The 142987-nt window shown below is 42.7% G+C and overlaps 5 protein-coding genes across 5 annotated transcripts; 3 read left to right on the forward strand and 2 right to left on the reverse strand.

Moving 5' to 3' along the window:
- Positions 1-6234: 6234 nt before the first annotated feature.
- CIMIP1 (ciliary microtubule inner protein 1) lies at positions 6235-11993 on the forward strand. The gene is made up of 4 exons (XM_063404236.1): positions 6235-6798; positions 7333-7414; positions 8145-8243; positions 10131-11993. The coding sequence occupies exons 1-4, from the start codon at positions 6761-6763 to the stop codon at positions 10260-10262; spliced, it is 351 nt and encodes a 116-aa protein (XP_063260306.1). The 5' UTR covers positions 6235-6760; the 3' UTR covers positions 10263-11993.
- A 9599-nt stretch (positions 11994-21592) lies between these two features.
- On the reverse strand, positions 21593-41994 carry LOC134553992 (serine/threonine-protein phosphatase 4 regulatory subunit 1-like). Its single transcript, XM_063404233.1, has 20 exons — positions 41904-41994; positions 41764-41808; positions 38086-38218; positions 37661-37767; positions 36924-37066; positions 36248-36394; positions 34558-34665; positions 33375-33440; positions 32636-32794; positions 31987-32177; positions 31210-31643; positions 30292-30524; positions 29708-29800; positions 29034-29219; positions 28592-28753; positions 27906-28006; positions 26706-26826; positions 26062-26196; positions 25284-25425; positions 21593-24636 (listed from the first exon to the last, which is right to left on the reverse strand). The coding sequence occupies exons 1-20, from the start codon at positions 41908-41910 to the stop codon at positions 24482-24484; spliced, it is 2868 nt and encodes a 955-aa protein (XP_063260303.1). The 5' UTR covers positions 41911-41994; the 3' UTR covers positions 21593-24481.
- A 15-nt stretch (positions 41995-42009) lies between these two features.
- On the forward strand, positions 42010-61273 carry RAB22A (RAB22A, member RAS oncogene family). The gene is made up of 7 exons (XM_063404234.1): positions 42010-42282; positions 44113-44192; positions 47601-47682; positions 51572-51643; positions 51769-51875; positions 53658-53767; positions 55096-61273. The coding sequence occupies exons 1-7, from the start codon at positions 42247-42249 to the stop codon at positions 55191-55193; spliced, it is 585 nt and encodes a 194-aa protein (XP_063260304.1). The 5' UTR covers positions 42010-42246; the 3' UTR covers positions 55194-61273.
- Positions 61274-64329: 3056 nt separating this feature from the next.
- VAPB (VAMP associated protein B and C) lies at positions 64330-96914 on the forward strand. The gene is made up of 6 exons (XM_063404238.1): positions 64330-64622; positions 80254-80406; positions 87646-87749; positions 89936-90016; positions 90898-91074; positions 93123-96914. Exons 1-6 carry the CDS (start codon positions 64565-64567, stop codon positions 93279-93281), a joined length of 732 nt encoding a protein of 243 aa, XP_063260308.1. The 5' UTR covers positions 64330-64564; the 3' UTR covers positions 93282-96914.
- APCDD1L (APC down-regulated 1 like) lies at positions 93590-119868 on the reverse strand. Its single transcript, XM_063404237.1, has 4 exons — positions 119347-119868; positions 107897-108008; positions 106620-107178; positions 93590-104185 (listed from the first exon to the last, which is right to left on the reverse strand). The coding sequence occupies exons 1-4, from the start codon at positions 119381-119383 to the stop codon at positions 103421-103423; spliced, it is 1473 nt and encodes a 490-aa protein (XP_063260307.1). The 5' UTR covers positions 119384-119868; the 3' UTR covers positions 93590-103420.
- Between the last annotated feature and the right edge of the window lie 23119 nt (positions 119869-142987).

Here is a 142987-nt window from a genome sequence, read left to right on the forward strand (position 1 = left end):
ATGTTTGGAAATTTTGTCTTTTTTGTATTTGCTTAGCAGCTATTTTCTATCATCATCTAAACATAGATTTTCTCTGTACTGTTCTTAATAGCAGAGTAAAGAAATTAAAAGCTATTGGTGATCAAGATATCCACCTTTGCAAAATACAGACATTTTCAGAAAGGATGTTCCACTGCAGTACCCCCAAGTTTCACTGAGCCATCATCCCTGCCATTCTGTGCATCAGGACTCATAAAACAGACTTGAAACCGGCTCCGGAACCGGTCGGAACCGGTTTGAACCGGTCGGAAACAGTTTGAACCAATAGGAACCGCTCCGGAGCCACTCCAGAACCGCTCTGGAACCGGTCGGAAGCGCCCTGGAACCGGCTCCGGAACTGCTCCAGAACCAGCTCGAGAACCGTTCTGGAACCCATTCGAGAATCTTTCCGGAGCAGTCCGGAACCCGCTCGAGAACCGTTCCAGAGTGGCTCTGGAACCAGCGCCAGAACCGGTCCGGAACTGCTCGGGACCGCTCTGGGACCGGTTGGAACTGACTCTGGAACCAAGTACCCACTAAGTGTCTGGAGGAGCTGCTTCCTCCCCAAGAAGAGGTTGGAACATTTCTTTGACTGGAACTGGCAATTCCCCTGCATGTCATGGTGCATGGCATGGGTGAACTTCCTGCTCTTCCAAACAACTGTGTAACACCTGGTGAAACTTTTCCAAGAGCTCTCTCTGCACAGAACTGATGGTGCACTCTGCACTCCCCTCCCAGCTATGATCCTATTACTTATGCAGTCCTAGAAGTGTTCTTAGAACCTGGGAAAATTGCAGAACCACTGCTTTGAGTCATCCAACACTTTCCCAAATGTCCTCTTTCACATTACCTACGCATGACTCCCATATGGCTGGGGTCTATCCAGGGAACTGGCTACAGCTTCTCCACTGGAGAACAGCCTCAGATTAAATGGAACAAAAAATTTTCCCTCAATACTGAGCAACATAATATTTCCAATCTTCTCATTTTTATAGTACCAACATAATTTCAGAGCTGTTCTCAGGCAAGACCAAGACAGCAGAGTACAACATGAGTGCACCAAAGAGAAAAAAGAAAACGCAGGCATATCACAGAACACAAAACAGAAAGGGTACTTAAAGCATTTTCCAACAAAAACTGTTAGTCCAAGTATGTACTTTTTCTCTAACAAGTATTTTAATTTATATGCTCAGGGAATGCAGATGCAAATGTAGCCAAAAGAGACAATAACTTCATCATGTGATGGCTACAAATAGAGAAATTTGAACTCATATCAAATACTCTCTTAAATTAGAATACAATTAGATGCTGATATCACTGCCTGCAATCACCCTCAAGGGAAGCAAAATTGCATGAGACTAACAGAACATTCACTTGATTTAAAATTTACAGGAGGCTCAAGAAAGTTTCACATGCATTTTACCTCAGAAACAATGTGCTACTTATTCTTCCTAGCAATGATTTTTTACATAGCATTCTGGGAGCAAAATGTAATTTTCAACAATAACATATTTTCTGACATTCTCTAAGGAAAAATTACTGGTTTCTTCCCTCTAAAAGGATTTCACTGGAATAACATCTGTGTTGAGATTATTGTGAATATGTTAAACTGACAGCAAGTCTCTAAGGGGCACTGCTCATTAATGTTCTGTGCATAAAATTAAAACTTGAAATATATTTTTCAATTCTTTTTGAATCATTTAAGCAATTCTCATGCAAAGAAACTATTGTGCAGCAATAATATATTTGCAGAGTAGGCTATGAAAGCTATTAAAATGTCCCAGACCCCCTGCCTTTCAGGCAAAAGGAAAAAAGGAGACGCTTTCTGATTTGAAACACGGGCTGTATTGAAACAAAAAATACTTTCAAAGACCATGAGGAGCTTGATTTCAATTTATACAATGCAACAAAATTTAAAATTGTGTCCTTCTCCTTCATCTTTAATTCATATGGTGCCTAGGTGGTTCTCATACCAGCAGGAGAGTTGTGTTAATTGTTGCACATTGGCATGTACAGGGAATTTTTCCAGTGGGCACAAGTGGTGGCCGTATTCTTTGAAAGTTCATCAGGGCAGCTCTGCAGAACTGGGAGATGTGCTCTGAGAAAACGCCTGGGACTGAGGGGTTTTATTGCAAACACTTTCTCCAGTTTGAATGAGACAAAGGTCTCCACATCCACAGAACAAATAATTTTGTTTAGAGGGCATGTATACTTCTTCCATAAAGTACAACAGAAATAGAAGTGTATCCATCAGGTTTACTGTAAAGCAGACTCTCATGTAAATCTTTAGTTTGAATAAAAAGGAATGAATATGTCCAAAACCAAATAAAATTCCAGGAATTATTGAATTTTTCAAGCATAGAAATCTGCATAAAGCTGTAGCTGTAAGTGCCATTTTATGGACAAAAAAGGAACATATTATCATTGGGAAAACAAACATGCCCTCACAGTTTCAAAAGCCACTGGATAATTACAGCCACAATAAGATGAGAGTTCTAAATTTTGCCACAACATATAATGATTCTAACTAGGCTGTTGGATTACGTTCATAAATGGAATTCAGGAACCCCAATTAACATGTTCTTGATGTGATAGACTTTAGCAGGATTTTTTTAAATGAAACCAGTCTGTGTCAATGGGACTTCATTACTTAAATCGCACTAATCATAACAAGGCAGTCTCAGGCTGTCTACATCTGAAATATTATGTAAAAACATTACAAAAAGACACTGAAGTTATGCTCAAATACTCCTCTTTTAGACTTCCACACCTCACACTGCAAACTGTGGAGCAGCAAACACAAAATTGCCAGTACTAACTTATATTTTTAGGAAATATTTTCAATGCAAAAACCTAAGCACAGATACACAAATGGATATATAAACACCTCAGCAGAGAGCTTCATTTTCAGAGGTTCCGACAACGCTGATGTGGAGGGGAAGACATGAGATTAGCGCAGCTGAAAGAAAATAATGAAGCTGCTCTTAAACATTTTAGATGTGAAGGTGGCACTTTTGGCTGTGAGGTGCAGGCCTTGAGAAACACAAAGAACACAGACTGGTGACCCCACTGCAAGTTTCCTGAGGGACACCTTCACTCCCCTCCCTCAGTGCTCTTATCTGCCATCAGTGGAGGGCTTTTGTTCCACTTTTCCAGCCAGACAGCCCAGCCAGAGCACTGCCAGTTGCCTCTACAGAGCTGCCAGACATCCAGCAAAAGCCATGGCACCACAGGAATGTTTGGGATTTACTGGTCACACACTGGTTTGGCAACAGAGCTCTGGGGTAATTGCCCAGACTGAGAGCATGTGCTGCTCCCAGCACTCGTGTGACACTGCCTTGACTCTCCACGCAGAAAACAGCATTTACAAACATCTCTCCAGCAGGACCCTGTGCTAGAGAAGCTGCACAGCCCCCTGTGCTGGAGCTGCTCCCATGAAGAAAGAATTCCTTTGTGTAACCATCATCTCCACAAGAAAACCAGTTTCTGTTATACCAGACTGTTCTAGTTTGCTTCACAAGTTCAGAAAACAGGTACACAATACAAAGGTTGATTTAGCATCAGTTCTCTAGCACTTGCATCCGAGTATCACATAGACTCATATCTCAGCACATTCCATGGGACTGGAGATGCTCATAAACAACTCACAAATCCTTACATAAAACTCAGAAGAGAACAGGTTTTTTTCCCTTAGTAATTCCAGACTCTGACACAGAAAGCTTTTGTGTACTAATTTAGATACTTTTCTCCATAAACAAGCATTATACAAACCCTTACCATTCTTGTATCAGGATAGACATGTGAGATTTCCAGAAAACCAAAACTTAACTCAGATTTTCAAGAATGCAAACATTAACAAAGCCAAAATTGCATTATACAGAGTCTTCTGTGGCGGTAGAGGTTTAAGACATCCACCTACCCTGGGTTGCTCATTTCAGCTCACATCACCTTTTCCTGTCTCCAGTCTGTCTGCTGCCTCCATGCAGAAGCACAACTGCTTGTGGAGCTGTTCTGTGAAAGCAATTAAAACAGTGAGCTGACTTTCTGCAGAGCCTATTTGATACCCAGACTTCTTTCACAGAGCAACACCACCTGTGTTTGTGTCAAGACAACACCCTAAAATAATGGAAAAACCTGGACCTAGCACCCAGCACTGCCCTCCTCCAAGCCCTCGTGCATTGCCCCGTCATGTGCTGCTGGAAGCATTTGTACACCCACACAGAAAATCTACATTTGAGTTAAAGCAGCTCATTTTCCCCTTGGTTAGCTTTAATCCCTATCAGCCAGTACCCAGACTGCATCAGAACACAGCACCTCTTTTGACTGAGAAAAGGGGGTACAGGGGCTGTAAAAAACCCAAACTGCTTCCCCAGGGGTGGAGCAATGCCTGACACGGGTAGAAAGTTTCTCAAACTCCAGATACTAATCTGCAACTCTCAAGTTATGGAGAAATTGTAAATTCTTGAAGAACCCTTGTGAGTTCTTTTTCAACAGCAGCACTACTGCTTCTAATCCTAATCAGAAGATGACAGGAAGAACTGGAATTTCAGCCTTTATGGCCACATCCAGACAGAATTAACCCATCTTAAAAGCACCAAGCATTGAGACTTGATTCTATTTAAAGGTGATACATTGAGTGATGTAGGATCTACACGATGACAAATGCTGTTGTATGTAGCTACAAGATCCAGACTTTCCACAGAAGTCTCTGGAATCTCAACAGACCTGTGTTCCTGTCATTCCGTATCGTTATTAGCTCATTAAAATCCTATTTCACTTTTTTCTCATAGTGCAATTCTAATATTGCCCTGTGCTCATAGGAGCCTAATACGACCTATGACTAACTACTCATTTACTACATTCCCTCATCTGAGAAACAAGTGCAAAAGACTTGAACATTATAAAGTTCTATTTCTGCAGTATTAGTATAAGAAATTTCATTTCTTTTGACAGATGCTGGTGCAGTTTAAGCCCTGACACAGTAAACTACGGATTTGATTGTTTCATTAACAAATTATCTTTTTCACAGAAAGCATCAAAGCAATAAGAAGACTCCTGAGATAAATGTGACAAAGCAGCAGGAGTTAATTAAGTAGGACAATGAGTAAACATTTATGGGTGTGATAGGAGACCCAGCTGATTTAATTGCGAGCCTAATTATCAATTAGAGAATCAAGAAATGGCATGTAAGTGAAATATTCCATTTGTTGATACTTTAATGATTTTCAGAGACCCAGAAGAGCAGTATTAATTGCTATTTTAGAACTACAGAAGGCTTTTTTTATTCTCTTCTTACTCAAACAGAGGTTCTTAGTACTTCTAAAACTACTAATAAATGTATATAGCCTTCTCGTACTTAAATATTTAAGGACTTCAGGTCTTTTGGATTTTTTTTTTTTAAGCCTAATAATTAAACATTCAAACACACTGCCTATAAACCACTCAGCTGAAGTCAAAACCTTTCTTCATTTATTTTCTAGTAAGGATAATAAGTGTCCAGTGGGGTGAGAGTCCCAATAACTATTTCCAGGGTATTTACACAAGTTAATTTCCAGACAACAGGAAAGAGGTTGGGGAACCATTTAAACCCATGAGGGCAAAGAGCCAGCTGGCTCCGCTTGTTGTTGAAATACTTTATCCAGCAACTGCAAGAAAATAAAATTACAAAAAAAAAAAAAAAAAAAAAAAAAAAAAAGTAGAGCCGAATTTATTAAATATATTGGAACACAATGAACCCTTTACAAGCTGTAAATATATTCTGGGTTCTCACATAGAAGCCATAAAGTACGTTGAGGTCTTTCTCAGAACTTCTGTCATAGGCATGTAACTTGTAAAGGACATTTATCAGAAAGAGATCAGACAGATGCTGTATGATAGGACTGATGTGGTTTCCAGATGAAATAATGTAAAATAATTTTGGTATGTAGCAAGAGGGGCCAGGAACAGGAGAGTACGCTAAAAAGAAGCTTTTCACCATGTTAACCCACACGTGTTTTCCTCCATTTAAAGACACACACTTCCCCTGGCCTCCAGAGGGGCCCCAAGAAAGCAGGGAGTGGGATTTTTTTTTTTTTTCTATTTTTTTCCCCTGAGATATGATTGTAGTGCCACCGGAGGGCTTCCAAAGGATAAGAAGAGTGGATCCTTCCCCTCAGACTGTGTGAGCACCTGTCAATATTTTATTACACACCCCCCTCATTAACTTGGGCCCGCCCCTCCCGCCATCTTGTGCCCGCCTGAGGGACCTCAAGAAAGCAGGGAGTGGGAATTTTTTTTTAACTTTTTTCCCTGAGCCATGGCTGTGGTGCCGCGGGAGAGCTTCCAAAGGACGAGAGAAGGCGATCCTTCCCCTCACAGAGTGTGTGGGCACTTGCCAACATTTTATTAAACACGTTCTCTTCCCGTGGCCCCTCCCGCCATCTTGTGCCCGCCCACACGAGTTCGCGCCCCTCACGCCGCCGTTGCCCCGCAACGCCCAAGCGGCCGCGGTGAATCCGCGGTGCCGGCGGGGCCGAGGCGAATCCGCGGTACCGGCGGGGCTGAAATCCCCGGTACCGGCGGGGCTGAAATCCCCGGTACCGGCGGGGCCGAGGCGAATCCGCGGTACCGGCGGGGCTGAAATCCCCAGTACCGGCGGGGCTGAAATCCCCGGTGCCGGCGGGACTGAGGCGAATCCCCGGTGCCGGCAGGGCTGAGGCGAATCCCCGGTACCGGCGGGGCTGAAATCCCCGGTACCGGCCCGATGGAGCCCACCAACTTCATAGCGCGGGACAATATCTGGTAACAGCCCTGCCCGGCCCCGGCAAACACCGCTGCTCTGTTGCTACCCGCATTCACCCTCCCCTCCCGCCCCTAAGCTCCGCGCTGAAGGAGTTTTCATGTGTGTTTAAAGAGCTGTGCGCTGGGTAAAGCGTGCCTTGGGGGAAAATCGGGGCTTTTACAGCTGCCTCCGGTGCCCTCCTCCTTCCCCGCCGGCTGTGGGGTCGGGGCATCTCGTCAGTCAACACCGTAAATGAAAATGTATTTGAAAGGATGATGGTGCTTGCTGTTCAACCTCCTCCGCTTCTTAACAAAACATAATTTAAAAGCAGTGCGTTCACATGCAGGGTTTCAAACCTCTGGAAAGTGTTTTTCCATTAGCTCTGAGTCAGACAATGATAATTTGTACATAAACTTGCTGTTTTGAAATGGAAGTTTAAAGATTCCTGCCAAAGTGCTGTGCTTTGTGACATCAACAGTTGTGACATCAATGTTGTTTCTTTTTTTTAATGAAAGTTTTCAAAGTTATCTTAAATACTTGTCTGTTGGTTTCAGGAAAAACCATATTGAAAAGGAGGAAGATGCTGCAAAAACATGGGCTGAAAAATGGGGATTTTTTAAAACACCTCTTGAGAAGGTAAAGTTGAATGGCATCCAATATGGCTTATAAGCAACACATGAAATATTTGTGCACAAATTTTTCTGGACACAAAATTATGAGAGCACGGAAAACCGAAAAGTACTGAGTATGCTTTACTATGCTGGCAATCAAGGTAGCAACTGCCCTGCTTTTGAAATGGTTCAAATATTCAATTTTCTTCTGAATAAAATACATCAATTGGTATTTTATCAATATGGTAATTTATATTCTGTACATATTCTGATATATTTCTCTTGAGAAACATGACTCCTAATAGTGCTAACAAGTACTAGATGCACACTGACAGGAAAATATTTCCCCTTTGTCTCTCCATATGGTATTTTTAAAATCTAGGGGAAAAGGTTCTAGCTAATTAAATTGACAGTGGGGGAATCTACAACAAATGAAAATATTTGGAGTGATGTCTCTTCTCAGTGATGTTTAGATATTAGAATACAGAAGCACATGATGTTACATTCAGAATCACAGGATTTAATTGCTAAAGAACAGGACTGATGCAGTTCCTGCATAGTTATAAATGTAGTTTGCATATCTTCTGAAACAAAAAGATCCAGTGACTTCCAAAGCACTGAAATAAGTAATCCTGCTTGAGGTGGAAAGAACAGGAAATTCATATGCAACAATGAGGGGAATGGTGCAGATATCATATATTATGGTATATTTCAAAAGATAAATAGTCTATGTTTTAAATATGTTTTGGTTTTAGTTGATTGGAGAGGAAAAGAAAAAAGATGCAAAGCCCAAGCTACAGCTTCCAGATCACCTGCAGATTCGACCTGTGACACCTGTGGAAAAATACATTAAGGTTGGAAAATTAGATTTTAAAATTGTAATACAGCAACATCTGTCTTAACAAATCACACAAGCTCTGAAAACCAGTTGTCTTATAGAGGGGGGTCTTTAACTAAAGGTCAAAGTAAACTGCATTTGCAAGCCAAATTATGCTTTAAAAGCATTTAAGACAAGGAATTGCCCTTTAAATATGGTTGTAATTTTTCTGCCTTTATTTAAGAGTCTGCTTTTTGCCAGAGACCACACCACTGTCCTCTTCAGTACCACAAATTAATAACAAGCCAGTTCTAATAAGCCAAGTCATAATTATTTTGTTTTATATGATTTATATGTACATTCACAGCCTTAAAGGTGTCAAACAGCTGGACAGTAGAATGTGACTGATGGTTTAATTTATACATATGGTATGTCAGGATCACCACTGAATAGGGTGACTCCACAGGCACCTAAATCAGTGACATTGGGAGAGGAATGTACTCACAAAAGGGGAAGCAGAATATGCTAATGAAAAGGAAGGTTAGTCCACTTAGGGAAGATTAGGGAAGTAAAGGAGATTGGAAATTCTTACTTGCTGAACTAGCTTTCTTTCAAAGGATTCCAAGGTTGGGGAGATAAGGTAAGGAGGTAGTAAAAGCTTTTACTGAGATTAAATTAAAATAAAAATTAAGAGCTAGTGCTGAGTGTGGTAAAGAGATGAAATGGCGTCATCTCTGCCATTACTGCCACTTGTTCTTCACTTTTGTCCCAGTCTCCAGCCTCAGTGCAGCTGCAGTTCCAGCTGGGTCTCAGCCCCGTGAGGGTGTTGGTGCAGTAACAAACCCTGCAGTTATCGCTGCTCCACGAGCCTGCAGAGCTCATTGGAACAGAGTTTCCATTTCACCTCAGAACTGAGAGCAAGAGAAGGGTTAGCTGTGATTTAGGTCACCCTTTACATATTCAGAGTGAAGTTTCATACATCCTTTCCAGAACTGTCTTTCTGCACATTTACCTTGTGGTAACAGCCAAATCTGTTCTCTCTAGGTTAGACTAATAAAAGCTTCTGCACAGTCCCCTCCCCCAGACCAAAAGTGGGACATCATTTCCTTCATTATCCTGCTCAGTGGGTGGCACTTTGGGCCATAAAAATTATCTTTTCTGAGGAGCTGCTCCACCTAAATATCATAAACATTTTCTAATCTTGGCCAAAGAACAAAGTGAAGCAACTCTGGCAAGAGAACTGAAACATTGTTCTCTTGCTGTGTATTTCTCTGCTAAGTCCCCAGATGCTGAAATGATAGAACGTGCCCAATTGAGATGATTCAGCCAAAGTAAGCACAGCAGTCACTGAACAGAGTCTGTTGGCTTTTGTTTTGTTTCCTTTTCAGCTAGATTAGTTGCAGATTAACTTGCTGCTCACCCATCTTTTAAAGTAGAAGGAAGGTAGAATGAATAAGTTCTTGATATAAAAGCCAGCTTGGTCAGTAATATCTTTGGCATTTGGATTTAAAATTATTATTCCATAGCTGCATTGCTACCAAATGTATTACAGCAAGGAGACTATTTCTTGCTGTAATACATTTGGTATTTGGTACATTTCTATTAGAAAGAGACTTTCTTTCTAATAGAAAACACTATTTCTCCTATTTACAGAAGTTAATTAGTTTTAAAGATGATGATGATGATCTTTGGCTTGAGCTTTCTCCATACATAATAATCATAATAATAAAAATTCTAATCATATAAAGCAATTAAAGCCCTTAGTATTGAGCCAAACTTTGAAAAAAAAAATCCAACATACACTACTAAACAATGGCTTTATTGTTGGTTTTAGAACACTACAGCACAAAAAACAACGTACATGACAGAAACTTCAACCAAAAGCCTTTTCATCATTCAGTTTTACATGTTACTTTGACTTTAGGTGCTTCCATCTCCTCCAATACCTAAAACTACCCAGGGGTTTATTGGCTGGAGATCAGCTGTTCCAGAACTGGCACTTGAGGACAATTATCAAATGCAAAGCTGCAAAGGAGCTGTCGGTAGTAAGAAGTGACCATGTGAGCCCTCTGAGTGACATTATTAAATGAAAAGGCACAAAGATCCATCTGCATTCCTGAGGAAATATCCTGTAGTGAGCTGTTGAACATTTCTCCTATTTATGTGAAAATCCACAATCATTTTAGGAAAGTGTGAACATTTTCATTTTACTTAATTGAATCTACAGCATCCAAGCTGTTAACTCTGCTTCAGAGATTCTGCTTGTAACTTAGAAATAACAATAAATAAACTCAGGTAAAGATCACATAGCACATACTATTTCTAATAGCAGTAATAAGACTATCATTTAAAAATATTCATTGGAAGTTGGAATGACTGCAAATTTTTATAATTGTTTCTCCATGAGAACCTCTACTCATAAAATACTCATATAATACACTGGGTTTTGTGTTTGGTGTGCTTTGCAGGTGTTTAGTAGTAGTGTAGTAGTAGTGTAGTAGTAGTGTAGTACATAAGTAACTACATAAGGATGGAGATTTTATTATCATCATTTTCAGAGCCATAAGGCTCCCCATACACGCAGTAGTTCCCAGTAAAGAAATAAAGCACACAAAGGCCACACAGTGACAAAAAGTCGCTTTGAAAAATCCGTTTTAGTATCAAAACAGAGTTTTTCTTTAGTTGATCAGTATGTAAGTGAGTACAAAGGATTTCTATCACTTCAGTTTTGTGTGTACCAATATCTGCAGCAGCCAGGGGGAGATTTCAGAGCCAGCAGTGATTGCACTGGCACTGGGGTGGCTCCCCTCGTGCCCTGGAGTTCTCTTGCACTTCATTGTTCACTGAAGATTTCCCAGGATTGCTGCAAACTCCAGAGACTCACTGAGCTGCAGCAACTGTTTGCATGATATCATTCTAACTGACCAAGGTGTTCAAACAAAAAAGAGCTCCAAGAAATCAGCACAGGCAGCTCCCTCTAACTCCTTATCACTTAGAGGGGAAAGGTTTTCCTCTTTAACCCTGCTGCAGGATCTCCTTTGTGTTCTGCAGCCATCAACAGCTACTGCTTGAGTCAGCACTAAGCCCTTGGCTTTCACAGCACTAAGGCAGCAGCCAGTGTTTGTTCTTCCCTTCTTCCCAAGAAATGACTCACAATCATCAACATCCCACCTTTTTTTTTACATCCACTTCCAAATGCCCACAAAATAATAATATTTTACTTTTTCCCATATTCTTTACAAATAATGGAGAAGTGAGTCATATCCTTTGGAAAGATTACCCAAGAAGAACACATAGCAGGAGTAACTTCAGACACTTTACTTGAAAACCAGAATAAAGAATGACTTGGAATCAGACTCTGGAAATTGAAGTTAAATTGTAGTTTAGCTACTAACCATAACCTGTGTACACTGTTCTTTGGACAACCAAGATAACTGTAAAAAAATACTTAAATCCAGTGTGCTTTCTTGTCATTGCCAGGTTTGTATGTCTTGCTTATTTTAATCATGTGGTATGTGGTTCTTCAGTTTATTTTAAGTTCATAAGATCTTACTCTTGTCTGACTTATATAAACAGGTATAATAATGATTAATATGTCATTTAGTAGCAATTAAATCACTTTAATTCAGGCCAGATAAAAGGGGGACTTCACTGGCTTTTGGAGAGTTATATTAAAGAATCAAAGCTGCCACCAAATACCCAGTGTTTATATGAAATGAAATCCAAATCCAGATGAGCCATGGTTTGATTTTGAAAAGCAAAATAAATTCATTGTCTAGTATCTACAGTTGGACATTCCTGACTCTTATTCCAGTATCTGAATATTAACTCTATCCTAACAGTAAGGGTTTTGTTCATTCTGTCATTTAAGGTACCTTTATTTCAGGAGATACTTTGATAGAGACTAATTTGGGATGTGCAAGGAATATAATCTAAAAGTTTAAGTCACTTCTTTATCATAAATCTGTCACTTGTTATTTGTCCCTTGTATTCCGGGTTTTGGTGTTAGAGGGTGTCATGAAAAAACAGCAAAGGCTTAAATGGCATCTGTATTTAAGTTGAAGAACAATGAAATCAGAATTCTCTTTTTTTACAAGCACTCACTTAACAAACAACAAAATTGGGGGACAAAAACCTGGTGTTTTGCTTCACAATGTGTTCTTTTCTGTGCTGTTAGAACTGGCACAGAACTGGCACTTGCTATTTATAATTTCATTAATATAAGTTACTTTACCAGGAGCTCAGAGTCAAAAGATTGCTATTTATTTAAAATGCATTTTACAGAGAATAAAGATTTTTGATTAGATCATATTTAGTGGTGATTCTGAGTAAGTAGCACTACTGAGGTTGCAATCACCATACAAGAATTACATTTGGAAAGAACCAAAGTGAAAAGCAGCCACAGCCTGTGCACAGACAAGGGATGCAGTGCCTAAAGAGGTGCTTGGAGAATAAACCTCAGTGCAGCTCTGCGTGAGACGTCTCTGCAGTGATGAGCTGTGACATCCCAATGACACTCACTGCAGGCCTAGGCCTGAGCAGCAAACTCCTGTTTCCAGTTCATCCCACTGCCTGCTCTGTCAGCCTGAGGTAACTTCAGTTCTGACATTGTTTCCGTACAAAACAGAGGATGGAGATTTTATTATCATCATTTTCAGAGCCATAAGGCTCCCCATTCACACACATAATTTCCTCCCTTAGTGAAGGATTCTTTTAGGTTCCTCCCACACTGTACAAAGTAGCAAAGTGCCAAACATTGATCTAACAGAGCCACTGGCACCCACACCAGCAGCCTCTGCTCCCCTGTGAAGCCCAGGCAGGCCCTCCTTGCTTTAGGTTCCTCAGTGTTTTCTGTTCTGTCCCCCTTGGAGCTGTGTCCTTGCAGCAGGACAGATAAGGTCCACTCACAGGCTGTTACCTTCCTCCTGACTCCTGTGGTTTTCACATCCCATCAAAGTTAATTTAGCTGAAAGCATGTCAGACCATTTCACAGGACCATACTGGAATAAATTTAACTGTACTGGAAATTGATGTTGTTGTGCTGTGAAACTGATTGGGTTGGAAGTAAACAAAACATTGTTCCTCAGTCATACACAGAAAAGACTAATGGTATTGAGAAATAATTTTAAAACAACAATTTTGTTAACCTCATGTGTCCTATTTTAGTTGAGCTGCACTCTGCAGTTACACATGAGATCTGGTTGAAATTTGGAAGTGATGGGTCAATACAATGTGCTTTTATTAATGGAAATTACACCTTGTGGTCACAGGTTGTGTATGTGGCCCAAGTAACTCTGAATTTAGTCCCTTCCCTCATATTTTTCCCCCCTCACTGCTTTATCTGCTTCACTGAAGAAGTGAAATAAACTAAAAATTCACTAAATATTGAAATAAACCTGTGGACTTCAAAGCACAAAAACAGATGCAGGCATGAAGAAGTAAACAGAACAAAGACTCTTCTCTCCCCACCCAACACCACGTTTTCAGTTTGGTGGCTCCACTGACAGCAGCTTCCCTGGGTGCAAGATCTGACGTGCAGGTACCAGACTGGGCTTAAATGTGGACACAACTCTTATTATTTAAAGTTTTTAACAACTCTAATAACAGCACAATTGAGAGTTCCGATACAGGGCTGTAGAAGAGGCCATTTTCTCTGCTTCCTCGATACAGAGCCCTTTATTCAGTCCATTTTCCTGACTGCTTTCCCGAAAGATCAGAAATGCGGGGAGCGGCCCTCGCCCCCCACCCGCCGCACGCACATTTCTGTCTCCGGCTTTCCCGGCGATGCCTGCAGGCTGCCGAGTGACACCCGGCTAATCCGCGATGCTCCAGCCCGACCCCAACCTGACAATGCCTTCGCACTTCCCGCAGCCCCTCCTTCTCCTCCCGAAGTGAGAGACGGGCAAGGCTTTTATTCCTCACCGGGGAGCAAGACGAGCTCAGCTCCGCTCGTGAATCTCCTCTGTTCGCTGACACGCGTCAGACACAACATTCTCATCCTTAAAAGCTGGAGCAAAACAAAAACAAAGCAAGAGCCCAAAAACCCCAGTGAGAGCTCCAGTCCCTGTTTGGAAAAAAATTAACAGCCATTATGCTGCTATAGCCAGAGCCCAGCGATGTCCTTTGTTTCAATGAAAGCTGCGTGATTTCTCTGCTCCCATCACTGCATTGCCGCTTCCATCTTGGCCCTGCACTGGTTAAAGAACAAACCCCACACATTTCCAGTCCCTCAGGAGGAGCTGAGATCCGACTGACAGGCATGGGAGGAAGGGTGGTTGAAGACTGGGTTTGTGGCCTCACTTGGACATGGAGATCTTCCCCTCACCTCATTTCCTCCCTGGCTGTAGTGACAGACAAAGCTGGGAGTTCTCTGTGGCAACAAACAGGCTTTGCTGCTGAAGCCCAAGGCCTGAGAAGTGAGGCTGGCTGTGCTGCTCCTGCACAGGACAGCAGGGTGCAGGGGCAGTGGTGCTGCTGGGACAGAGAACTCTTCTCCAGGAGATGAGCCCTGAATATTTAAAGTAGGAAAATTAACCTACAATTTTTGGGAGTCTTGAGCCAGGTGCCAGGTAAAGGGAACTGAGGTGCAAACTGGACAATAACCTGGTTCCCAAAGAGCACTGCTGATGCTTTTGTTCTCCCCTAAGCTGTGTCCACAATAACTCCAGTTACTTATGTGCAAATGAGAAAAGCTCTTGCCATAGATTTGACCAAACCAGGCTTTTCACTATGTTTGTTTGCCCTTCTGTTTGTTTAAAGTAGGAGTGCTGAAAAAATCAGAATTTACTGGGATAGCCACAAGCAATGGGCAGCTCCAGCCTTACGCCTTCACCTTGGGCCAGATCTGTTTAACTTGAGAGGGAACCACCTTCTTCATACGCATCAAATCTCAGTTAAAATGTCCTGCATGCACAGATGCAGGATTCTACACTTAAAGGACTCCCAAAGGATAAAGAATTGCCTAAATCTGCTTTCCTTTTTCCTTTTGTTTGCACTGTTGGGGTCACTGCTGATCCATCCTTACCTGGTACTCACTCCCTGTGCCCCTCTCAGCTCACTGGTCCTGCTGGGGTTAACCAGCTTTTGGGGGTTTCTGGAACACAGAAGACACCAAAATACATAAATACTGCAATTATTTGAAATGTATTTTACATTCATTTCATCTGTGTGTTTGGCAGTGTTGCTGGACTTGTTTCTAAGATGAATAAAGCACATGCAGAGCGGTCATGGATGTGTAAAAGCATCCAAATATGAGAATGGCTCTTCAAGCCTAGTGAGCCAAATCTTTCTCTTTTAAGAAGGGCTCTATAATGCTGATTTATACATTTTACTGTGGAAAAGTAGATAAATACACAGCATTGTTTTGTAAGCCCCCTGAACAGTCCCCATAAGGGCAGATTGCAGAGTTTATCCTATAGCACAGGTTCCAAAATGTTGATTTGTTCACCTGGTCTTGCCCAAACCTCATGGGGTAATACAATCAGACATAAAAATACAAAAAGTCTTACAAGACCATAGTCCCAGTTCAGGTCTCTCACAAAACTAACAAACAAGCTTCACTTTATCTCCTGATGACTACAGCCTTCCCTGAAAAATTGCAGCTTTATTATGCATAATTCAATTTCATCTACTGCTTTTCTTTATTGTCCCTTCTAATTATGCACACATATACTTGTTATTTATTGCAATACATAAATTATGCCCCAAGCATAGCACAGAAGTACACACACATTTCTTATGTAAGAAGAATGGAAAAATCAGTCAGATCAGTCAGGGATTTATTTACTCCCCTGTCCCATTCTGGATTTGTAGGTGTTTGTAGAGAGTCAGAAACCACATCTGAATTCTGTCTGAATTTTCCCTTTGGTCATTACAAGGACATTAATTACCTGCATTCTATAATGTATCACACCAACTTAAAATGCTTTTTATTTCTAAAAAAACAAGGCCAGATGCACAGAAGTTTTTATGCTTCTGACAGCCTAATGATGACAACACAGCAACTCAATTTGTAGTCTGATTTTGGCTGAGAGAGGCTGGGGTCAGCAGTGTTTGATGTACCCCATGCATTACTTTTAAACTCTGGTCATGATTCAGGACTGCAGTCCAAATTCAGGCTGTAAATGATACACCACAGGATCCTTGTTCTCCACAGAGAGGGAGCTTGGGCTCTTGAGATCTTATCTTCAAAGCTATTGTCTGAAATGAGTCCCTGTGGATAAACCCCATCAGGGCAGGACACCAGGGCCTTCCTGAGCCCACTCTGACTGTGCTGACCACTCACCCTTCCCTACAAGAACATCTGCATACAAGAAAAGTAAGCCAAAAATGTCAGGTTTTATTCCAGCACATACTGAACCACCTATGGAATATAATTAATCTCACGTGTACATTCCCTCTGCGAGGTGTCAGGACAGCACAGAATCCAGAGGCATTTGTGTCCAGTGAAGAATGTAATGCTGCTCCCTTCTCCCCAGAAGAGAGAGACTTGGGAGGTCCCTGTAATGGATGTTTATTTGTCTGTGGTATCAATTTATTAATTTGTTACACACTAATCATTAATCAGCATCTGGAGCTCAGACAGTACAAGGGGTCACACAATCAGCCACACAACATCACCCTGCCAGGCCTCTCCAGAACCCACAGATGCTAAAACACCCAACAGGCAGTGAAAGGATTTTAACTTCCTAAAGTAAATGCCAACACTGCTTTGCAGTCCTTGGATGAGCCCAGTCATGGAAGCTCTCCTAACCAGAGCAGGGAGTGCTCCCCTCATGTCCCTGAGGTCACAATTTGGCTAAACATATGCACAACATGCTTGGCTCATTACACATGTGCATATCAAATCCACATCCAGCAGCAAGGGAACAGAAGACAATATGGTAAAACACTGGAACTGCACTTCAAAGATCAGGATGCAATTCCACAGACTCCCAGGGTGACTTTGGCCACAACAGTCACCTCCCCTGCTTCTGCTCCCATCTGTAAAAAGCAAAATAACCATCCCTCATTTTTACTTCATCCATCTTTGCAATTTAAACTCGGAGTTCTTTGTAGTGGTGTCTCTGTCTCAAAATACATCCAGCTCCCAGCACACAATGTCCTCCTCAGAAAAGCCTTATGGAAATGCCTCCAAATAAATAAAATAAAAAGAACCATATAAAACATCCTCTGATGAGATAAGACCACCAGCACAACAATGCAGTGAACAGCTGTAATCCGTGGGAGGATTATTTCTCTTTGCCATAAATGCCATCTATTTTTCAAGACAAGCTCTTCCTTTTCATAGAACAGGGAACTTAGTATGTGCAGACAACTTCCCTTCCCATCAGTGTGGTTTTTAAAGGCTCGCAGCAGTTTGTGACATTAATTAGAAGATGTCACATCTTAATGACAAATATTAGTACTAGTCTGCTTGATTAACATAATTTATTTCTTCATTGGATGTTTTATTCCAGATGAGCTGCTTTTCATCCATCCATATTTGCTGGGGGAAAAATGCATCCTGACATGCAATGTTAATGTGCCCTCCGTGCTGACCTCTCATCTCTTTAACTTTTCATTCTCAGCCCCCACCCCGTTCTCTGCAGTGCCTGAAATGAGCTTTAGCAGCAGCTCTTGGTCAAGACTCTCATGCATTGGACCCCTGCCAAGGTTTTTGGGGTGTTTAGCACTGACTAAAGGTCTGTTCCTATGACACACACATTTAAATTTAGCACTAAACTGGTGGGGGAAAAAAAAGAAAAAAATATGTAAAATGCCACTTTCTGACAAGCAGAAAATTAGAATTCATTCCCCTGAGAATTAAATGGACTTTTCTGCTTCCAGTCACTAACTATGACAAGGTTAACATTTTTCAGTCTAATGACTAAGGACATTAAGTGTGCATGTGAATAAGAAATAAAATTACTGGAGGGTATTAGTGAAGTGTGTGACAACAGCCCAAGCTGACAACAGAACTCTGAGGCTGCAGATTGTAGCCAACACTGCTCCTTTGCTGTGGAGAACCAATGGATATCAGAACATGGAGGGATCTTTCTGTCCTTATTACTGTAACAGCACCAAAATCACAACAAGATCCACATCTGGGTGGGGGGAGAGCTCATCTGGAAGGGCATCAGCTCCTTCCCAGTGTCCCAGGCAGGGACACCACGACAATCAGAGGCCACAAACCCCCAAGATACTCCAAAAAGAAAAAATCCCAAGTGCATCTCTTACTTCTCCAAGGATTCTTTCACCATACCTGATTTAATTCTGCTATCACACAGGCATTAGGGTAGGAGATTATTAAGTTATTATTTGTGACTTGCCTTAGCTTCTGTCCTTCCCAGTTCAGTTTTCCCTGTAGCTCCTCACTGTCTTACTCAGCTGTGGCTTCCAGACAATAAAGGATTTCATGGGATGCAGCACAGAGGGCTCAAAGGAAAAGAGAAGTCTGTGTGTTATTAATATGCCCTTAATGATAGGCATTAAGATATTGGAAATTTTTAATTATTGGGAATCTTCCAGGATATATTTAAAACTAGGGCACTAAAAGGTAAGACAGGAAAATTATATTTTCAAACATCTAATTTCTTTGGTGAAAAATAAGTGTAAAAGTGACATTTAGAGATATAGGTCAAGTAAGAGAAAGCCCTTTTAAACAGGGACCATTAATATGGATTCTATCAGAACAATAAAAGCTGTGAGGACATCGACAGAATTCAACACAGAGCTCTCCTTTTATTGTTTCTGCCTTTGATTTGGTTTCAAAAGCTGCTTGGCCACAACTGAGAAAAACCCAAAGCTTACAATTTAGGGGATAAATGAAACATTTAAAAAAATTAAAATAGACATTAGGACTAAAAAGAAGGAAAGAAAACTAGAAGAAAACAAGTACTTTCAAAACCACAGAATCTACCTCTAGATTAGCCAACTGGAAGGATTCACCAATTTTTCTTTGCTTTCCTGTGGCTGTCAGGGCGTTCAACAATCCAAAACAATGCATTTTTTAATTTTTCTAGCATGAAGTCAGAGTGATGAACTATTAGACAGCTCAGTAACAGATCCTGTTTGCTGTAACATCAGAAACTGGATTCTCCTCTCCATGTACAAACCACCAGACACATCTCAGCCTCTGAAAGGTTTGTGCCTTATCAAAGCAGCCTGAGAGGATTCCTGCGTGTTTGACACCAAAGACAAGTCCTGCACCTCCCACAATTTCAGATCCACATTCCACACCACCCTCACCCTGCCTGCACTCTGATTACTTTTGGTCTCTGGCCTCATTACCTCACACTTCCCTACAATAAACTGCATAAGCCACTTACCTGCCTGTAATCCTGATAAATCCAAATCATTTTGAATGAGTTTGTTTTGTTCCTCTCCCCCTCCAACTTCCCCAGCCTTATTTTATGTCATCAGCATATTTCAGGCACACTTTTGAAATTACATTCTGCTCGAGGTCACTGCACTCATTTTAATTCCAACCCCCCCAGCACATCAGTGCTTTAACTCCCTTCTGATTTATTTATACTGTTTATTATCAGAGCCCAATTCAATCAATAAAAGTTGGAACTCAAACACATGCACACATTTGAATTATGCATACAAACACTCATCAGGGGACAGAAGACAACTGCTATGGTCTAGATCATTCCTCTAACATGCAGCAGCTCAGACGTGAGGGGGCTCACAGCCATGAATTTTTATACCTTGACTTCTGCTTGACCCCAGTGGTTGTTTGGCTGCTGGAAACCAAATGAATTGAAATAGCAGCAGAAATTCCATGGAAGAGGCTTGGCCAAGGGATCGCTGCATTTCTTATCCCAAGCCACTAGAACCATATTTATGGGCTTTCTGAGCTGACAGTTCCTTTATTATTAGCTCCTGTACACACAGGAATCCCAGAAAAACACCAGCAACCCACTCCAGTCAGTCATGTCAAGCAAATGCTGCAAACAGAACAGTGCACAGGGAACTGGAACTTCAAGGGAAACCAAAGCACAAACCTCAGTTGCAGCCTGGCTTAGGCATCAAACCAACGTAAACAGGCTGCTGGAAGCAGAGGAGGAAATTAATAACTTTTGGCTCCCCTTTGCAAACCACCACCCTCCCTAAACCTTACTGGTCAGCAGATCCTCAGGCACAGCTTGCTGCTGGCTTCTGCTTGCCTTTGAGCACAGTTGGTGGTTACAACCCAGCAACACTGCAAATTCAGAGGACGAAGGCAGAGAAAGTGAGTGGATGTGGGTTCAGCTGCAGACAGTCCACCTTTGAAACTGTGTGCCCCAGCTCGTCTGCAGCTCCATTTCTGTCAGTCCTTTGCCATCTCCTCAGTGCTCCTCTGTCCATCCTCTCCCTACCATGAATCCTTAGCAGCCATCCCTCACAGGCAATCACCCTCCCTGCTAATCACTCTCCTGAAAAAGCTGTTTGTTTTCCTTACTGCTCCAAGCTCTTGTGCCACAGCAGAGCTGTGCTGGTTTGCAGCACATGGAGGCATGGCCTGAGTGCTGGGGACTAAACCTCTGCCCCTCCTCATGAATTTCACAGTGACAGAATTCCCTCCTGTATCTTCTCTGGCCCAGAGTTAGGTGAATTCCAGGAGTCTCTTTGAAATCCTGTTTTAATATTTCACAACTTATGCACAGAGAGTATTTTGGCTTTTCTATCAATACATTTCTGCTTGGTAACTCCCAGTTTGAATGCTGATTGTGTTTTGCATAAATTAACTAAATTGCAGCCCTTCTGTTTCATTGGTACTTTTTGTCTGCTTCCATCAGGAACAATGTCAGGGAGATTGCAAGCTGACTACAATTCTCTTTCCCAAGCAAGAGGAAAACATATAAGAGCCCAATCAGCACCAGTTTCCTGATGTCTATTGGGCTTTATAAGCTGTATTGTACTCTGGCATTTAACAATTTCTGTTCATTTGTTTCACTTTGAGAAGGGAATGTAACAATTGCCACAGTGTTCTGAGCCTCTGGTGTCTATTGATAAATATGGAACAGGTGTAACAACAGCTTCTCTTTCTTTCTCCTTAAAAACTCTGAGCTAAAATTGTTTGTGCAATGCCAAAGCAAGGACAGGTCTCTGCTCCCATTTCCAACACGCAGCTTCCATAGGGAGATGGGCAGCAGACTGGATTTCAGACCTACCACAGTGTGAAACTGCCAAGAACAAATCTCACTGACCCTGGAAGGAGGATTCCCTTTAAGTTCCATCTCCCCACAGGCAGGGGAAGTTCCAGCAATTAATGGCACATTTTAAAGACTCACAACCTGAAGAATTCCACATCCAGCCCTGCTTTGACAGCCAACAGTGTTCACACCTGGGACAGGTTTCATTAACCAAGAAATGCACTCACATCTCACCCACGACAAAAATCAGTTAACCACAAGTTAGTTTATAAAACAGTCACAGGATTTATTGAGATAAATACAAAGTTACATAGATTCTTTATTCTGACAAATGAATGACACTTCCAGAGTGTCCCCACTTAACTGGGCTCTAAACACCACCGTGAACTGACACAGCTGCCACGTGCTCATCCCACCAGGGCACCAGTGAGGCTCACACCTAAGCAACACGACCAACATGCTTTGGATTACTAGTGCTGGATCACTCCCTACAGCATCCCAGCAATATTGCACCAACTACTGTTATTGTCATGTTCCTTAGCTAGAAATGCTGAAAAGTGATATTCCTACTGCTGCTGTGACTACCTAACTTTGCTCCAGCTGGCTTTTTAAATACATATTTTTGCATAATTTAAACAACCCAGAGAACTGCACGTGAACACATTCATTGCATACAATTGTCTAGGACAAGACGTAAAGTGCGGCCTTTAGTCATGCTGAAATCATTTCTAGTTTCAAACTAAACCAAAGAGACAAACTAGCAGAGGGTAAATCTGGGTAACAGAGCTGCACGTTGTCTACAAAAAACCCAGAACTCTGCTGGCCCCATCAGGACATGCAACTGTGGAGTTGTAACAGGAAGTTTTAAATGCTCGACTGAAATCGCCTCATTCAAAACCCACCTGAATTTGGGAGCCAGAGAGGTACCAAAATATTGTTTAAAAACAAAGAACTCTGCTAAGCCTTTTAGTGAACTTTTATAGCTGGTAGCTTACCCTTTACACATATCCTAGTTAAAAACTCCTACTGAACACTAACCAAACATGCTAAAACCTATGGAAGGTTGTGTATTCCAGGGAATTATTGCAAGTCAAGGTAACTATTCAAGGTGATCTGACAAACAGCAACCTGGGTTGGGTTAACGTTCAAGGTATTTAATTTATGTACACTATATTTCAAACATACTTACATATACACACACTTAAAAAAATCTGTTCAGTGCTGAGAAATTTAATGAACTGATAATAAAAAACAGAAGTGAAACCTTGTCAGAAAGGCCTTAGAAAATCTGAACCGTTAGAAAATATCAGTATAATGCCAGCATTAGAAAAAGATATTAGAACTAGAAAAAATTAACTTGAGGGGTCTTTTTGTTAAGAAATTGCAATCATAAAAAGTCTGTACTGAAGAAGCATTTGTTTTAAATTATAAAAAAACCTGTAAAAAATTAAATGTAGAATGTTGCAGAGTTTACACTGTTTGCTGCAATAGCAGTGGTGTATTTCTGCCTGCAGCTTCCAAAGAGCATTTTGTGATCTTACAAGAAAACAATTTATTACAAATACTGTACATATTATAATACATGACTGGTTAACTCATACAAAAGTGAGCCCTCCCAAAATACAGAACCCAGCTGAGGAACCTACTCACTGTATTGCAGACAAAAAACAAAACCAGAACTGGCATTTTGTGAAAATCTTCCCCCATGGGAAGTGCTTACTGTGGAACATGAAATAAGGGCATGTATTTACACAGGTCTGCTGAGGAGAAAGGGCTCTGCTCTCAGAAAGAAAGTAACTGTTAGCATATGAAACCATTTCTTTAGTATTTAAGCATTAGTGTTTGAGCAGGACAAAGTTTCAATCCACAATAAAAAAGATACTATTTTTTTCCCAGGACCCACATTAGTGCAGGTTTGGGATCCAAGAGAAGTCAAGGTCCAGCAGAAGTATAAGATTTGTAATTTTTCTGAGGCCACTCAGTTTGACTAACACAGTTCTGCTCTTTCTTCCAAGCCCCTGTTCCAACAAACAGGAGAAATCCCACTTCACCTTGTGTGTCTCACTTGGTGTTTGCCCCAGACCTTGCCCTACAACCCACACAGGCTGCAGAGCAAACAGTGGCACCACCTTTCCCCAGAACATTTCTGCACTGGGCTTTTGCAGAATTCAGAGCTCCTTTGTTTCTTAGGAAAAGCTGTTTGTGGTTTAACCACAGGTTAAAAGGTGTTTGTTAAATGAGGTGTGCATGTAAAACAAAGACTCAAGCCTGTAACTCTGTAATAGCCTTGTGCTGAATCTCTCAACTCAAGTGACCTTTGCTGGGGCAGAATGAGGAATTTTCCACTTTGGAAATCTCCAGTCTAGCTGCATCCTGGGAGAGGCAGCAGCAACAAAAACTGGCCTGTGACACCTGTAAGGACAGTCAGAAATGTTGCTATTATGACCTGTTAACACTGTAAGGGTATAGCTAAGAAGGAACAAATTAATATAAACTTCACAATATACAAAGAATCTTGAGCTCTCTGTGCTTTGAAAAATATCACACATAAAAATGACCCATGCTTAATTCTAGCAGTGTAACTACATGAAAAAATGAAATGATTTTTGAGCTTTTCCCACTGATACAGAATTAAGTTCTTCATTTTTTGTTGCAATTCAAAACTATTCACATATATACACTTTTTTTCAAATAAATGCATTAGGTGGAACAGTACAAAGCTTATAATAAAAGTGAGGAAAAAATAGCTTCAGGAAAGTTTGCTATAATCAGGTTTGAAGATTTAGAAACCTTTTTAAGCTTACAGCAAACTTGTACTAACAGAAATATTTTCTTAAAAATGAAATGTAAATTCCAATTATGCAAAAACAATGAGTGTGGTGTAAGACTTTACAGACAATACTGAAGTGCAGGTAAGGTCAGAGTTATCACCTCCATTTACAAAGGGAAAAGCAAAAGGAAGGAATTACTCACGGGAATCAAACACAGCTGTAGATGAAACAAGGTCATGAAATGAAGACTGTAACATTTCTCAACACCCTCCTTCCTGCTCAAATAGGTGACAAAACCCACCTTATCTGTCCTCATTACTCACACTAACAGAAACAAGGTGAAAAACCCTCCTGCTGTTCAGCCTTCGTTGCAGAATAACCCCTTAGTTTTGTTTTTCAATGGTGATATTGTCCATGTTATCCTGTTTCAGTTTTATGGTGGCAAAGAAAGACACATCTTGATCTCTGTCAGACTGCAGGGCTAAAATGGTCTCTTCTGCAGCTTCTAGATGAGGATTGCCAACACTTTTAAAATAAGCTGGAATAAGGGAAGAAAAAAGACAATTTTAATCAAATCCAAAGGAATAAACCCTAGAGCATAAGTAGTGCAGAAATAGAGAATGCCAAAACCATCTGGGTCAGCTTATCCAGCTTAGTCTCCTTACAGAAACTACAGGAAACTAAGGAAGCTGACAGAGAAATTCAAATATGCTGCTTCTGATTCATCTTACTAGGTACTTTAATACTTCTAAGATAATTTCTTTTTGCTGAGCCCTAAATAGAAATGTATCAATGAGCAACAGGAAGCTCAGGAAGCTGCTACTGTACAACGCATTCCAAACCTTCTCCATACTTTATTCTGGAAAAAAAAAGTTAGGCGGTTTCTGCGCTTCTTCCTCTGAATAATCAGAGGGCAGCACACAAATCACATTTGAGGCACGCGAGAATAACCCAGCCTGGCGTTTCAGAGGAAACGATCCCGAACGCATCGGGCGCGGTTGGCGAGGCCGCACTGCCCCCGTGTGGCTTTTCCAAGGCTGCAAAGCCACTCGAGCACTCTCAAATGTGAATTTAACTCTGAGATTACACTGCGTGATTCTGTTTTTGTGCTACAAGGGCTGTGCTGGCAGAGCCTCGGCAGCATTCCCGAGGTGTTGGATCTTCCCGGGGAAGTAAGGAGCACACCTTTCTCCAGCAGTGTCTGCCTGAGAGCCTTGGCCAGCAGGACCCTGACGTTTGGCACAGGATCCGATGCAAGGCTCAGAAGGCTGGGGAGTAAGTGTTCAACAAACTGGTCCACAGGCATGCACTCCTCTTCTACCACAGCCTACGAGACAAATGCACAACAGAAAAAGTAAGATTTATGTTAAAAATACACTATTTGCCATTCCTTTCATTTCTTTCCACCTTGTCGTTAATTTGGCCTGTTAAAAAAGCTCTGAATGAGAACACCCCACCCTGAGTCTCACCATTTTGAATTTCAGCCAGGAACAGCAGATGAATTTCTTTCAAGAATTTTTAAGGAAATGCTGCTCTCTTGCCTGTCCTCACCCTTTTCCCTTTTAACGTTCAACTCTTTCTCCTCACTGCTACCCAAGAAAGCATTTTTTGTTTGGAGGGGGTGAGTGGTGGCAATAAAGAGGGAAATAATTCCTGGCATCCAGCACCCATTAGTGGTGTGAAGAGCTCTTGTGATCCTTTAGCCTGGCACGGCCAAGGATTAAACACATGTATCTCCATTTGGGACTTAATTCTTAGCTTTGCCACTGGGACAGCAGATAGTCCAAGGATCAGCTGTGGCAGGGACACAGCCTGGGGTGGGACAGACAGATGCCACTGAGGCCACACTGACTCTGACCAAACCAAAAATGACAAAAATCCTGAGTCCAGATTTCAGTTCTGCCCACATTGCTGCAAAGCCCCGAATTTCATGTGCACACAGAAACACAGAGAACATTCCAACCTGACAAATGAAGGCAAAGGCTTGTCTCCCAACCCACTTGGAGCAGTGGCGGAACCGCACCACGAGCTCATTGATGAAATTCAATCCCAGGGCATTGGCACTGTTTGCATAGAACTTCTGTAGGATTGCTACAACCTGGGAGACAAAGGAATGGGAAAAGGAGTGGAACAAAGAAGAAATTAAACTTCAGCTGCAGCCCTTAGACTTAAAAAGACATAATTTCATTTGAATTCTATGAGGGACACTGTATTCAATGTAGTCAGCTATACTTGTAGGCTTCCTAACAAATTAAATCAACTTTGAGGGAAGATTAGTAGTTGGTTGTTCTGTGTTTCGTTGTGGGTTTTTTGGGGTTTTTTTCTCCCCAGAACTGAGGGAAGGTTTTCCAAATCACATATACTGGCTTTCATTCACTTCAAAGGATTTCTCATTCACATTCAACCACAGAGAAAAATTTCAGTATCTGTGGCAATCTGACAACTCAAAATATTTTAGAAACTTTCCATTTCAATTTTTTCCATATTGATTCCTGTTCATTAAAACATCCCTATTCATCCTGCTCGTCTGAAAAAGCAGTGATTTCAGGTACCCTCTCCAGGATCACTCTCCTGCTCTCCTGCCAGGAAGTGAACTCAATCCCCTACCAGTTTGAAGGAGATCCACCGAACTTCTGAAACTTTATCGGAGCACAGAGTTAGTGCAATGTGCCTTAGGTAGTCATAGACATCATTGGGATTGTAGAGCTCCAGGATCAGGATCAGCTGCCTGGAACACAAAGGAAACCATTAACTGTACCACGTGCAGCACCAGCCTGCTGCCCTTCACCAGCTCTTACAGGTGGGGAACGAGCACCAAAGCACCAAAGGGTTACTACAGAGCCCTTGAGCAGTTTGTTCTTCACTTGTCAGAGGCTTTAATCCACCAGGGAGGCCAAGAGAAACTGTGATCCAAACTACATGTATCAGTGTATCGACATTATCCAAAAGAATAACCAAAAGCTACAAACACAAGCATGAGAAACTTTTTTCAGCTTCAAACCAATACCCTGTACATTCTTGCAAAGCAAAAGCAAAGCAAAAACTGAGTATTTACCTCGGTAAATGTAGAAATCTACATTTCAGAAAATAATTCCTATGTCAGAATCACACAGAACCAGCAGCCACACAGAGCCCAGGCAGTGGCAGCTCCCACCAGGGCTCAGGGAGCTGCTGTGAATTCTGTACCCCTGTGAGTCTGTTGTGCCAAACTACAAAGTGAGAGTGAGGCCTCGAGCCCAAACACAGAAACACGATGAACACAAAGGTCAGACTTTATCTGCAAACTGTGGCTACAAAGGTGCTTCACATATCAACAGGGCTTGTAGAAAAAGAACTGTGGGATGTTCATCTACCTTTTTTACATACCCAGTGTTACACAAGTATCAAAAGAATAAACTTATTTTTAAGAACTGTTTTCTCTTTCCTACACATTAAAATATGAATTTTTACATGTGTTTCATTAATTTTTGCAAGGGAGTCTTGAACTAATAAATTCTCACTGAATAGTATCTATCAGATTGTCATGTTTCATCAGCTGCAAGTGAACCAGATCTCCACTTTAGTAAAATCACAGACATTTAATTTTCAGTCACACATTACAACACAACTTGTGAAAAACAAAAAACCCAGAAACCCCAATGCCCTTGACTCCCCCCAGACAACCCTAACAGCCAGTGGCTTTTTCCTTCCTAAAGAATGGTTGTAAACTTTTAGCTCCTGATCAAGATGTGCTAACTTCTGAATGTAATTACTTATTTCCAAGTTAGTAATACAGGTTAAAAATCAGAAGTTAACAAAATTACATACTCTGCCAGCTCGTAACGAAACCTCCAGTTCCTGCTGTTATCAGTCACCACAAATTCTTGCAGCTGGTAAAGATACTCTCGCCTTTTGTCTGCATGAAGTAGCTAAAGGAAAAACATTACTGGTATAAAACTGATAAAACTTCAAACTTGCAGTTCTCTGGTGTGTCACTATTCACACCTATGTGCCTTTTCCTACTTGAAAGCAAGTGACCAATGACAAGGTGCTTCCTAAAAACTGTGCACAGTCAGCCGAGTGCCTGGACACACCCCAGTGACATCCCAAGCACCAAAATCATCCCTTCAGCAGCACCCAAAGCACCAGCTCTGGGCAGAGAAGTGAGTCACTAAGAGCTGAGGATCTGTGTGGATTCCACAGCAGCCCACCAGGAGCTGCTCTCATCTCCCAGCCCCAACACGATTTGCTACTAGGCCAACGCTCCCAGTTTACAACAGCCAGCAACATTTACAAGCACAGTCACAAAGGGTTTTCAGCTTGGTATGTTGTTGGGATATGAGAGAAAAGAGGTGAGGCACATTAAAAGGAGGAATGGAGGCACATACACAAAATGGCAGCATTGCAGAAAACAAAACATTAATTGGATACTGAGACATGCACAGCTTGTTCAAAAACTTCTTATAACAGAGTCAGAAAAAAATTTCTGTTGAGAAATTATGACATTTTCCTACCTTCAGAAAGTCATAGAGATGTTTGAGGACACCAATACGCACTTCATCCAGGTCTTTCAAGAAGCCATTGAAGATTGGCACCAGGTCAGCAGCTGTTAACTGATCCCCCAGGATCACAGCCAGCTCATGGATGGAGAAGGCCAGAGTGCGCCGCACCTTCCACTGCAAACGGGCCAGCAAGGGAACTACATGAGGCACCATGACTAAAATAAACAAGTTTTTGAACCACCCCTGTGTGAGGATTGAGACAGCAGGACAAACAGGGCTAGTAGAAAGTGTTAATCGTCTTTATGAAGTCTGATTTAAATCTGGAATTTTATATTTTTAGTGCATGTTTATTCCTCTGTATGAATTTATCTAGTGATCTTACAACTGCAGTACAAACTGAAGGAAAAAACTTCCTCAAAATTCTGATTTTTGTAACAGAACTTTCTTTTCTTACCTGCACATCTGAAGCCAGTGTCTCGTAGGTGTCCTTGAGGCAGTGCCAGTTCTGCCTGCCCAAGGTCAGGGCCACCCCGGGCAGGCTGTAGGCGCAGTGCTTGGCAATCTCAGTGTCAACAGTCTGGGCCCGGGCAGGGTCAGTCATGGACAGGTACTGGTCCAGTAAAGGTTGAGGGATGATGTCCTACAGACAGACACACTTCAGTTTAAGAGCAGAAAGGAAATACAGCTGCTGTGCTACAGTTCTGCCAACCAGCCAGCACCAAAACACAAGAGACAGGACACCCCTTGTGTGTGCCACCCTCACCAAGGGTACATGACTCCAATTTGTCCTCTCATTAAGACAGAGCAGTCAGCAATGAACAGTCAGTGTGGCTTTATCAACACCTTGCCTCAACCAAGCTGAGAATTCCTTCTTTGCTGATGCCAAACAATAAATGAGTGACAGAACAGGGCAGTCAGTGCCTGCCTTGGTTGCAACAGGTTGCCTCTAAGGCACAAAAAAGGCACCAGAATGTTTCTAATTTTCTCATTTAAAACAGGGGTCTCCTCGAATTCTGGAGCATTCCTTCACATTCTGCAATTGATCCATTGCAGAAGTATCACTGCATTAAGGGCAAGATGAACTGTATCCAGCTCTCCACTAAACCCACTAGCTGCCATTTTAATCACCTGTAATTTTGACTTATCATCTTCAAATGGTGGATTATTTTCTTGCTCTTTCCTCAAAAATATACTGGTTCCTCTCTGTGGTTCCTCTGAGTCCTGTAAAAGGAGGTACCAGGTAGTGAAAAGAAGGAGACTCAGTGTTGTTTGGGGTATTTCAAAGCATCACAGAACAATGGAGCTCAGATTCAGAACAGCCCTGCACAGGCAGAGCCTTGTTCAGTGTGTTTATGCAAGTACAGAAAGTCAACAGTTGCACACTGAGGCAAACAGAGACTGTAGCAGCAACAAGGGCAGCAGTAGTTAAGATTTACTTCTAAAGAGGGCAATCTAACATCACAAATCCAACATTCCTACACATTTTGGATGGTTACTTTTAAATAGTTTTTATTCTTGAAATTATCTTAAATGCTATTCAATCAGAAAAAAAAAATGTACCCTTAATAGCTTTTCTTTTTTTGATTAGAGTAAGTAGAACATGATAGCTGTGGTCTAGTAATGTTCAAAGGCTTTGGATCCAAAGTGGGTCAGTTATGCCAGGGGCTACACAACCCCACACAGCTCAGACATGGAGCACAACGTGTCCTTACCGTGCTTTTCAGCACCCTGGAGCTTGACTGGTCACTGATGTCATCCTGGGAGGCAGGGGATGAAACAGTGTCCCCCTGCACCTGCTTGCAGGCAGCATCTGAAACAGCTGCTTCATCCAAAATCATTTTGTTCTGAAGATTGTCACTACTTTTTTCCATTTTTTTGGTCTCACAGTCACCAACAGAATCAAACTGAGCAGCTCTGAGAGCAGCAGACAACACTTGGACCTGAGCTGTATAAAGCACAAGATGGTTATTTAGTGTCTTTTCTGCATTTAAAGGCATTAAACCTGTCATTAACTCATCTAAAAAGATAAAAGGTAGCCCAGTATGAGCTACACAGAAATGCTGTATTAGCAAACATTTGCTCTTGGAAAGAAAAAGCCTTTTACTGCAGAGCACTCAGACTCAGTGAAACAAGAAACTGAGCTGACTATGGATGACAAGAGGGATTTGATCCATAAAATACAGATCCCACTATCAGGCCAACATCCTTCCAATGCTTTCAACAAAGGGCCTGTTTCAGGTGGTTAAGGAGAGAGAACTTGAAATTAGGGCCATTCTCAGTCAGCCAATGTTAGATAAAATCAGCTTGTAGCAGGTAGCACTGTCACTAAACCCACAGTACCTACAATATTCAAAACCCATTAAAACTGTCTTTAACAAGCTGTTTTCCCTTTTGTAGTTAGAGCAATTTATTTTTCAGGCAAACAGAAGCCAGGAGTATTTCCCCAACTGCTCTAGAAATAACTCAGATCTTATTAAAAAAGCTGTTGCATCACCTTCTACTATCATTTACTACTCCAGGCAGGCTCATCACCCTATGAATACCAAGCCAATTAAAATGCAGTCAAGTGTTTTGTAAAGGCCAGAAAACCTGCTGAGAGAAAACACGATTTCACTGCCACAGAGTCTCACCTTGAACATCTGGATCATCCATGTGCTCCTGTAAGCTTTCCAGAACCCTTTTTATCTCACTGCTAGCAACAAAGTTATTCCGTGGCCCAGAGCAGGCATCGCTGTGCTTCTCAGCCTTGGACTGCAGCAGCTCCAGGTCCTGACTGATGTCGGGCAGAGGAGGGCGCCAGTACAGGAATGTGCTGAACACGTCCTGGGCAGGCGGCAGCGCCGAGCTCAGCCCCGGGGATCTGCTCTCCTTCCCGCCCTCGGTGGCACCAGCAGCAGCTTTGTCACCCTGACACAAGTGAGACGCTTCCTCTCCAGGGCTGGCACAACGATCTGAACTTTCTTCCACTCGATTTTTATTTAGGTCCTCAGAGAGCTTTGTATGAATTTCTGCTGAAGTCTCCTCAGTCGGTGATTCTGGTTTGATTTCCATTGGTTGTTCTGAGCTGGAAACAAAGTTATTGAAAGTAACTTTAAGTACTCTGTAACAAGAGGTTTTCAGTGAAATACTTCATAAAAGACAGCAGCAACAACAGAAGCTTTTCTCTAAGGAAAGACAGAATTTGTGCTACCACTATGCCTTACTTCACCGATTTTCCCTTTGCCCTCCTGTGAAGCCAAAGTGAATTTTTCAATAATGTGGTTACACTGAAATGTGTGATCTCAGACCTTTTCAGACCTTTTCTGGAACTGCATTCTCAAATGGAGATTTTTAGCCTTGATGAGCCACAAAAACAATTACCTTCCTTTTAACCCCTTCTACTCCACCACACCTTCCCCAGGATTTACCTGGGCAATGCATTTGCACTGGAAGACATCACAGTGATGTTGTTGCTTGGCTGACAGGAATTGGAATTCACATCTTGTGCTGGTGGTCGGATACTCAGTGTCCCATCTTCTCGAATGTAAAGACCAGCACTCGAAGGGTTTGCAAAGGTAGAAATAAATGGGCCAAGGGACTGGAAAGCAGCCTGACGAACCTGTGGTGGTGTAAGAGCAACAGTCAGGCTGCATGCAACTCTCAGAGAAATCTAAATTTGGTGCAATTTTCAGTAAGAACCAATCAGTTCTTAATTTAACAGCTTCATTTAATATCAAATATAACCAAATACCAAATAAGTGACACTTAAGCAAAGGGTGATACACCTAAGCATGTATCTACAATCATTATACAGAAATCTTTTAGAAGTTATAAATTTGAAGGACATCTGTTCACCTCAACTGATCTATTCAACACAAGCAACCTTTTCTCAGAAGAGTATTTACCCTTATAAACTATTGAGAAAGAGGAAAAATAAGACACTACCTTATTAGAGGGGATTAGTTTTTAGCACATTAAGCTCTGATCTCAGCAAATGCGCCTCACAGCAGCACTAAACTCTCCTGTTATTTGTTTAGGATCTGCCTGGGTGATGCAGTTCCAGAGGGAGGCACTCACCCATCTGCAGGTGTCACTGATGAGGCTGATGAACAGCGGGGACAGTTGGCTCCTGCGAACCTCTGGGGACGTGGTGTAGGACACTGCCATGAAGCACTCAGCACACGCCTTCCGCATGCCCCACACGCTGTCAGAACACAGCTCAAAGAACTTGGGAATCTGCCAAAAAAACCCAATCCAAAATGAATTAAAGGCTAAACAAAGCAATGTCAAAGTGTTTGTTTGAAAACTGGAGGCAATGGAAACTCGAGAGAATAAAAGAAGTGAAGAGCAGAAGAAGAGGGACAGGTTAAATGCATACACTAATTAAAGAAATTGGAAGAAACCCATCTCTCACTTACTCCATTAGGAATGTGTGTACAACTATTTGCAATAAGAAAGAATATAAAGAATTATTAATGGCCTACAAAATCAGAACTGAATTGATGATCATTGAATGATCATTTAGTTCAGGCAAAAATAAAAAGTGGCAATTCCAAAGTGTGTGTATATATATAAAATATATCTGATACATATATCTGCTGCCAATTACATTTTCAACATGTTTTGCAAAACAAGAACTTTGCATTACTCTTAATTCCCAGTTTTGCTGTGTAATTTGCAATCAAGGCCTTAGCCAAGTCAATTAAAAAATGCATGCACACTGATTAATTTATAGAGAAGACAATAAAGGAACTCATTATTAAACTTTCTGAACTGAGAAATACAGGTCTTGCAAATTGATTTTGTTTTTACATACCAGCAGTCTTTCTGTGGCTTCTTGCCCAACCGCATTACAAATGTCACCAAAATTAGCTGCACAAATCTAAGAAATAAAAAGTCATTAATATCACCGTGTCTTTTTCAAGGGCATTAGTTTGATTATCAACTCCACCATGCATTATTTATCCCATCAAACAACTGCACATGTTTTGACTCTTCCAATTTCAGCTCAGTAACTGCATCATGTAATATTAACTCATCCAAACAAAGACTTATTGGAGCAAGTGTCCATACACCACATGTCTCTGGGATCAATAGTAATAAAGGTTTCTGCATGAGGAGCATCATCTGCTCCAGTAACCACCAGAAGGGACAATAAGGCCACATGAAAGTTTAAATCACTTTGAGCAGCAGCTGTCAAACCCAAAGCAGGCCAGAACATGATACCAGGGTCAGGACTTAGGTGTACTGACAGCACTACCCTGGCTCAAGGTGGCTTAAGTGCTTTGCTGAAGCAAAGTTTAATCAAGGTCTCAAGTTCGTGCCATTTACAGGCCATTACAGAAGCTCTAATTAAGGCAAAAGGGACATCCCCTCATGCTGGCAAAATCTGAAATCATGTAAGATAGAGCTGTGTTAATGTATGTTTTAGTCACTCTCTGTGGTTATTTAGAAGGCAATAAAAGCAGCTCAAATTCCAGCAAGTGCAGCTTATGTTGCAGACCAAGCTGAAGCTTGGCATGACCCTTAAGTCTACTCAAATATTTTAATACTTCTTATGCTACAAGTTTCTTTTTGTACTCAAAGATGAATTTAAGTAAGTCTTACACTTAGGGGATTTCTACTTTCAATAATAGGATTTTTTTAATCTAAAGGATGTCTCAAATGTCTATTACTCTTGAATTTTGAAATAAGATGCTAGAAATAATAAAAGTTGCTTCCATCCTATAACCAAGCACAGCAGCTTAAGAAAAAGGTTGTGCAAAACTATTAAATGTGCAAGACTGGTTTAACTACTGGACCAAACCTACTGGTCAAAGTCTATTATCTGTTTCTTTACTGAACCACAGAAACTAGAACCATGCCAAGAAATCAAAACTTCTCTTCCAGATGCTTTGAAAGTTCATCAGCTAAAGTTATGACTAAATTACGCAGGAAGGCATTTGAACAACAATGTACAAATTCATGTTTAGATGGTTTAGGGTTGGACACACACCAACCTTTCGGACTTGAAACAATTTCCCATCACTGCACAGTTCACAGAAACGAGGCAGCAGCATGTGCTCAACGGTTGTTCTGCTCAACATAGAAGCCATTTTACAGATTATCTGAAAATCAGGAAAGGGATATGTGTGAGGAGAAGAAAATTATAAAGCTTGTAAGCACAGCCAAATATTCCTCCTAAAAATTACCTCAGAGAACAAGACAGTGATTACAATCAAATAGATGAAACTGCTACACATTATTTGTATTCCCAAACACCTGTTTTATGTAAAGCACAAACACAGCTTTGCTTTAAATCGTTCTATGCCAGAACATAACATTCCTGCATTTAATTCCTTGTCTTTTGTATCTGGTTAAATAGACTTTTATTAACAGATTTGTTTTCAAGGTGTTTGCAATGTGGCAAACACAGGTACTTTGCATGGAGGAAACAAAGGTTCCGTTGCACTAAGGACTTTAATACAAACCACATTATTTACACGTATTAGAAACATCCCAAACTTCAGCATGCAAGTAGGACCTTGGCCTTTAACAGTTCAGATACCTAAAGATGTGCACAGCACTCTGTAGGCTCAGATACCACAATAAAATAGAAGTTTGCCATACAGCAGGAGATAAATAAGGGAGTGCAACAAAAATGAGTTATTTATGTGAGCCAGTGCACACTTTACAGGAATGATGCCCAGGAATTTTAGGAGTTAACAGCGTATAATTAAAAGAAGTTAGTAATGTGCTCATTAATTCAGCTTTCTCTGAGGAACCATCAATTTCCACTACCAACACAAACCATGTTTCTGCTGTGAAAATCATGTGCTTTGTGTTGTGTGTTTCCTTTCAGCTCCCACTCTCTGGGAGAGGTTGCTGTAATTCCTGTACTTGCAAGAGGAGAAAGCAAGAGGCTCTCCTGCACTAGGGGTTTACACAAACATCATCAGATTACAGCCCTCATCTTTCTGGTTTTATTTTTCAAAAAATCTTGAAGCTTTCTACCTTCACAAAAAATCTTTATTCCTTTCTAGGAATAAATGGTGGCCTTTGTAATAGAATGCTAAATAAGAACTAAGGAAGGGAACATTCAAGGACTTTCCTACAAATTTTCAAACTCCTAAAAGGCATCTGGTGCTCAGATGTCATCCTGGAAAATTGCCTAAGCAATTCCCAACTCCCAAACAAGGAAGAGGAAAATCTAGCTGGTAAAATATTTTACAGGTCAAGTGTCAGATATCCATGCTGAAATGTAATTACACACCAGCACTTTTCTGTGGAGTCAACTGATTTCTTGAAAGTCACCAGGCAATGTTTTTTTCAAAACACTTCAGAACCAAGATCAGGTCATATTTCTACAACATTACTGTGAAACCTGGTAAAGCAAATGTAAAGAACACTCTGGGGAACGTAACAATCCTAACAAGAATCTTAAAAAAGGCTGCCAAGGACCAATTGTACTTTAAAGCTATTCAGCTAATATTTTGACATCATTTAGGATCCTGAAGTATAAAGATGGTTTCTTTTTAAATCTGATATTTTCAAAAATTCGGAAAAAAAATTAAAGACTTGTTTTGTTAAAGTAAAAATCCAAATATCCTAATGAATAAAAACAAGAAATTTGATTGCTTACTTTATTTATGTCAGCACTATTCCTGGACCTCATCTTAATCACCACTATAATTAATGTTATCAACTTACATTGACAGCTTCCACCTTGTACTCATCATCACTGTCAGGAGCAGAGAGGTCCAGCAGGATTGGACACACCTTATTCTCAATGTCACTCTGAGCCACAAGGTCCTGTTCCAGCAGTATCAGCAGCGCTTCCTGGCCTGCCTTTCTGACCTAGGAACAAACAAAAACCAGCTTGTCACAATAAAAATAACATTTACAGATACACACACGTCCTTTGAATGGACACACAGGTACAAGCTACAAAGAACAAACCCAGGAAAAGTGTCTTTGTTTTATTATCGTAAGGAATTCGTAATAAATACTAAAGTTTAATATAATCATTAGATGATATTTCATCACATTTGGAAAATAAGACAAAAGATGAAGTAGAAGACAGGATTTGCAAGTCATGACTCCTGTATCAGATTCTGTCCTTGTACTGTCAGGCAAATCCTGAAGTCTCCCATTATCTGCTAAGGGAAGTATTAAAAACAAAACCCAAAACTTAAAAAAAAAAAAAAACAAAAACAAAAATCAGACCTCTCTAGAGGAACGTGCTGAAACCAATAAACACAGAGCACTACATAAAATCATATATCAACCACCATGGAATTTCCTCTTATCTCTTCTTCATGCATTAAATTCACTGAACCACACAGAATTTTCCAAGGATTCAGCTCCTGGTGTCTGTTTTTCCTACCTGATTGTTAACATCTGTGAGGTACCTCACTACTATGGGCATAAGGTATTCAAAAAATGCTGCTGGGAATTTTGGTCGACTTTCTTGTAGGAAAATGGCAATGGGAGGTATCTGTTCCATCAGCTCTGTGCGAACAGTTGGCTCTGGAAATAAAAGTTAAATTATATTGGTAAATATGAAATGAAGATCAGATACCTTAAGAAAAAAATTGGCATTTTTCTTTATGTTTTCACAACAGAGGAAAATTCAAATAACCAAAACATAGAAATAGCATCACTAAGATTGCCTGTTCTTAAAGAAAAGCTGAATAAAACAGAATAGCCTTAGATACATCATTACAGTTCAGAGACTTGGGATCAGTTTCCAAATCAGTCCTACAAAATGAGATCACAAGCTGGAAAATCCAGTCACCATGAATGTATGCACAAGAACTATTCAAACATACAACTGCTCTGTGCCACTTACACCAGATATAACAACTCAAATTTAAAAAATTTCTTGAAAAATGTGGTCCTATACTAAGAATAGGCCTTTCATTTAATGTTTACCATACAAAATATTTCAAAAACAGAGATAAAAATGAATCTGTTTTCATTGACAGCTCTTCCTGCTAGATGATTCAACTTCCCTAGTTCATTCATTGCCTTCTCAAAATCGGAAGTCAGTACTTCCTATGTTGCAATTTATATAAAATAACTCACATAAATTAAAAAACAAACAAAAGCAAACTTTCAAACCTGCATCTTCAGAGAGCCTGACCACTATTTCCATCACAGTCAGAAAGTCTTCTTCATTGTGACTGAAATCTCGAAAGACATCCAGAAGACCCCTGGCAATAATTTGCCTGTGGAGTGAACACAATAATTGCCTTAATATCCAGCTAATGACACTTAGATGGGATGCAAGGGGAACTTATCAAATGTAAATGGCACCATAAAACAGATCAAGCTCTTCTCTGAACATTCTACACACCAACACAACAAAGATGGACTCGAGAGATCTTATTTAGATAACCAAGAATGAAAATCTCTTTTCATGGAAGCGTTTTACAGGTTATTCAAATAGAAATAACATCAGGCATGTATTTGGGAGAATAATGAAAGACACAGTGACATCTTAACACCCACTCAGGCACCACCGAGTGTGCCTGCTGTGCCCTTACCTGTTAAATACATTATCACTGAAGGCATATTTCTCTAGACGAGCCAGTGGAGTTAAGTTATCCTGTCCAGGAATATCCAAGAACGCTGTTATCCTCATGCTATCACAGTCTGGTCCATAATCTTCAAAGCCGACTTGAAAAACATGAAAAGTAACCCAAAAAAACAAACAAAAAAAATTCCAAGAGTCAGTAAGAAATGTTACAACATGAAATACAAGAAACCACTAACTATTTCTTTAAAAGAAAAGTAATTGCACATCATTGGAAACAGCTTACAAAATCATCTTAAATTGTATCTAATGAAGTTGAATACAACACTTGCACAGAAATTCGTAAACTGAAGCTTTAAAATTTAACTCAACTATCAAAATCCTTGGCTTCAAACACACTACTTTGCTCTTTCAGTGGGGGATCCGCATGCCCAGAGTTAAGAGGGCTCAGCTGACACAATTGCACATCACAAACCGACTCACCCAGGTGAGTTCAAACACTACAGAAGTTCCACATTCTGTTGTTCTTGAATACAAAGTGCTCAACAAGTTCAAGAGATTTCAAACAAAATAGAACTGTGGGATTAGATTAAATGTTGACATTTCAAATGTGCACAGATACTACAAGCGAACCCACAGCTACACAATAGGAAACAGATGCTAATTATCCCCAGCTTTTTAGAATGATGACATATTGCACTGACACCCTTATTTCCCCTCCACTGGTCATTAGTATTTCTCACGGCTGCTCCTTACAGAAAGGTCTGTCAGGTTCAAAACATTTATCAGCACGAATGTAAACAATTTACAGAGCCCAGGTCTGTCTGGGATCAATCTGCTCCAGGACGTCCCCCCAGTCAAAGCATCTGAAGAGGGAATATCCAGATTTGCTGCTTCAGAGGAAACTTGCTATATCCTGACAGCTCAGGGGAAGTTATACAGTGTCTGCAGGATTGCACATTTCCCTTCTGAGCTTGCAACATACTCTCCATATCCAAACTCTGGCCATCCTTATGTCTATGCAGTTATAGTATATATATATTTGAAATTCCACACAGACCAGACACTCACTAGCTGTTTTTTGAGGTCTGTCACCTGTTACACAAAGAAAGATTGATTAGAACCAATATACTTGTAATTAGCTTTACCTAGCTCCCACCTGTCCCTCATTAGAAACACTTTAACAATTAAAGCTATTAGTTCACTTCAAATAGTTCAGAATTCCCACCAATTCAAATGACGACGAAATAAATCCCAGTTCTAACTTTGACTACAATACTGCACCTGGGGCTAGTTTTGTAAACATGATGTACATGTTTAATTTTACTGTGTGCAGTAGCTCCATTATTCATTTAAAGTACTTAAGCACACACCAGTGCTTCCAAGAGCAGAGAGAAAACAGAGCACTGCTACTTATGCTCAGGATTGAGAGTTAAATACCTGAAATTTTTTCCACACACTCTCACTACACATAAGTAAGGAATAATCATGGCAGAATCCATTTTGTCTTCTCTCAAGAATCTTAAGGTTGTTGTTTTGGGGTTTTTTGCCATAAAATAGGACACCACAAGTTTCAGAATACACCAAGTACTATCAAGTAAATTCCAAATACTGAACATTTCTTATCTAATGTTCTTTCACAGGTATGTCTAATATTCAGTATTTTTCCCTCTAATTACATCAAACAAGTGAGCATGAAATCTGTTCACCTATAAACAGAAATAAATGTGGCAGTATTCAGAGCTGAACTTGAGTTCACTGTGCTCAAAAGCTGCTCAAAGGTGTGAGAAACTCACTCAGGGTCACAGGACCTAGTGAAGCAATTCAATGTCATCACCCAGTGTCCCTATCTGAATTTCACAGCACAAACCAGTAAATACCAGCACCCAGCACAACGGTTTAATCACCTCCAGAAGGTAATTTTCCCTCCTGGCGTTTTTAGAAAGAAAAACAAATTCTTTAAATATTTTCTTATGAATTGCACAAAGGGCACACATAAGCTAATTATTTCTTCCAGATGACCCATTATCTTATGAAAAACAAGTTTTAAACTGCACTTGAATTTAGCTAGATTTTAATATAGCTTTTTCCCACATTTAGAGTAAGCCCCTAGACTCCCTGTTTCAACACAATTTATCTTCAGTGTGCATGACACTTTCACTTAAGCAAGTAAGAATCCAGTTCCAGTGATTTATTTCACTGAGGCTTTCCAAAAACACATCCTGAACTCTTTGCTAGCCTGGTTTCTGGATTAGCCAACAGTATCTCATCACACCTGAACTCTGCTACAACAGAGAGCTTTTAATTCCACAATTCTAAATTATTATTTAGAAAATAATTAAAATTAAATATATCAAATTAATTAACATAATCAAAGAATATTTTTAAATAATGGAATTACATTTTAATAAAGCTCCAAAAGGTACATTTATTTACATGCTCATCCTGAAACTGATAACCTCTTTTATGAATTACCACTTATGGCAATACTGTCCTTATCTGGACATTTTTATTTACTTGAGTTTTACCTTACAAGCATCAAGCTTCTTAATCAACTTAGCAGACTAATCTGTTACAGTCTAAACAGAACAGCCAAGGAGTGAACACAAGTGGAAAACAAACACTTCCAGGGATGGTCCAAGGCCAAAACCCATAAAAAAACTACCATGAATTTTGCATTTACTTCTGTTTCTCACACTTTACACACTGCTATCTACTAGGGAAAAGCAGAAACCTCAAGGGCTGAGAACAACAACAGAATTCCACAGAACCAGCTCCTCCCACAGAGGCAACGTCCCTGCACATCCTCCAAACAAAAGACTTTAGCTCTCAGCTGTATTCTAACATTTCCCCGGTATTCCTGAAGAACACCTTTCTCCTAAATCAGCTTTCTCATGCTCAGCTGGGAAGGTAGGTGGGATGGGTCCACCTGTTTCCCATTTCCAAGCAGCATCAAACAACAAAGGTCTTGTGAGAAACAAAGTTTCTCACAAGAAACGAATACAAGTATCATTCTTCTTTTTCTAAATAAAAAGCCCAACGTGTCAGTGAAGCCACCCCACAGAGAGAGCTGCTTTCTAAGGCAGCTGAAGTTCGTATCACCGTTTGTCACAGCTTTATCTCCTGAAGTCACAGCGCTTACTGGGCTGGTTCAGGTCTGACAGGTGTCCAGCTCTTCTGGAACACAGCCCGGGACTACCCCGGCGTGTGATGGAGCTGTTCCCTGTCCCCTGTCCGGGACCGGGGCACGGCACTCAGCCCAAACCCACCGGAGCACACCCCGCCACCGTCCCCGCATCCCGAGGGGCACTCGCAGCACATCCACGGGATGCAGGAGCAGCGGAACGCGCGTCCTCACAGCCTCTACAGCTTTGGAAAGTGTCACCGCAGCTGAGCAATCCCTAAGCTAAATATCCTAATTCCCACCGACAACAGCAGCGGGGCTGAGCCCCTCGTCCCCCCTGTGCGCCTTTCCCAGGCTCGGGCGCTGCTGGAGCCGCTGTTTACACCGAGCCCAGCGGGGATGGTCCCAACGCCCTGAGACCTTCACCTGCCACAACTGCCTCAAAATCCTCCCCTCGCCCTCACCGGGGTGAAAATGCGGAGAGGGAAAGAGGGCGACAGAAGGACCCCAGGGTGGGAGCGCGGGCCTGAACAGAGAGCGGAAAAATAAAAAACAGTTACTCACAATCATCTAAGTCATCCTGCAAATCCACAAAATACAAAGGGATCCCTACAAACAAAAAACAAAAGAGAGACACCAGGGGGTTGGTTTCGGAGGGACGGCGGCAGCCCCGGCTGAGCTGCCCGCCCGCCGGCCCCACTTACCGGCCATCTTGGAATGGACATGGGCGAGGAGGAGGAGCGGGAGGGCACAGGGAGGAGCCGCGGGTGCTTCCTGCCGCCGGGTCAGCCCCGAAACGCCACCGGGTGAAGGAGCAGCGGCTGCCGGGGGTCGAGCGGCCCCTCAGCGCCCGAGGGGGACAACAGCGAGCGGGGGGCACGGGCGGGGACTCCGGCGGCCGCCCAAGATGGCGGCGCGTCCGCGCAGCCTGAGGAGGAGCGCGGTGTGCGGGTAACCGGGGCGGGCGGGGGGCGGCCGCCGCGGGGACGGCGATGATCGTGCTGGGCCGCGTCTCAGGCGCTCGCTGAAGGCGCTGCCCGCCCGGCCATGGCTCTGAGGGAGCTGAAAGTTTGTCTTCTGGGGGTGAGTACTGGGCGGCGGGAGGGAGGGTGGGAGCGGAATGAGGGGCCGGCTGGAGAGGCTCTGTGGTGGCGGGGAGCCTCTTGTCAGAGCTCCGGGAAGCCTGTGGTGATGGCGGAGAGCTACTGTCAGGGGCTGGAGAGGCTCTGTGGCCATGGCGGAAAGCTTCTCTCAGAGGCTGGAGAGGCTCTGTCGGAGCCCGGAGAGGCGCCGAGCGTGCGGAGCTCTGCCCCGGAGCGGGGTGGCCCTGGCCCCGTCCCTCTGAGGGGACCGGGCGGGCGCGCCTTCCCCTCCGCGGAGGGAGGCGTCTGCCAGGGGTCAATATCGCTCCTTTTCTGCCCTGTTCTCCTTTTAAAAAAATAAGAGAGGAAGCACCAATGTCCAATGCGTGCTTCCGTCTTTCTCCTAGGCTGTTTCGGGGCTTGGAGTTCACAAAATAAATAGAAGCACCTGAAATCAAACTGGTGGGAGAGGGAGTGGCTTGAACTTATATTATAAGAACGTATGTGGGCTTGAAAGCTTTGTAGGTGATGGAAAAAGGAGACATGGAGCGAAGTGAAGCAGAAGTTTGGAAATTGAAGGGTATGGAGCTGTGTGTTGGCTTGGTTTGTTCTGGGAGCCCCACGTTGAACAGGTGGAGGTGTCACCACCTGCATGCAAACCTTCTATTTTCTAGAATTGTTTTCTGCTTCTAAATGGCCACATTGCCCTTTAGAGGGGAAGATTATGTGTTTGTGTGCCCTTCGCGTTATGAAGGTATTTAGGGTAACTACTGTTTGTGTTTGCCTGGCCTGAGAAACCTTTCCTCACGGAAGAAAAGGAGAAAATGCACCCAGGAAAACTTGTCCTTGAATTCCCTGAGCCAGGAACCACATCTGTGTTTCTCTTTTTATGATTTGCTCTGGTTAATGAGACTGCGAACAGTATAAAATACAGACCTACGATAAGGTGCTTTTTCTCAAGAGGAAAGCAGCTTGGCAGGATGAACACAATCATACACAGTGTACCCAAATTACTGCAATGTTCAGGAGTTTTGAAAAAAAAATGTATGAATGACGTAAAACTTCAGTTTCAGTGAAGCAATTCTTCAGGAGCTTATACCTTAAAGTTTGAATGACTCAGGAAATGTAGAGCAAAAAGTTTATCTTCACACTTCATAATTAAAATACCGTTTCAAATGTCCAGCTTCTACTGAAAAGTGTTTTACTGCTTAGGGTTTATTTCACTTCTAAATGTGACTTCTATTTTTTTTTTTTCATTTAAACCATGTGATGCAGAAATGCATACAATTCTGAATTTTCGTGGTTTGTTTCCTCTTTCACCATTTTTAGCATAGTAGAGTTGCATTAGTAATGTGTTTCAGGTGTGTCACAGAAGAAATTTCAAGTCTTTCATTAAGCAGGGTGGGACAGCATTAGTCAGAGGTTGACTGCATGTGTCACACTTGTGTAATTTCATGTGCTCCACTGGTCCTCCATCCAGGCAAGCCATACTCAATTGCTGTATATTTTACCAAAAGTGGTCTTTTCCCATTGCTGTTCCATTGCAAGGTGTGCATAGCTTTGTAAAAAAGCCCAAAGTTTGAGTAAATTATATAAGTGTGAATGCAGATTTTTTCCATCAAAAAAAATCATTACAATTTTGTTTAGAAAACTGTAACTTGTCACAGACCTTTCATTTTCTACTAAATTAATATAATACCTGAAGTATTTCACAACTTCTCGATTCTTTGCAGAAATGTATTATTCAATGTACTGCAGGATTTGAGGACAAAAAGAATCATCAGTTTATAGTAATTAATACCACTTTCAACTGTTTCTGTGCTTTTTTTAGGACACTGGTGTGGGCAAATCAAGTATTGTGTGGAGATTTGTCGAAGATAGCTTTGATCCCAACATCAACCCAACAATAGGGTAAGCAACTAAATGAAGTAAATGTGATTTATGCAAGAATAAAATGAAATTACCTGAGCAGATCACTTGGGAGTTCTTCGTGTGTGGCAGCTAAATGTGGTAATAAACATGACTGCAGCCTTAATTAAGCTTGTGAGCTACCTCAAGACACGTAGGAGTGTTCTCAGCACTCCTGCAGTTTCCATTTTCATGTATAAGGTCTGGGCCCATTTTTGTATTGTTAATCTAAGCTAACAGTGAATAAATTACACTACAGATGCTTCTGCTAAAGGGACAGCATGCTTTTCTCATGCACAATCCTTACGTTTCAACATCTAATTAATATGCAACTCCACGATTTCTTATATGATTTGTTTAAGACTCAAGTACTATAAGTCTCCTATGCTCTTGAGGGTGGTTAACATACTAATTCAGGTAGATCTTACCATTAATTAGTTAAAATGCTACACATCTGTATGCAATGCACACACAAAGCTACCTGTGAAACTGTTTTTGCAGTTGATCTCACAGGTAAGGGGGATATTTCAAATTTGAGCCTCAGAGTAGCAACATTAGTGATCTCAAATCTTTGAATGGATAGAAGGAAGGGCAAACATCAGGAATTCTTGGAGTGGTTGGATCTTTTTATTTCTTTTGCTGGTTTTTTTTGTTGGTTTTGTTTGTTTGTTTTTTGCTTAGCAAGTGTCTCTTGGGCTGCTTTATCAGAAGCAATTTTTGGCTTATGGGAGGACAGCCTTTGCTTAATGCCAAAAGGTGTGTGGGGGTGTTTGTACAGCTTCCTGTCTCAGGTGTTGCACAGGCTCTGCTACAGCTTCAACCAAAAAAGATCCTGCTGATAGTGACCAGCTATGTCTCATCCTGTTCTTCTGAAAAATTGGGGTCCCTGTGAGCTCTCTCTTTTCCATTACATCCCCCTCTTTTTTCGAGTATAAATACTGGCATTGAACTGCCAGATGTTCTGTAGAAGTGTGCTTTTGTTTAAATTTCCCTGTTTACAGAGGTTTATTGACAGTACTGAGATCATTATAGCTGCTTGGAGTGACAGACTGAAAATCTATCTTTTACCAGCCTTAACAAAATTATTCACTGGTCTGAGGAATGGTTATTTTGGTAATAAGCTATATAAATGAAACAAAACTTGCCCAAATGCAGGGACTGTGTGACGCTCCAATAAGATACAGAGTCTGAAAACATAAAGTAAATTAATTTTTAGTTTTTTTAATATCTTGCTTTTAGCTCCTAATTGAGACTAGTAGGTGGAAAGAACAGAGTGAGGATTAGAAGGGCTTTGAGCATCTTGCAAAATTAAAGCTGAGAATGTTTCAGCTTTATTCCTGGGTCTTTGAGTTCATGAGATATGATCTTGTTTCCTGTCCTGTTTTCATTCCTCTTAGAATCAGCTGAGCAATCACACTCTGTTGTTGTCAGTGTTCATTGCTCAGTTTCTGATATGGGCTGCTGCAGGAGCCCTGTCAGAATTCTGCAGCTTTTCTCCCCTCGGGATGCTGAGGGCACATTTAACCAGCAGAGTAACTTGTCTTTCCTTGTAGCATCAAAAAGGAATATCAAACAAGTTATAGTGCCTACCTGGCTGGGAGAAGCAGCTGGGAAATTTAGTAACAAAACATATTATTCCTACTAAACATCATCAAGGATAACTCCAGTTTGGAGGGTGTTGTTGACCCAATTGTCAAAGGGTTTTGAGAACCATTTAACCTCTTGTCAGGGGATGATTTACTTGTGATGTGAGTTACAGAAACACAACTTTTCAGTTCAAATTTACTTTACAGGAATGTTTCGATTTATAGAACCAAGATAAATCCAGTGGGAATCTATGATTTGGGAAACTGTTTCCATATTGACCAGAGAATTCAGATTTGATGCATAATTTGCAACAGTCTTAAAGGAAGTGAAAGTCTCTGCTGTGCTTTAGGAAAGATACTCCTATCACTTTGTTTTTCTTTCCTCATTGCAGAAATATATCAGCTAATTAATGGTGTTGAAATGCATTGCAATTAGGCTCTTCCTTATTAGGGGTGTTGTAACTTTATATTTGGCTTCTTAAAAGACAAATCAATTTTGGAGATCATGAACTCTTTGGCAAATGATCTGGACTTGAGGAATGGGGGGGAAGGTTACCTCTTAACAGCTGAAACATTGTGTAACTGCTTCCTTTTCTTTTCTTTAATGTAGCTAGCTAATTGTCCTCTTATAGCATTGAAACAAGTCCAAAAGCTGCAGTTACATTCGCTACAAAAGTGTCAAGGACATCATTAAGTGGTTCTTAAGCCCCAAGATAAACTGAAGTTCAGAGTCCCGGGCTCAGGTATTTAATGCTGATCACGCTGACAGACTCTTGCTCTCTGAGTCTGACTGTGCAGCAAGTTTGGGGTACTGTAAGAAGCTCCAGTGTCTTCACAGTCCTGTCAAAACTGCCAGAACAACAAGTTTGGAAGGCTGCAATATTTTCAAGTGGCAGGAATTAATCACACAAGAGGTATTCAAGTTCAGAGTGTAGAATGTCACGTGCTTAAAGCAGTTATGTCACCTATAGTTCCAGCTGTACAAGGATGTGAATTCAGTGTGTGGTTTTTCCAGTAGAAATGAGCCTACAGGTGAGAGATACAGCAAAAGACTCCCACTTGTAGAAGAGTGAGGTCACTCAATTTGAGTTCTCGTGGAAAATCTGCTCATTGGGCTAAAGCAGATCAAATAAACGACAGAAGTACTTTGCAATATTTAACTGTAAAACATCTCGAATTTGGGCAAGGTGAGGAGCACCTGGAGCATAGGAGAGATTTTTTTTTTTGTTTTTCTTCTGGAGGTCCAAGAGCCTCTGCAAACTAGAATATGTAATGCTAGACAGGATTTGGGAGCTGTACAGGGTGCAGACAACAAGCAATTTATTCTATTGATTTCTTTGTCCTGTTAACACCTACCAATACTGATATCCATCTCCTATTTTATTTCTAAGTATGGATTTACTAGCACTTATCTGAATGTTAATACAGAGATAGAAAAAGCTGATACAAAGGGAAGAATTTGACCTCTTTCCTCCTAGAAGTTTCCAGTGTGCACTGAGGTGATTGCTGTGAGGAAGGAAGTTGATAAAAGGCTGACCTTTCTGGGTTTTTTGGTCATATATTTTTTATCCACAGCTTATAAAGAATTAAAACCTATAATTTGCATTCATGTTGTGTTTTGGTAGTTGAATGTCAGTCTCTGAAAGGAAATTCTGTCCTCTTAATTTCAGCCTTTATATCTGAAATGCTTCTCAATTTTTATATTTATGTGTGAAGAAAACTTTTATTGGAATGTGAACCTTTTTGAAAACTCATGGTGGTAATGAATCTTATAAGGATGTATTTATATTCTCAAAAAGCACGAACTGTGAATTTTTTTTTTCAGAGCCTCATTTATGACCAAGACTGTACAGTATCAAAATGAGCTGCATAAATTCCTGATTTGGGATACAGCTGGACAGGAGCGGGTAAGGAAAGTCAATATCTGTGGAGAAAGTTTGGGCCAGAGCTTAGGCTGCTTCTCAACTCCACCCCTGAAAGTCACAAAGTGATCTGGTTTTACAAATGTGTATTAGGACATTTGCTTCTATGCAGTTTCTTACTAGATTTGGGTGTTGTAGGTATGTTTTTATTTTTCATCATTGTCATGATTAAAGTGTAAAGGTAAGGAAGATGACCTAAGAGGAGCTGATGAAACATTAGGCTGGGTTTAGGTTCACTGAAAGGGAATGGTCTTTCCATAGAAAACAAGGCTGGTGTGGGGGAAGCCAGCAGCAGTCCTAGCAGCATTTCTAGCTGAGTTTTAAACTAGTGCAGCAACACAAGAATCAAAGTGAAATGAATTACTGTGTTTCATTGTATAAGGCCTTGATTCTGGAAAACATACAACTGCTAACACATTCTTTGAGCTTCACTGTTAGGGTTATAAATGTGAGTGGGATGTAAATTTAGGCTTTCCAAAGCGGAGTTTCAAGCAATGTTACAGATGATAACTGCTCTTTTATTCTTTTGTAAAGTTTTACTGATCAAATCTGATGGTGTTAGAAGCTATGTCAAGAAATCCCTTTTGAAATTTAAATTTTAGTTTGGGGGTTTGATCTCTGTAGCATGCGTAGTTCTGAGGGGATGCAACAGAAGCTTTGAAGGAAATGACTAATCAGTTGAAAACCCAGCTAATTAATTTGCATGATTTTTACTTGGAATTTAAAAGGAAGACTTTGCTAGGGGACTTGCTTGCTTATGGATTAGTGGTAAGAGTGGTAGAAATTACAGTGGCTGTATTAACAGTTCTTGCTGTTTCTTGACTGCAAGTGAACTACTGGCAGCTGCCAAGTACTGGTGATGAGTTTGTTTAGGATGTGAGGTAACTGTGGCAAAGGTTGGGTTATTACTTCAGGGTAACAACAGGCAAGTACAGCTGTGCTGCTTTTCAGGATTGGCTCGAGAAACAGCCCAAACAAAAAAACAGACAAACAAAACAAACCCCCCACTAAAACAAACTAAGCAAACATCTTGCAAAGCCTCAGTCATTGCTATCCACAGGCACCTGACCTTTAGGATTCCTGGTGGAATGAAGCTGCCAGCCCTTTGGCTTGATAACACCCCTGATATTGAACTTGATAACAGGCTAGGAAGTACCTCAAATGTATTTGTATTGTGATTTAGTGCTGTAGATTCTGAATGACAATTTATTTCCTTCTAACAGCACCATATAAAGCAAACTTAACTTGTCAGGGATGTCCAACAGTATCTGTGTTATCAAAAATATCCCGAGTGCTTCAATTCTCAGCAGTCAGTCAGCATTTGCTGTAAATAGTTTGTCTTAAGTGAACATCATAGCCCATTCTGGAATGTTATTGCTGCAAAGTGATATTCTGAGAGGTAGAGGTATGAATTTTTAGAGGTTGGTACTCTGAAATGGAAATCTTTATAAACATGCCTGCCACTGCTTGGCAGGAAACATCCATTACATGTTAGCATTCCATCCTGTTTGCTTTAACTGTGCAAGCAATGGGAGGACCCTGTAATTTGGATTCAGCACATCTAATCTGAGGAAGCATCTCTGTACGTGACCAGCATGTCCTGGTCTATTTTTGTACTCTCAGTGATACCTCTTTAATTTTCTTCCATACAAGTTGCTTTCTTGCAAGTTGGTATCTTTATTGAAATCAAAAAAGAAAGGTGTTTTACCAGGACTCTGACCCAGGAGCTGTGATACCTGTGAAGTTTATATTCCATATCTGAGAGAAGTCACTTGAGACCTCAATATAACCCAAGGAAATCAGTGAAATGTGAGCAAGGATGTTTATTTTGAAATGATTCAGTGTCTTCACTGAGGTTTCTTTCTCCAGAGCAGGACAGCACTATCACTGCTGTCACAAACGAGCTGTACACCTGCCTGGCCCTGACATCTGTAGCACAATTTTATGGTCATACAACATATCTGACAATTAATTATGGAAGGGATTCCCTCCATGGAATAGATCTGGAATACTAAAAATGTCCACACCATTCTTGGAACTGAAATGTCTCTGCTGAACTGTGATGTGGAATGCATGGAATTCACAGTCCTGGCTTCTTGAGGAGTGTCTGCTGTTTCCTATTTCAAAAGCCCAGCTGCAAATAGTGCAGCACTGCACTGGGCACCCCCTTGCTCTCAGTGGCTTTGGGGTGGCTGGAAAGAGGTGGAAATGTGCACCAAGTCACTCACACACCTCATTTGCACACACACCTTATTTCTTCTCTCATTTCTTCTACTCTGAGTTCAATTGATAGGAGGTCACTTACAGAAATTAGGATTTTTGCCTTCTTACCTAACAGTTTTGAGTTTCCCTGCATAATTACATTAATAATTCTGTCAAAACACAAATTGGAGGCTGGGGGGCAAGCTGAAGCCTGGAAAAATTGCAAAAGGAAAATCCAGTGTTTCTGGTAACATCTGTTTTGTTAATATATTTTATCTGCCGACTGGTCTTAGGTGGAAAAAAGTATTTAAGTGTTGGCAGACAGGAAATGAGAGTAATACAAAATCAGCAAGTGAAAGTTGGTTCATTCCCAATGTAAATAGTGAAATAATCAAAAAGCCAGGTTGCAGCCAGTCCAAGTGGTGGTTTACCCTTTATATTTTAGTACTTAGAAGGAAGAGAGAGATTATGTCCCAATGTGAACTGAATGCCTGCCCATGTTTCCCTTTCCCACTATTAAATATTTTTATATTCTGAACTTTGCATTCAAAATCCTATTTTCAAAACAGATTCTGAGAGCCAAATGTAAATGGTCTGGAATTCTGCTTTATAGCAAGATTTTTATGATTTATTATATTGCTCTCAGTTGAACTGTACTAAGCAAAAGGAAATTGGTATTTTATTAGAAATGAATAAACCTTTATGAAAAACTGTATCCAATTCATTATTTTTACCCTGAGTAATAAGATGCACAAAAGCTCTAAATCACATATGCTTGCATGGAACCAATACATGCAGTTCACTCTGCACTTTGATGGAGAGTTCTGGTTGCTGGATAAGTTGTCTTGGCATTTTTAAAGTTGGCAGAATATCCCTCTGTTCTTAAGAATGCTTCACTGATATTTTTGATGCAGCTTGATTGTGTACTTTATCAATTTTTTTAGCACTGGATTTATAAGATTCTGTCCACACAAAGGTGCAGGCCCTACAAAGCAAACAGACCTGCTGTAGATTAAATTCTGAAAATCACAAAAAAATTACTGCAGCCTTTTATCTGGTGTGTTCCTTAAAGCTCTGTTTGCAACGGGGCACAAAATTGTGGGTTATCACAGGTTTTTGGTTTAAATGTGCTTCTAAATTTGAGGGGAAAACTGAAGCAAAATCCCTAAAGCTGTAAGTTGTATTGTGAAGAAATCAAAGTTTCTAGCATTTAAGACTGATCATGGGGCTAAAAGCTGACAGCAGCTTCTGAACATTTGAGATCAAAATTAGTATATGCTGCTTTTCTTAACATTTTCATCTTAGTCAGAATTGGCCTTGCTTCTCGCTGTGTTTTTGCCCTTGTTTGGTGTTTAAAGTTGAGCACGTTCATGTTTGTGTAGACAGTCTGTTGAGTGAGAGGTTCTAATTCAGGCAGAATAAGTTTAAGTTTGCCTTCCTGCTGTTTGCAGTGGGTGCTGCTGAGCCCCACAGGATTTATTGCCTGTCCTTAGGAGAACAATGCCTTCCTGGGAGGTTGTGTGCTCTACTGCACAGGCTAGTTATGACTGTAAAGGAGAGTTTTTCACTGCTGTGATCTTGGTTTTCACATTTTTCAGTAGCAATAATGTTGATAGAGAGGTTCTGGAGGTGTGGAAGATCAGGTTTATGTTGTCTGCTCTCTCTCTTCCAGTTTCGTGCTTTAGCCCCGATGTATTACCGAGGGTCAGCAGCAGCCATTATAGTGTATGACATCACAAAAGAGGTAAGAAACTTGATCTTGACCCAGCATGACAATTTCTGGGGTTTTTTATTTGTGTCACGGGCCAGTTCTGACTCTTAATTTCTCAATTCCTTCCATCTTCTTTCTTTTTTTTTTCCCCACATTAGGAAACTTTCTCGACGTTAAAGAACTGGGTCAAAGAGCTTCGCCAGCATGGACCTCCCAACATTGTTGTAGCTATTGCAGGAAATAAGTGTGATCTTAATGATGTCAGGTAAATAACTGCTGTCAGTTTTGAGGCTTTTCCTTGAGCCCTAGCATTAAATATTTTAAGATTTTAGATCACCTGAAAGATATAGAACAGTTTAAGCTGTTCTGCTCTAGTGCTGTAGTTTCACAAGGGGTTTGAGCTGACTGCTGTCAGAAGATGTGGTTAGTCTGCCCTTGGATGGTCTCACCCATTTCCTCCCCTGTACTGATGTGAGTACACGTGTGACTGGGCAGTAAATAGGTCTGTAAAACGGATCCAGATTAAAACTAACCCTTAAAAAAAAAAAAAGAAACTGATCCAAGTATATTTATTTTTCTCACACCGTGAACACTTGCTGGCATGATGGTGTGGGGATAGCAGGGTTAGAAAGGAGCAGTTTACAGGGAGACAGGATTACCTTTTCTGGTGGCACTGCCAAGTTACACAAACCTAAACTGCCTGTGAAACTATAGTGTAATAGAAGCTGTTTACCTCACTTTACAAGAAGTGCCCCTGTCAGTCTGTAGCACCTCATTTTGTCAGGAAAAACACCAAGCCTGTTGGAAAGCATTGTGTAGGTTTTTCTAACTTGCTTGTTCAGGTGCCTTCCTTCCCTGCTTAAATATTGGGGTGGAATTGGCTGTGGCCAAAATAGTTGCAGGGAGCGGGAAAAGCTCTTGAGAAACTTTATGAACAGCCAAACTTTCAGGAAGGCATGTACTAAAAACAAAAGAAAGCCTTTTTTATTGATGTCCTGGTTAAATAAGCCAAAATTCAGAAAGGAGGTGTGTGTAAACTTCTTGGGATTAGGTTTCACTGGAAAAGGCACCACAGCTGGTGTCTCAAAGGAGACAGCTGGTAATATGCTTAAAGAACCACTGCAAAGGTGGTTCTGAGTATGGTTTTACAAATTGTTAATACCTACAAGTTACTTAGTGAGCTCTGATAACTTTCATTAAAAGTAGCATGTCTTTTGAATGAAATAAAGTGTAAAATTATTCAGAACAGAATTCACATCTCACATGCTCAGCTGGCATCATAAGTGGAAACATTGCTACTCAAGCTAATGAGGAAGATTCCTTGTACTTCAGTCAGAGGCAATATTTGAGTCACTGCTCAAAGTCCATGCTCTTGATAGCCTCGAGTCCCTCATTACTAAAAGTAGCCACTGTGTTGTAGAAATTGTATGTGAATTGCTACAACATACAGTCCAGACCTCCCTACACCTACTGAGGTTGTATTTTTCATTTTGTTTCAAGAAAGATACAAAATCATCAACTTGACTACTTTGGGGTGCAGAATAACCTGTACACTTCTGTGTGCTCAGTATAAAAATATTCCTTTTATAATTCCTTATATAGCTGCATCTTCATGCAAAGTAAATGCTGCACTGCTGATTTGTGCAGTGTTGGGAGACACTTTGCTTTTCTAAACCATAAGAAATGCACAGGATCATTGGAAATATTGCTGTAGGATCTTCTTAGGACATATAAAGCTGGTGGGGTGGATAACACACCTCACAAAGATTGATTGCAGCCCTAAGCTTGGAGCACTCCAAAACCACTGCAGTGTTGTCAGATGGATTAAGGCCTTGGGTAGTTCATGACTCTGCTCTGCTCAAGGCAGGGAGACAGCACAGAGTAAAAAATGAGCATCAGCCTCAGCATGAGGGAGCACTGTGATGCCAAACAGGTAAAATATTCATTACAGGAGACACTTAAAAACATAATCTGTCCCTTAAGGTTTTGAGTAATGGGGTTCTTCTGCATTTATGAATTTTTCTTTGCTTTTTTTTTTTTTTCACAGAGAAGTCATGGAAAAAGATGCTAAAGACTATGCAGATTCCATTCATGCAATATTTGTAGAGACAAGTGCGAAAAATGCAATAAACATTAATGAACTCTTCATAGAAATTAGTAAGTATTTAAACAGTAAATGTACTTTATTCTGAAAAAAACTTGAGTAGAAATTTGATTTCTGTATTGCTTTTTGTGCTATTTGGGTGAAAAATTACAGGTTTTATACTAAATTCATTACAATCTGACATGACTACAAACTGCAAAATGAGCTGCATGAATTTCTGGTCACCTAATGACCTCTAAATATTCCTTCTAGAGGTTTTCAGGCTACTGTGATGCTGCTGGATAAACAGCAGGCAGGGTACTCATGTCAGAAGTCAGTGTCATCTTACCATGTCTGTTATTGAATGTTCCAATTAGTACTTCCAAGGTTATGAAAGAGGAAGCAAATGGCATGAGGAAGATCCAGACTTCATACATCTGAGAAAAGGAATTAAGTTCTCACTCTTAGTGCTTGTACTTAGGCTAAAAAAGTGTATTTTTAAAAATACAAGAATTCATAAATGCTAGATTACTGCGTGGGGAATAGCAACTACTGCATGTAGATTTTCCTCAAGTATGTTTGTAGTACCTTGGGGGTTTTTTATATTAAATTGCAAATCTTTCCTTTCCCATTTGTGGTGAGGACAACAATGATACTTTTTATATGCATGAATAAAAAGCAGTATTCCAAAGTGAATCCTGTGCTGTATTATTTGGAGGATATGTGCCAAGTAGCAGGACCAATGTGCAGGTGTGTCAGCTTGTTTGTGAAAAGAGAACTACAGAAACATCAGACTTAAGAAAAAAATTAGGGTCTATAGAAGCAGTTGAATGTATTGAAGCTGATGTAAAAAGTATGTGCTGTAGATTAGCTTCCTGATTTATTGACTTAATAGTTGCTCTCTAAAATTGATCTTGAATAAATTATAGGGGGGGGAAAAATCATAAATCCTCCTCAGAAGAGAATGTTCAACCAGGAGCAGTCCATTCTAAAGACTGATGAGATGAGTAAAGGAGCTCTCTCTACAAGCACTCCTTTGTTAAGCCCGATGCAGGTGATCTGTGGAAATACAGGTCAAGATGGTGTTCTCAAGCTATTCCAGATGGTATTGTATCCTGCAAAGTATTCTCCAAGTGCTTTTACAGCTCAGCTGTCCAGGTCTAGATGAGCCTGAAGTGTAACTGCTGCTAAATTGACTTCAAACTTCCTCTGCTCTCCTTTTGTGCAGCTCTTACAGACATAACACAGACTGTTGCTGCCATCCTGCTGGGCAGGAATGTCATCCCAAGTGACCTAGAGCTAATTGAAGGCACATTTTTGTACACAGAGCACACACAGGATGCTTAGAATTGTTTTCAAGTATAACATTTCCTATAAATTTCTTTTTCCTGCCTCCTCGTAGGTCGCAGAATTCCATCCACTGACACCAACCCCGCGTCCAGTGGGAAGGGTTTCAAACTCCGACGACAGCCATCGGTGACAAAGCGCAGCTGCTGTTGACTGACCCCGTAGAAAATCAAACTCGTTTATACAGTAGGTGGTCTTGGAAGTTAATAGTTCACATTGGGTTTATATTATCAGTCTTAGATCTTTATCTGCTGGTGTTCATACACCCGGGGTCCCCCGAGAAGGGACCGGCTCTTGTGACGCCCGTGCGCGAGCAGAAAAGACTGCAGTCGTCAGGGCAGCCTGCTGCCCCCGCAGCATTCAGAGGGAATGATCTGATAATTCTCCTGCACTCAAAGGGAATCCATCATCACTTCTTTGGCCTTGCTTGATTGGAAGGTGACTACATGGATGGTAGAACTGAAACGTTCTTGTAGTTTTGTAATCAAGGGTTTGGGAGGGGTTTTTTTGTAAAAAGGGAAATGAGCACTTTTGTGGGAGATTGGGTGAGGAGGAGTCTGGAAGTTAGATGTCATTTCTTCCTTTTCTTCAGTGAGCCTTATGTTAAATTTTGTTGTAGCTAATCCAAAGTATGATGGGACAGCTGATGTGAGATGGCTACAGAATAAGCAACTGAAGACAAATAGTAGGCAAATCAGTCCATCCAGTCCCCAAATCCCATTTGCACTTTTTATTTAAGGATGATCTGCACTGGGGGTGGGGACACAAGCAACAGATCTTAAACCACAGACAATCTTCTTTTTCATGCTGACTGTAATCACTTTAAGGCAAACTGGTATGCTTGTAGGCATCTTTTTGTTGTTGCAGGTTTTTTTAATAATAAGATGTTGGCTGAAGGAAATTATTGTAGATCTGACTAAATTAAGTGGTTGCTGACTAAAAAGAGATGCTGTAAACAGATGCTGCCAGTGGTTCTGATAAGACCTACAAGTTTTGGGGGAAAGTTTTTAATTACTTGGCATGTGTAAAGTGTTCATATTATATTTATGAGACCAGTGTTTAAAATGTTATAAATTATGTAAAAACAGTAAAAAATAATACAATCTTTTACACTCCTTCCATTCCACATCTAGGGATAAACTCTTGGGGAATCTCCATCAGGGTTTTTTTCCTGCATTTTAGCTATTGTCACTGTGAGTTCATCCAGAGGCAGATGAAATTCTTTCTCTTTCAATGCCATTTGAAAGGGCCAATAGAAAATCCTGTTGGGGCAGCACGAGGCCTGTCTGTTGAACAAGCTTTTATCTGGGGTGCACCCAGTCTTTCCTATTTTGGGCACAAAAATACACATAGGAAGTAACCTTAAGACATGTGGTAATGTAGATCATTGCCTCTCGGTTCCTGGGGTTTTTCATCTGTGAGGGTTTTTAGCAAATTGCTGTTTAGCTTATTCTGTATGGGTTTTAGTAGGCTTTCAATTAAACTATAGGTTGACCATACCTGTTTGTGCTATTTTATTTATTTTTACTTTTTGTTTCTTACCAGCACTAGTGAGAAACTTTACTTTTGAAGAAAAAGAGCTTAATAGACTTGAGTATATACTAAAATATGCTGGTTAGCTTTAGTACCAAACTGAGGTCATGATGATGCTTATTCTTTTTTTTTAATCTGGTTTTCTATCATCTCAAGTATTTTCTCTGAAGGAAATGTAGGAAAAAATGTAAGAAATGAAAGGACTTGTACTTCAGATTCATTTGTGTTAGTGAAAATTCTTGCAGAGCTGGAGCAAAACAGGCAAACTGGTACAGTGAGGTTTTGGACAGGTCAGTGAGTTTAATGATATTTGGTGACTACATTTTTGTCATGCCTTTTCCTTACCCTGCCTGCATTGCCAATTCTGCCTTCTTTGCCACAGTCCTACAGGCTCAATGCTTCTAGAGAGCCCAAGAAATCCAAATTCCTGGGTCTACACCCTACTCTTTCTGCAGTTCTGATCTTGAATTACTGCAGGTAATGTGTAATAGCCAGTGTTCCAGATTGTCCAAACTGCCAGCCCTGGACCAAGGCTGCTTCTTAATACTTGCTTATTTTAAAAGACAGGCAGTTGATGTAAGTTCTTCTGAGTCCAGATAAGTGTTTATTGATCATCATATTGGCCCTGCTGAAAGCTGGAATGCAATCTTCCCTGCATGAGATGCACATGCTCATTGTTTCATTTTTGGTGGAAAAAAAATGGTTTCTTTTGTAGTAATAATTTGTTAGCTCAGCTGCTTTGATCTTGCACTAGGCTTGCTGGAATTGATTATATTTTGTCTTAACATAGCTTCTCTATTTGGAGATACATGGGTATTGGAGTGTTTGGAGTGCTGATTATCAACCATTCCAGCTAAATTTTTAACAATTTTTTCCTGGTAAGAAGTTGTTGAAAAAGCTCAGGATTAAAGTTTTATTCCACCGTGTCTTTCTGTTTAATGAGTGGAGCTCATCAGAGAGACTCAACTTTCAGATCCTGTCGAAGGGAATTACACAATCTCAGAATGGTTCAGGTTGGAAGGGACCACAGTGGGTCCTCCCTGCTCAAGCAGGGCCATCCCAGAGCACATTGCACAGATTAATTTCTGCAGAACAAGTTTGAAAGGGCAAAGTGTCATGTATGTAAAAATGTAACAAGGTGTATGTTACATCATTGATCCAGAGCATTTTTAGCTGAAAAAATACAACTATTCCAACTTTTAAACACCACCAGTTCTTTCTCATGAAAGTTAAAAAAATTGAACAAAAATATAATTTGATAAATATTTCATTCTTAAGCTTTGGAATAACTTGAATGTGCTCAGCAGGTTTTGGAAGGTGTCTTCATCTGACCCTCTATTAAAACAGTCACTTAGCTGACTTGCCAGGCTCTCAATCTGTGCTGTAGGGAGTTTTGTAGGATATTTTATATACATGCTGAAAACTGGCATATCAAGTACCCAAGCAGGTGAAATTTGGAAGCTGACATTCAGTAGCATCTTGTAATCATACTGCTGAAAATTGTTACAGGTGCTTTGAAAAGTTCTAAGACAATTCTAACAACTTTTGCTGTTGCTGTGAAGGTAAAAACTTTGTTTTAGGTCCAACAATTCACTGCACTCCAGGTCCCTGCTGACATCAGTGAGACCCTTCCTTTAAGTGCTGCAGGATCAGACAGTTAATGGTTTACAGGGATGTTTTTTGCAGACTGGAGTCTTTGATGTGTTACTTTACATTTAATGCTACCAGCCTGCTCAAGAAGGATTATTTACTTGCTTGAGAAGAGAGTGAGAGGAGAAGAGACAGGACCTCCTTATTGATTTGGAAGTCTAATCCTTTAACCTGGTTGAGGGGAGAAGTACATTCTTGGTTAAAGCTTCATTTTAATTATCAAAAAGTAATTCACGGTAAAGATCTTGAATGGTTTAAAAGTTGGCCTCAGCAAGATTTTTTTGTTACACTGTTAAGCTTAAATTATTCCTTCCCATTAGTGTTTAGTTCCAGTATAACACATTACTAGTTGGAAAAGGAAGCTTTAGCAGTGATGTTTGAATTACTTGCTTGTGAGACAGTCTTTAGAGTGTGTTAAGGATGATGTGGCTATTTGTGGTGTGCTGTGTCAGCCATCTGCACAGGAATGGATGATTTACAGGTCAGAACTCACCCTGGAGTGAACCTCACTCAGCAGCAATAGCTGCAGACAAGCAGGGCAAAATCATCTCCAACGTGAGGAGAACCTGCATGATTCACTGGCTTCAGCTTTACACTGCCTGCTCATTTTGTAAAAAGGCTTCACATATCTCTCCTGAATACTTGCAGCCTCTAAAAATGGCTTTTTGGTTCATAGTTGAGAGAAAAGGACAAACTTTCTTAGCATTTCCAGCAGGAAGTCATTGTACCCACCTGAGATGGTGTGTACAAAGCAGGAGAATTGTGTACTTGGAATTAAGTCTAAAAATCTGCAAAAATTCCCTATAGAAAACTGTTGATGTTTTATGTTCAGATCCCATCTCTGGTAATAGATCACAGCCTAGTGATGGTAGGTGACAGAAGATTTACAGAAATACGATGATGGTTTGAATTACCAAAGTAGGATGGAAATAATATTAAAATAGTCATGTTAGCTTTCCTTTGAGTCATATGGCTCCAGCTTGTCAAAAGGAATATGCTTGAAAATACATATTTGTATAGCATACAAAAATTCAGGTGCCAAAATGTAATTCCCTAAATTATTTAGGCCTTCTGACACTAATGTTTGTTTCTGAAAAATCCCTTCTGATATTCTAGAGGTCTCAAAAGTCTGAATGCAAACCACTTCTTGCTCAGCAACAGTCAAAAATGCAGGACTTGGAAAAAATTGAACAAGCATTACCAGACTTTATCCCTGAAGTGTCACAGATAACAAATCTTTCAAGGGATATAAGAGTATCCTGAAATCCAAGAGTACTGATGAGCTTAGCCTCTGACATGTCAAAATCTCGCTAGGGTCAACTTTTTCCTCCTTTCCCCCCTCTATTTCCTCCCACCCCACCCAACCCTGATTTTTTAACATAGTGTTGTCAGTGTACATGCTATAAAGAGCTATTCAGAAATACTTAGACAAGTTCTAATGGCTGAGAGTTACTTGGTGCTCCCTATTTCACATGAAGAATGAGGCAGTAGGATGACTTTTCTCAGTCTAGAATAAAGATGACTTTGAAGAAACTATTTTTCTGTTCCTATTACACCAACCTGCAAATTGATGTTCCTAAATTTTTGCTTAAACACTAACTAGACATTTTATTTAAGGAGTTAATTACCTTTGTAAAAAAATCCTTTTAAGAAGTTTGGGGTTCCCTTTGCTTGCTTTCTGTTGATGTTTTCACATATGTATTACTGAACAAACCAACTTTTTCAAATATTGAAGGACACAGACCGCGCTTCTGTCATGCTCTTCATCACTGTGGGTGTGATCCTCCATCCAGTTGTTGCACTTGAATATTCTGTAACTCTGACACCTTGATAAATTCACTGCTACTATCTTGCCTCACTTTTACTCGTGTTACAGTATGTATTTCCTATTAAATCCATTGTGTTTTCTTGGCAATTTGTTCTTTGTTTCCTTATGAGATTTAGACAACAACAATAAGTGGTGTCTTTTTTGCCACAAAGTTTTAGAAGTACCTGTCACAGCAGCAAATATTTGTAAGCAAAATGGTGATTCATTAGCACAGCCTTATGAAACTGTTAGAGCAGCTGAGACCTGTGCCATGACTGTATTTTACCACATAATGAAAGCTAAAAGCACATTCACCTGGAGGAGCAAGCTATTGTAAGCCTCTAGTCCACTCTTCTGGATTTTAACTTTCTTTCTTCTACTTCCTCTTTCTGAAATTATGTATCCAACACTGACACTGTGGCAGTGAATTAATTGATTTAAGGCACAGAAATGGATTGCATTTCTGTAACTAAAACACTTAAGACTTCCTGGCAATCTCCCCACTTCAACCCCACACTGAGGACAATGAAGGAAAAAAAAAAAAGGTTTTTTTTCGGAATGAGAAACTGCATTTGTGTGTTCAGGACACAAAAATAACCTGATACACATAGAGCTCTTGTGAGTGTTTGCCTGTAAAATGTGTGAAGGTTAACCTTTGTATCAGCAATTCTTGTCACTCATAACAACATTCTGCCTTCTCATTCTAGGATGGGGTTAACCTGTTAGAAGGGTTGAAAGGTCTGTGCCTTCTTACTCGATTATCTCTTACTAAAACAAACTTCAGCCGCTCAAAGTTACAGAGCACCTGCAGCACTGTAAACTGCACAAAGTTCCAACCATTGCTTCACTGCATGGAGTGTAGTCAGATTGCTAGTGATGAAATATTGTAGTGATGAATTCCCAAGCTTATGAATGTTTTGAGACTTTTTTTTTTTTAGTCTTCTCTTGGGCTGGTCCTGAGAGCGTGTACAGGTTTGTCTGTATTGTTGGTTTGTAGATGCTAATGAGGAAAACCAGGCTTTTGTTCTCTCCTTTTTGTTTGAATTGTTACACTCCCATATAGTGCATAGAATGCAAATAAAGAAATGTTGATTTGACTTAATGTAAACAGCCTTTTCAGCCTAAGCATTCATAATAAACTTTTATAGTGTAATAACATGCTAAATCACTACCAGTCTGATGTATTGTGCAAAAAAAAAAAAAAGGTGTAAACATTTTATTAATAAAAAGCTTTGTTTATTAATATGCTGGCTTGTTTATAAATGCTTCCAAAATTCTCCACATCTTAAAAAACAGTCTCTATAGCAATATAATTATAGAAGAGGAATGTAAGCAATAGCTTACATGTACAAATGACTGGAATAGCTGTTTTCCAGAAGTCCTGACTCCTGGTGTTCAGAAACAGGAGCTTTTCCCTGGTTTGTGTACACACAGACAAAGGCAGAAGATCTTGTGCAAAGAAGGGACGGGGGGAAGCAGCAGAGAGAATGCAGCTTTTGTGTAACACTTCCTTTCTTTGCAGCACCGTGTCTGAGAAACTGCAGGCCACACACAGTCCTGTCAAGCAGGGCAAGGCCTTACAAATTCTGTCAGGGCCAAGTTATTTAATACATTGCTTTTACCTTAGAAATGCACAGTTCTCGTCTGCTTAGGCCAGGTTTCTGTCAATCAAAACTGTGGAGTGTTTTTAATATCTGCATAGTGTCATGGGCTCTGTTGTGCTGGGAAGGGATCTTCTCTTGTTTGTTCATAGTCAGCTGGTTGTAGCTTGCTTTTTTTTAAACTGATGTTCTGTTGCTTATGTAGTCCCCAAAAATACAGATTTGGCTGCAGTTAACTCACTTGAAAGATGTGGTTTGGTTGCTTCAATCTGGGATGCACATCTAACATGTTGAGTTAATAGCAGCCTTCAAAAGCTAAATAAACAAAAAGGTCCTGCTTCTGAACTGCTGTTTCACATGAAAAGGTTGGATATAAGTTTTTACTAAGCAAGTGGCTGCGGTTCCTGTGCAGGAAACCCATACCTGTGATCTTTTGTTTAACAGAGACCTGGAATAATTCAAATTTCTTGTTACCTGCAATTTTGAATTTATGCTTTTAGATGTGAGCAAACTGTTTTGGAGTAGTGTCAGATGTGTTTGTCTAAGATGACACAAACGCACATCAGGGAGGGCATGAGAAGGGTAGATACAGGAATATGCTGGAACAGAGAGAAAAAGACATTTGCATATGTTTGCATAGGGAATCTGCAAACTAAATGCAAACCACCTGGTTTGCATATACACAATGAAAATTGTTTCTCTTGGCTCAAGTCTTTCATAGCTTCTAATGCAGAAGGTTTGCAACCGATGAACTTGTTCTTTAAAATTGTTTCAGTACAAAGTTTTCAGGTGCTGTCCAGCATTTCCATGTAGTGTTCATCCCGATTTTCTCCTGTTAATCAAAAATGCATGTGGGCAACAAGTTGCCTTTTAGTCTCGTGGATGAATTGTTGCCAGTGAGAGCTGTCTGTGGAACAGGGATGGGGTATTGCAGGTGGCCTCCATTTCAGTGAATCTGACCTGCACAATATTAAATGTACACACATTTATTCACATGCAACAAAAACCTGACAACCTACATTCATCGGACTTCATAAATGTTCAATTTAAACAATGCTGTGCTTTATAAAACCTTCAGCTTGGATGAAAACGTGGGCGAGTCCTTCAAATACAAACAGGTAAGTTCAGAGCTGCCAATTAGGGCAAGGCAAAACGTCTTGGCAAATCCTCTAAGACGTGGATCATCAAACGCTTCAGGGGGTTCTTTGTACTTCTTTCAGGAAAAGTAGGAAAGGTCTGGGCAGCAACACTTAATAGTTGTTTACTTTAGGGTTTTATTATGCATGACTATATGCTGTGTAAAGTTTTCTCTCTTAATCCTTGCCGTTAGGTTACAATTAATTTACCAATATTTTAAAGCTTGTCTTTTCTACTAACTACTGGTCCAAGAATGCCTGGCTTCCAGAGAGAATCTGTTTGTAAATAAAATTTACAAGATCAGGTAAAAGAAAGTAATCTTCACACAGTACCAGCCACGAAAGCTGCAAAGTATGAGTGAACTCAATTCTCTCCTGACTTGAGATCTAAAATGTTATGACATAACCCCTAGCTTAGGCTGAGAAAACGAATTTTCACATCATTTTAATATTTTTATTCACTTCTTACATCTTTGCTCATCAGCCTTGCCTAGGACCAAACATAATCATGTGCTCTGACTTGCTGTTCTTTGGAAGCTTTATATTTCTGCAAATGGCATCTCCTCCTAAAGTCATTCATATATGAAGTCCAGTAGGTATAAATCCAATTAATACTTTTTAGTGTACATAAATCACCAGTTCTTAAGACTAGCATGTTTCTGCCGGTAACAGGGGTATCTCAAACTCCTGCCTCTGACAGGTTACAGCAATGCTTTATAAATTCTTAGGAACTTTTCAAATGTTTCAAACAACCTGAGGAGGGAGGGGAGCAAAAAGCATAGTGTTGCTGCAATTACACTGGCCTAGGGCTATCAATAAAGCAGCACTTTACATTGAACCATGCTGTAAATTTAAAAAAATCTTTTAAACCATTGGAGTTAAAGCCAGCCAACCAAAACAAAACACAAACAAAAAATCCACAAAACACAACCACCACAAACCACCCGAAAACAAACACAAAAACCCCAACGAGCAACCCAAAACTTTGGTTATTATTAAGAAAGGGGAGGGGGAATGCCTTAAAATCCGAGGTGACCTGAAGTTCTGGTTTTATTCATTAAAAAGCGAGTATTTCCCGCAGCTCGCTGCCGGCTCCCGGGGTTGTCCTGTAGCGCTGCCCCCGAGCCCTGCGGCCCCGAGAGCTCCTCCCGTTCCCCGGAGCGCTCCCTGCCCTGCCCCGCTCCTGCCCGGGGATCCCGGCGGCGCTGGAAGCCAGGCAGGGGCGGCCACGGGCCCGAGGGCTTCCACACGGAGCACAGGCCTAAAATAACACGCTGCTTCTGGATAACAAGGCGTTTATTACAAACCACGCTTTCCAGTGACGATTAAACGTTATTTATTAGCCCTCTTTCTTCCCGTAACGCTCCGGGGAGGCACCTCCGGCCGCAGGAGCGCCCGAGGAGCGGCGGCGCGGGCCGGGCCCCCCTCCCGCGGCTCCGCACGGCGGGGCCGGGCTCACGTCAGGCGCCGCCGCAGCCTCTCCGCGGGCCCCGCCGTGCTGCATCATCCCGCCTCCCACCCGCCCTGCCCGGCAGCGTGTGCGCCGCCGGCCGCCGCCCCACCGCGCCTGTCCCCGCTCCGGGACCGCCGGCACAGCGTGAACAACCACCCGGGCGAGGGTGAAACAGCCCCCGAGCGCACAGCGAACCAGCAGCCGGGCCAGGAGTGAACCCGCTACCGGGCGCGCCCCCCGCCCTCCTTCCCTCCTCCCTTCCTCCCTCCCTCCCCTCTTCCTTCCCCTCCCTCCCCGTCCCTTCCTCTCTCCGCCTGGTGCCGCCACCGCCGAGGAGGAGGAACATGGCGAAAGCGGAGCAGGTCCTGAGCCTCGAACCGCAGCACGAGCTCAAATTCAAAGGTACGAGGCGGCCGCCGCCATTCCTCGCCGCCGCTCCCCGCTCCGGGCGGGCGGCGCGGCCGCGCTCGGGCCCCGCTCCCCGGCAGCCATTTTCCGGGGGCCGGGCACCGCCGCTGGATAAAATGTCCTTCAGCGCCGCGCCCGCCGCCCCGCCGGGCCCCCGCCGCGGAGCCGCCCCCGGCCCGCGGGGTCCCCCCGGGCCGCCCTCAGCGCTGCCCTCAGCGCTGCCGCAGCCGCGGCGCGGGTGGGGGCGGCCCGCAGGGATGGCGCGGGGGGGTCCCGGCCGCCGCCTTCCCCGGCCGGCAGCGGGGACAGCGGGCTGTGCCCGGAGCACCGGGCTGTGCCCGGCTGACCTTCCCGGGGGCGGCGGCCGCGGAGAGGGGAGGACCCCGCGGGGCAGCGGCGGGAGCGGGGGCGCGTTCCTCGGGCGCTGCCGGGGGTGTGTGCGCGGCCCCGGCCGAAAGATCTGGTGCCGTAATGTAGGACAGCGATGTCCGTGAGGTAGGGTTGGGAACCCAGGTGTCACAACCCTAGGAACGGGTAAAGGGCTTAATCGAAAGACAAAATCAGGAAATTGCTGGCTGTGGGGCTGTTTAAGTGCTCTGCGTGGTTCTTCGGTGTAAAATCCAGACGGAGGAAGGATGTTGGGAATAAGATAACGAACTAGGGTTTCTTCTGTAGTGTGTCCCAAGCACTGTGAGGTTGCAGTCATGTCTCTGGCCAAAAACACGAGGCCTCTGGCCAGGTGCTGGGCAGCACTTCCTGGCTTTTCCTGCTTATTATTATAATTTAGCAAGGCGTTTGGCTAAATAAGTCACGAATAGTCTGCCTGTGCAAAAATCCATCCTTTCAATAAAAGTCTTGGATGGGTTTGGGCTTCCACTGGCACTGAAATTCCTGTCTTGCAGCCTGACAACACAGCTGTAATACAATATTCTGGGATTACAAATAAGCAATCAGCAAGTTTATTTATGCGACCAGAGTCAGAGGTGTTTTATAGCTTCGCTTGATTATCTGGCAAACAAGCTCTTTTTTAAAAAAAATAGGGATTAATTTATTGGCCTCTGGCAAAAATAATATTCTTTTTTAAAAAGCTTCCGTGTACATTTTTAAGTATAGAGGAGATCTTTACCAGTTTTTATTAGTAAATATATTTGAACTGATAATATGAAGTGGATTTTATCAAACAGCCTGTTAATAAACACTGGGAGGAATGATTATATCTTTGTTGTAAGCTGAAGTTGTTATGGCAGCAGTATCAAACATGCTTAAGAAGGAAACTATTGTTGTTTTCACATTCTTTGTGTTAAGTATGATTAGATGAAAATCACCTCTTGTTGTGGATAAAATTGCTTTCAGCAAACAAGCAAATCCAAGCTCAGGTGGGCAAAAAGTGGCGCCTTAATTGGCTCTGACTTGCTAATGAGACATAATTGTGGTTCAGGGTTTGTTTTTCTTTCTTTTCTTCATCACAGGTAGATACAAACCTTGCCAGACTCTCTTTTCTCTCGAACTAATGATAATTTGTCAGACTGTCTTTCTTTCAGATGAGGTTCTGGGCTAAATAACCAGCAGCCACTGAAGTTAAATCAACTAACCATAGCACTCTTGATTGCCAGATCTTTAGCCAGCAACGCATACTCCTTATAACATGAAATGCTGCTTGACTAACTGCAGCTATTAAATGGCTTAGTTTCAAAGTACACTTAAATATTAATGTTCAAACAGACTTAATGCTGCGGGTAGCATTCATATGCGTTGGCAATACCTCTGCCTTACAGTCCTTTCTAACCAGCAGTGCTGACCGATGTCCTTCATTCGGGAAACACCAGGCTGAAGTACTCACAAAGTAAATTCTGCTCTGAGCATTTCTTGCCCTACTGATCTTGTGATGACATACTGCCTGGTGATGGGGCTGAAATTATATTGTCACCTTTGTAAAGAGTTACATTTATTTCCAGAGCGTTCCTTTGCCCCGTACGAGTAGATCCAGGCTGACAGAGGTCATGGAGCTGCTGACTGGCACAGGCGTCCTCATGGTGTGTGCTGAAAGACATGGTGCTCAATGTGGGAGGCTCAGATTGGACTGTAAACCAAACACTGGAAATGGTGAAGGGCTTAATCCCAATGCAGACAGGTAGAAAAAGCAGAAAATTGTTCTCTCTGATGCTGTTAAAAAGCTCTGTGTAGCTCTTCAGTATAAAATTTAGAGGCAGGTAGGATGTTGGGAGTAATACAGTGAATGAGGATGTCCTCTATCGTGTATCCCAGTCACTTCGGGGTTGCAGCCATAGCCTGCACTTTCACTTCTTAAGGGTTGAAGACCATTTTAAAGAAGCTTTTGTAGCCCCTTGGTTTTGCAGTGAATCTCACCAATTCATTTGGTGCTCCGTTTCAAAATACTGTGCTCGCGTCTCGTTTGAAAAAAAAATATCAAAGGAGGTTTTCATGCTGGAATTTTTTTTCGCAGCATGTGAACATGAGCAGGGGTTGTCTTTCCTCCCGCCTCGCATCTCCTACAGCAGAGCACACATGCTCCAAAATAGCATCAGCGTGTGCTGTGCTGAAATGCAGCTGTGAGTCGTGGGAGGCTGGACACCATTAGGTGGCTGAAGGTGCCCATTTCCTTGCCCTGATCTTTGATGCCAGGTGAAATAGGAGCTTCACTGGCTTGCTGGCAACTTCCTCCACTTTTGGTCGTTGTAGGCTTGCAAAAAAATTATCCAACTAAAGGTTTATAGCTCAGCATTTACTGGTAACAAATGGTGAAAAGGAATGTTGTTGGTATACATGACATTTACATTTATGTTTCCCTTTCTTTCTTCTTTTTTTCAATCTAAGAGATAGCATCAATCTGCCAAGAATTTATTACAACATTCAAGGCTCTGACTTTTAAGAATTGCTAGATTTAAATCTGAACAAGGATGTGGAATTGTTCTGCAGGATGCCTCCTGCACCTCACAGGATCACTGCCCACCGAGGCTGATCTGTCTTTTCACCATATGTGCCCACCAGGAGTAGCAATCGGCTGTTTAATGTCAGCAAGTAAAATTTTGTTAAAATACAGCATATTTCAGAGCTCCCCTGGGTTTGTAGGGTTTGAGATGCTGCTGCCTGTTTGCAGGCATGGGGTGCTGGGGCAGTGTTGCTCAGGAGGAGTGGCACAGATGGGAGGTGGCGGAGGCTGAGGGACACTTTGGTGGCGTTTCTGGAGGTTTGCTCCAGGTTAGGCTGGACTTGTGACTCAGCACTCTGTCCGTGCTCCCCAAGTGGCTCCCGGCAGTACTGCCAAGCAGGGATTAGTGCCTTGCTAAACTCTGCAAGTCGTGCCAGTTGGAAATGCAGGTCCCAGTCCCCAGTATGTCGTTGTGTACCTGTGCAATATGTCACTGTGGAGCTTGGCTTTCTGCTAAGGGCACAGCAATGAGCCAGAGCTCTCCGTTGCTAACAGGGCAGATTCATCCCTGACCAGGGGCTGTCGCTGTCACTGGCTCAGGTGCAGGCCCTGGGGACCTCGGAGCTGCAGCCCAGAGGTGTGGCCTGGCCCATATTGATGTACTTAGTCCAGCAGTGCATCTGCAGCATGGAAATGTTCAGTATTCAGTGTTTAGCCCTGTCCTGTGCAGTCTGTGTGACCCGTGTTTCCATGGCTGGGTGGCTGCTGCTCCCTACTGAGACACCGTGAGCTCCTGCAGGTCAGCCTGAGTAAACCCAGGCAGATCTGTTGTGTGCAGTGGGGGTGTGCAGAGCCTCCTGTGTCTGACAGGAATACCCCGTTCCTACAGATACCAGCTAAAACTCTTCAGCCCAGCAGGCCGGTAACATTTGGGATGTGAGATTAGTGCTGGCAGAAGCTGCCCTTGCCAAGTCTCAGAAGAGAGGTTAAGGGTGTGTGGGCTCTTCACTTGCACCTCTGTCCCTGCCCTGATCCACTGGGAATGGTTGAATCACTCCTGCACTGAAGGTATTGGGAGGAATTTAACTTTGTGCTCATCCTCTTCTGTATTGGATAAATAGGAATTTCTAGACTCAAGCCATGTTTAAGAATGTAAAATAGTGACAGTATTGTGAGGAGTTGCCTGTTTAGGATAATTAATGTGCATCTTTTAAGCTGAACATTTATATGCTCTTTTCTTTAAACTCTTAGAGCCCTCCTGGTATTCACAGCAGAATGGCAGCCAGTACTAGGATTTCTTTACTCTTTGAAGGCTGCTGTGCCAATGGCTGTCTGCTTTCCTGCTGAAAGATGTACCAGCCCTTGCTTCCCTTTGTCTGGCCTGATTCCAAGTCAAGTCATTGTTACCGCATTAAATACAAGTAAACTTTTACATCTCTCTACATACTTGAATTTAATTATCAAATTATAGTCTTAAGAAGAGGACATAGTATTTAAATAACAGGCAAGCTTCCTAAATTTACACAAATTTATTGGAATATATATCCCAATTATCAAACAAAATCAGTCTTTTTCTGGTGCAGTTCATGTTACAGTCACTTTTCTTGCAGGATAGCTAAAATCAATAACTTATTCTATTTAACATTTGTTTAGTTGTACGGATCTGCTGCATCTCACTGAATTATTCTGATTTCACATGCTCCATTGGTTTTATAATTAATTCATCACTTTGCCTAGTCTCTTCACTTTAAAAGAGAGGTGTTAGGAGAGAATAAACTGGAGGTAAGAGAGGGTAGTGAAGCATTGTGAATTTCTTACAACACTTTTCTTTTTTGAAAGGTGGAATAAGTTGAAGATTGTGCTTCTCCTGAGCTTCTGTAATCTCCCAGTGTCCTGTACACTGGAGACCACAACACTCATATCTCCACTGGGAAAGGAGAGAGGAATTGTATATGTGGGACTAACAGAAATTTGAAACTCTGAATAGGATGGTTGGAGCAGCAAAGAACAATTGAGATGTGTGAAGCAGTCAAGGAGGTTTAACTGCATCTTCTGTTAAATTTAATTAATGTATTTAGGTCTCCCAAGACTATTTCCAAAAATACCACAATCTCCTTGAAGGCTTTGGTCAATGTGATTTATGGGTTAAGGACTTTTGAATAATTTTGTACTGCACAGATGTTAAGAATTCCAGTTGGAGTTATGAGCATTAATAGGATCAAAGTATTACTGTTTCAGGGAAAGACCTAATGCAGTGATAAAATTTGTTTCTTGGCCATTACTTCTCATAGTTTTGTGGGATTTTGTATTTTCAATGTGATCAACTCCTCTCCTTTACTGTACAGAATAAAGTATAGGGCTGCATACATTCACAACTTCCTTTCCTTGGGAATCCCGTGTTTGTCCATGGATTTTCAGCTCACTTTGAGCTATGGAGCTATTGCAATGATATGTGAAAAAGTTTTCCAAGTTTGTTATTTAAAGCTCATCAGGATGGCAGCCTGCCAGTCTGATCCGGTTGCTGCGATGTGACCTCTATTCATCACTTCAGAAGATATATCTGATAACAAATTATATTGAAAAAACAGATGGAAGGGGTGGCTCTCTTAAGGCCTGGGAGCATGGCTGTCCTGGCAAAATGAAGATGTGTCAGAGTGGATGCAGGTTCACACTGGGACTTAGCAGTAAATTGTATTTACCAGCTGCTGCCCTGCATGCCCTGTGCAGTGTCCTGTCACCTGTGAATGCAATATGGAGTAGAAATTTATCCAGCAGTTCCTGAGAGTGCCTTTTCATTGGAAAATAAATCATTACCTAGTTTTCCTCGCCGCACAAGTTTTATAAATTAAAAACTTGCCAGTAATCATGTAATGTGTTCTTTTAAAATAGGTTAGCTGCCATTAAATACAAGAGTGAATTCTGTGTAATTGCTCTCTGATTCAGAATTAGGATTGTAAAAATTCAAGTACAAACCTTTAAATAGATTGTCAGATCTGTTTTGAAACTCAGCTGGAAAAAAGGCATCATCACCATAGCAAATGATCCAACTCCATGAGCTCAGGTCAGCTTACATCTGTGAACAAATACCCAATTTTAAGAGCAGCTTAATTTGTTCTGTGCAGCCAGCTCTGGAAGGTATTGATTGCATCAAATGAGTTTTGGATCAAATGAGCAACTTCTACATATGTTATAATGCAGTTTTTGTAGGAAACCGGGGAGGGAGGGTTTGTCTTGTTTCTGAGCCCCGCTTTCTGCCCAGCTGAGGCAGTGCAGGAATCAAATGACCCTTGCTAATTCTGCCCACATCTTGCAGTCACACTCATTTTCTACTATCTTGTTACCATATTGGTCTTATGTTTTCTGCCTGCTGGGAACAGCTAATAACTACTGAATGCATTTCATAGTTGGTACAATAACAGCCTCTTTCCTTTCCCTGTCAGTATGGCTGCTTGGCTTTGAAAGCCTTATTGATGGTGTTTGCAGCAGTTCTGTTTGTGGTGACAGCTGTTGTTTCAGACTTAAATTTCACCTTTGTATTTTTAAGAAACGTGATCTTGAACATTATCATCTTGCTGCTGCAATTGTTTTGTTGGGTTTTTTTTCTGTAAATCCTCACTGATTAGGTCAGGAACTCTTCCCAGTTAGAGCTCTCTCCCCTCTGGGTGAGGCACTGGCACTGCTGTGACAGCTCCTACCACAACACTGAAGGGTCTTTGTCCTCCTGTGTGATGACCATAGGCAGAAAGGAAGCTTATTTTACATACATATATGAATATTTAACTACCAGTTTGTCCAAGCTAGGGGTTAGATTCATGCTAAGTCTCTTCCTCTGGCATTTGACCCAGTATTTTTCAGTATTTTTTCAACATATAAGACCTTTCAGTGCTTTGTAGACCAAGATGTCTGTAGAGCCATATAGGATATTTTCTGAGATGCCTGGAATGTTGTTGAGTTTAAAATTTGGCCTGCTAGGCAACCTTTTGTAAAGAGAGATTTGTGCCGTGGGTCTGGAGCAGCTGTCACGGTCTTGCTGTCACTGGAAATGTATGCAAAGCAAATCACCATTGCCCTGTTTAATTCAGGGCAGGGTAGAGGTGCCCAGGGATGGAAGTGATTGTGTGTTCACACCAGCAGAAAACCCAGACCGAGGGCTGAGTCTGTTCTTTCTCTGTTGTGAAAATTGCTCAGTTCAGTGTAGTTCTGGCCTCAAACACATTTGTACAGATTGGGTACTGCTGCTGCCTGCAGTACTTACCCCACGTTATTATAAATACTTGATGAAAATAATCTCTTTACTAAACTACTTTAGTGTCTGGTTCTCTGAGCTGTAAACGAAGTCCCTCATACCATGGTGCATGGATTAAAGATTTGATCATTCTAAATTTAATCCTGTTTTCTTGGTTGGTTTCCACGAGAGGTGGAAAAATAGAGAAGGGGGAGGTTTGCCTGGTGATCCAGTTATTTAGGATGCAGATTATAAAATCATGTAGGTGTGGGGATCACTATGGAGCCAAATCTTATGTTTTTGCAAGCGATTTAAAAGACAAATTAGTTGTGCTTGTAGAAGGCATGTCAAATGACTATGTAATTCTTTTAAGAAAAAAATTGCACTTTCTTGTTTTTCCCAAGACTTTTTTTCATCACACCAGTTACTTCTTCCTTGCTGGTGCTTCTGGTGTTTCTCCCAGCAGTTCACTCTCTCCCTTGAGCAGTTTCATATTTGTTGTCTATTGATATTTGCAATTAGTGCTTCTTGACATATATAAATTAACAATATATTTTGTGTTTTCTCAAAACATTTGCATTTCCTCCTGATTGTGATCTCTCTTCTTCTGGCCTTTCTATATTTTTACCAGACTAGGAGCAAAGATCTAGGGGCAGTAACATTTTTCTCCCCTTAATTTTTGTATGGCTGGTTTTACACTGTGTTTAGTGATGTCATGCAGTGATGCAGATGATCACAGAATCATGGAATTGTTTAGGTTGGAAAAGACAGAAGTTTACGCGTGAAGAGCACAACTTGACATTTGTTTCTCATTCTGTGCCACACACATGAATGGTCAGGATTTGGGGTTTTTTTTTTCTGATTTTCTCACTGTTGCTGGCTAAGTTTCTGATTTTGTTTGATTTTTTTTCCTTTTGTCCTGAAAATAGTTAGTAGGCTGGTTCTCAAGTGGTTCCCCTGAAATATATCTTGCTAAACTCAGAATTCCTTCCTTATTTGTAGCCATAAATAGTATCCCACTGCCTATTTTATGTGGCTTGGGTTTTTTTTAAGCTTATTAGAAAAGCAGCTGTTCTTTGTGCATTCCCAGAATAACTAGCTTTGTTTGTTTCTTCTGGTATTTTCGACTTATACACAGTTTTGCACTTAAAATATTTGCTCATTTGCTATTTAAGTTACCCATCAAATTCCTCTATTTGTGGAGTATATGTGAGCGTAAAATTAGAGTAGTTAAGTTGCTCCTTCCCTAACATTTTAATGTGCATTTGAAATGGAAATTAGTGATGAAATTAGACCAGGAAAAAATCACTTTAGAAGAAAAAGTGTAGTTTGGATTGGTGATTAAAATCAGGATGGTTCTTCCAGGGAAACATTTTAGATTGACTTCAGTCTTTAGCAGTGTTTTTTTCAGAGAGGTTTGCACATCAAGGCTTCATTGCTGCATCCTCACCTTCTCCTGGGAGCCTGGGCTTGGTTTATGTCCTTTCCATACCCCATGGATGGAGCTCCAGGCTGTGTTCAAAAAGGAAATGTCTCACTCTAAGTGGATCTGGCTGCATCATGGTTATTGAAAGAGAAGCAGCTGCTGTCCCACTGTTTCCTGAGCTGTTTTCATACCTGGACAGAGTTGGTTCATGTGATATTTGTGTGCAGAATGAGCAAAGTAATACAATCTGTTTGGCACTCGCTTCTGAAAGGCTCTGAAAGCACAGCTGAAACAGAGATACACCTCTGAAAGCTCACCAAGGCTGCTTGCTTCTCTTGTTTATGCAAGCGTGTGCAGAAACCTGCTTTAACTTTATGATGCAGAGAAAATATTCCGGGTTGTGTGATTTGGTTTGCTGAAGTTTGCTGTAGGTGATGTTTGGGTGTAAAAAACCTCTGAACAGATCAGTTGGGAAAAAGCAAATGACACTGGTACCAAAATTATGTGAAGGACGTATTCTTCTATTTCTCTTGGCAAGCTTATGTGTGGCCTCTCAGTTCTTACAACTGTGAAGTCAGACTGTTAATGATCCTCTGAGGGATAAAAGGTGACAAAAATTACATACTAACAGATACCCTGAAAATAGTCTTCAGTCTCCTGTTTGTTTGGGGTTTGGGCTTTTTTCCCAATTAAGCATGAGGCATGCTCTGAGAAAAATAGTTTATGCTAGAATAGGCCAGGGAAGGACACTGATTAATCCATCTAAATGGAATAACTTACTGCCAACCTTGCTCCAACTTTGGCATCTGAATCATGTCATTTTGTTGGGTTTCTGCACCTTCTTTTTTTCCTTCTTCCTCTTAGGTCACTTTATTGATTGCATACTTCTTTAAAAAATTACTCCACTGCACCAGCTATTGCATAGGGAGTGATGTGGATGTTGCTTCTATTTTTGTAATATTTTTTCATCCAGGCATCCCCAGTTTGACACAGCAGAAGTGGAAGGGACCAATCCCCTCCTGTCACTTTGCTTCAAGGGCTCTTTTGGGTGAGGAGGTGGGTGCTGGGAGTAAAGATAAGGAGTAAAGATTCCTTTAGGGCTGGGGGTTTGTAGCTAATTCCTTTTAAAATCTGAGGTCAAAAGGTTGGCATGTGGTTTACACAAGGATTTTTCTTAAAAAATAATTACCAAATTTGGGGGGGTTGGGTTGTCTCAGTGAGTTACTTGTGAAATCAGATATTTATGCAACACAGGCTCTTCTTGTTTCTGATGTTTGAACTTCTTTGATTTCAAAAGTTGCGGATGCTCACTTAATTATGAAAGTCTCCAGATGATGATGATGATTAAACCTTGGCACACGGTACTTTTTAAAACACTAATCTTCACAAGATTCTGTGTAATTAGGTAAGTATTCTCCTTACTTGACAGAGAGGGAAACTATAAGGGTCCAAAACTGCTTCTGTTTTGGAGTTGCTGTCAACTCTTAAGGCTCTTAATGGCAGAAGATCAAGCCCTTAAGTGATTTGTCTAAAGATGTGTAAGGTGGTGGGAGAGTTTGATTGGATCTCGGGTATTCTTGATTCTCAGGCACCTGGCTGATAGCTCAAGATGTCTTGCTTGACATTTCAGCTCTTTTCATTTTAGTGTTTATCTTCAAAGGTCATTGGCTTTATATATGACTTTAAAAGAAGCGTGCAGTAAGTCAAGTTCTTACCTGTTATTGAGCCCTCTTGCACATCAGCACTGGTTTTATTTTGCCTGTCTCTCTAATGCTGATAGACATCCACAAAAATAAAATGGGAGAGCCCATGGAAATAAAATGAAATCACTTGGTGCTGTCAGAGGCAGTAAAGAAACTGAGAAACCACTCGGATGTGAAGATAAGAAAAGCTGCAGGTAGAAAGGCTGAACAGATCAGATGGAGAGATGGGAATGGTGCCTGTTTGATGGTGCTGACACCTCTCGAGAGCAGGGCAAGGGGCATCCCCAGTTTGGGGGGCTGGCAGAGCTGGGGGAGGCACTGAATGCCATGGGAGAGGGGCCAGTGTAGAGTGTGGGATGGGGAAGGGGTGAATATCACATTCAGCCCCCATCTTTTCCCCTCACACAGGGTCAGTGTGGTTCTTTCACTGGATTAATTACTGGCCTGTGTGGACATTACCAGACACATGTAGGATTTGGGCTCTTGAGAACAGTCACAAAACAATTTAGTTTTCCCCTCTATTGCTTTCCACCATCTCTCTTATTAAAGATTCTTCAGTTACCTTTCTATGGTTGATTAACGTGTCAGGTGATTAATGACTTTCATCTGACACATCAGTGGGATTAAACCATGGTGAAATACATCCTTCCCCTCCTGTTATTGCATTCCACTGCTTTCCACAAAGGAAGTACAGGAGAGGTTATCTCATGAGGAGCTCTGCCTGTATTTCTGGCTGTTTCCAATTACCTTGCTGTTGGATACGTTCTGTGGTGAGCTGGAGTTGCAAAAGTTGTTTAGGAGAAGATGCTGAAAGTGCAGCTAAAACACTCTGGGAATAACATGGGCAACTTGATAAGAATTTATTCTTAGTCTTTTGTATCAATGGTTCCCAGTTGTATCAAGTATTCCTGCAGTGCTTTTTTTTTGAAAAGTTCACTATATTTTTTAGGGATGCCTAGCTTCTAGCAGATGAGAATTTGCATTAAATTTAAGTACAGAAAAATGATGCATGTGCCTTAATTACTTTCATCTGCTATGCCAACACTACAAGTGTGACTGCAGCACACAAACCCAGATGTGCCTGCAAGCTTTAACCTGCAACTGTGAGACCTTAAATTGGCAGAATGCTGTGCAGGAGGATGCAGTTTCTCTGGTGCCAGGTCTGAGTGCTGCTCGTTCTGGCTGCAAACTGATTCTCCTTTTTCTCTTCCCCTCTCTCCCTGCCTGGTAAGTGGATTAATTTCCAGCCCCAGCAGCTCCCTGGCTCTGCTCTTGGCCCATGCAGAGGAACAGAGTGCAATTTGCACAGGCAGCTGGTGGAGATGAGAGGCCAGACCACCTCCCCTTGCAGCAGTGAGATGGACTCAGGCAGGAATTAAGCAACCCTGTGGCCCACCTGATGTGTGTAGTTAATTATAAAGATGTGGTGATAATTGCAGGTACAGATCTGCAGAGGACTGTCCCTGCTGGGTTTGAACATCCCTGCCCAAGCCTGTGCCATCAAAGCTTTCCCTCTGCTGGAATTTATGCTGAATTCCTTCATGGGCCAAACAGCATGAGGACTGATTATTTGCCATGCCAAAGCATGGAATTTTGTTTAAGGTGAGGATGGTTGTATTAAGATGTAGTACAAATGGTGTGGCTGTGGAACGTGGTTTCTTTGAGGAGTGAGTGGCAAGAAACTCACAGTGAGTACTGTGCTCATCAAAAAGTTATCAGCCTGGATTTGCTGAAACAATTATGGGCAATTTCTATTGCAGTGAGAGTTATTTAAAATTTAAATAGAGTTGACATCATGTTCTTTTGACCTAATTCCCAGACTTTTTTATCATTACTAAAATGGTGTGGGATATTACAGTGCCGTACTGTAATATGGCATTGTAATGTCCCACACCATTTTAGTAATGATACAAAAAAGCTGGGAATGGCTCTCTAAGGAAAGATTGATACAGCACTGGTGTTTGAATAGCAAATGGACTGTGGAAAATTCTGAGATAACACTGTGATCTTCAAATGTGAAGGGTTGGATATGTGGGTGAAAAGCCACAGTTCAGAAATAACCTTGCTGAAAGTAGTCCTATGAAAAACCAGGATACCTCTTAGTATTTGTTGTTTATGAGTATAGAAGTTGATCTTTCCTTTCCTTTCCTAGTAATACTGCTAGCTTGTGTATCACCAGATGCCCACTTTACATTAATATGAGTTGACTTTGTTTTGGCAGGAGAAAGTCACCAAGCCCTTGTGGAGTATTTCAGACTTTCAGCACCAAATTCAATTTACTATATTCTTTCTTCTAGACAGCTTGCTCCCGTGACAGACCCATGTCAGATGATGCATGTACAGACCCTGTTTCCCATAACTTTGTCCTTGGGATGACACCAGTGTCATTTTTCTCATGATCTTTAAAAAACATGTGATAAAAACAGTTGGGATGATTTTAAAGAACAAATTGTAATTTGGGAAGCACCCTGCCTTAGTATGAGTTCCACTTATCTAGAAATATTATGAGCCATCGAAAAAACATTCAAAACAAAATAATGTTGTTAAGTAAGGGTTGTGGATTTTAAGAGACTGTTTCCTTTTGTTGCTTTGGCCCAAGGACCATCCAGATGCTCCAGTCCAGCTTAACTTTACTCTCAGCCCACCTTGGGAGTACCACCATTGTCCAGGTGTTGCATAAACTTGTATAAATCATCCATCCACTTGTAATGAGGATAAAGTTACCAGAAAGAAGTGTAGAGTGTTTTCTCTTACTGTATTTGGGTACAATTCCCAAAGTGCCAATGCCTTGCATTGGAAAATGAAGCTCCAGGGTTGATGTGTGTCTCGTGTGACTGTTGATACCCACACCAGCTTTATCTGCAGTGCTGAAAGCCAGATGTTAGAAAGCAAAGGCGTCTCTCCAGTGCAGAATTAGCTTGTGTCTCTGCTGAGATAAGTTCTCCTACATACCCCAACCTCCCCAAAAAACCTTGGCTGTAATAATCCAACAAGAGGCGAGCAAGGTTTCATTTCAGCCCGAGCTGGCAGTCCGTGGGCCTTGCTCTTAAAAGGCAGGCCAGCCAAGTGATAATATTTCACTGCCATGCCCCAGTTACCCCTGAGTGATACCCAGTGGTCTGGGGTTTTCTGCACACTTCAGGACACGTTAATCCTGCATTTGTCTGCTGTGTTCTGCTTTGCTGCAGAGTTTGAACAGAATAAGAAGGAGTGTGCCTGCACACAGGTTTGCTGGAAGCAGTTGTCAACCTTCCAGTACAGTTGTGCTGGCTGTAAAACCTGTAATTTGGGAGAAATGTAGCTAAAGAAACTGTTTAAGGTTTAGTGGACAAAACAGAAGAGGAAACACCAAGCAGACAAGAAATGAGTTCCGTCTGCCGAAAGGTTTTGCTGCCAAATATTTTGATATGCTCTGTGTTAGCAATAAGTAACTCCATTTGGAAATTATTTTCCACACAGAATTGTTGTCGTATTACTATTTCAAACAGCAGCTCTGTGCCGGGGCACACAAATCCCGCACACATTCATGGATCAGCCAAGTAAAAACATGGTATTTCCCCCAGGAAATCTATCCCAGCATGCAGACCAGTAAAGCACTGCTGAGGATGCAGCTGCAGATGAAGGGCTTTGTGCAGCCAACCCTCCCTCTGTGCTGGAACAGCTCAAGCTGTAATTTTTTAGTAAAGACACATCCTTACTGCATAGGCATCCTATAATTTCTTCTGAAATGTTAGATTTCTCCCAGTTAGGGCTGTTCTGAAGAGCTGCTACTGTCCTTAAACACCTAAACGTTTGCTGGATTTCTCTGATGGTTTGGCTTCTTTAACTTCTTTAACAACTTGAGGCTGCTTCTAGCCAGTTATTTTCCATTAGCTTAAAGGCTCTCCCTGCATGCAGAACACAGAGAAAACTTTACAGCTGTGTTTCATTCTCCTTCACATCTCAGTGTTTCACCAGGCACAGGTCTAGTGAAACCTTTGCCATGGGATCTGAAAATTTTATTGCTTCAGGGGTTTTTTTAGCTCCTGTGTTGCATTGCAAAGCTGGTTTGCTCAGGGTGCAGACAGAAATGGTGCTACCTTCTTGTCTGGTTGGGGTTATTATATGTGTGATTGTTTTGAGGCTTTTCCCCTTCTAATTACTTTAAACAAATTGGATCAAGCATTGAGGTTACAGGACTGTAGTGCTGTTACAGCTGGATTAAATATTGTCATAGGAGACAAATTTGCATAGAATAAGAAGCAAACTTAAATTACATCAAGGCATCCATGCTGTGAGAGGAGGGTGCTGGAATGCTGCCTGCCAGTATTTTTATTATCACCATCATTCACCCTTTTTCAATTTTAGGGCTGCCATTTCTGCAAGGAAAGGTTTGATGCTTTTTTTGACCAATTTGCTTTTACTCCTGAGGACAGATGAAGGTGTTTTATTCAGGCATCAAATTAATCACTTCTATGGAGAAGACAGTTGATCAAAGTGGGGTTATATTTCTTTTAATTTTACTTCTTTACCATCTGTAAACCACTGTAGTTGTGTGCTACCTGTCTGATTTATCAGTGTCTTGTAGGAAATCAGCCTTTCTTCTGCCTGAGGGATTTGGGAGTTTCAATTAGGTAGAGAGCCTGAGACAAATGGATTTGCCTGCACTTGGTTGTGCAGAACTTGACAATTTTTTGATTTTGGCTTTGCTAATACAGAAATCTTTGCCAGGGCTCTCAGTGTCTAAAAATTTTCCTATTTCCACATGGTTATTTCGTGTCCTGGGCGAGGTTGGCTACTTTATTTTTTCTGGTTTATAATTTCTAGTTGCCAAGACAGTTTATAAAAAAAATAAAAAAATAAAAAAAAACCTTGGTAGGCAAAATGAGATGTACCCTGCATGCTTGTCTTGCTGGTTTTGGTATGGCATTCCTGAGTACCTGGTGGAATCCTGCTTCTGTGGAGGTCCAGCTTTAGTGCAGGTGGATCTGTGGCAGTCCCTGGTTCCCACTCCTTGCCTGGTTAACAAAATTTACTGTACTCACTGTTACCATCTGCAGCATGGGTATGTGTGGTACCTCTGCTAGCCTGGCTTTCAGTGACTAGAATGGAGCAACTGTGACACAGCAGGGAGTTTGGCATCCCGTGAATGCCATGTTGTGGTGTTGGCACAATGTGGGAATGATTTTCCCCCTTTTGTTTTGCTGTTAATGAGGAGCCCTTGGGCTGGGGCCTGGCTGCAGCCTCAGCTTTGCGTGCACGATTATCTGTACGTGCTGCAGATGGAAATTGAACATCTAATTACTTTATAAGATTTGTGAACAGAGATTTAGATCCTGCTTAGCCTCTGCTTGAAAAGTACTTTCTGTGTGATTTCAAGCCTGCTTTTCTCTCCTCCTCAGGTCCTTTCACAGATGTGGTCACCACAAACCTGAAGCTCGGCAACCCCACGGACAAAAATGTGTGCTTCAAAGTTAAGACCACAGCACCACGTAGATACTGTGTAAGGCCCAACAGTGGAATTATCGATGCAGGGACATCAATTAATGTTTCTGGTAAGCCATTCCAGCAATTCTTTGGGGATTGAAAATAGCTTCTTATAATCAATTATTCCTTGGAATGCCTTGCAGCCTGAAAGTATTTTGGTGAATCCGAGGGGTTGTGTTTTGATGGAGAAGCAGCTATTTTATGTATCCTTATTTCCCTTACTCCTGGTCTAGCAGTAATAGGTTTGGTCTTGCATCCTGTTTTGGAGAGGAAAAAGGCAGAAATACATAAATGATTGATGTAGTTCATTAACAGCCAGTGTATCCAGACCAGTCCTGCTGCAGCCCTGCCCTCCCTGTGGGATTATTTTTGTACAGTTCGTTTTTTGCCAGCTTAACTTCCTGAACCAGCTCACCACGGGGTCAAACAAGTGCTTGGATGAGCACATGGAGGGAAGAATAAAACTGGGTGGACTGTAGCCACTGGTTTAGACTGGGGTGAGCTGATGCTTTGATTTAACCACCAACAAAAACATTTGCTTTCAAACCATGCTTGTTTTGTGTGCCTTGAACAGTATCCTTTGGTGTTAAAAATGTCAAATGACTAAATCTTTGCTGTTGCATAGGAAGAGTTAATGATTTTCTCTAATGAGTCAGTAGCTCTTGACTTGCCTGAGTTTGGTAATGGAAAAGGAAAGGAGTGGCTTACTTTGAAAGCATAAAGAGCTGAGTATTCTCACAAACAGAATATCTGTATATTATTAACGTGCTGATAATATATTCTCTCAATGACTTTTCTGATCCATGTTCTTAATAAAGAATTCTATCAAAGCATGTAGTTGTGGCATATTGGATGAATGAGGTCAGACTTTAGTTAGGAAAATTATTTCTCTAAACATGCAGATTTGCTTTGCTATTCCTAAAAAAAGTTACTATTGGCATGATAAGGAATATTATTGATAGGGTATACAGTTTGCTCCTACTAACCTTTTTTAGCCTGGCTTAAAAAATTTGGGAAGCTAAAATCACTGCTTTTTACTTAAAAAAAATCAACATGTAAAAATCAAGAGTTCAGTTTCCTACTTAACAAAATGTAAAATATTTAAACACTTCATCCTTGGAGAGAGCTTGCTTCAACAAAACAAAAATTGATCCCAAAGCCACTTTGCACTGTGAAATCAAGCAATTCTAATCCTGTAAGTCTTCTTACACATGCCCATATTTGCACGCTGATTGATCTGTTGTCTTTGGGATTTGTGTGGTGTCAAATTGAGTGTGCAGAGGGCTGCAGGACTGTGCCTCCCTTGCAGGGAATCCCAGGGGAGTGTCACAGTGAGGAGGCAACCAGGGAGCTCCAGGTGGGGCAAGCAAAGCACTTGTGCTTCAGGAGAGGGCCAGCACGTACCCAGTGAGCTCTGAAATGACTAATATGTAAATGAAAAAGCTCTCTGGAGAGAAATGGAGATTTTTAAAAGTCGGGACAATTCCCAAGTAAAGCTGTCTGTCATCTATACTAGCTGCAGGCAAGCATATCAAATGCATTGAAATCAATGAAATGATAATGAAAATTAGCATGGTTTCTAGCTACAAATTATCTTCATGCCGTAAAGATATGGATGCTTTTCATCTTGCAGATGAACTTGGAAAATTAAAAGCCTACAAAGGAAGTAGACTTTTTGAAATGTTGTCTTGATCTCAGTGTTGAGTGGTTCCCAAAGTTCTTAACTCCACCTTGAGCAAATGCAGTGCAGGCGAGTGTTGTAGGATCCATCTCTTGTTTTGCTATCAGCTGCTTGCTTTTCCAGCCTGACCCTTCCCAGGGCACAGCAGGCAGAGTGTGGATCTAGTCCAGGCCTAAAGTATCCCCCTTATGAGACTGTCCCTTTTTTGATAACCTTATTAATAGTGAATTATGATTTGGTTAGTGTGGAAAACGGCTGTGGTATGTTTGATCACAAGCTCACATGTGTGTTCTAATATTTCCATGCTGATATTAACAGTAGTAATAAATAACAATCTTAAATTGGCAGTCCTTACATTAACATTATATTTTAAAATGCAAGTAACACTCTTCCATTGTTCCTTATTAAGCTCATCATGGATGGGACCTAATTGTGGACTTGAGGATGGCAGTGTCTTTGGATTTGATCAGCAGATGGGATCCTTTGGGTGGATGGGATCAAAGAGAGGACTGACATTAACTTGTAAAATAGAATTGTTTTCAGATTCACTGAAGGGGGGGATGTGTTTAACCTTTGCTTTGCAGTCATATTGCTTGAGAGCAAAAGACTGATTTTGGAATTAATGAATTAAAAAATAAATAGAATTTGTTTCTTTGCCTCTAAATCAGTTACTTTTTCAGCCATTTAATTCCAGTATAAAGGGCATAAAAATAGGACTTGGATAAATAAGACTTGAATTCCTCCAAACCTAGTGAAAATATTGAGGAGAAATTGTAAAATACAGTTAATACAGTAACTTCTGGACACTTAAGCTAATTGAGTTGTATTTACTTTATGCAATCTGTCCCCTTCACAATTGCTGACTGGCTTTACCATAGCTGCTGATAGCACTGCACTGGTGCTGCACTTGTCTCCAAAAAATCAGTGCTTGTGCATTTGTTAGTCTCAAATATTATTACCTAAAACTGATTTTGGGACAGCCTCTTCCTTCTTGCTCTGTAGTAACCAGCTGCCTTTGTTATACTCCTGTGAAACCGTGTCTGTACTATTTTGCTGCAAGTATATGAGAAGATATTTTGCTCTGAGAGGCAGCAGTTCTACTTTATTTCACACTAATACGATAGCTCATTTAAAAACATACAAAATGCTAGAAAAATAAAGCTCACTTTAATCTAGTGAAGTCTCAACTGCTGCCTTCTTATGCCATATCACAGCTTTTGCTAAATCCCAGCAATCGAGGCCCTGTCAGCATGTGCTGCCTGCTGGGATGGCAGGTTTGGAGCCCGTGTTTTCACCTGTTATATAATGGCGTGTAATTTTAACAGCTGAGTTTATGTAACTGTCGGGGAGCGTGTGTGAGCACTGTCATCTGATTCCATTGCACTGGGGCTGCAATCCTTGGGAAAGGAGCATTTGCACACATTCCACTGCTGCTAAACACGGCTGATTGCAGCAAAGATAGCTGGGTTTGTGCCTTAGAAACCTAAATAAAAGCCGTGAGTGGATGACAATGAAAAGTGAAGGAATACCAGCAGATGCTGGCGAGTCTGCAGTAGATGTATGAGGAGAGAGAGGAATTGCAGATGGAACCATCTGTGCACAGTGTCCCACTGAAGAGAGCAGTCTGCACATCCTCCTGGAAGCGAGGAGGAGCTGATGTGATCCTTGGGTTGCTGTCCAACAACCAGGGGGATTTTTATTTCTTTCTGAGCTTGGCTGAGTTTGAAAAGGCAGGGATGGAGCTGCAGCCCTGTGCTCTGCAGTCACACTGGGTCTCCCCATTCCCTCAGGCACTGGTTGTGTCCCATCCACTGCTGCACACCCAAACTCTCCTTGGCAGTGTCACTCCTGTACCCACAGACCTCCCAGGACTTTGCAGAAACTGCCAAGTTTTGGGTTGTTCTTGCCTGGCTGCTTTAAAATTCTATCTTGATCTTCATAAATTCAACACTTACTAGTATTATTGAAATATTTACAGAAATGTTATGTTTATTTATGTGCACATGAAACAAAGGTGGGATGGTGCAATGGATTCTGCTCGTTTCTTCACCTAGATGTGAGTGTCCTTTGCTCACCTCTGCCAGAGCTGAAGGAATTCCAAAAGGATCTTGAGGCTTTCCCCTCTTTCTGATTGGGGAATTTAATGTGCCATAAGTGTGGTAGATTTGATCCATCCAGACCATGAAGAATTCCATGCAGTGCCATTTGGGAAAATAATTGATAAAGCCAGAAAAGAAAAAAATAGATTGACAGTCTGTTGAATGAGCTGCCTAAGAATGAGCAGTGATGTGGATGGAACTAGTGAAGTTTCTTGAGAGTGAATCTTGGTCCCAATCTTGTCTAATGCTTTTACAAGCAATTGTGGAACAAAGAGTACAGAAAAAACTCTGATGATTTTGTAAAGCTGGGAGATGGAAGATATGCAGCAGAATTAGGTGTCCTTGAAGGCTACAGTAAGAGAAATGGGATGAGTTTCATTAGAAAAACTGCAAAATCACATATTTGAGGAATAAAAGACTCTGGCTACAATTGCAAGGTTGTTAAATGAGGCAGCCTGATTGGGGGTGAGCAAGATGCTGACATAATGTGGCTGTGAGTAAGGCAGATGTAGCATCATACATCTGGATAAAGGACGAGGTGAGAGGGCACAAATGCTGTGTGTCAAGGCTCTAGTAAAGTTTCCTGCATTTGTAATCAGAGGAGCTCAAACCAAAGCAGGTGCAGAGGATGAATGGGGAGCCTGGCCTGGAGAGAACCCACCAAGTCTGGCTTAAGTTTACCAAGAGGCCAAGAGTTGCTGTGATTGATGTCTGGAAGGGCACCAGAAGTAAATGACTCTTCCCCTTCTCTGGTATTTCAGCAGAAGGGCAGTGTTGGTCCAGGACCAAGTAAACAGGCCATTAATAAATCTAGATGGAAACTAGAGGAAGGTTGCTGACTATCTGAGCTGGGAGACTTTTCTGTTCCTTCTGCTCTTGGAAAGGACAGCTAGATCCTAGCAGGTGTTAAAGGTGTTCCCTGCTTCAGATTTCCTCTGTTCCTTGGGAAAGCTGGTTTATTCTAGGAAAACCAGAGGAGTTTAATGCTTCTGTCATGGTAACTAAATTTGCCAGTAAACTGTTCTGTGGAAAAGAAGGAGCATATTGGGTGGCCAGTGCCTCTCTTTAGCTCTCTACTGAGCATAAAATGCTGGGGATTTTGCAGGAATGTGTGAGAAAACCGATGTCCATTGATCTGTCAGTGACTCTGCAGTTTTTGCAGTTTTTGTGATAAAACAGTGCTGGTGCTTGAGCTGTGGGATGAGCAGCCTGGGAAGAAGCAGTTGAGATGCATCTCTGCCTGATGGATGCTGCTGACAGTGAACTTGGAAATCATATTAATAATTTTGTTTCTTAAAACTCTGATTACTGATGAAAGCTGCAACTTCTGACCAGATGGGACAACTGATGTGATAAGGCATTTTGTAAGAACATACTTCTCACATAATTTTTGCATATGGTTTGTGATTTCCATTCAGAACAAAGGAGCCACATTCCCAGTAGCAATTTCTCCAGCAATTAGGGCAGCTTCAGGGAACTAATCTTTCACAGAAACCCCAATAGTATGTGGATAAATATTAAAATGCTTTGGTTTCCTCTTGAAAAAAGTACATATTTTTGAGCTTCCCATCTGGCTTACAAGACATTTGCTGAATAATTTGTGTCAATGTGGCTTTCATGTATTGATCTAAAAATACAAGTGCTAACAAAGTCTGTGCTGTCAAGCCCTCTCTGCTCTTGTGGTTCAATGAATGGAGCTGGGAGCAGTGATAATTTGGCATTCCAGGATGGATTCAGCACTGTCCCTTGGGAAATGAGGATTTTCAAATGAGCTGATAGTTACACTCAGCAAAGCGAGCTGAAAAAACCACGATCTGTAGAAGTTCCGTAAATGCTGAATAAATTCTGACTATCCAGTTGGATCATTGGAATTATTTAAGTGGCTACTACAGAGGAGAAAAACGATGCTGCTGCTTTTCAGTGATGTGTCAGGCAGTGTTGAAACAGTTCTGCTTTCACAGTGAAGTCACTCCTGTTTGGAAAATAGTTTTAAAGGCAGCCAGTTAATTTGAAAACTCTTATTTTGGAATAATCTCCAAATACTGCAAGGTGAGTTTAAAATGTATAATAATTCTTAAAGCACCTCATCTGGGAGAATTTATTACTTGCCTTCTCTTTAGGCTTTAAAAGCCATGTGGTTGTTGATTGCCAGGTTGTGTGCAGAGTAAAGATGGCACAGCCATAACATGCCCTGCTCATTAAGGGAGGCAAATTGGTTTGACTTGCATTCATTTGCAACAAATGGCATCTTTGGATATTGCTTTTATATGACAAACCCCTGCAATTAGTGCATGTGAATTTGGGCACATAATGTTAATAGCACCAGTACTTGAAAATGCTCCTAATTCTTGAACTGCTTCTCTTCTTCGTGATTGAATTGAGGGGCTGAAGTAAGACAGGTCATAAAATGTGAAGTTTTAAACCTTACACCATTTTTTTGTCTTAGCAGTAATGGGAGTATTTGCAAGCTTCATTTCCAGTTTGAGGGGGTGGTGGCTTTTTGCAGAGTCTAATAACATGTTTGTGTAAAGTGCATTGTTTATTTCTACATGTTCTGTCTCATAGTGAAGCCAAGCTCGTTTTTGTTAATGTTCCTATAACTGAATATGCAGGTGTCACTTGAAAATGTGGGATTTCCAAGTGACCACTGTGATTAAAGAATATTCCATGTAAATGGAATACCCAACTGTCTCTCTTCTGGTTGCTTTAACCCAAAACAAAGACATGGAAATTCCCAATATTGCTTAAAAAAATAAATTAATCCACACACACATCCTAAACCTGCTGTTCTTCTTCTCTGCCCCCTAAACAGAGTAATTTTCTGCATAAGTAAATTTTGGAATGCTTTTGATTTTTTTGAATGACGAGAAATACATTCCTTGCATGCCTTTCATAGGCAAAGTTTGCATCACATTCAACCATAAACTTCCAGCTATAAATTGCTAACAAACTTTCAGTAACTTATTTGTGGAAGCAAAATACTTGTGCTTGATAAATCAAATACCCTGAGACTCTTAAACTTTGTAGAGGAAATTTCCATCCCAAGACTCAAACCTCAAGGTTTACAATGTTTGACTTTGCCTCTGTAGCTTTTCTCGGGCACCATCAGCAATATTGTGTGTACAGCTCATCAAAATGCTTGTTATTTCTGCCCCAAGGATGGAGCAAGACAAAAAGATTCTGTCTTGGAAAGTTTTTCCTTCTGTCCCAGAAGATATGTAAATGATCATATTTCCTATAAATTACTATTGTTATCTTGCCATAGCTGTGTACAGAATATTGTAGAGTGATCAACATTTCCAGAATTGTCAGACCAGTCTGAGGAAATCTGTTTCTCTTGCCTCCTTTCAAAATTCTGGTTTAAAGTGAGGTTCCTGATCTCAGCTGCTGCTTTGGTCATAACAACAGACAACTTGAAACCATTTTAATGTTTGTTTTTCTGAAATCTGGTAACTGTGTCATCAGTGCATGACTGTGCACCAGAGCAATGTTAATGCAGTGTGTTCTGGTTTGTTTTTTTCTTCCAGTGATGCTACAGCCTTTTGACTATGACCCTAATGAGAAAAGTAAACACAAGTTTATGGTTCAGTCTATGTTTGCTCCAAATGATACTTCAGATATGGAAGCAGTAGTAAGTATTGAAATTCATTAAAATGGATTCCTTTATAATTGTAGAATTTTGTAAGTCCTTTGACTGCATTAATTAAGGGCTGTTGTCAAACCTGGAATGGTCCTTGAAAGCTTTTCCAGGTTTCCATCTCTGCATGGCAAGGGGTTTGCTGTTATTTTGAGCCCCAGGAATCTTGCACTGAAAGTTGTTATCTGTGGTTGCTTCTTTAGGAAGCTGCTGTCAGTAATGATTGTCAAGCCATGAAACAAGTAGTTGTATTTTTCTGCAATATATCCTTCTTTAGAAAGGCCAGCTTGAACCTTATATTCTAAGGATAGACAGGCTATATTCAAAGTCTGTGGCACCTTTTGTATTTTATGCATCTGCTCTCAGTCTTGAGTCTTCTCTTGAGCAGCTCCTTTTGCAAGATGCAAGAGGATTATTTACAAGTATTGTGTTTTTCTTTATCCCTACCTGTGTCTGCTGTAATTGAAAGACCCTCATAGGTTCTGTCCTGTGGATTACAACTGAGAGCAGTGGAAATATGTAGGTGCTAGAGCAGAGAAGCACAAAAGACATAAAAATAAAATGTCAGGCTACAGTAAGGCAACCTGCAGTGGAGTAAACCATTATGTCAGCTGCTGGCTTTCCTTTAACAGCAAGATTTGCCCTCAGAAGAAGGCACAAGGAAGCTCTCTGTAGCCCAGTTTTTGTTAACTTGAGAGAACACCCAGTGGCTACTGAGGACACAATGTAAAAAGGAAAAAGATCATTACTCTAAAACTGTGTGGCTTGTGTGTGCTACTTAAAAACAAAAAAGCCAACCCAAAAATACTCTACAGTAGTCTTTACAGTATGTGTCTTCTTCTGAATAGCTTCTTAAAGCTGAGGCACTCTGCAGGTTAATAATTTCCCCTCTCAAACTGATTTATGGAACAATATTTGTTTAATGGGCTCAAAATAAGATCCAGTGGGAGAAACAGCAATAGTCATAAAAAGTCTGCATCACTAGAAAGATAAGTCAGTCTGCCTTTCTTTCGGGCTCTTTAATTTTTATGAGTTACTTTATACCATGACAAATGTTATTCTGCTGGCATAGAATGTTTTTTAGTACCTAGCTGGGCCTTTCAGTTTTCCAGAGCTCTCCAGGCCGATAGGATTCCTTTTCCTGTAACACTTTGATCAGTTCTCAGTTTTGTTACCACTCTCCAGATCTCCTCCTATTCTGGATGAACAGGTGAGACCAGTTATGGGAGTACCATAAAGCTTTCAACACTTCACAGGCAGCCAAGGAGCTGGAAATAGAGCTGACTTCAGCCCCAAAGAGCTGAACTCCGATTCAGCTGTTTAGGATGAGTTAAATACTACTCCAGGTTGCACATTAGCCATAATTTGTCACCTACTTGAGCTATGCTGAGGAATACCAAGCTACCAGGAGGATGGTCAGAGTGAAGAGGAGCACATGAGAAGTCCAGGATATAAGTGTGGACACTTCTTGCTGTTTATTATCACTGAGAATAAATATTTTCACTCCAGGGTTACAGCTGATACAGAGCAGAGATTTATTACTGCTGATCCCTATTACAGAGGTTGCAAGGAATCTTGTTTATGGCAGACTCCCCAGCTGAAGGGGAGAGAAGGTGTGAGGGGAAGTTATCCCTCTGTATGTGGCACATCTGGTGCTGTTCAGATGTTACTGCTGAAAAATAAAGATATGGAAAACGAAGGGGGGAGAACAATTCATTCCAGTCAGGAAGAAAAGCTCATGTGAAATTTGAAAAGTTTGAATAGGAACTCCACTGGGCAGAGAGTTGCAAACTCACTCTGTGATTTATTTGGAGACTTGTTATCTTTCCCTTCCCCTCCTTCTACTTCTTTTTTTCTTCTTCTTTTTAAGCAGGCTCATAACTCCCCCCGTCTCTGCTAATTACTCTGACACAGCTCCCAGTTCTCTCATAAATTACCTGTGGAAGTTTCAGACTATTTAGAATGATTTGCTTCATAGTATCTGGTCTGGCTTTATGATCCCTCTCAGTTATGTTTTTGATCTCATTTTTCATCCTGAGTGTGGTGAATGGCAGTGTGATAAACACCTGTGGGTTCTCTCTGAGTGAAATGATGTGAGTTGTTTACATAATGCACTGCATTTCCAATCTGCCTGATTGTACTCATATGTTTAATATGAAATTAATATTAACTTATTCCAGTGGAAAGAAGCAAAACCGGAAGAACTCATGGATTCGAAACTTAGGTGTGTGTTTGAGCTACCAGCAGAAAATGATAAGCCTGTGAGTATTTTCAGATGCATATTGAGTGATTTAATTTAATACCACAGTAAATCCTGTAAAATAGCATGTTTGTACAGACAGCTGTATAAGCACAAGACAGAACCCTCTGTTTCACAGCCTGGATGGCATCACCCTTTAAAAACACAGTGTAAACTATTTAAAGTCTTGGTAATACTTGGTGTAACTAGCAGCCAGTTTGAACTTGATAAGTGCAGCAGTAGCACAAAGCAGTTTTTGAGTTGATGTGTTTTCATGTAGTGAAAGGTCACAGGATGAAGAATACTTGAAAAAAATTAAAGATGCTGATTGCAGGTTGTGAAGCTCAGAGTTTATATTGAAGCAGTTACAACCATCAGCAGTTTAAATTTGCCTGTCCAACACTTCCTTGGTACAGCTCTGATTTTGTCAGGTAAATTGATAGAAAACGGGCGAGGAAGACACAAATGCAGTTAGGAATTTTATTAAAATTACCAGCTATAATATTGTAGGATCCTTTCTTGTTAGAGTAATGGACATATTAATTCATAAAGCAAATACATACTGTCCAGTATAAAACTGATAATGGATTAAATAAACTGAAAAATGCTTCCCAGTGTGCAGGTACTAAAGGCAGAGCATTGCCTGTGGGTCTGGTTTAGGGACATTTCTGTCTCTGCAGGGTCTGAACAGTTGAGGTCATTCTGTCTTCACTTATTGCTGCTGATCTGGTGTTTTCTGGGATAGCGGGAAAGTCACAGAAAGCAAAATGTTGTTTATTTCTTTTGATACAGGCACGTGTCAAGTGTGCACAGACAATTTTACCTGATTCTCCTCCTGTTTATCAGGTGTGTGTGGTGTGGTGTTAAAAACTAACCAAAAATCACTTTATCCTTTTTTAACAGCATGACATAGAAATAAATAAAATTGTATCCACAACTGCAACAAAGACAGATTCCTCTGTAATGTCTAAATCACTAAGTTCTTCTTTGGATGACACTGAAGTTAAGAAAGTAATGGAAGACTATAAGAGGCTTCAAGTAGAAGTTCAGAGGTTACGGGAGGAGAATAAACAGTTTAAGGTAAAGATTGCTGTTGTTTTCTTTTCAGATTTACCCCTTTCCTGAACAAGAAGCTTCCATCTTAAAGGTTTGGTTACCTGACCTTAGCACAATATTTTAGTACTGTCTATAAAGTAAAGATAATTCGGGTTTCTCTGCAAACTCGGAGAAGGTGCTGAAATCAATGGTTCCTTTGAAAGGAGGCACAAGTCATGCAGTCACAGAAGGTGATTGGGCAACTCAGAGCAGTGAATTCCCCCTCTTTTTTTTTTCCCACCTAATTTCTCAGTCTGAATTAAGCATTCAGTGTTGGGCTTGGCCCCGTTCTCCCAAACGATGGGAGCTTGAGGGCAGTGTTGTGCAAATACTGAGTGTTTCAGTAATTGCACCTGTAATGTGCTGCTGAAATGGCCAAATTAAGACAGATGAATGGGAAATGGGCTTCCTGTCATATCCACCACATGGCTGGGAAATCCAGTGATTGAGAAACCTTTATCACTGCTGAAAAATTCTGTTTTACAGTAGCTTGATTTGCTTTCAGTGTCTGCTTCCATGGATATCAGCACCAAGGAAAGTGTGGATGTTGTGACTGGTGGAGCCCAGTGAAAGGAGCTCTGTTCTCTCAGCTCTGATGCTGCCTGGCTGGCTGATGCATGAAGGAATTCCTGAAAACAGTTTTGTTTTGCACAGGAATAATGTATCCATAACAGACATGAGCCTAACTTCTCCCTGTGTTCTTGTTTTGCCAGCGAGTACTCTTAAGTTCAGTATGATTTCATTTAATTTTTTTGCAAATCAGTCTTGAATAAACACTCTACAGGAGCTGTCTAGAATTGAGCTGATGTCTTACAGTGACATCCTCCATCGGTGAGCTCTTTGTTCCCTTTGTGGAGTGTTAAAAACATCTGTAAAACATCAGAAAGCAATGCTAAATCACTGCCTGCTACCAGCTGCTGTCGGTGTCAGGCTGGAGTCACTGTCAGAAGGAAATTAAAATATTTAAAATGAAAATCTGTTGTTTCCACGCAGAGTGTGTTGTATGTAAACAACAGTTTATTGTTTACAAAAGGCAGTTGTCCCCATTCAGAATAGAGTGAGGTGTTGGGTAGCCTGTGGCTTTCAATGAGTAAATAAATTAATTAATTAATAAGAAAATAAGTTCTTTTCAGATCATGTAGGTGCCCCTTTAAATTCAAAAGCGAGGAACACTGACATACCCTGAGCCCTTTGAACTTCACTTTTCTGACAATTTTTAAGGCAGTAGTAACTTCCATTAGGATTTTGTTTCTTGAGTATTTTTTTAAGTATAGACTGACGACTTTTGCTTTGGTACCTTATACTTTTGCTCTGTAATACTGTGTCACATTAAAAAGTCTAACATTGCTTCAGCTGGACACAAATTAAGTCACAAAAGACTCTTTTGCCCCTCTCTGAAGTGCTCTGGGTGTGTGTGAGTGAGTGGAGTGTGCTAACACACAGCTCTGCTGCTCAGCAGCTCAGGGAGAGCCCTTGAAATGAGAATATCTGCTGGTGTCACTTTGTTTTATCTGTGGTCTCACCCTTAAATCAGGTGAGCTGCCAAAGCCCAATCAAGAAAATATCCTAATTCTTGCCATCAGGTTCATGTCAAGATGTCAGCATTAATATGATGGGAGAAGCAGTTCCTCCTGTGACATCTGACAGGGAGGATGAGGAGGGTAACTGCCTTGGCTTGTGAAAAACCTGCAGCACTAAAAACTCAGTTCTGCTGAGAAACATTTTCCCCAGCAGCACCTCACCTGCTAACAGAGCAAGAAAAGCACCTTCCTGGCATTTCCTCCATCATTTTTCTGAGGTTCTGGAGCCGCCTCTGGACTTTGGACAGGAGTCCTTGCAGGGTTCCTTCCAAGAGCTTGTGGCTTTCCTCTCCTGCCTCACTGCCCTTCCTTCTCAGGATTATTCAGGAACAGAGCTCTAACTTAGCTGTAAATTCACTTTCACCCACTCTGTAACACCCACCTAAACAAATACAAGAAGGGTTAAGGTTCAAAGCTTTTTTTTTGTAGAAATAATCAATTCTCCTCCTTTAGGAAGAAGATGGACTGCGGATGAGGAAGGTACCCCAGACAAACAGCCCAATATCTCCTTCTGCAGCTGCTGTCAAGGACGAAGGGCTCAGCTCCAGACTACTTGCTTTGGTGGTTTTGTTCTTTGTCTTTGGTGTAATTATAGGAAAAATAGCCTTGTAGAGGCAGCATGCTGGAAATTGTAAATTGGTTTGATGGTTCTGCCATATCATTGGATTAAATTTATTCATAACAATGTTTAAAAAAAAAAATTAATGTATGACATCTCACAGGTCTTGCCTTTAAATTACCCCTGCACAAATACTATGTAACATAATCTAGAAAGTTCAAAATGTACAGTGAGGAAATGAATGAAAGAGAATATGCTTCAGTGATGAAGGGGGGAGAAAATCCTGATTTAACACTACAATGGAATATTGTATATGTCATTTTAAACATTCTTAGACCCTGGTACATGTTGCTGGATTACCTCTTTTTTAAAAAAAAAAGAAAAAAAAAAGGAAAACTAGAAAAAACCTCTTCCTCCACTGCTGGAGCTGGCCCTAGGGATGTTTGGAGCTGGGTTAGGCAGGAGGTGTTGATAACTTCTGTAAAATACGTTAATCCACCATTCTGCTCATGAATTTAACAGTTTCTGTCGGTGTCTTCAATCTGTGCAAGTTACCAATTTCTTGGCACTTATCTGAGTAGTGAGAAGCTGCAAAGGCAGCACTGAGGGAGCTGGGCAGCACCGAGGGGCTCGTTCAGAATAAAGCTCAACGCCTTGTTCTCACCAAGGGACCAAGCTGCATTGCTGTTGGTTCATTTAGTTGAATTAAAATTGTTCTTCAGAGATGTTTAATGCATATTTGACTTATTTAATGTATTTCATCTCATGTTTCCTTATTGTCATTGAATTTGACTAAGATTTTGTGGTATGAAAAAGGCGCCTGTTCAAAGCCAGTGATGAGAACTAAAAATTTGCTGCTGTAGTGGTGCAAGGTTCTTCTGCCTCCTGATGTTTGGGGCACTACACAACTGATGGGAGTTTTGATCATCTGAGCATTGGGGGAAACAGTGGTCAGGAAACTGTTTTTGTATGTAAATAAGTCTATCTAGGGGAGAAACAAAAATATTAGTAGTAAATTAGTCCTATGCCGTAAAAAGACCAATCTTGTTTGACTATGTAGCATCTTAAAAAAAAAAAAGAAAAAAAAAAAAGAAAAGAAAAATGAAATAAAGCCCCCAAATTAATGTTTCCTTTGTTACTTTTGTCCTGTTCTCACAGTTTTAGTGGTGGGGAGGAAACAGCGTTTTCTTGTCAGCTTTGTTCATGGCATAAGGAAAGTTGCGGTCGTATTTCAGGGTGAATTTCTTTTTTTTCAGACTGATTTTAAAGTCAAACCAAACCACTCCATTGTGAGCCTGCCACACAAAAGTTGTTCAGAGTAACCACGCTGAGGTACAAGGTAACATCCCACTTCCCAGGTTAGTTGGGTTCAGTTCAGACACCTGACAGCACCTTTAGAGTAAGGTGATTTTGTTTCTAAACTTCCTTTTACCACAAGGTGTATAAACTGTGTTTTACCACAATGGATTCAGTAGATGAAACAGTTCTTGAGCTGGTAAATTCACATTATTCTTAAATGGTAGACCCAAAAACATTGAGTGATGAAATTTTTTGAAGCATTAAAAGATGAAGCTGAGTCTTTAAAAAATGGCTTCAGTCATCCCTTCCCTGTTCCTGGGTTCTGTGAGAAAGCTCTGGGGGCTGCAGCCTGTCTGCTGCACTCTGCACCTTTGGTTGTCCCACTGTGTCTCAAGGGCTTCCTCCTCTGCAAGTGCAAATAAGTGAAATTTTACCTGAGACTTAATAAGAAAATAGGTGGAAAACCCCCCTGTAACTGCTGTGTTCAGCTCATGGACAGGAGTCTGGAGTATTTCCAGGAGGTTCAACAGAAAGGAGAGGAGTATTTTTAGCATTTTGAAGTGCTGGTGCCTTGTCTGCTCAGAGGGAAGGGACAGAGCCACTGCAGCCTGGCTGCAGAGGGCAGGGCAGGTGGGAGAGGAGATGGAGAGGGCAAAGCAGGGAGTCTGTGGGACAAATTGGGCAGAATTATCTAGAAAAGAGACTGCCTGGGCAGTAGAAGCTGAAGAAAACTTTCTAATGAAGCATTCTTTTCAGAAAGACAAGGTTGTGAGTGATACTGCAAAATTAATTTTCATGGCTTTGAAGACTATATTTGAGAAAACCTTTGCTGAAGGGAGACTGAGATATGAAGTAGGGCTTTTTTTAGGGGCTGTAAATATCTTGTTCTCTTATCAGAATTTCTGATTCACTTTGAAAAAAACAAGTTTTTTTGAGAGTCCTTTGTTCTGCTTAAAAACAGCCTAAAAGAGGTTAGTTAAAAAAACAAATCGCTGTCTTTGCAGGATAGAGGGGAAGGATTGAAGGTTTAAACTGGTCTCCTGTGAGGATATCTGTAGTAAAGTTCCAGGCAGGTTTTACACCCAGTGTAAGCTACCACAGCTGCCTTTGCTGGCCCAGGCCCTTCCCCAGAGCTCAGCAGCCACTTCTGGGTGATCTGTGCCAGCCTGGAACTGTCGATGGTTCATGGGCAAAGTTGTTCTGCTGTTTGCACTCCAGGATCATAAAGAGGACCCAGAAAATCCTCTCATGCTTTTCCAGATTCCCTTCAAACACTGATCAAGGAGACCAGGAGAGGATTGCAGTGTTGGTGACAGCTGTAGCCTGCAGCTGGGCTGACCCACACCATCAGTCCTAAACAAGACTCTTAAATTAACTGCTTGTATTCTGGAATTTAACAAAATTCTGAGGTTTTCACTCACCATTTTTGACAAGAGCCCAAACACAGTAGCCCTGAATTGTCTGGGTAATGCTTTGCCTTGCTGAGCTTGAAATAAAGTGACTGATCAGGGGAATTCTCACTCCCTGTTTGACCAAACCCTTCTTTCATAGGCAGTAGAGAGAAATCTTAAGGATTTTTTTTCTTCCAAGGTTCCTGAAAGGCCAGTTTGTAGATAGAGTGCAAATAGAGATTGGATGGATATTCTTAAGCCACCTGGCTCTTTTTGTAAGTTGTTCCTTTCATGGCAACACAAGACCAAATGTTCTCATGAAGTATTCACAAAAAGTGAATTATTCTGAAGGACATTGTACATCTTAGGAAGTTGTGCACAAAATGTAGAGTTTCTAAATAAGATTATTGTCTGGGGTTCTCACACAACATCAGATATTAGAAACCTGTGATTGATTCATGGTAGTAGAAATCAAGTTATTACTAATCTAATTATTGTCCTTGCTGTTACTTTAAGATGACCACTTGCACATTTATTGTTGATTTCTGTAACACCCAGTAGAGGATGCTTGGCGCACTCTTCGGGCGAATTTGGGATAAACAGAAACCTGCAATGTCTTGAAGCCTAGAGCTGGGAAACGAATGGAAAATGGTTTCTTCTATTTTTATGTAGTTCTCCACATCTTAAAGCAAATCCTGCGTGCATGAATGATCAAAACTTTTGCATTGGCAGCTGGGAATGCACAGCTGGAACAGCTGCACGTGCAGCCAGGACCAGCTCAGGTCCTGGGGGCTGAACAGCAAGATCATGTCATGTTGTTATGTTGAGGGGATTGATGTACCACAATGTCATTTTCTAAAAATACAGGATTGTAAAGCTCGATGGTGGTGTTACTTTTTCCTCCTGAAATGCTGTTAGTGGGATAAAGTTGGAACTTCACTTTGCAATTCACTAAAATTTCTTTTCATCAATAAACTATGAAGGGTTTGTATCTGCTGCACATGTGGACTTGCAATTCTTGTCAGCAATTTTACATCGTGGTGTGCACAAGGAGTGGATCATTTATCTCTTGACATACTTGATGTTGCATTGCCCAGTGGAAGAAAACTGTCATCCCTTTTCTTGAGAAAAAGGCACTTCTGTCTCTTCAGTGGAGTGTTCTTCATTTTCAGGCACAATAGTGGCTTCACTGTAGTGCTCTGAAGTTTGAAACTTTATTTCTCTTGCCCTATGTGATGTCCTGAAATTCCACATCCTGAGTTCTGTTTCCTGTATAAAGTAAATGAGGAAGAAAGCACCACCAAAAATCCCTTTGTTTGGAATTAAAGCCCCTGTAAAACAACACTCAGAAGCTCCTGTTTGTTGTGGCTGGGTCACAGCTGCACTGGTGCTGCACTGGTGCTGCACTGGTGCTGCACTGGTGCTGCACAGGGCCTGGAGAGCCACTGGGCCATGGTTTAGGAATGGGGGAGCATCCATGGCCCAAGTGAGCAAGTTGAGAAGTGACAGGTGGTGAGTGAAATTCAGTTTATATTTTTGGGATTTTGAGAAGATCCACTTCACAGAACAAAGTAATTGTGTTTCCACTGCTCAAATCTGCTTCGCTATAAAAGCTGATTAATTAATGGGTTGGAGGTTTTTTACTGGATAAATGAAGATTATTTTTAAAATAACACAAATGAGAGCCAGCCAGGAATCCTGCACGTGATACTCCAGTGAGCACCCACGTGCACACTTGCTGAGTGACTCTGTGTCATTCACTCTGCCATTTCCTGTGGCTTCAGTTCCTGTTCAGGAATTAATTTCACATTTGTACTTGAGGAGTGAAGCTTTGAAACCTTCACTAAACTTCCACGTAGATCTCTGTGCCTCCCAGTCCAGGCCTGAGTTTGTCCTGAAGCCTCTGCAAGAATGGAAAGCACAAAAGGGATGCAGGGTCTGTGAGCACAGAAATGAGGCTGCTTTTCCTTGGAGTAAACTTGAACTTTGGATCTTTCCTCCTGTGATCTGTCATTAGAAAATGGCCTTTCCCAGAGAGCAAAACAAAAGAAGTTAAGAAAACAAATGAATTAAGAAGAAATAATTGAACCTGTGCATTACAAGTTAACATTATACATCTGGCATTTCCGTTTATGTTTCTGCATTGGTACATTTCATTCTGATTTAATAAGTTCCTAATTTTGAGGGGTTTTTTTCAAGATTCTGAAGTGCCTATGAAGAACAGCCCGTAGTAAAGTATTGTTCCCAGTTTAGCTGTACTTCATTTTTTTAATCAAATCTTTTTCTTTAGTGGATAAACTCACAAGATTAGAAAAGCCTCTTGAACTCCCTCATGTTTAGTTTGGCAAAAGTCCCACGCACAATTACCCACAGAGAGCTACTTTTAAAGGACCTTTATTAGGGCTGTACAAAGTCAAGCACTCAGGAGTTAGGAAATGGCAGAACCAGGTTTGTGCTTGTGAGTTTGGGGAGTTCATTGCAGTGTCTGATCACTTCAGTGATCAAAAAGTGAGCTGATGCTGCTCAGGAATTGTCCAAAACTGCCCAGCTTTGTGTGCCTGGACTTGGAGAACCCTAATTTCTCTTCAGTTATGTATAAATAAGTTTTTAAAAGTTGAACTTCCAGTGTGGCACTGTGGTGTTGGGTGTAACCCTGGTGTGTGTCAGGGGGGATTCTTTGTGTTCCCTGTGTGGATCCCAATTCTTGCTCCTGGCGCGGTGGGGAGGAACTCGGAGCTGAAGCAGCAATTTCTGTTTCCACATTTCACTGGGAGGCCACACACGAGTGTGACTGGAGCCAGGAATCTCTGCCTCAGGAGCGTTTCTGTGGGGGCTGGAGGCTCTGCTGCCCAATCTCCCTCCTGCTCTGTTCTGCCTGAGCTGTCAGATCTCCCTCCATTCCCTCCCTCAGCGCCTTGGTCCAGGCCAAGTCATCCTTGCTCCTTCACTTGGCAAAGGCATCCACGTTCAGCCGAGCATCTTTAAATGGCTTTTCTTCCCTGCTGCCTGTTTTCCATCTGGGTCTTTCTTCCCATCACCCTTCCAGGCCTGCCCTTCCCTGCCTGCCTGGGCTCTCCCCTGGCATGGAGATCTGACTGCTCCTGGATCCCTTTTCCCATCCCACACAGCCACTCACCTCCTGCTTCCTCTTTGTTTTCTCTTCCTCTTCACTCCTTGGAGCCACAGGCCTTGTCACCCATCTCCTTTCTGTCCCCAGCTTCCTCCAGCTGTTCCAGTGCAGTGGGTTTATTTACAGTGTGGGACAGGCTTTTATATTTATTCCATGTGGATTGTTTCTCAAACAAAGCAGTGGCACAGTGCTGTTAATGTATCTGAAAGTGCTGCAGATTTTTTTATTATTTCATTTTATCTGGGAAATCTAGAATGCAGAAATGCATTCTAAGGTGTTTTAAACAGGGAGGCATGAAGGTGGTTAATTGGAACAATAAGTTACAGTTAATTGAGCTGTGTGTCAGACCCAGGACTGTTTGTCTGGCAGACTTGGCTCACGCTTTAACCTTCTGCACCTGCTAAAGAAGCAGAAAATTGGAAGGGCAGCTTGTCTGAGGAGATCGTGGTATTAAAGAAGGTGCTGAAGGCTCAGTCTCAGTGCAGGAAGCCAGAAAATTGTTTGAGACTTTGGAGTATTTTTTGTTGTTGTTTTCTTGAGTGGTTAAAAAAAGATTAATATTTTTAAAAAGTATTCTAAGAGAAGTGAATATGAAAGAGTTTCCATGTGCCTGTTACCATCAGCTTCCAGCACACACTGGCTTGGGTTTTCTTCACAGGGACAGTAAAAAGGTATTTATTTGTTTTGTAGTAGAAAGCAACCCAGCAGGCAGGATTAAAGCTCCTGGTCTATGTCCTAGGCCTGTTTTTCTGATGCAGTGTTGGACATAAAAAATGAAATTATTTGGGTTTGTCTTGTTTATGGCAGATAAAGATAAATGAATGTCAGAACTGAGGTTGGGATCCTGATTGCAGTGGAGCTCACAAACAGCCGTGTGAGCTGCTAATAAATGTAATTGGTGCTTCAAGAGGGCAGAGCTGAGCAAATTTCATATCAGATCTGGGAGTCGGGAGGAAATTAGATGAAAAACTGAAGTAGAATTGACAGTTTTCTAAGTGAAAGGTATTAAATGGCCAAAAACCCAATAGTTTTGCAATTGAGAAGAGAGAAAACTTTGGCTTACTGCCCATCCTACTTCAGTGATGAAATAAGGGGAAAAATTAGATGGAAAGTAACATAAATAAGAAAAAGAGAAGCAGGCAGCAATCCATTAAAAATGGGAGTTGGGAAATGTAGAAAATAAGGAAAGCACAACCCAAAGGAAAAGAAAAATGTGGGTTGGAGAGGGAGATGAGGAGCTGAAGTTCAGAGGAAATCTGCAATAGGATTAAAGAACTGTTAAGAAACAGATGCAGGAGATAAAACCTAGGGATGATGTAAGAACTGGAAAGGTGGTATAATTCCTTGGCTCAGGATTAAAAATTAACAGTTTTTAATTCAGTAGGCCCAGAAACCTCAACCAGTGTTTGCAAGGGAGGAGCCTGGGGCAGTGTCTGAGCTGCTGCTGGGGTGGTCAGAGGGTCAGGGCAGTGGGACACCCTGGAAAGGGAAAGGGAGATGGATGTTCCTGATGGAGCTTGGGGGAAATCCTTTCATTCTTTCAGGTTTCAGGTCTCTTTGGGAGCAGAGCAGGGGAAATCCTTTCATTCTTTCAGGTTTCGGGTCTCTTTGGGAGCAGAGCGGGCTGGGTCTGTCAGGGCCCTGCCAAGCTCCTGTCCCTGACAATCACTGCTGAGCTCAGAGAGAACAGCACTGAAATGGGGATGCCCAAAGGAGGGTTCTGCAGGGACCTGGCAGATCCAGTGGTTCCACATCACTGAGGAACTCAGATACAAGATCACTAAAGATAAAATGTAACAAAAATATCCATAGCCAGGCCCAGAACGGCTAACAGCTCCATGTACATTCCCAGTGCAGTCCCAGGGTAAAAGCCTAATGAATACGAATGTGTTCTTGTTTTTAATTACTGTTAGCTGTAAGTGATTATCCTTTTGTGTGTCTCAGCTGGGAGAGTTGGGAATTTTGGATGCAATTTGAATATTTACATTCTACAAGAGAAGCTGAGTAATTGGAATGGATGCAAAAAGAAAAAAAAAAGGCAGAAATTGCTGGTGGAGTGTGAAAATGCCTTAGAGAGGGTGAGAGAAAACTCAGTTGGCTGAGTTTTTCTACCAGAATTGAGACTGTCTTGATTTCAGTGCACTAGTACCTTCACAGGCAGCAAATACTGCACACTGCAGCTCTCTGATCTTAAAAAGCAACACAGGAATCACCGACTGGCAGTGACAGCCAGGCAAATTCAAATTGGAAAAAGGCACAAATTCTTAAGAGAGAATAACTGTGTAATTTAGGAATGTGTCTTCAAAAACTGTGAACAGAACAATAAAAGTTATGATATTTATGCAAATAGCTCTTCCATGGGTTTTTTTCCTCTCAGAGGTGTACTTAGGGGGGAAGAGGACAAGGAGGCTCCTGATGAGGTTTCACAGGGAAGTTCAGCCAGCAGAGCAGCGGGCACTGGTGCTGCTGGAGCCAGTGGTGCAGAGCCTTCCCAAGGGCTTGTTGCTAACATTCCATAAAGTGTGTGATGGTGTTTCACAGCATGTGAATCCCATCCCCACCTGGAAAGGATCCGTGGCCTTGTAGGAGCTTTTACACCATGCAGGACCTGGACACTTGTTGAGTTTAATCCATATCTGTGCTGTGTAAATGAAAAGAAGTATCTGCACACAAATCTGATTGATGGGGCAAATGTAGGGCAGGAATTGCCTTGTCCCTGCTCCACCCACGCTCCAAAGGCAGCACAGGGCTGTTCCCTTCTCCTGCCGTGTCCTGCAGAACAGGTCCCTGTGCTGATGGGAGCCACAGGAGCCTTTCCCTGGGCTGTGGTGAGCACAGGTAAAGTGGTGAAACTCCTGAAGGAAAGGTTCTGCCAGTGCACAACCAGTCAGATTTGCCTGCTGAAGTCTCCAGGGATTAGGGAGGGAACACAAGGCAAGGCAGCCAAGCCTGGCCCTTCTGTATCACCTTCGAGTAGAACTGTTTATGTGCATGACTAATATCAGGTCATGCCTGGAACATGTGAACATGCTGACAACATTTATGTCACAACTGTAATGCATTTAATAAGCATCTCATTTGAATTATTAATGTACAGATCCCCCCAAAGTATTTTTGTGTTATAAACCCCATAATTTATCTAAGTACAAGCTGCAAGTTCGTAAATACAGCATTAAGAAAGTGGCTATTGCATAGCTGCTTTAACAAAATACCTTTTGTGGGTAAGATATATAGGCTTATTTGGAGAGGTTTTAGCTGCTGGAGAAGGGCTTCTCGAGGAAGTTATATGATGCTTAGCTGCAGCAGACAGGGAATATAATTTCATAGTTTGTCCTGCTTGTCAGTAGGAATCAGTTTGACCTGACTGTGCTGTCTGATCCGAGCATCTCTTCAGCTCATTGTTCACCAGAGGCAGATTTATAAAACATCTGTACAGGAACGAGCCTGGAAGTGACACTTTGAGAGGAGAGCTGGATTAACAACTGCTGTGCCAGTAACTAAGAAGGAGGCAGTGAAAATCCATGGCCTGAGAAGGCTGGTGAGGGATCTTTGCCCTCCCACGGCGCGTGGTGACGGTGCCTGTGCCGGGCACGGCAGCGGTGACACGGGGACACTGCTGATGTCTCCCACCAGGCCAGCTCTGCTCTGTAGAGCTGGGGTAGCACAGCAGGGATGCAGTGCTGCAGCCAGGGAGTGCTGAGGCGTGGAGCTGTTGGGCACAGAAGGGTTTTCCATCTACTGGAATTATGCAGGTGGAAAAGTCAAGCCCTCTGTGAGGGCTGTTCTGGGCATCTCCAAAGACATTTTGTGGGTCCCTGTGTGTGACACACACGGGCAAAGTGCAGAAAATATCTGTGAGCTGCCAGAGGCATGTGAACCGTGCCCTTCTCAAGAACACTGGCTGTTTATTGCTGACTGACTCTGCAGATTAAATTTGCATGAACAGCAAAAAGGAGTGCGATGGGAGGGAACTTAACCTCAAAGAAACTCAGCAGCCAACACTTCGGATGTTTGAATTACATCTGAATCAAGCTCTTGATTAAATCTTAGCAATGTCAAAAGCTCAAAGCAGCAATTTTAATTGATGTCACTCTTTTCCCCCCTCATGTTGCTAAATTATCTGTTGCAATGTGCAGTGCATCCGTGTCACTACATTAAATTTGCACGCAAAGAGGGGAGATTAGGCAATAAAGCCACAGCACAAACAGCGTGGAGTCAGGCATATCTCCTTGGCTTCATTCACTATTGGGTGTTTTTAAAAAGTGTTTCCAAATCTGAGTAAAACTGATTCCAGATGTGCTCATTTGAAGGAAATAAAAATCACGCTAGCACCAAGATTTATCTGAATTCTGCACCGTACCTGAAGAGATAACTAGTCCCATCTTAAAAACAGAAGTGCTATAAACAATAAAAAGGCCACAGGCAAAGGTTTTAGTGCTTCGATCCCATTAGCATCCTTTCTTCCCACGTATTTCAGACTAATGTAGTTGGAGAACTCCTCGGAGGCTGCAGCACACTGGACCAGGGGGGCCTGGTAGGACGTGGGTCGCTTGTCGGGGCTGTCGGGGCTGGAGCCGTCCGTGGGCCGCTCCCCGATGTAGAGCAGGCTGCGCTCCTGCGTGTCCCGCTCCGTTTTGAACAGCTCGTACTCGGTGTGGGGCAGTTTGATGCCCAGAGCCAAACATCCGTTCGTGGGCGTTATATCCTGCTCCAGCCCGGCGCTCCAGGAGCCCGCCAGCCCGCAGCTCCCCGCTGCCGAGGAGTTGAGCATCGCCACCGTCACCTGGTCCATGGGCGTCACCCGAGCCTGGGTGACCTTAAACGCCAGCTCGGTGCCGCCCCGCACCTTGGAGGAGGGGATGCCCTGCGTGTAGTGCCCGGAGGCGTAGATGGTGAAGGTGGGCTGCCTGCAGAGCGGGTCGGAGTAGTGATAGTAGTGCCCTTCCCAGGTGTGGTTGTTGCCGTGGAATGTGAAGTACCTGGTGAGGAAGAGCACGGCCGGGCGCACCTCGCAGTGGGCGCTGACCCAGCTGCCGCTGAGCCGCATGGGCAGCGCGGCGCGGGCGGGCAGGATGGGCGGGTGGTGCTCATCGGCCCTGGCGATCATCCCGCACGCCGGGCACGGGTGCACGTGGTGCTGCAGAGACAGAAAATAACAAAAATAACAGCTCTGCAACTGGGAAGAGAAAAAACCAAAAAAAAAGCCCAAAAAACCCCCCAAAAACAACAACAAAAAAAACCAACAAAAAAACCCCACACCACCCAAAAACAGAACCGGAAAAAAACCCCCACCACCCTTCCAGGGTATTTCGAAAGCTGCGACTCCCCCCGTCCACAGCAGGGTGCGGAACTGCGGGGAGCCTGGCACAGGCTGCCGAGCAGATTAAGGGAGATCAGGCGCTGCCCTGCTCTTGGCTATTCTGGTACTGAAGGACACCGGGCTGTGCCCTGCGGCCGCCCCGCGCTGGGGCTGCTGAGGACAGCCCGAGAGGGCGCCCAGGGCAGGGCAGAGGCGCTGCCAGGGCAGGGCAGAGGCGCTCCCTCGGGACACCCAGGGTGTTCCCCATCCGTGTTCCATGGCGGGCTGGGTGAGGATGAGGGCGGTGCCAGAGCAGACGCCGCAGTTTTTGGGAGTGGAGGAGGCTGTGGCTGCTGCGGCTGCAGCTTCCCAGGACAGCCCGAGGTGCTCTGCCTGCCCCGGCCCCGCTCCTGCCCGCGCTCCCACATCCAGGGACGCGGGGGAGGAGCGGGATCAGCGGCAGGGGAGGGAGGGACGCGGGGTTACCCAGCAGCCAGGACGGGAGAAGAACAGAACCCTGTGCAGAAGGAGGCCCTGACCTTCCCTTCCCGCCGCTGCAGAGCCCTGAGTCAAACCAGCCCTGCCCCTGAGCCGGTGCCAGCAGGGGTTTTGTGGAGCTTGGAAATTTTTCTTGAACTCCATATATCACAACTGATTTATTTTTAAATAAGCAGGGTTGGAACATTATATAATTTTCTAGAACACGAGCTAATCTTTACTGAACTGTCACAGGCAAGAAGGTTAAATAACTCAGTAGTTAACTGTAGGGTGGGTAATTTACATGCAAGTTGATTGGAGTCTACTGTAATTTAGTCATTTTCAGCTTGCTTTACTGCTACTGTCACCGTAATGAGTGCTGACAGTACACAGTACATTATGGCTAAATAATCCCAGAAGTTGGCAAATATATATGCTCTCCTTAGGCAGGAAATTCTTTGATAATGAAAGGTAATTTGGGGAGAATGGGTTTCTTTAAAACAGATATAAATTTAAGGGTAAAAGAGTGATATTTTCATAAAGAAAGTTAAAAAATAATTCCTGACATAGCTGTGTAACTCACCGGCACAGGCATATGGATGTCAGTTCACAGAAAATAAAAAAAAAAAAATAAAAAAAAGAAAAATCCTGTGCCCAATAAAATTATTACTATGGACGTGGAGCAAAACCCCTTACTTGCTTAAACCAGTCGTGTGAAGTTATTTCTAATGTATGGCAGCTTCTAATTATCGCCAAGTGGTGACATCATGTGCAGGTCCATTGGAGAGCTGTTGGCTGATTAATTACAGGGCTGCATTCAGAGAGTGAATTTCAGTATCTTTAGGTTTGGTTTTAAATTAACTTTTAAAAGTGTTTATGTTTACCATCTGGTTTTGCTCATATATATGGTTTTGGCCCAAGATAACACAAGTTTAACCAATTTGAGAATGTTGGAGAGGGAGAGAGGTATTGCTCTGTGTTTTTTGAAGTTCAATTGGTGTAGTTGGAGATGTGGGAAATGTTGCCCCAAAATATATATATATATTATTTATTTCCATTCTCTCTGGGATAATTCAGAAAGGTTTTTTCACCCCATCTCACTGCTCCACCATTTCTGATTTGATCAGCTTTGATTTGGATGGAAAGCTGCTTTCCTGGGAATCAACTAAGTTGCTATAAAACAGAAAATAAAATAGAATAAAAGACATCCAAGTCTGCTGCTCAGTTTTATGTATGTCAAAATGGAAGTCTGATTTCTGTGTAATAACATTATTGTATTGGGACACGTTCCTGTGCTGCTGGCATTACAGCAAGGCCTGAAGAGTTAATGACAGATCCCTTGTTCCCCTCAGCCTGGAGCACACCCCAAGGAGCCAGGAGAGGGCACAGCAGATGAAGGGCAGAGCAGATGAAGGGCAGAGCAGAGGAAGGGCAGAGCAGACAGGCTCTAACAATGTGCAGCCTGCAGCCTTCACTGACTTTGGTGAGGGAAACAAGGAAACTGCATTTCCTAGGAAAACACGGCCAGACAAAAGCTGTCCAGGCCCATGTCAGTGCAGGCTCGTTTCCCGTGCTGGTTTGGCTGAGCTTGCACCCATCCTGGTCCCGTTCTCTCAGAAGGGCAGAAGTGAACCCCACATGCCTCGGAGCACCCGGGATTGCAGCCCTGCACCCCTCACCCGCATGTCCCTAGGGCTGAGGGGGCCAAGGGCTGCAAGGTGCCACTTTCACACTCAGGGAATTGCTGGCAAAGCCCTGCTGCAGTGAGGGGACCCTGCAAAGGCCTCATCCTTACCAGGGCGCTCTGCAAGGGGCGCTGGTAGCCGGTGGGGCGGTAGTGCAGCCTCTCCCCCCAGTCGGTGTGGATGTCCCCCAGGTACAGCTCCTCCACCAGCTGGCTCCCGCTCTGCTGCGGCTGCAGCAGGGGCTGGAAGTGCCTCTCCACACGCAGCAGGCTCAGCTCGTGCATGGCGAAGCCCAGGGCCGCCGTGCAGTCGCGCTCTGTCTTGGCGCTCAGCACCTCGTACAGCGCTCCGGGCGCCCAGGAGCGCCCCGGGGGCAGGAACCCGCGGCAGCCCTCGCCGGAGGTCTGGTTGATCCACGAGGCCACCTCCCGCATGGCCCTGGGGCTGTGGAACACGATGCCCACTTTATGCAGGTGGTAGTCGGCCTCGGTGGCCCCGCGGGTGATCCAGGAGGCCTGGCGCAGCCGGAGCTTGCCCTTGATGACCAGCGAGTAGGAGGGGTCGCGGCAGGAAGGGTCCCAGTAGTAGAACTGGAGGGCCTTGAAGAGCCGGTTGGTGTAGAAGAGGTAGGAGCGGGTCAGGAACTCGGGGCCCGGCCGCACCTCACACCTGCGGGGAAGGCAGCGCTGAGCCACGGCAGAACGGGGAGAAACCCCTGCCAGGGCAGCCGGGGTACAGGAGGAGAGGGGAGAGCAGAGGGGGGAGCAGCACCGAGGATGAGAGCCTCCCACACATGGTGGCCGCCCTTGGGTGGTTTTATAGTCTGGGCAACTGCTACCAAACTGGACAAGGGATGGAAAAGGGAAGCATGCAGAGGGCAGCTGCACCCCGATGGATAGGAGCAGGAGGCTCTAGGGACACCCAGGGGTCTCAGCCCTCCTCCAGATGGGAATGAGGGCTTGGGGAAGGGGAGAAGGAAACTCTTCTTGTTGCCTGACAGTTTGCTGTACTGGGGGTGGGCAGGAGCTGTGCTGAGGGGCTAGGGCCTCTGGGGGTCCATTCTGAGACCCTCCAAGGGTCTGGGGATGTGTTCCCAGTGGATGAGGTTGCCTTCCTGAGAGAACGAGGTGGTTTACCCGGGTGCTAAGGGCACATTCCTGGGGATCTGGGGCGCACTGAGATGGATGTTCCTTCCCACGGTATGGAGTGTCTTCCCCGTGGTTTTAGGGGAGCTTTGTCAGGGGAGAAGGGCGCATTCCCAGGGCCTGGGGGTGCCATCCCGGGGTTTGGGGTGCCTTACGTGGGTTCTGGGAGTGCCTTACCCGGGGTCTGGGGGTGCCTTACCCGGGGTCTGGGGGTGCCTTACCCGGGGTCGGGAGTGCCTTACCCGGTGGAGACCCAGCGCCCGTCCAGGCGGGGCGGCAGCGGCGCGGCGATCCCGGCGCTGTCCTGCAGGTGTCGCAGCTGCTGGCGGCAGCGCGGCTCGGCGGCCGCGCAGGCTGCGGGACACGAGGGGCGCGGGTCAGCCCGGGCGGCCCCGGCAGAGCCCCCGGCACCGAGACCCCGGCACCGAGACCCGCAGAGGGAACGCACCCGGGCGGGCTCGGCACCGAACCCTTAGCTAAGGACACAGGTTTGTTATTTCCCTCAAGGTTTCCGACTTGAGTTTCATCTGAATCCAACTGGTTTTTAGATGAAATCTTCAAATGAAACCGAGCGCTTTGTTGGTGTTGTCCCCCTCTCATGCTATTGTTGAGGCAGTGGCTGGAACGGGGAATTACAGCATGGGAACGCTGGCCTCGCCTGTCGCCTGCCATAAGGACAGTAATTCTGTCACTTACCTCATTTCCCATAACAACGGATGTTATTGGCTTAGGGAATGTGTGAACACTCAGCTAAATCCTGAAGACCTTTGCATGCACACACACATATGTACATATATTCCTACATTATTCACCCTTTACTTAAGCACTCTGTGGCACTCATTGCTTCTCTCAGAAACTTGGGATTTCCCCCTTCATGGCACCATGGAATGAGCTGTCGGTGAGGCTCCTCCTGAAACCCCAGTGATTCTCTGTGGTACAAATGACTCTGGTCCCAGCGCAGCTCAGCCCAGCCAGGGCTTTATGAGCCCAGATGGGGTTCGTTTGCTCCAGCTGTACTTTGCATTTTACCCAGGAGTGTGCTGGACATTTTGAAGCCAACTTTCATTCACTCCATACCAATGTTAAGACATGGGTTGCTTTCCAGCCTGCCTATCAGCTGGAACAAAAGATCCAACATCTATGTGTTGCCTTCCCACAGAGGATGTGAAAGGTTTGCACACCCTGTGCCTCAGTCAAGGAGAGGAAGACACAGAGTCACAATGTACAAGCTCTGGACCAAGCCAAGTGGGAATTTGGTAATTAAATATCTAAGTCAGAGGCTCCTGGAGAGGGAGCCCCACTAAATCCCATCTAAAAAGAGAGGGATTCTCACTCAGTAACTTCAGACTTTTATCTGCTGGATGAGTTCAGTCCCTTCACTATGGTGCTGCCATTTGTGAAGGTTTTAAAGGTCACTTGAAATGTATTTGTATAGAAGCACACAAAGCCTGAATTACCACAAGAGGAATAAACACACGGAAAGGGAAGCCCCCAGTGAGGCAGGAGAGCAGTACCCAAAGGCCAGGGAAACCAGCTTTGCATTTGCTGGACTTTCATGCACTGGAGAGCATGAAACAGCTGGAAAGACACCTAATTAGAGTTCAGGGCTCTTCTGGGAGCAGACCCACAACTGCTGTTCTTACATCTTAACTGTTCTTACCATCCTTAAGGGCTGGACGAGGTGAGCAGCACAGCCAACTCCTACACAATTGCTTGCACTCGTGCTTCCTAAAATGCAGTTCCTGTGATTCTTCATGTGAAAATGGAAACTTATGGGATGACAAAACCCACTGCTATTAGTTAAACCTCTAATTTGGCAGCTGCAGCATGTTTGAGGCTGCCCCATGGGTGCCTATTTAGGAGAACCATTAGGAGCTGGGGATCTGTATCCTCATCCCCTTGACTTTGCTCTGTGGTCCTGTGTGCTCCCTACTCCCAAGGCTTTTTTTTAAACTCACGTTAAAAGAATAAGCCAAGATTCATTTGAATGCCCTAAGAGGCCTAAATACTGGAGAGTCATCAGAACAAGGGCAGTCCAAACTGAACCAGAGTTAAAACAAAAAAAAAAATTATCCTAGAGAATACAATAAATAAAAAAATAAGTGTATTTGTATTAGAGGTAATAATGGACATAAGGGTCAGATATCCTCTTGCCCATAACCACAGAAAGACTCCAGAGGTATCAGTGCAGTCTCTAGATATATAGAATGCAGCTATAAAATATACAAAATATAACCCAGTCAGCTCACAAACTGAGCTCTGTGTGTGTTTATTGCAGCAGAAGCTTCAATATCTCACTGAGTGCTTCGTGCTACTCTTGGCAGAAACACTAAAATTCTGCATTGTTTGGGAGCAAAGACACTTTGGCAATGCAATCACTGCATTTTGACACATTCAATACAAAAGGGAATTTTTATAATCGGGATCAAACTTCATGGGGAAAGAAAAGAAAAGAAAGAGTCTCCAAAATGTAAATATTTGACATTATGGGAATTCCTAAGGATTTTGTCTTACTTAATTGTGCACAAGACTCCAAGCTGGATGTATCCTCAAACAAAAAGCTACTGGCTTGTGTCCAAATTTTATGGCTGTTTTTTTTTTTCTCTCAAATACTCTAGCCTCAACAGATCCAAACATCCTTTCTCCTGAACTGGAAAAGTTCAGTCCCAGACCTAAAATCTGCAGTTAGAGCACTTCTCTGTTCAAAGTGGCTGTCACTCATATGTCACTCTGTTACTCAGCCCCTGGTAAAGCGCATCAGTGCAGCTCCTCTATCTTAAGAGGGACACAAATTAAATGCTCTATAGAGTTCTCAGGCAGGAGGAAGGGGTTACTCACAATTCATCTTCAAGACAAAAATCTTCATTCATAGGAAAATCTAAAGAAATGCCTAACTGATTTCTTCCCCTCGCTCGCTCTGCCGTGTGTCTGTATCGATTAACCACAAGCGTTTCCAGGGAGCTCCCCAGCACAGCACTTGGACAAAGCAGGGGCTTTTCCCAGATTTCTGGTGCAGGCTGCATCCCAAAAACTGGCCCAAAACCTCGGAGCAACGGGCTGCACAAACACTCAGGCAGTCAGGAGTGGCAGAGCCGGCAACGTCACCGCAATCAGCACAAACCGGATCAAGCCCTGAGCAAACAGCACCAGCAGCCACTGCAGACCAACTATTCCAACCCTCATCTATATAAACCACTCTCAGGAAAATCAGATCCACGGCGTCAAATGATAAGAAGGGCAGAACTGGAAATTCTCATATTTTCCCCACAGTAAATTGTTGGTAAAATTAAGGTGAAAGATTCCGAGGCAACGGCCAAGCCTGGAAATGAGAGCCTTGTGCTATGCAAGTGCTGTGTGCTCCAGATGCAGAGGCACTTTGCACTTCTAAAGGAAAAAACCATCAACCAAGAGAGAAATGCTGTCATATTCCTCCTTGGAAACAAATCTTGTTTGTGCTCCCCCCAAGCAGATTGACTCTGGAAAAAAGCAAAGTTGAGTCACACATCTGTTTCTTCATAAATAGAGAAGAAAATGCAAATACAGTTTGTAACAAATTAGTTACTGTGGATCAGCTCTTCTCCAGAGCTAGATTGTTTATTCTGTTACATGTTTATTGCCTCCTATAGCCAGAATTTATCATTCCCATTTATAATTCTAATGTTTCAGTTAGTCACCCATTCACAGGGATAAGATCAGGGCCTGAAGTCATGGAGCATTACACATTTCTTCATTTCGAGATGACATAAAACCTTTGATATTTTCTGGGGAATGTTCAGACTGGAAAGAAATAGATTATAAGAAATGTATCAATATATTTTGCATAAATGAATTATACTTTTCCACACAGCCTTCATTAAAACAGCAAAACAGTGTTTATTTAGCATTTTTCTCTCCTGAGAGCCCACAGAATGGATTTTGGGCTGGTTGCTAAAGGAATAAGCATTCTTTTAAAAGCAAAGAAAAGAGTTGTATTTAGCAAATCAATTTTTCTTGCATCTGTGTGGAGATTAAGTTAGTGGTGCTTTTAATTCACTCAGAAAAAGACATTCCCAAGAGAACAGCTCTGTGGTAAGAGATAAATTTTATATTATAAAGTTATAAAGTTATAAAATTTAAATATAACCCACCGGGGATGGAAAATTGTATCACAGCATAACTTGCATTTTGCCTATATGCAAACTGAACACAGTTCAGGACAGGACTTAAGCACACGCTTAAATCTAATTGGTTTCAGTGAAACTTAAGCATGTGCTTGAAATTAAGCCAGTGCATGAGCATTTTTCCTGATTAGTAATGCCTCCCTGAACTGATGCCAGAATGTGGTCAAGTGGTTGAGGGAGGATGCTAGTGCTTTCACTGGAGCGCTGCTTGGTTTTTGGAAAAGTATTTCTATTATTCATCCCTTCTCCTGTACCTTCTCCGGGTATATTCACACTTAGCTGTTTCACCAGTCTGGTGCTCAGTTCACAATGTTCATAAAATGCTTTGATTTCACTAAATTTTTCTCAGTTACGCCTTCAGGGCTGGCACAGTGACTGTATTACCATGAACTATCACTGCAGAGCATCACCTTGAGTTTCCTCTGAGCACAATCACACATGAAATCCTGCAGATCCTAAGAGGAAACTCAGCCGACTCAAAAGTCCCAAGTAGCTCAGGATTTTAGAGAAGTTTTCAAAACATACTTTCACCACATACTTTCAGCATAACAGCAAATGAGTTCAGACATCCAATTCCATGGTTTTAGCCTGGCTTTGTTCTAAGGCTGTGAACACTGCCTGATCTGTCTCATAGCCACAATTAAAATGGTGAACGGCTTGTGGTGAGTTGCCTGGAGGTTTTTAAGGCACTAGAGAAGTAAATATTTTGCTCTTGGAATCCTGGAATCATGTATTTTTCTTGTTAAGTGTCATGTCCAGCGACAGACAACAAGACAGATTGGATTTGTGGTAGGGAAGGGGAGGAAGGAGAAGTAACTCAAAGATCTTCTTCGGTATAAACTACATTTAAATAAAATGGCTTCTTAAAACTGCCTCTCTGGCTGTTTACCCCAAAGACAACCAAACCCAACACTGTAAATGGGATTCAAGGGCTTGATCCCAGTTTTACTGGAGTCTGTAAATAGGAAAGGTGCCATCAGCACCTTATTCAGAGGATGGCCATCCCCATAAACTGACAGTAAACCCTCTGTTTGAGGAAAGAAGGAGAAATGGGATAGAGGGAATCACAGAATGGTTTGGGTTGGACGGGACCTTACAGATCATGATATTCTCAAACAGGGTGAATTAAGCATGACATGTAAGAGCTGGCACAGAGGACTTGTGATGACAAACCAAAGCACAAGAGCCAGATGTGAGTCCACCCTCCCAGAGCTCTCCTGCAGCTGATGCTCACCAAAACACCACTCTTGTGCTACTCAACAGAGCTCTACGCACAACACTCTTGCTGTCCTGACAGAGACAGGAGCCTTCTCACTTCATGTTCCTCCCTCTCACCCCAGCTGCTGCCCAGAGTCAGACCAGTCTCTGCTTTTTCTACAGCTGAAGTGGTCAGTGTGAAAAGCTTTACGGGAGAACAGAGCAGCAGTTCCGAGCAGCCCAGTGGCCCCAGCTGGCCCAGCCACTGTGGCCAGCTCAGGGTAACTGGCCCTTAGCTCAGAGCCCGTCCTGCTGCCAGCCCTGCACTGGGCAGCCCAGCCAGGGACAGGACAGAGGCAACAGGGTTGAGAACAAGGCCCTGCTGTGAGCCAAAATCTGAGAATTTACGGAGTTAAAATATCATAACTTGTGTTAAGCCCTGATCAGTATTGCCTTGTAAGTTTGAGACAAGTAAATATATAACTAAAACCCAAAAGAAAACAAAGGAAAGAAAGGTAACTTTTTAGAAATTAGAACTTTTTTTACTCGAGAATTGCTGCAAGTTTGACTTCAGTTTGGTGAGACAGGTGAGACCACAGTGAGATCTTTAACTCCCTGGATGCCTAAACAGTGAGAGGCTGGGGACGGAACATGGGGGAAAGCATTTCCCAAAAACAAAAGCAAGACAATTCAGTCCAAGGCTGAACGACACCCCAGGGCTACTATCATGACTCAGTTAAATTCTAACCAGAATTCACATTCTTACCAAATGGCAAATATTTCATCTACATTCCTTAATTCGGATGAGTTGGAAACCCAACAGCAAAAACAGCACATGGATGTGAAATTAATGCCACTCTCTTGTTTTGAATGTATAGTGCACCCATGCAAGTTTTGGCAATGCCCCTGAACCCCTGCACAGACACTTTATTAGTGGCTATCATGGCCATTTTTAATAATGATGGATAAGCATATTTTTTCCTGGAGTGCTTTGAAGAGCAGAACCAGTAATCAGCCATGGCTTGGCTATAAAATGTCAACCTCATTTCAAATGTCTAAATCACTCTCATGGACCAAGACTGCAGAGAGGACCACCCACCACATAATATTAACATAAATACAGCATTTACCCAAAGCAAAATGAGCAACTGGAACTGGAGGGAGTTGAGAGTAAAACAACAAAAAATGATGAGGGGGTGGGAGGGATTGAGTTACAAAGAAGATTAAAAGAGCAGAGTACATATAGCCTGGCTGAGCAAGATGGATATGATAACAGCCTATAAATATTCACAAAGCACAAACACCAAGGAAGGGAAGGAATTCCTTGCAGTGAATAAAAAAGATTCTGTTGGGAATGAATGAAGAGAGGAAAAACATGTGGCTTGTATGGCAGAGTGAACTTCTCGAGGCACAATGTAGTAGGCAACATAAGTCCACTTGCTTGGCAGGATTTTGAGGGATTGAGCAAAGCATTAGTTCAGCAGGGAACAACCCGCTCTTGGCAGGGAGTTGGCGAAATAATCTGAGAGGCCTTTCAGTCTCCCACTGCCATGGAGCAGTCCCAGTTCCCTGCTCCCACGGGGGACAGCTGCTCTCCTGTGTGAGCACATTGTTCACTGTCCTGCTCTTCAGGATCCCTGCCTGGCCTCCGTGGGACTAGAAAGGAGGGCTGGATGCACAGAGGCATTTAGGGATGTAGAGACCTGAGCAACTGCAATAGGTACTAAACTGCTGGACACAGCTGGGAGTCACAGCAGGTCTCTGCCATGTCAAGTACTCACTGTTGAAAATCTAAGTCCAGGAAATTAGGTTATAAATCCACTAAAGCAAGAACAATCCTTTTGTTCTCTCTTTATTTAGCACCTAACACAACAGGACTCTTGGCGCTGCTGCAAGGATACTGTTTATAGTAATAAAAATAGGATCTAATAGGATCTAATATTCTGAGGCTACTTGGCTCCTGCAAAGCCAAGGATGAGAAGAGCATTCAAAAGCAGAAGGTATCCTCAGGAAAAAAGCTCTGCAGAAAGGAGGGAAACCGATCCAGAGCCCACACCAGCAATGCACACACGTTTAACTTAGAGCCACAAGTGACCACAGAAAAAGGTTACTTGTTCAGCTGGAGCACAGAATTAAAGTTACTTCTAACATGTGTTTTGGGGTCTGGGTGTGGTTTCTAGATAGCCTGAAATTTCAGTCTACTGTTTTGCCTGTCCACATTAGCCAAGTTTTGATGTGTTCCAGTTCTCCTAAACTCTGCCGACAGATGCTAAAATCAAAGCTGACATTCAACCTATGTGCTGCATAATCTAATAACAGGACTTGTGCTACTCAAAACTAACAAACTCTGGGAGCTTTTCTGCAGCAAAACCTTGCTGCCATTTATATTTTCATTTGTCTTTTCCAGGCAGCCTAACTCGGAAAAATGATTTTTTTTCTTCTCTGAAAAGCTTTAAAAATAACATGTCATTATGTTTTTGTATCAACAGGGGAGAGCCAAGCCATAACCTGCCCTGTCCAGCACTTGTGGATTTAGTGAGAGTGTGAACAAGGTGAATCCAATTGTCTCAGTGGGGAGCTTGGTGTGTACATTGATCCTAGAGTGCCAGGAGAAAGCTGTTTCCAAAGACCACAGTCTTGGAGCTAGACAAGGCCAAAATGTCACACATTTGTCAGCGTTTCTTATTAACCCAGGAGAAACCATGGGGGACTTTTTCAGTGCTTGACATGCACTCAATTTGAAGCATTGTTTTAAAATCTAAACTCAAGCAAATCTCTTCAAGCACTCTGTGGTGAGACTTCTCCTGTTGATTTATGTCCCCTCACACCAGCTGTAAGTAGAGGTTGCACCAACCCAAATGTCTGACAGTGCCACAGGAGCTGAGCTTTGCAGCACTCAGTTACAGCCGAATTCAAACTGTGATGATTCAATAAAACACCACTATGAAAGCCACAATTATCACACCATCACCCTGCTAAAACTCAAAAATAATGATGGATTTCAACCCTCTTATCACTTAACACCCTGAAGCTCTGGCATTTCAAATAGTTATCAGAGGTTCTTTTTTAAGACACAGAAACAGAAATTTTCTAAATTTGCATTTTAAACCATGAGACTTTTTAACTCCTTAAAGAAAAAAAAAACCCACAGATTGCAGTTTACTAACCTCTAAGATCTTACACAATTTAAAATGGCAAAAGGAGCTGTTCTATGAATCATATTTTCAGTTTCTGGCAGCACTCTTAGCCTACAGAAGAAGAGTTACACATCAAAATTCTCACGTTCTCACTGTCAGCTTCTTGGGATTATTATATCTGAGATACACCATCTTAAAATCAGGAAGTTTCTCTTCTTTCATTCCTTTATCTTCCTCAGCAAATGAGTAAGAAAACCAAAGCACTTGTGTAAGAGCATTGTATAGGTGCTTCCTAATTTTGAAGTTGATTTTAGTTTGATTGTATCTCACTCATGAAAGTGTTGTCTTTATATGACATATGCTCTGTTGTGGGGAAACACAGGATCCCACTGAAAGCAAAACCTCTTTCCAAACTTTGTTCTGCCAGATGCAGCCTCCCCTAGCACTGGATTCCAGCTTTGGTTTTCTTCACAGCAATTTCTGGCTTTTGAAAATCTCCTTACTCAACAATTTGTGCTTGTGGGGAAAATATAGAAACCACACCATTTTTTTTTCACTTGTGCTTTTTTTACCTCTCAGCCCTGTTTTTATCTATATCCATATACTTTGAAACGTGGCTAACCCTATAATTATTGAAAGAACAAATAAAGTCATATCACACGATCCAGCATAGCACATTAGTTGTTGATTTTTTTTGGCCAGCTCGAAAAATGAAGAATAAAAACCACCAACTTGGTAAAAAAAAATTAGCTAAGTAAACATTACCCAAATAAATATTTGAACCAAAGACAATGATGTTGGTTTAATAGTAAGAACAGACATATTATTGTGTAAATAGACACACATCTCTATGCTGAATTCTGTTCTATCACTTATGGGATTCTCTTGCTAATCTCTTAACTGAATGCAACTGGTGATCTTATCTTACCTCAACACTGTCACTTTCAAACTTAAAAATAAACACTGAAAGCAAGAATAGATCTTTTATGTTAAAACCATTTAAGAGAAGTTACACATGAAAAATATCAGTGCGGTGTTATTGGAATGTACAGACTTTAATGAAAGCTTAGGTAAAACTCAGCAAATCTCTGGGGACATTTCCAGGAATGAGTGATTCTTTTCTGGAGGAGACTCCAAAGTCAGATCCAGTTACCTAACTAAAGTGGTTTTTCAACTAATTATGCACTGGTGTCATGCCCATGCTAATGCTCAGCCTTATGCAAAATGCAGAATGCCAGGCTTGCTCACAGTGAGCAATGCTTGCTTTGATTTTAATGACTTCTGGGTCTGACTTAGGTATTTAAATAGTAATTTTGAGGTTCAGTTTCCATTCTTACTGAAATCAGTGGAAATTCTCTCACTGACATCAGATGCAAGAAGCAGAGAGTTTAGGTTAGACTGGACTAAGAGAAACTGCACAAGGATTTAAGAAAGAATTATTCTAATTAGACTTCAGGGAGTAAACTTACATAATGCAGTATAACAGATCACTGAGCAGAGCAACTTGAGCTAATAAGATACTTAGAGAATTCATATTTCTCAGCTTTATTTTGCAAGCAACACACGACTAAGATCCCATGTTAGGAGAACAGGAAAGTAACTCTGTAGAAGTGCCCTGCTCAGAGATTTCTTTCTGCTCCTTTACACTTAGTGCAAGTAATGTCCAATAGCTGTCACTGCACAGTTCTTTTGCCTTGATCACTAAGCCCTGAGCTGCACAGGCGAGCCAGTGTGGTCTTTGCTGCCCAAAACCTCAGATGAGTGAACTAGGCAGTAGAAAGAGCAGTAGGAACCAGGTGCCTGGATTTTCAGTGTCCAGACTGCACAGGGCCCTCCGGGACATCCTCCCAACCCTCCCTTTCACCTGTCCCTGCTCAGGAGTCTCAACCAAGGGTCTTCTCTGCATTTCCTGGGAAAACACTGTCTGAGGATGGAAAAGTCTCCCTCAGACACTGCTCCCTGTTGTAAACAGAAATCATCTTGCGGTTTTTTCCCAGCACAGTTGCCTTTGTTCTCCCATATGGTCTCTTAAGCCAGAACCTTTTCTTCTGAAACTGCTCCAAGAGCCGTGGGGTTGAAAGATGCCTTTCTGAAAGGGAGCCACAAAGATGCAGCTTGCGCTGCTCCAAGAGTCTGTCTGCACAGCTGGGGCTCAGTGTCACGTCCCTGGAGCCGGAGGCTACTTGTGAGGTTGTCCCTTGCCAGGGCAGGTGCTGGACCCTCCCAGGGAGAATTCCCAACTCCAGAAAATCACCTCTAAGCCCTTCCTGCAGCTAAACTCTGCTCGATGTTCCCCGTGCACCACACTCGGGACAGGGACCGAGCTGCGGTGGCAGAGGGGATGCCCGACTGTCTCTGGGGAGGGGGCAGCGACCCCAGCCACTCCGGGACCCTCAGGTGGGAGCAGAGACTGAGATCCAGACCAGCACCTCCCTGGGCAGCTCAGCACCGGACCGCCAGCCCTTCTGGCATCCCCGCACGGCGCTCACCCGGAAAAGGCTGCAGGGGTTCTGTCCCCGCTCCCGCTCCCACAGCTCGGGGGCAGCAACCCGGCTCTCCGGGATCCCTCCGAGGCGCTCTCCGGGATCCCTCCGAGGCGCTCTCCGCCCGAGCGGCGGCGGAGCTGCGGAGCTCCCGGCACCCGCACGGCGGGGAAACCCTGCCCGGGCCGGGCAGGCACCGAGGGTGAGGGAAACCCTGCCCGGGCCGGGCGGGCACCGAGGCTGAGGGAAACCCTGCCCGGGCCGGGCGGGCACCGAGGGTCACCCGGGCAGGGAGCTGCGAGCTCCCGGCGCCAGGTGCCTCCTGCCCGGGTGGGCACCGCGGGATCCTCGTCCCGGCGCCAGCCCCACCGAGCGACTTCCCCGCGCCCTCCTGGTCCTCTCGCCCCCTGCTCGCCGCTTCTTTGCACCCTTTTCGCACTCCCCTTGCATTTTCCCGCATCCTCCTCCCCAGTCCGCTGCGCTCTCCTCGCACACTTCTTGCACGCTCCTCGCTGTCCCTCTGCAGTCCCCATGAAGTCAGTCCCGTTGCACTCCAACTCCTTAACACCCTCCTGCCCGCTCCTGCCCCTTCACCGTGCCCGGACGGGTGAGGGAGGGGACGGGGAGCTTCATGAGGGTACGACCCCGACTCCGCCACCCGCTCTCCCTCCCGCCCTCTCTCCGCGGGACGGCACCGGCCGCCGGTGGCACCTACCTACGAGCAGCGCTGCGAGCCACCAGCACCGGACCATGGTGCCCGCTGTGTGTCCCGGCCAGAGGCGCGATCGCCGCCGGTGCCCGCGGAGCTCAGCGGGGCGCGGCGCCCGGCGGAGCAGCCATGGGCCGCCTCCGGCGCTCCGGTGCCCGCGGCGGCGGCACCCCGGCTTCAGCCCGCAGGCGTCCTGCTCAGCCCGAGCCTTGCGAAGGGATGAAGGGCGGGGAGGGGGGCGCGAAAACAGAAAAGTAGATATTTTAAAATAAAGCACCGCAGCCCACCCCGCCTTCGCCGCGGAGCGCGTCCCCCCGGCTGCTGATGGCTTTAATGGAGCTTGGCAGCCACAGGTTCCCGCTGCCAGAAGAGGTGGAGACTCCGCCGCCTGCGCCCCACATGCGGCCGCGCACCGCACACCCGGGGGAGGAGGAGGAGAAGGAGGAGGAGGAGAAGAAGGGCAGCCCCGGCCCGGCACCACAGACCGAGGTCGGCACCCGCCTCGGGCCTGGCGCTTCTCCCTCAGGGACCGGCCCCGCCTCACCCCACCTGCGGCGGCGGGGCTGCCCTGGGCCCCGCGGCCTTGGAGGCCGCTGGGGGTCTGCGCTGTGGGACGCCGTGAGGGGATCGTCCCTGTATCCCCACGCCGTGAGAGCATGGTCTCGTCATCCCCACGCCATGAGGGGATCATTCCTCCATCCTCAAGGCATGAGAGGATCGTCTTGTCATTCCCCACACCATGAGGGGATCATCCCCCTATCCCCAGGCCGTGAGGGGATTGTCCTCACATCCCCACAGCCTGGTCTTCCTGCCCACTGTGTCCCTGGCACCTTCAGATCCTCCATTAGCACCAGGGCCATCAAAAGAAGGGGATAATCCCTTAAAAACCTCTCAGTACTCTGCACAGAAAAAATACGGGACCTTTTGAGGGCAAGTCAGAATGCCCACTTCAGGTGGTGCTTGCCCATGCCGGCCATTCCCTCTCCATTCCCCAAACCAGGCCTGTGGGACAGAGCTGCGATTGATAAAGGACTCAGAATCAGCTCTTGGCACGAAGCAAAGCAAGAATCTGAACTTAGATGTGTCTGGGACAGAGCAACACTTTTCTTTGTATTGGTGAGTATGGATGAACCATCTTGTTCACTCCCTTTGAGCACATAAAGCAGCACGTGTGTCCCATAGTATGAGGGCTCGGCTGGCTTTGGAAGCTGTGAGGGGAGAGGCTGAGCTGCCATGGCTCTGCCAGGTCAACACGGTGCTGGCACTAAAGGCTGAAGTTTAATGCATTTTTCCAGACTGAAAAACTTGTTTCAATCTTTACAAATGGGGCAGAGAAATCAAAACACGTGTGTGCCCCCAGCAGAACCCCAGGACCCTGCACACTCACTTTTCCTGGTGAAACTGGCTGTTTCACCAAATAAAAGGAAACTTTAGGGGAAAATAAGGAAGCTCGTCTCCAAGTTCACAGCAGTATTCCTGCCAATTGCAGTGGGGAGAAGTTGAGGCCTGATTCCACAGTCCCATGTTTGCTAAGGACCTTCAGCGTGCTGGGGTGAGGTCTCACTGCAATGGGTTTAATGACTTTGTCAAAAATAATGCATAACATCTTTAATGCGAAATGGGACAAACTTATCTGTCATGAGTGCATAAAGAATTAAAGTTTAATGATACTTGCCAAGATAAAAAATAACAAAGTCCATTTGTAATGCAGGCACTCCTTTTTCTAGCTGATGTTTTTATCTCTTTTTTGTTTCTCAAATTCCCCAAACCAGTCATTCTCGGTAAATGTCCAAACCACTGAGGTTTTATTATATTTACAAATACATAAATTCTGAAATGCATAGACAAAAAAAGTTGTCCTTTATAATGATAATAGAGAGAATGAAATAATGTTGCAAGAAGTTTTCTTTACAAAGCAGCACTTACTCTTTTCATACATAACCAACTTAAAAGAGAAAAATAATGTAATAGGTAATCTACCACTAACAAACTTTTATTTTGGCTACACACCTCTCATACGACACTTTCAGCTTTTAACATTAATCTTCTTCATTTCTTTCAGAATATTTTAAAAGCATTTTTTTTGGGGGGGAAGGAATAAAACCGAAGCAGAGTAGCTTTCACGCAGGTGTCTGAAAATTTTAATAATCATATGTCAACCATTGCGAGCTTTTATCACATCTCAGACCCGCGGGGTGTAGCGATAGATTTCATTCATCTGGCCTCTTTCATCCCCGCGGTTCCCAAGGGACCTTATCAAAGTAACCGAGCCGTGAGCAGTTCTTGTTTTTTGGGAGGAATTCCTGCCGCCACCCCGGTGCTGCGGCGCTGCCCGAGCGCGGCCGTGCAGCTGTCGGGAGGAGGAGAGCACTGCCACAGCCTGCTAGAAATACCAGGAGGATTTAGACAGCCCTTGGAGTCTTCCAACCTGGAAGTCTGCCAGGACATCAGGCTTGCATTCTCAGCTCGTGTAAAAATTGCTGGGTAATCTTCGGCTCCTGCAGAGGACCAGCGATGTAAAAATGCCTATAATTTTTATTATCAAATAATTACGGGCTACCTGCTGGGCAAAGCACGTGGAGGGAGACAAATGAGTGCAAATAGCCTGTAATTCCAGCAGAACTATGCAGCCTGATTTATGCATTCAAAGAGAATAAAAGCTGTTCCTATTCTGATTCAGGGGCACTTTACTCGCAGTGCTGTAAATACTAACACAGCTGCAGGGTAACTGGGAACCAGACCAAGGTGTTTTTACATTAGCTATGCTTCACTTGCCTGGCACCTTGTGCAATATTCATTCCTGTGCAAAACAGGTACAGAATATTTGAACTCAGGATCATGCACTCTTGTTAGCTACACAGGGCATGGAGTTGTCCAGTTCCCAAAGGCCAAATATTTTCCCCTTGCCAGTAGAGCAAGGGTGAGCAACCACACGTGAAGGCAGCAGGCCAGGAAACCAAAGATTGATCAGCCAACAGCTCTGAAAATACTGTTGTCTGAAAAGAGGGATCCTCTGAGCAGAAACTCGGATCCCCAAAAAGCTCTATCAATAAGCCATAGCTTGTGGACTTTCTGGAGTCCTGTCTCTAAGAAGGAACACCAAGGGATGTACTGGGTGACCTGGAAGTGCTGAGAATGTGCATTTACAACTAATATATACCTTGTAGAACCCCTTGTATTCTGTTTCAGTTTCAGGGGTGTATATTATGGGAGGGTGGAAATCAATGTGCCTTAGCAGCTCTCTAGGATAGCCTTTAGGTGTAGGCACAAGACTACCACAAAATATCAGTGAAGGCATAATATTAAAGCAGATCTTTCTTGAAATTCAGACTGTTTTCATCCAGGTGATTTCAGCTGCTGTGGATGGTCACCTGTAAAATAGTTCTGCTTCAGAAGACTTTAAAGGCACAGCCAACATCCTTCTTAATGCTTCTGAGTGACTTCTAATCTACAGCTTCTTATGTCAGATCTCAGCCAAGAATAGATGGAATTGAATAATATATCCCTCTTTTGGGGCACTTGTGGGAGAAGAGCTAGGTGTCCCTCTTGGAACTCCATTGAATCTCATTGGGAAACTCTGGAGGGAGCTATGTACATTTAACACTCTTAGGCTCACCAACAGATGGACCATGATGCACAGCTGGAAGGTGGGGACTGAAAAAAAAGTTACAAAGAAAGGTATAAAAATATACAAACCTGGAAAAGATTCTTGAATTTCTCAGGGGAAAAAAAATAAGGTGGGAATGCTGTCCCTTTCACTCCTAAGTAAAAAAGTTAATATGTGCAGAGGATTCTTCATGAGAAATACAATGTGCAGAGTGTTTATTAATTAACTCAGAACATTTAGAGGAAGATAGCAGCATCTTCCCCACAGGGACACTGGAGCCATGGAGGATGTGTCTTGCTCAAACAGGTGACAGGTGCCAGCAGGGCCTGTCTCAGGGCATTTCCCAGCTGGAATGGGTGGTAATGAGTAGAAATGAGTAGAGATGAGTACCCTGTTTCTCTTAACTCACCACAGAGCAATACTTCCATGCTGTGTTATTGCCACACTCCTCACCATTAGTAAAGAAAGCACAGCACTGTTCTCCTTGATCACCCATCATTTCTTACACCAGGTAATTCCCTCTCACTTTTCCATGATTGGCAGCAGCCTGTTTGGACTTGGCCATTTGAGGTCTGGTGGATAAAAACAAGAGTTTTAGTTGTCTTTACCAGCCACCTGAGATGAGCAGTGAAGGAAGTAGCACCTTCCTTTAGCCTGTTATTTTGCACTAGTCACTAAGAAATAGTATTTAAAAAAAATATTGCAGAGTCATGCGAGGCATATCCAGTGCATTTTACAGAGCAACAACAGGAAAATGTGAATAAACCTTGCAGAGCACCTGGCTCTGTGTATATATTTATATATTAAAAAGCACTGGAGTATTATTTACATGCTTAGCTGGAGTTTGTCCTTTCTAGAGAAGTCTGGGCTGCTACCTGTTATACTTGGCTCACGATGATTTAAATAAGAATTTATAGACCCTAAACCATCTGCAAAATGTCCCAGCTCTTCAAGGCCAATGTAAATGCAGTGAGGGGGGAAAACCGCAGAAAGAAAAGGTTAACAAGGTTTCTCCTTCCCTCCCCCTTGGCACATTTCATAATTAACTTTATAATGTCTGAGAGCAAAAGGTTGAAACAAATACAGTTCCCACATCCTTGGAGATAATTGCAACAGTTTTTGTAGCACATGCCAGCAGCAGCAGCAGCTTTGTTTGGTGTCACTGCTCTACGCGTTGCTGAGAGTGTGTGCACTGCAGGGCACTCTGTGGCCTGGCTCCACATCTCCACATGAAAGCAGCTTGCTGTGATTTATATCATCATGCTAATCAGGAATACGCATTAATTCAAGGTCCCTTTTGGGGCCTTGGGAAGAAGGAAGAATCAAAAATGAGCCAGGTTTCTATTTTGTGCAAGGTGCCACTGTTTTCCAAAGTGTGAAGGAATTAAATGTGTCATTAGTGTTTGCAGACACATTAAAAGGCAGCTAGAGGAGAGAGCTCGCTGCATACTGCAGTGAGAGCCATGGGCAAGGAACCTTCTTTTGCCCCCTGACTCTATCAGCATTAAGAAAATTTAAAATTTAAATAAATCTTGAAATTCTAGCCCACGTTTTCTTATGAATGACAGATCCTTCCTGCCCTCAGTCCACCACATTTCTCCAAGCCTGAAAACTGACGCTTCCTTCTTAACAGCAAAAAGTAGCAAAGACGTTTGTGGTCTGGTGGTTACACCGTGGGGTTGGAAAGCAGAAGAAGTGGTGTTTCAAATCTGGGCTGAGATTCTTGTCCACTACAGACTTGATCCTGCCAGATACTGAGCACCCACTGATTATCCAAGGCCAGGCCCTCACACAATTCATGTGAGTCCAAGTTCTTGTTCCAAAGTAAAAACTGGGCCTGTATTCAAAAACCTTGGTGCTGATTCTGTGGTTATGCTGCCTCCTTCACAACCCGAGCAGTCCAGCATTAATTTCCATTTTCCCTTCTAGTGGCATGAGGGCTGGGACAGTCATATTCCAACACCTGACACCTCCAAAGCCCTGACTCCTTATGAAAATCTCATTTTACTTCTCTCTAGCATTTAGTTTTTCAGATTAGTGGGAGGTCCTGTTCTTTTATGTTTCTGCCCATACCCAGGAAGGGAGAAGAATAACAAATCTGGAAAGAAATTGCTTTTGTTCTGGCGAATTGGAAAATCACCACTAGCTCTGTCTTTGGCTAGAGGAGAATCTACTATAGATATAGATATAGTCTGTTCTGAAACTGGTTTTTTAGTGCAACATGTGGCACAGAAACAACAAGGAAGCATAATCATATATCCAGTCTGATTGTTGGGCAAGTAATAAAATCACCTCAAGGTTTTTTAATGCTCACCCATTAGGATTGGAGGAATTTAGGTGCTAGTGTCTTATAAATACCTTAGACGTGTGATTTTATGTGTGTTTTCCATGCACCTTGTGGTGACTCTGAACTAATTCTAAGGTTCTGCAAAATATATAACCAAGAAAAGCAGGTCTATTGTGAGAGACTCCACGGGGGTCCATGAATCCAAAAGGACTGGAAACCACCACCAAGGTCAATGGATGGATTATTTACATTGGATATGGCCCCTTTTTTCACATTCTTTTATGTTATGCAATTTTCAGGGCGAGATTTCAGCGTGCCAGTGGCACCGCTGCAGGCAGAAAACTGCACAGACCTGACTCCAGCAGCTCCAGGCATGGCCTCTGCTATTCTGCAAAGACAAAGAAAATGAGGGAACCTGGGCCACCAGTGAGGAAAGGTAAAATGACGATATCTTTGTTCAGTGACTACAGTGTCCATAAGCAGTTGTTAAAACAGATTTTGGAGAGAAACCCAAGCCTTCCTCTGGTCCCCAGTCCAGGGCTGTTGTAATAAGACTTGTTTCCTCTTTGTTGAAACAATCATTTACTCTTTGCTTTGAGGAAGATAAATGTTCTCGAGGCACATAATGATATCAGCAGAGATAAATTACAAAGGCCACCAGGCAAACCCAAGCTGCTGTGAGGACTGCACCGTAAATTGCAGCAGCAGACATGCATCTGCTGCAGCAGCAGCCTTGCCATGCACCTGCTCATGCCTCAGGCCAGCCCCTTGCATGGCATATTCCTGCAAGGCATGAGGAAAACACTTAATCATTTGTTAAATTCTTGCTCTATCTAAAAAGTATTTAAGGATATGAACTTTGGTTCAAGCCTTGCATGTGTAATACCCTTATATGCCCAAAACATCATTCCATGCGTGCATTTTTTCTGGTTTATATATGTGCAACCGTACAAACCTATCAAGAAATGTTTTCAAAGCTTTTTTTAAATATACAAGGAAGCTGTGGAATGAGGGATGTCCTTTGAGTGCTTTGGATTATATGGTACACGTTCATCTGAGGGTGCCCCATGGGTACGTGGGGGTTCAGCATTCTTGCCAGGACGTTTTACACATTGCACAAACCCTCCTTGCTGCCCCATAACAACCACCAACTGTCCCAAACTGCTGACCTATTAACCAAACAAACTCTGCTAAATATTGCCATGTGTAAGTGTACTATTATTTTTCTAATTGCTAAAAACATGTCCTTCCTGCGTTCAATAGCCTCTAGAAGAGATTGTTAACAGCTGGGTATTTAGCACAACAGAGGCTTCAGACTTAAAGGAACATTGTCCAGGTTAGCCAGTGAATTTGGCCATCTGTATTATTTTATGGATGATTCTTTTCATGTTATCCATATCACATTTGAAACTGTGAATCAATGGCTCTCATGAGGATTAAGTCAGCAGAGAGCAGAGTTCATTATTAAAAGAAAAGATGTGAGAGAAGATGGATGTAACCTTGGACAGCTGATGATGGATTGGTACTGCCTTTTGCCTGGATGTCCAACATTTTGCTGTGGGAATGATGATTGGGGGGTGAGGGGGAGCACGTGGAGAAAATATTTTCTGGTATTTTCTGATGTGGTTGTATGGGATAGCTTGGACCCAAAACATCCCAATCACTCCCAGCTATTTAGGGATCATTTATAAAGAGAGCTCCAAACCGGGCTTTGCCCATGGTTTCAGTGGTGAGGGAGTCCATCTTACATATGGCTGCAGTGATTTTGAAAACTTAATTTTATTTTCCACTACTGTAATTGCAAGAGGTTTCTTCCTCCTGCTTTTTGCTTGCTGTGAAGGACCAGTCATTTTTATTCTCATTTCTAGACAGCTTCAATTCCTGCAGTTGGGAACTGGTTTGCTATTACGGCATTTGTATTTTAGGCATGAGAAACAGATGTCTAGACCCATTAGAGCTGGGAAGAGAGATTTCTTTGGTATTTGAACTATAAATATGGCAAATTTCCCCTCATCTTATAGTTTGTAAAGTTTTGTTTTTGCAAAAGTGTCCAATCTGAAATCAAACTGTGTCTGTTTGGTTGTACCAGTCCTTTGGAGCCAATACAGTCTATCACGTCAGCAACAGTTTAGGTATTCCAAAAATAAGTTGGTTGTAAATCTGTGCTCCGTACCCCTGTGCCCCAAAGTCTTAGGGATGAAGCAGAGATCCTCTGCATTTACAGAAGCAAGATTTAAACCTCAGTATCTCAGAGCTGCATGTGTGCTGCAGCAACAGTGATGATCTTGAGTTGGGCTCGTCAAGAGTTCACAAAAAGAGATGATGTCTGTGACTGTCAGACCACCCCTCCCTTTTTCTGCATCACAGAGCACAGCACAGATTTTAGAGATGCTGAGGAGTCACAGCTCCACCAGGGCTGGAACCACCTCGTGATGTCCTGAACGTGCTGCAGGACTGAGGGGACACAGGGACCAGCCTGAAAGCAGAGCTGCCAGGGGACCTTTGATCCTCTGCAAACACAAAGTGCAATTGATTCTCTTCACTTAGGAGCATGACTGGTGTTACATTTCCTGAGCTGGACAAGGGTGGTCCAGATGTCCATGACAGATTTTTGCATAAGCACTTTACATTTTTTTTGTTTTTCTAGCTGTTTGCTCTTCTTCTCTGGTTTAAAAAAAGCTCTTCATACACTCTTGTTGAAATCATTGCCCTAAAAAAGGACTTACATCAGCCCTTAGCCTTCAATAGTTTATTGGATCTCTGGTTGCTAGTGGGGAAAATAGACAAAATTAGGCAGACAAAAAAAACTGTGGGACAGTTATTTATGTGAAATTTGGGTCATTTTTTCTTTCAAACAAGTTAGTACAACCATATGGTGGAACAAATATGCCAAGTTTTACCCAATCTACTCACAAGTCAAATAATTGGACATATAAACTGATTATTCAACCACATATGCATTTTGAACAATCTGGAATATTATTTTTAATGGACCAGATTCCAAATTATTCCAATATTCTGCAATGAATCAAAATGCCATAAAAAAGACATGATTCTATCTCCATCTTTATGTGTCCACTCCATAATCACTGTGTACACAGAGGTGCCAGCCCTTCATGCAGGGAGCTGGAAAAGGTCCCTGCCAAGGAGAAACAGAGGGTAGTTGCAAACTTTTGGGTTTCTGTAGAGATTGGCAGGTCTAAATCACAGATCCACTCACTCTCCAGTGAGATAATCATAGTAATAAATAATATATTAATACAGATCATTGTAAGTTGTCACAGGTTATCACTTTTGAATTCCTTCTGTCCTTTAACACCTAAGGAAATAGAAACTACTGGCTGTGCAAATATTAGCCCATCACTGGGTTCAGTGCAAAACCTGCTCTTCTGCTTCACCAGGCTGTGGTCACCCCTGTGAGCCTGCAAGACACTTATTTCCCTGATAATAAAAATAAACTTAGCCAGTTTCCGAGCCACTTCCAAGTTTGCTTCTGGAATATCAAACATAAGTTTTGGTTCTCTTATTTCTTGATTAATGCATTGAGCATCAAATTTTCTCAGTCACTTCTAAACTTTAATCAAGGATAAATCACCCCCAATGGGCATTTTAATCTTGTTTCTATATTTTTAAAGGAAATTAAATGTTAATTGCAGCTAGGTAAATTTATCTAAAACACTGATTTTCAATTCATCCCACAAACAGTAAGAAAATAAAGATAATTGTGAGGCATTTCCTGCTGAATAAAGGGAGCAAGGACTTTTTTCCCCAAATAATATTTCTAAAATAAAGTATTTTTAAAGATTACTGTTATTGTATATTTTTAAATGTCTGTTACTTTAAAATGCCCAGCTAAGCCGACTGCGGTAATTGTTAGGAAAATATTTCTCTCCCTGTCTCCGAGGTGACTGTGGAAGAACTATGACTTTGTTTAAGGAGAGATTAAAAAGCAGAGAGAAATTGCCATTGCACATTCAGCAGCACTCACAAAATACAAAGCCCAGCTGCTTTGGCGGGCCCGCTGCTGCTGTGTGTGGAGCTTCAATCCTGGGGGAAATCATCACTGGTTAGAGCTCAAATTCCAACTCCAGGCCATTGATTTGGGGCTCTCACCACTTGTACTCGTCCTTTCATTATGTCCTGGGACTGCTCTTCAAACGTCCTGGCCACACCATCCCAGGAAGTTTGGAGTTTCAGAAGATGTTACAGCCTGGCTGCCCTGAAATCAAGACATCCCAAAACACACACAAATTGGAACCCACACATCTGCAATTCCAACAGCGTTACCCACAACCATCTAAATTTTAGGACTGAGCTCTTACATTGCCAAAGATTTAAACCTAAAAAATAGCTTTGGATTAAAGTTTTTGTAAGATTTACCACTAAAATCATCTCTGTAAGCAGCAAGCAAAATCCTTATGGTTTCAAATCCTACTTTTTGATCTTTTTCACAAAAGCATTGGCATTGTTCTGTGAAGCAAAGAAGAAGCTGTGAAGGTCAAATCTTCTACGTCACTGCAATCAAAAGAAGAAAAAAAATAAATTGAAAAATGTCTCTATTATATAATCTGCACATTAACAGGTGGAAAAACAGCAACATAATTTACCTTTCGACACAGAAATGTCTTCCTTGGAGCCAAGGAAATTCACTCTGGTGTTTAATCTGAATAGTTGCCAATTTTCTGTCTGTAATGGGAATCCAGTGGAAACTCAGGAATGAGAAAGAATTAAAGATAAATGCCACTTTCAGTGTAGGAGCTTTGTCTGAGGATATTTGGTGGGGCTGGCAGAGCACAGACTTGGGGACTGCTCTCAGGTCAGCAGCAGAGTGTGCTGGTTTGCTCTTGGGAACCTCTGCCAGAGTACCAGGGTGACTTTTAGAGTATAAAATGATCATTATCAGTTGAGACTTTAGTGAAAATGCAGGTCAGGCCCCCAGGCTCACTCAGTCTCACACACACATGCACAGACACCACCTTGGCCACGTCCTGGACCAGATGTTTCAGGGATGCTCTGCAGCCACTCCCTCACCTAGCCACGACCAAAGCTGATGCTCTCTGCCTCAGGAAATGCTTAGAGAATCCATTCATTATGGCCCTGAAGGTTCCCTACTTTGAAGAAACATTGTATTCTTATTAAAATATGCTGGGACTAAAAACTGCTCCCAGGAAATGTGCAGGAAGGGCTTGCAGGAGGGGAGGATTGCCTTGCATTGCATTAATAGACCCCTTAAAAATCCAGAAGGGGTCACAATTAATATTATTTTCTAAATTTCACAGATGTTACTTTATTAAAAGGAAACCCCAAAATGTTCAAAGGATGCAGGGAGCTAAGCTGCCAGTGTCATTGAATTTTAATGATGAATGTGTTCCTTAGGCTCTTTTAAAATCCCAGCTTTAATGTGTTGCTTCACACAAGGCTAGAAAGCTTGATTGCAAGCAATAATTAAATGTTTTCTAATCCCAAGAAAACTAGATTAAAGTAGAGCTCCTCTTTATAATGATTAAACTAAACCTACTAAAATGAAAGCTTCTTCAGAAACATTCCTTTCCATTTTTTATTCTTAGTGACCTCACTCTGAATCAAAAGCTGCTAAAAGGGGTAAATTTAATGTTAGACAGGCTAACAATAAAGTTTTCAGTCTAATCAATCTCTCTGGTGCTACAGCAAGTGCAATTATTTTAATGGAGTGCCAAGATAAGTAAGAAACTGAAAGTAATCTGAAAATTTCTCTAACTGCCTGTTAATAGTGGACTTTCCCTCATTTTCTCCTTTGAAAACATTCCAAGAGTGTTCAGAACTTGAGTGAAATATCTCCCTAAATATTGCCTAAGAGTGACTTTTGTATTGTCTGGTTCAAATGCAAAAAAAAAAAAAAAAAAAAAACAACAAAACAAAACAAAACAAAAAAAACCCACAAACAAAATAAAACAAACAAAAAAAACAAACAAACAAACAAAAAAAACCCAACAAAACTCAAAAATCCAGCAAAAACCCCTTGTGTAAGTTACTGCAATCTTGCCTTTTGCAAGGATGGTGAAAAAATACCTGGAACTTACTTCTCCTTTGTTTGCATTGATAAGTATTTTTTTCTGGTACTGAAGATTAAATAGACATTTAGCTTTTCACCTTCAGTACAAAACCAGAAAAAAATAGGAAAATTACCAAAATGCAGGAGGGGAAACTAATAAGACAAAGTAGTTTAGTAGTTACTCTGAGATAATAATAAAACAAAATGCTTCTGATACCAAAAATACATGGCCACAGCAAAGCCTCAGCAGTAACACAGTTGGAAGGAGAGACACAAATTATCCATAAATATTTTTAAAGCTTCTTGCATGGAGCGTAAGAGATGATGCACGAATAAAGATGCATAGTAAGAGTTATGTTCCAGTGTATCCCACTTTTCTTTTGAGCTGGCTGCAGCTGGGGCAGGCTGTTCCTTGTTCTGCTGCTCAGGTACCACAGGATCCTGAACCAGATGTTTCAGGGATGCTCTGCAGCCACTCCCTCACCTAGCCTACGACCAGAGCTGATGCTCTCTGCCTCAGGAAATGCTTAGAGAATCTACTCATTATGGCCCTGAAGGTTCCCTACTTTGAAGAAACATTGTATTCTTATTTTAAAATGCTGGGACTAAAAACTGCTCCCAGGAAATGTGCAGGAAGGGCTTCTGGGGACAGGATCCAGCGCCAAACGTGGGGCTCGGGGATGCTGACAGGGGTGGTTTGATGGCACAGTGCACTGCAGCACTTCCACACTCCCCTGCCCCGGCAGGCGTAGAGATCACTCTGAGCTGGGCGATTGTCCCCAGGTGCCAGCCGCGTCCCCAGCTCCTCCAGAGCCCGCCTGGGAGCGCGGTCCTGCAGGACCTGCCCCGTCCTGGACAGGCACCCAAGCACAGACAGCTTTGGCAGAGCCTCCCTGCACCACAGCCTGCAAAACATTCCATTTTTCTCTCCTCACCCCCAGTGCTCCCCTCCGGTTGTGGTTTGCTGCCTGCACACCCTCAGAGAGGCATTTGCAGCAGGAGAGTCGGGGCAGGGAGATTTTCCACTAGATTTTAAATAGCTTGGAAATGCTCCATCCTGTTTGGAAAAGGACCGCGGGGTTTGTGCCATGTCATGGGGACGAACAGCAAGGAATCCTCTCACTCCATTTGTGCTTCTGAATGCCAGCACTGCTGCTGAAAGCTCCCGGTGCCAGGCTCCGCTGGAAAACCCCTCGGCAATTCCCAGGGGGATCACTGAAACCCATCAGCGGCCAAGAGTTACTGAGCAATGAGCATCGCTCCGGGCGGGAAGCTCGCAGCCATCCTCCCTTTCTTTCCCTGCTGCCTGCCCTTGGGACACGCTGTTACTGCAGCCTGCCGCGCGTTTTTGAAGCTGCCCCTGCCATCAGCTCTCAGAAGCCGGCTCCCTCCTGAGCTGTCATGCCTTAAATCATCATCTGCCATCATTTCAGGCTTGTCCTGGCTTCTGAGACATATTGGCAATGACAATAATGGCTCTCAGAGCAAAGCTTACACAACGTGCCCGTTTGTGTAGGTTTTCAATACACAGCACTCTCAAACGTGGCCATTTCTGTGGTTTCCTCCTAGTGAGCAACCGAGTTTCAGCAATCAAAGGAAAATGGGCCAGGGTAGTTCTCTATCCTGGTTGCTCTTACCTGTCATGTCACTCACATATTTCAACACACCAGCCCTAGGACAGCCGTAGCCATGTGAATAGTTCCCAAAGCTTCATTTCACAAAGCTTCTTCCTTTCAGTTTGTTTTATAAAGAGAAAAATTTCTCTGTGGAGAGCAATTTCATTGCATTTCTTCGTGCTTTTCAGTAAATTTAGGGGCCAGGAAAAAAAAATACAATACACCTGGTGTCAGGATATTCAGTGCAGCCTAAGTGGGAAAACAACTGAGGCCCATGAGGCAGTGAAGGGGGGTTCAGATCTGTGCTCTGTTACATGGAAAAACTGAAGTTGTACAATCAAGTTGTACAACATCATCTGAATAAGAAAAATGTAAAAAGACAGGAGCACCTAACTGTGGTGCAAGAGGAATCCAGGCTTTGGTTTGGTGTTGGGAAAAGCCAGGCTCAAATCTCCTGTTGCTTTAGTGTCCATAGCTGCAACATAGACACCAGCAGCTACGCTCACATGGGAGCAGACACTCAGATATTTTCTTAGTTTACTTACCTACTCTGTTTCTCTGTGCTTTTCTTTCTTAGACTTATGTAAAGTCCAGTCTCAGTTCAGGCACAGCTCCTCTGCCTAAAGAGCTCCTCATGCTGTGTGGAAACACAAGCAGTGGCTACTGCACAATATCCCAGACACCAATGCAGGGCTTTTAATCTTAACACAACAAACCTGGTTTTCTCTAAAGATAGCTTAGACTATCAAATGTCCCTGCTTATTTGAAACTTCCACAGGCTTTTTAATAAGGTTTCTGTTCCAATGTATGTGCACAGAACAAAGTGCACTTTTTGCTGCACTAGAAGAATTGAATAGTCTATCAACAGTTTAAAACAAAATTCAAATAACTCAATTTGAGTTGAGTTGAAGTAGTCTTTCTTTCAGTTGAAGCAGTCTTTCTTTTCCTGCAAAAATATTTTCTGTAAAATCCTTTTGACCTCTTTTATCTGTTTATTGAAGTGTATTGATGCTCAGTGCAGTGAACTCAGATTTATGGAGTGACAGGGTGTATCAGAAAATATTTGGGATTGGGAGAGTTTGCATGTCCAACACGCACTGAACATTCACACAGATCACTATTCCACACCTCTGCAATCTGAACATCACTGATGCTGTGACCTGCACTGCTTTAATACAGAATGTAAAAATGAAAACACAAAATCTGTTTGGTCTGCTGGCCCGAGCAGGAGGCAGATGCCCTGAAGGAGTGCAAAGACATTCCTGTGGGCTCTTGAAAATAGTGCAAAGGACCTGGATGCAGCTCTCTGGCTCTTTGCAAAGCCTCTCTTTTTATCTACCACTTACAGAGATGCAGTTTTCAAGACTAAGATTTTAAGCCCTGCCTGAAGAGCCAATACCATTAAAGGGCAGAGGGAATCCCTGCCTCAGTCAAGTTCAGACCAGTCTTGATAACAAAGTTCTGCTCCTGCTTTGCATCCCTGTGCCTCCCTCTCTTGCCTTTGCTGTCTTGTCCATAGACATATAAGGATTCCTGGCACAGAAATAGCATCTGTATGGCCCACATTTGGGTTTTTTTGTAAGGTGGGAATTATGAACAGAGCAAATACTGACGTTGGTTCTGGCCTGGCTGACTTTGGTCATGTCTGTACCTGGTTTCCCAGCTGCACACTCAGACTCCCTGTCTGGTTCCATCTCTGATACACACATATATCTTAAAGATTCAGAAAACCAGTGTGAACCTAATAAAACATTTTTACAGACCCTTTGAATTGAAATTGAAAAGGAAGCCATTCCAGCCACCATAAGTACTTACTTTTCCTTTCTGGCATACTTAAGTAGGTGAGAATTTGAGGCAGGTGCCCTCCAGTGTCTGCTACTATTATTTACTGAATTTTGCAATGTAAAAGTCATTCTTTTCCATTAGTGTGTAGTGTGTATTTGTGCACACTGCTATGGAAGCTGAAAATAAAAGTGGATTCCAATAATGGAATCTTAACCCAAATTGCTGCAGTACTCTCACATTATCCAATTATTTTTTTAAAAAAAAAGCACTGTTTAATTTGGAAGGAGATGGTTCCAGTTATAGAATGAGTTATGCGGATTTGATTACAGAGCAAAATTTTTGTTAAATTGGTATTACATAATGTGTGAGTGGGAGCTCCTTGGGTTTAATAACCTGGTCTTCCTGCATTTTTCAGTTTTCCTATTTATTGAGAAAATTGATCTCTTTGGTTCATGAACATGAGACCAGCATCAGAGATTTAGAAACTGGAAGTAAAAAGGAGAGGACAATCAAATGAAATCACAGGGGGGCTGCTGTCCTCCTAAATAAACCACAGCCAAGAAAAATGCAACTGCACTCCCTTTGCTCTATTTTAAAGAATGCACTTTGTTCCTAGAAACTTTTCATTCCTGTATCAGTTAATCTACTGAGAAAAACACTTGACAATAAAGAATATAGCTTTTGTGGCAAGATTATTTGGGACAAAATTCTCTCTGTTGGAACAGGCTGGCTTGTTCCCTGCTGCTGCTGGCCGGGTGATGGAGCCAGGAAAGGACAGCACTTCACTGCCAGTCCCCTGCCCTCAGCTGTGCCAACAGCATCAGGATCAGCATGGGCTCTACATTTGTAATTTTCTTTTCATGCACAAGCATGAAAGGCTCTGACTTGAAATCTTCCCCCCTGGTATTTCTGGAGTTTGGCAAAAATCAGTTCAAAATCTGGGTTTTGGAGTGGTTCCCTCCAGTTTAGGGTGGTTTAATCCCATATGTGGGGTGCAGGGACCCAGTGGCACATGCTGGTGCATGTGGAGATTTGGGGACACACAGAGAGCCTGCACACAGCATGGGCCACAGGCAGGGTGAACCATAAACTCCCACTGCTGGGAAGAATCAAATCCTCTTTTTCAAGTGCTGCCCTGGCGCTCTGTGTGATGGAGAGCAGAGAAGACAGTGCAGTGCAGTTTGTGTCAGCTATCACAGGAGGGTGATAAATGTGCTGTCAGAGTCCTACAGCTCTATCTGTTTGCTGTCTGGTGGTTGCATGATTCAGGATCAGTTTATGAGTTTCTTCTGGAACCAGATGGTTGCAAGGCAACAAAACGAATGCCAGCCACATATAAATGTCAAATGTTCAAACCATTACATGTCAGCATAGCCAGGGTGTGCAGCCAGCACTGCTGCAGAGCACTGAGCCACAGACGGGCAGCAGGGCTTGTTTAGCCAAAGAAATACAGAATTCAGGAAAACTCTGATTCTAAAAGAGATACTTGGTGAAAATAAATCAACTCCTTATAACAAAAATATGACCAGGTCTGTGTGTCATGAGATAGCCTGCAATATATGTCATGAAAGCGAGTCCTGTCAGATTTAATTACTTTTTTCTTGCAGCTTTAAACAGAGCTGGCTTCAGCATGAAGGCAGCTCCTTATTAAAAATGAAATATAAAAGATGAGATTACTAACCACGAGGAATTTACCAACAGAGACAGTATCTAATCCTGTGCAATATCCTGTGCAATCGTGAAATATCTGGGATATCTGCAGCATTCCAGAGAATTATATTTGGGCATTAATTATTCTTCTTAATTAGTGTACAGACAGAAGCTAACTGCAAGGCCTTCTCAGGTTGGTGAGCACACTTCAGTGGGTTCCATTAGCACACAACATGTACTACCTTAATCCTGAAAAAAGTATTCTGCCCACTAGTTCTGCCAGTTTATGCCAAATCCCATGGACTTGAGTGGGGCCAGATTTTGTACTTTGGCTGCTTCTATATATTCTGGCAGAGATGAATGCATTTTTATAATGAACTGTTCAAAATCTTTCCAAACAAACTCTGTTATAAAAGGATTTCCCCGCTGTCAGAAATGAGGTATTTAGCTGATTCCTGATGAGTACAACCTTTTCTAATAAGGCCTGCATATATTTCCTTTTGAGCTGCAGTTCATTCATTTGCTGGAAATCCAGGAAACATTTGAATCAAGTTAGGACCAAACAGTACAGAGTCTGCAATGTGGTTATCATCATGTCAGGCACAAGGAAAAGACTCAGGCAGAATCCACTCCCTCCAGAATGTTCCCATCAATATTATGGGTGTGAGAAGGAGTCTGCAGCCATCTGGCCTTCATTAGCTCTGTTTCAAGCTTGCTATACATAAGGAAGGAGTCTGAGGGACAAAGAACTCCATCAAATGCCCAGTGATCCCAGGAACTACCTGCTAACAAATGGAACATGGCATTTGGCACCAAGGATGATGTTGGAGTGAAAAGTTTAAAAGTGTAGTTTATTATTGTCTTCCATTATAAAATTAAACAGGATGCGCTATCCATTTCAGAGTCTTTATAACCATTCATTTAGCTCTGCATTATTTAGCAAGAATGACTCTTTTGGTAAAATCTATGTCATTCTAAAACTGATTTTTCATGGGCTGTTGCAAAATTGTTTGTCCTCCCAATACATCAAGTTTACTGCCATCAGTTGCAGCTGCCCTACAGAGTAATGTGATTATATTCCGTGAGAGAGTCAGCAGCAAATCACCGTGGGCACATCTGTGAACATTTTGGGGTAAAGTTGTGTCTCATACCTGTGTGTTCAACAGTCCAGACAGCAAATCAGTGCTGAACTCTTCCATCCTGAAACTGGGACCAGGATGGATCAAAATCTGTATGAGGCTTGACCTTAAAAGACCTCTGCATTCTAAATTCCTACTGGCTCCAGAGGGCAGCTGAGTGTGGGAAGCTGGCAAGAGGAGCTGGGGTTTTTCTGCAGGAACCATTAAGGGACATCCCACTGTACACCCCAAGAAGGCTTCCAAGGCCTAAATTAGAGTTGGGCACCATCCGGGTCAGTGGTTACAGGGGCTGCAGAGATTTATATGCAGTCCTCAAAGGACAGGCAGTCACTCCATCACAGTTGTTCCCTGGGTTTGTTTTCTGCAGTGGTTTGCACAGAATGTGGGGAAATGTCTCCCAATTCTATGGGCACATTCTGCAAAAGCCCACTCCAGCCCCAGCCAGGACGGTCGTGGGGCTGTAATTACCAATGTGGTCCTGGCTCCTCCCTGGACAAATCAGGAGCTTGCAAAGTCCTGGGTCAAAAATTATATTTTTCTCATCATAGTGAAAACTGCAATTCTTCCTTTAAAAACCCCAACAAACCTCTAAGATTGATGTGCAATGTAAGTCAGAAGTAATCCAACTGAGACTGTTAAAACAAAGCTGCTTTTTCTTACCAAACTGAAACATTTGGATGTGACAAAAAAGAAATGGTAGAGGCAGAACTGCTGCTTTTGACAATTTTAAATGAGATTTCACTTTAATCAGTGAGATTCTGCAAAGTGTTTCTGACTTGTTTTCCCTTGCTATATTCAGAGCTTTGCTCTATTAATATTTATTACCCATATTTTCACACCTGGAGGACTAAGTTGCTCCCTACTGTTAGTGAGCTACTATAACTTTGAATTTCCTATCATGGTTAGCACAGGAATGGGAATAGCCAGGCTTTAGTCATCCACGTGGTTTGGATTCATCATCCTGAGCTTCAGATTCCTGGCTGTGAAGTGGGAGCTAATGTGTGACATTTTACTCATCCACAAGGGACATTTCCTTTGAGATGCTCAGATGAAAAGTCAAGAAATGAGGATTACTTAGGTACATTTGTCCTTGTACAAAAAGAGATTTGTCTGCAAAGAGTCCACTTGGCTGTGCATCCTGCTGGTGTGGGACTAATATCTGAGTGCACTGAATTGTCTTTACCAGGGTTCTCCTGCTGTTCCTGAGCAGCAGGGTGAGATCCAGCATGAAAACACAGCATCTTCTACAGACAAAACTATTGGGACTCTAAAAGCAAAAAGAACTTCCTGTGCTCTCCTGAAGGGAAGCTCTTTTTCTGATAGTTGTCCTTCTATTCCTTCTTCCTCCAAGGACAAGCTGATGAAAGCAGACACAAAAACAAATGATTTCCAAGGAATATTTTTGTAGAGAATTTTCATACTCAAAAATGAAGAAGCACAACTCAAGATCTTTCAGCTCTCGAGAAGGTGGGACTGTTGAGAAGAGAGCTTTTCTCCTTAAGATTATTCTACTAACTGAAAATTTCTCCACTGAAAACCGATGCCTACAGGATCCCTTCCAAACCACCCACATCCACAGCACCTCCTTTTTCCTGGCTCGAGGAGCCCCCGGAGTGAAGGCACAGTGATGGCAGGACCTAGCTGTGCTGAAGAGATGGAGCTCATCCTCATCCCCTCCTCTCATCCCAAAACCTCGGAACGGGGGCACCTGCAAAGAGGCTGCTCTGGGGCACAAGGAGATGCTCCGTCACTCTGCTGCCTCTCCTGACTTGCTGCCTCCCACTTGATACACCCTCACTTTGTCCTTGCACTCAGCAAAAGGCTTTGCAGGTTGCCTGCACAGGTAATTTTACCTCCTCATTTCTCTTCCCACCCCAAACAAGCAGCCTGACAGCAGCAGCTTGTCAGGAGCAGCGGTGCGTGCAAACAGCAGTGCCTGAACTGGGTCACAACACCTCTGCTCACTGCAGGGCACGTCTTTTGATGCCCCAGACAGATACCTGAGACAAGACAGCACTTATACACTTCATTATCTGTCAGACAGAGATGGAAAAGGGGTGATAAGGAAGAGAGGTGGGGTGGGAAGCACTCTGTTGACACTGGTAGAGAAGAAGTGAGTGTGGAGGCTCCTGGGTGGCCTTGGGGAAGCAGTGGTGGCAGGTCCAGGCTCTCTGAGAGGGGCAGGGCTTGTGCCTCCTCAGCCCAGCAGCACGTACAGAAGAGACCCGGAGCAGTGCTGAGCACGGGCCGTCATGCAGCCAGGGCAAAAGGTTTACTTTGTTTACCAAAGTGAGAGAAGTCATTTAATACAGAGACCCAGCCCAGTTCAGTCTGCCAGGAAAAAAGAGAAAAGAGCTGGGCTGGGATGGGGACTGTTGTCCTGGCCTGCAGGCTGTGGACGTGGTGTCTGCTCCCTGCTGTGATGGTGCAAAAGCCTTGCCCACTGGTTTTGTCTCCTCAGGCATTAGCCACTGTCCTTACTGAAGAAGAAGGGGTCAAACTCTTTTCATCAGGGACCAGGAGAACCTGTGGAAGAGCCTGGGAAGTGCTGCTTTCTCCCATTCTCCTGAAGCTGGTAGCTGCCCATCAGCACTCCAGGTTTGATGGAGTCAGTATTGCAAGGCAGACACTGCCATGAGTCACGGACTCCCTGACATGATGCCAGCCCAGCGCCATGCCCAGGTGTCTCCAGCACAGGTTCCCATGGGAGAAACCCCCTGGATGCGATCCCTGAGCAAGGCCTTGCTTAGCAGACACTTGCTGACAGTAATTGTATTCCCCAGAGGGGACTGGGCTGACTCACGCTCTGAATTTTCATACTACATTTGGGATGGGCAGTGTTTCTGCTCTGAGTCACGCTGAGCCGTTCTTCTTTATGGCTGGGAGGATGCTGCTGCGGGGTCCCAGCCCAGAGCTGCGGTGCAGAGGATTTCATGCAGTTGTCACGGGGCCTCTGTGGAGGTCACATTGTTCTCAGGAGTATCAAAGCCCCTTCCCTGCCACAGCCATTCCTACAGCGTGCTCCAGGGGCTCAGCTTTGCACAGGAAATGCTCAAAGCAGTCACTTAGCAATTGCAAGTAAATATGTAATTGGAGCTCAACACTCAAAAGTGTCAGGAGCCAACATCATCACCCTCCCAAGTCATGCCTGCATTTAAAGATCCCAGGGAGGCCCTTGCTGTCCCTATTGTAGTCCCAGATGAAGAATGGGGCTCTATTCCTCTCTCTGAAGACAGCAGCTGCTCTACGGATGCTCAGCCGCTCCAGAGGACCCCAGCAGGCTGCCTCGAACTCCAGCCAAGAATAACATCAGAGCACAATGCAGTGAGTTTGTTTTTCACAAGGTTCTCCCAACTTCCATGGGCTGGGCGCATGACTCAAAATTAATGGAATGCAATAATTAATTTCACTTGTCAGGCCAGCATTACCCTATCTGCTGTGCTGAAAGTGCTCTTGCATCACACTGGGTCCTGGGATAGGTTGGAATCCTGGAGGAAATTGTACACGGAGAAGTCACGAGCAGGCCTAACCTGGGACTGGATGCAACATATCTAAGAGGGTCTTTTACATCTGATAGTTTCCTTTTAATTAAATATAAGCCTGCCTAAGAAAATAGAACTCAAGGTCAGGATTTTTGGATGGAAAATCAAATGACCAGGGCACATGTTGTGTTTCACAGAGGGAAGCAGTGTGAAGATTTTTCTTCAGGGTGTAGAGATTAGCTGTTTTCCATGGTGTTTCAAATAAATCCTTTAAGTGCAAATACCCAAAGGATAAAAGCAAATAATGTCCCTTCCTCAACAACACCTTATCTGAACCACTGCTGTCCTGCAGGGAGCCCTCCGAGCTGCAGGGAGTGTGGCTTGGTGAATAAACAGGAGATGCAAAGCATGGAGTCAATCCCCTGCACTTCCATTTCCTTCCTCTCCCTCTTCCAGACCCAGTCAGCTCTCCATGGAGAGAGCCTGGGCTCAGATGTGAGCTGAACACCTGAGCTCACAAAAAACAAAGACTGAATTTAATACCTGTGTCTCAGTGGCTGTGCTGCAGGTTTCTCAGCCAGGTGAAGAGGAGCACCTGTAACACTGTGGAGAGCCTGCAGGGAGATATCACTTCCCTCTGTATAGCAGCAGGGCTGGAAGGATTGGAGTTGTTTGAGCCACCACTGCAATTACTGGTGTTGCTGGATGGATGTTTCCCTTCATGCTGTGCAAAGCTGTATTCTTTGGGAAAAAGAAAAAACAACTCAAACCTCCTTCAGAAACCACTTAAGGCATGAGATGCAGAGAAAGATTAATGAGAGGAATGGATACAGTGCAGTTTCTCAGACTGAGGACACAGCTTGGTTCAGCTGCACTGAAGCACAGGCTCAGGGGTGTTCTGGGGGGCTCTGGGAGCCGCCGTGGCAGGGTGGGCTCTGTGTGTCTGCAGTTTCTCTCTCCACAGCACTGCACACACTGCCAGAGAGCAGGTGAGGCACTGCCTTGTGTCACTTGCACACTTTCCTCCCACCATCAGGACAGATTTAGTCTTTTTTCTTTTGGCCAAGACCATCCTTCACTCCTAGGAATGAAAATTATATTCCAGACCCACTGGGTTTTCCCTTCCTTTATTGCTGAATATTGTTTGCTCCAGGAGTGAAGAATCATGAAACCCAGACCCAGAAAAGTTATTTTCTTTGAAGGGAACAATCTTACACCAGTGAGTTTTTGGCATGAATATTTGTTTGCATCCCACATTTGTTGTTCTCTGAGTCAAGCCAAGCAAACTGGAGAGAAGGAGACCAGGGTGATCTCTGGTGTCCTGGGAATCACGGGCAAAACCACCTTACTGCCAGGATCCTAGTTTGTATTTGATAATTTTTTAATGACTTCTTTTTTTTTTTTCAATAAAAGATTTATACTTGGAAAGACCTGTTCCAAATCACCTCAGCAAAGAGCAATTCCATTATGAGAAGCTGATCTCTCTATTCTCAGTCCCTCTGGGAAAAATACATCCTTTGATAGATTTGGTCCAACACAAATGGAGGTTACTAAACTGATCATATAAAGTTGTGTGATCACTAAGTTTCTGCTTGGCTTTATGAATTTCCTGTTGTTTAACCACCTATGCCTTAGTGTGGCATGTAATTTGTTGCAGGGAAATGATGTGATCCACTTCATTAAAATTTCTGCATACCTAGGGAATTCTGCTTCTTTCAGATAATTTATCAAGCAAATGTGGATTTTTTTTTTATCCTTCTTTTAAATTTTGTGCTAATTTTGACCCTGATTTAAGATTATTAACACTGAGATTTGCCTTCTACAGACCTTAAAATTCCAGGCTCATGAAAACTATTTGATCTCTAGGAACTGATTTCAGTCCTTGAAAGGCTAGCACACGCCATGGGGTCATATTTATTTTATGAGATGATTTTTTGCTAGTGAGATCAGTTGATGGAGCAGCCAGTGTTGCAAAATGTGGAATAAATTTCCAATACTATACCGCAATACCCAGAAAAGATCTCACCTGCAATTTAGCAGTCAGTAATAG

Source organism: Prinia subflava, chromosome 8, assembly GCF_021018805.1.
Source record: "Prinia subflava isolate CZ2003 ecotype Zambia chromosome 8, Cam_Psub_1.2, whole genome shotgun sequence".
Lineage (NCBI taxonomy): Eukaryota > Metazoa > Chordata > Aves > Passeriformes > Cisticolidae > Prinia > Prinia subflava.

Bases quoted from the DNA above. Each gene is read 5' to 3' on its own strand.
- CIMIP1 (XM_063404236.1), top strand. From the start codon at position 6,761: ATGGAGCCCACCAACTTCATAGCGCGGGACAATATCTG. The intron at 6,799-7,332 runs GTAACAGCCCTG...TGTTGGTTTCAG, and splicing joins ATAGCGCGGGACAATATCTG to GAAAAACCATATTGAAAAGG. The intron at 7,415-8,144 runs GTAAAGTTGAAT...TTTTGGTTTTAG, and splicing joins TTAAAACACCTCTTGAGAAG to TTGATTGGAGAGGAAAAGAA.
- LOC134553992 (XM_063404233.1), bottom strand. The intron at 36,395-36,923 runs GTAGGAAAAACA...GTTTGTTCCTAG, and splicing joins TCACAGATGTTAACAATCAG to GTCAGAAAGGCAGGCCAGGA. The intron at 30,525-31,209 runs GTGAGACTCTGT...TGCTTTATACAG, and splicing joins GGATGATCCAGATGTTCAAG to CTCAGGTCCAAGTGTTGTCT.
- RAB22A (XM_063404234.1), top strand. From the start codon at position 42,247: ATGGCTCTGAGGGAGCTGAAAGTTTGTCTTCTGGGG. The intron at 42,283-44,112 runs GTGAGTACTGGG...TGCTTTTTTTAG, and splicing joins TGAAAGTTTGTCTTCTGGGG to GACACTGGTGTGGGCAAATC. The intron at 53,768-55,095 runs GTAAGTATTTAA...GCCTCCTCGTAG, and splicing joins TGAACTCTTCATAGAAATTA to GTCGCAGAATTCCATCCACT.
- VAPB (XM_063404238.1), top strand. From the start codon at position 64,565: ATGGCGAAAGCGGAGCAGGTCCTGAGCCTCGAACCGCAGCACGAGCTC. The intron at 87,750-89,935 runs GTAAGTATTGAA...AACTTATTCCAG, and splicing joins CTTCAGATATGGAAGCAGTA to TGGAAAGAAGCAAAACCGGA. The intron at 91,075-93,122 runs GTAAAGATTGCT...CTCCTCCTTTAG, and splicing joins AGGAGAATAAACAGTTTAAG to GAAGAAGATGGACTGCGGAT.
- APCDD1L (XM_063404237.1), bottom strand. From the start codon at position 119,383: ATGGTCCGGTGCTGGTGGCTCGCAGCGCTGCTCGTAG. The intron at 108,009-119,346 runs GTAGGTGCCACC...CGTGTCCCGCAG, and splicing joins GCTCGCAGCGCTGCTCGTAG to CCTGCGCGGCCGCCGAGCCG. The intron at 107,179-107,896 runs GTAAGGCACTCC...CCTTCCCCGCAG, and splicing joins GGGCGCTGGGTCTCCACCGG to GTGTGAGGTGCGGCCGGGCC.